The sequence below is a fragment of the Rhinolophus sinicus genome, linkage group LG01, assembly GCF_036562045.2.
Source record: "Rhinolophus sinicus isolate RSC01 linkage group LG01, ASM3656204v1, whole genome shotgun sequence".
Lineage (NCBI taxonomy): Eukaryota > Metazoa > Chordata > Mammalia > Chiroptera > Rhinolophidae > Rhinolophus > Rhinolophus sinicus.
Genome location: NC_133751.1, coordinates 110,590,837 through 110,735,015, shown reverse-complemented (window position 1 = coordinate 110,735,015; position 144,179 = coordinate 110,590,837).

Here is a 144,179-nt window from a genome sequence, read left to right as displayed (position 1 = left end):
GCAGGCATGTTCCTTCTCTCTCCAGCCTCACATGATGACTCAGGCAGGCATGACTTGCAGTGCCATGACTTCGCCCACCATCGCAGGCCAGCCTGGATGCCCCAGGAACACACACTCATACACCCAGGCTGCTTCCAGCTTCCTCCGCCCTACCCCCATTGTCCACATCTATTTCCTCTGAGAGTGCTCCCACAGCCCTCCCCAGACACAACCTGGAAATCGGACTGGATTCCCACTTTTCTCTCTCACTCCTCAAGCGCTCCAACAGCCAATCAGATGTCTCTGCCCTTTGAATATTGTATATCCGATCCAACCACTTTTCTGAGCTTCCCCTGCCCCCATCCCAGTCCAAACCCACCTTCATCTCCTAATGCATTTCTGTGTGCCACCCCTGCCCAACATTTTCCCATAAAGCAGCAGCCAGAGCGGTGCCTCTACAATGTAGGTCAGACCAGGGACCTCCTTGCTCGAAGCCGCAGTGGCCACCATCACTCAGACTAATGACAAAGTCCTCAGGGCTGTCTGCAAGACCCTGACAATCTGCCCTGTCCTGTCTGGGGCTTCTGAGTAGCATATCCCCTACACTTCTCCCCAGATTTCACTCCCTTCTGAATTCCTTGTTGCATCTCAAACAAGCCATGAGCATCTCTTCTCAGGGTCTCTGCATTGGCTATTCTCAGATCAGATAGCACTTATCCAAATATACCATTCAGGCCTCATTCCCCACCTCCATTAGAAGCTGGGAATGTATCACGTAAGTAGGCGCCAGCTACCATGGGCCTTGGTGATTCTTTGCAATGGAAATGATTCTGAGGTTAATTGAAATGAGCACATCTTTATTACTTATTTGGTCCACTTTGAAATGGAGCTGCCATCCCAGAGGAACTGCCTTGCTCATTTTATGCCTCAAAACTCAGAATGTTAAAACAGGGCAAAATAACCTTTGGACTGGGCCTAAAGCAACATTGTTTCCCAAAACACTGTTTGCAAAGATAACAAGAAAGCAGATATTATGAATACCGGTCTGAAAATTAAATACCTTGTTTAGAATTAGTATCACTGTCACTGTGTTAGCTTATTTGCACCTATAGCAATGCCTTCCTTCTGTTGATGGAATTGTCCCCCTTCCCTTCTCGTAAATACCCCTGGCCTTTGTCTTCTCATCAGAACACTACCTGGGCTCCTGCTTGAATCAATGCTTCCCAATAGCTCTTCTTATTGATCTCAATAAATGCTTTTTGCCTCTCATTTTGAAAGGCCTTTTATTTTAAGATTAACAGTTTCCAGTGCAAAATATGGGAGCTGTCAGGAACTAGCGGCTTCTCACACCCAGGGGTGTCCATACCCACCAGGAAAGTCTGATGCCAGCTCACCTGAGAACCACCGCCCTTTCTTCCTTTGAAAATCTGTGGTTTACATGCTCATGTTGGGCCCCGAAAGGCCTCTCCCACAAGCATTCCTGCACCCCCAGAGGGCACCAGAGGAGCAGATCTCTGTTTCTGTTTGGGCAGAGCTCTGGATGGGAGGGTGCTCTGCCAGCTCTTGGAGATGCTGTGTAGGGCAGGCTGATTACACTTTGAGTGCCTGGGAGGCTGGGACTCCACGCCTCCAAGAGAAATGTCCTTGCCTCCAACACTGCTACAAATGCTTGGTTTTATCAGGGCCTCCACATAGCACTGGGAGGCAAAGATATTCTCAGCTGAGCAATGTCTGCAGCAAGCACCAGGAGGAAAGAAAACAGAGCAGCTTCAGACAGTCTCCCACCTCCCCCTGCCCTTCCCCCACACAGCCACTTCACCTTATTCTGTCTGCCTTTGGGGCGTCCTCATTTCCCTCTAGTCCTTCCCTCCCCCTTTTCTTTTTCACCTTCTTCTCCTCCTGCTGAATTTCTTAAAACAGAAGAATTTTGAGAAACAAATAACAGATTAATGGCAGTTACAATTCCCATGAGCTCAGAAACATTTAGAATTTAATTTTAAGTCTGAGAGTGTATTCACAGAGTGTCTTTTCCCTTCAGGCCCCAACTTCATTAAGGAGCTTACAATGCCCGAGGAGCCTCGCAGTGGAGGTGCTGGCACTGCCCAGTTTTTAAAAAGCCATTTCTTCTCCCTCAGTGGGTAGCACAGCCCTCTCCCCCCACTCACTGGGGTCAACTTGGCACCTTCCCAGGAAGTCGTGTGCTTGAGGGAGAAGGAAGGCAGACCGTTATCTAAGCAGGAATCCCAATCCAGAGCCTTCCTTTCCACCTCGGTGATGTTGGACCTCATGTTGTGTGAGCTTTCCCCCAAAGTGTATGGCATTCATTCATTCATTCATTCATTCATTCATTCATTCATTCATTCATTCATTCATTTGATATTTACCAACGCTTGTACTGTTTTAGTTCCTGGGGATACAAATTCCTCAGCAGCTTAGATTCTCTTGGAGTGACAGAAGCAAAGCAAATAGCTAAATAAATGTATGTCAGTTGCACTGAAGCATCACAAAGAAAAACAAAGTAAGAGTGGAGGTGCAAGCCAGTTCAGAGAGGTTAAAAAGGAGGGACCCATCAATCACAGAAACTTGAGCTGAAACTTGAAAGAAGAGCCGGATGTCTGGGGATGGGTGTCTCTGACGGAGAGAACAGTACATGCAAAGGTCCTGGTAGGACTGTGCTTGGAATGTTCAGGAAACTCCAAGTGTCCAGTGGGATAAAAGCAGGACTGAGTGGAGCCCAGGAGGCTTCTGACAGAGATGGGAGCCACAAGAGGGTTGGAGCTGAGGGGTCAGGTCTGACTGGGCATTTAGTATGGAGGAGGAAGATGGTGGGTACTGCCCAGCCCTCCCCTAGATGCCAGTGTCAAGGCAGTGGCCTCTGCCCTTCCCTGGTTCCCACAGTGCCCCTGTCCATGCAATTGGGAAGGGACCTGGTCATCCCACCCTGGGAAGGAGGATTTGGACAATACCGCTGTCGTGGGAGGCTGTAAATTGGTCCCCAGAGATGTCCACGCCCCTGGAACCTGGGTCAAAGGGGCTGTGCAGAAGTGATAAAGTCTAGTGCATTAAGATGGGGAGATCATTCAGGTTATGAAGGGAGCCCAATGTGACCACAGAGTCCGTATCACAGGGACATGGGAAAAGCAGAGAGGAGAGGTGGTGACAGAAGAAGTTGGAGTAAGGCTCTGTGAGGACAGAGGAAGGGCCATAGCTTAGGAATGTAGGGCCTCTAGACACTGGAAAAGGCAAGAAAAGGGATTCTGACTGAGCCTCCAGAAGACATGCTGCCCTGTGACACCTTAATACCCAGTGAAACATTTCAGCCTTCTGGCCTCCAGACCTGTAAGCTACTAAATCTGTGTTGTTTTACGTCATTCCCAGTCTGTGATGCTTTGTCCTAGCAGCCACAGGAAGTGACAGCAGTCTTGGGTTGGGTCCCTGGAAACAGAGCCTGGGGCTCAGATGTGGGTGCCGAGAAGCATTCAGGCAGAGCTTTACAGGAAGCTCTGTAAAATAGCCCAGACCAACTTCCATCTGGAAAGAACCAACTAGAGTGACCTCAGGTAAAGTTGTGTCACCCTGGTGGGGGGCTCTGAGCAGATTGCTGGGAACTATGGAGCTCCCCTGGGGTGGCAGTTGTTGGTCTTGCTGCTCCTGGGGCCACAGGTGTGGCACCCCCATGTGTAGCAGTTTCTGTTCCCAGAGAAGGGAACACAAAGCAGCTAGAGAGTAGGGGACACTGAGCCCAAAAAGGGACTGGTAAACACCGGCTCATAGAAAATTGTATGGACACCAGTGTTCATGCAGTGTCCACCATGTCCCAGGTTCAATTCTAGCAGTAATGAGTCCCAGAAACAACCCTATGAAGCAAGGATTGTTATCCCCATTTCAGAGCAAGGAATTGAGGCATAGGGGTGTGATGTAAGCTGTCCAAGTAAGCTGCTTGCAGCCAGTGGGGGAGCAGTCTTTATCCCAAAAGACTGACACTTAGAAAAGTTAGACGGAAGTTCACCAGGCTGTATGTAACAGAGGTTGTCTCCCAGTGGGAGGACGGCAGGAGATTCTGCTTTTGCTGTATACTTTTCCATATCTTCCAAATTTCCTTCAGGCAGAAATGAGGAATGCGGGTGATTATAAGGCACATTTTCCAGGGCCTCATAACTGAGCAGGGCAGAGGAAGAGAGAATGGAAAGACTCTCTTTGGCTCCTTCTCTGGGTCCTCCCAGCCCTCACTCAGGGCTGAAGGGGGAGCAAGCTCCAGCTGGACCCACCCCTGGCCTCAGGCAACAGGCCAAGCTGGGGTCGGGCATCTTTCCTGTGTCAGGGCCTTAGAGTTGGGCCAGCCTCTCTTTGGGTGTCTGGGCCATGAGAGAGAGGGAGGGAGGGAGAGGGAAAATAATCTCAGGGGCTGCCTCCCCATGTGCCTCCATGTGGGCCAGAGAGAGAAACTGACATGCAAACAGAGGAGGAGAGAAGGGAGAGGCATTTTACACTCCTCTCATTGGACCTGTTGTGAGCTGTATTCCCAGCCTGAGGCCTCCTGACACCTCAAAACTCACTCCTTTGTGCTTTTTCTCAGCCTGCCTAGGGTCCTGCTTTCTCCTTTTGCATGGGGCCCCCCAGATTTGCAGCTGGGCCTGGATGCGGGGCTCAGACATGGACAGTCTGCTTTAGCTCCTCCAAGGATCACTTGGGTAAATAATACAGCAGATAAAGTGTGGTTGCTATTGTCATTGTTTTCCTCTCTTCCAAAAATGGATACAAAGATTCTTTTTACTACAGCTGCTTTTCACCTTCCAGCCCTGAAGTTCCCTGACAGGTTCTACTTCCAAAACTGCTCTGCACTCCCTCCCAAGATGAAGATTGTCTCCATGGAAAGGTCCAGGTAGGCCAGCCTCTGAACCCTCCTTGGCAAGTTGCTTAATGTCTCTGGACCTCAGCACCTCACCTGAAAGGGCTGGAGAATCTCTGGAACATGCCTGTTTGTGAATGGGATGCAGCAATGGAACTTCAAAACACTCAAAGCTCAGATGAGAGCAAGGTGCAATCATTCCAAGTTGCCCAGGAGTGCATCGTGCTGGGAAGAGCATGGTGAGAGGAGCAGGGTGGGAGGAGCATGGTGGGAGGAGCAGGGTGGGAGGAGCAGGGTGGGAGGAGCAGGGTGGGAGGAGCAGGGTGGGAGGAGCACGGTGGGAGGAGCACGGTGGGAGGAGCAGGGTGGGAGGAGCACGGTGGGAGGAGCACGGTGGGAGGAGCAGGGTGGGAGGAAGAGCATGCCTTTGGATTTGGAGCACACTGGAACAGACCATCCTCTCTCCCTGTATAAACACTCTCTGAGATCTCTGCATGGCTGAGCTTTCTTGCCTTCCACTCCCCATGATCAAAATAGCTACAAGCCAGCCTAGACTCAAAGGGATATAATGCAGGCCTCCTTCCTAGGGGACAGGTAGTAGGGAAGTGGCAGTCATCTGTCACCTTCCACACCTGCCTGCACAATGCCCCCAAGGGAGTGGGCCTCAGAAATACATATCAAATGAATTATCACAGTCCAAATAAATGGAGCTCTCAGTCACATCACAGAGAATTGGCATTGCCTCCACCTCAGATACAAGAGCAAGTCTGGGGCATGCTCAGGCCTGATTTTTTCCCTCTGAGGCTCGAAGCCCAGCACCTGGGCCCAGAACATGCTCTTTATCCACTCCAGACACAGCTACCATTTATTCCAAGCATCTCTCAAGGTAAGGGCACGCAGCCTGACCCATGTGCCCAATTTCCCATGTCACAAGAGCTGTCTCAGAGACTCACAGGCTTTGCAGCTGCTGGTGCTTACCATGGTTGACAGCCAGAGCGAGGGAATCAGCTGCCACGGCCAACACACTGGGTGACAGTGAGCTGTATCTTTGTTCGGTAGCAGCATAGCTGCTGTTCAGCCGGGGGGCCTGCGATGGTGTGGAACCCCTGTTCCCCAAAAGCCCATGCAGGGAAGTGCTCTGAACCAGTGGACCAGGGTGCCACGGTAAACATGGCTCGCTCAGCCATCAGAGGGCTCGTACACCTGTATTGACTCTGAAATGCTCGTTCCCTTTCAAATGCACCCTGTCCTGTTAGCGGGTCCCTGGTCCTCTGTAGCCATGTATCTAACTCTATCAGTGTGTGTGTGTGTGTGTGTGTGTGTGTGTGTGTGTGTGTGTGTACGCACACAGCACATATTCACACAGCATACATGCACGTGTATGGTATGTCCGTCCATACTGGGGGAATGAATTGATCCCAGGAACCCCCAGTGAACACAAGGCATGTCCCTCTGTGTAGTCCTGAGGGCCACCTACTAAAGTACCTACCAGGAGCTACTGGAGTACACCTGACTAAACCTCACCCATACCCTGGCAGGTAAATATTCTGATCTCTACTTAGAAGATGAGGAGACTAAAGCGGAGAGATTTAGTAACCGTCAGAGTTATGGGCAAGGTGCAGCTTTAACCTGCATTCATCTGACACAAAACAACACACTTTCTAAGATATCACACCACCAGCAGGGTTCTCTTCTCCCCCAAAATTTCTTGACCCTAACTTCCTTCCTTTTGTTCACTTTCTTTTTTAATAAAAATATTAAGAAGAAAAGAAGGGTATAAGGATACATTTACAAAATATTAACAAAAAGTTTGTCTTTGGGTGGTAAAACTCTGACTTGGGTTATGAAAATAATTTTGACCCTTTAATGAAGTGAATTAGACTAACCCAATAAGAAAAAGACTCCCTTTTCTGTCTGTTTTCCCCTTTGCCAAAAGCACAGTAGATGCCTATACGCCTAAAGTGACCCTTCACTACATAAAATAAATTATGCAGTGGGCTGGAATAATTATAAGGCCCTTCCCTCCCTCCTTCTGCCCTTAAAATGCATTCTGTAGTGTGTGCTTTATTAAAGTAATCAAAATGTATTTAAATTCATGAGCCGGTTGCTCTCAAAATGTCAAAGACCAATTCTCCTTTTCAAGTTATTTCTGCTGACTACCCAAGGCCTGGATGCAGCGACCCAGTACACATCTGGGCACCTGAGCAGGAGCCAGTAGGCCTTTGAACTCTGATGACACCACTGCAGTCACTGACCAAGGTCCTCTCTACCTCTGTCTTTAGGACATGACACAACAGCCACTGGTCAGTGGCTCCCTGAGCAGTAGGCAGAGGGAGTCTCCAGTGTCTCATGCAGGCTAAGCACCCCCTTGGCCAGGCTGCAGATGTGAAGATGTGCTTCTTGGTGCTTGTCTCAAGGGCCACATGGCCTGGTGTTTCCTGGCACATTGCCCAGCCCATAGGAGGGTCTCCAAAATATCTTCAGACTTTGTTTATGTTTAACATGGCTCAACCTGACCCATGCTACCCCTGGACAAAGCCACAGAACAACTGCCCTTCACTAACTAAGACACATGCAACAAGAAGCCCCATGTAATGAGACCTGTTTCACACTAGCAATGAATAAACCTCACTGTATTTAATGCTCACAAAGACACTCAACCCAGACATGTATACTGTAAGGTAGAATGACTTTGCCACTTACTAGTTCTTGGTCAACTTCAGCCTAATTTATTATGCCTCAGTTTCCTGAATTGTGCCATGAAATATATAAACAACAATCTATAATGATATTCTTGTTTGCAGAAATAGATCAGTTCACAGGTAATAAAAATGATAATAGAGTTCTAGTCAATATTACAAAGTAGGTAAACACGTGCTTGCCTTCTTCTGTTACCACATTAAAATTACGACTAAATTATAGAACAATCAACCTGGAGAATCATCTGAAGACTAGCTGAATAAAAGTCCTATAACTAACGATATAAGGAAGAAGCCACATCAAGACTGGTAGGAGGGGCGGTGACACAAAACGGATTGGCCCCATAATCATGTGTGGTAGACAAAAATCAGAAGGTATATCTTGGCTGCAGTGATCCCCCTTGAAGAGTGAGGGGTCACAGCTCCACACAAGGCTCTCTAGCTCTGAGTACAGTGCTGGGAAGAGGAGCCCTCACAACATCTGACTATGAAAATCAAAAGATGTTTCATCTGACTGGATGAGATGGAAGGCTGTGAGAAACTTAAGCATACTCTTAAAGGGCCCGCACAAAGACTCTCTCACTCCCAGGCACTTATCCCAGGCTCCAGCAGAGGGACTGTGGCTTAGGAGTTGCCAGAGACATACAAGGAGAGACTGAGTTGTGTGGCTTCAGGCAGAGGGCTGGAGGGAAACCTGCCATTGTTCCTGTATTGAGCCCTCCTCCCATGTGGCAGACAAGCAGACATCATCTTTCCTGTGTTAAGCACTCCCACCACATGGCTAAATCTGAATTTTCATTGACCTGGTGAATTCCACTCACTCCACTCTGGTATCTCCCTGAGACTCTGCCACACAGAACTTGTGCAAAACACCAGAGACTTTTTTGTGGCTGGCAGGAAGCCAGTGTTGTTCTGCACCACAGTCATTCTTGGACAACTCTTGGGGGTTTGCAGGCCCCAGGTGGGCAGAAGCTGGCCTTAATGTGTTCTAAGACCTTTACAGAGTAGAATCTGCATTAATGCATTGAACACCACTTGCCCTATGCTGGTGAATCCCTGGGATCCTGCCCTTCCCAACTCACATACCACCAGAGGCTATTTTGGTGGTCTGTGGGCAGCCAAGGTTGGCCCATGCTGTAGCCTTTCTTGGATAGCTTTTGGGGGGGCTCTGTCCACTTCAATACAAGTCAGATGGTGGCTGGCCTTGGCCTGCTGTCAGCCTTTTGCAGACTGGCTCCCAGGCTCAGAACTGGCATCAAACTGAATCTGCTTTAACCCATTAAAAACCACTCACACCACACTGGTGACAACCTGAGACCCCGTCCAACCCAACTCCCATAACACCCAAAGCTCTTTCAGCAGCTGAGCCTTATGGGCAGTTGGCAATTGTGGCAGACCTTGGGGTGCCCTGGGCCATTTGCTGAGATACCACAGTCCCAGTATGGGTGATGGCCAACCTCAGTTCCCAGTGTAGCCTCTCTCATGCCCCTCCAGGTCCAACACAGGCCCTGAACAACTATAGATCACTATGTAACTCCTACTATGTAGCCCTGAACCAGTCACACAGTAGCTGACCTTAACCTGCACAGGAGCCCACCCCAACAGACCCCAGAACAGCAAACCTTGTAGCCAGCTTCAAACCACAAAAAGAACACCACCCAATTAGCCGCACAAGTATCACACGAAAAGAATGGCCTCAATAAGTGCCAGAGCCTGCTAGAGAAAATCCTGTTCCATGGGGTCAGCTCCCACAAAGCAGTTCCTATACTATGATCCTGGCCAATCCTCACAGTCATTAAACCTGAGGGTCACTCCCACCAACTAACATACCAACAGCAATCAAGGCCCAACTACAACAGGAGGACACACACAACCCACACAAAGGACACTCTTAGATCACCTGGAGCAGGTGACAAGGGAGACAGTGCCACAGGGCCCCACAGGACTCCAACCACATAAGGTCACCTGCAAGACTGGGAGACATAGCAGCCCTACCTAATGCATAGGAACAAACACAGCAAGGCAGCCAAGATAAGGAAACAAAGAAATATGTCCAAAACAGAAAGAAAAAAAAAAAAAGGGAGAAGAAAATTCCAGAAAAAGAACTAGACAAAATGGAGGCAAGTAGCCTACCAGACACAGAGTTCAAAACGATAGTTATAAGTATGCTTAAGGAACTTAGTGAGAACTTCAACCGAGAGAGCAACCATAAAAAAAAGGACATAGAAACCATAATAATAAACCAGTCTGAAGTAAAGTGTGTAATAACTGAAATAAAGACTGCACTAGAGGGAATCACCAGCAAACTAGGTGAAGCAGAGGATCGACTCAGTGATTTGGAAGACAAGGTAGCAAAAAATACCCAATCCAAACAGCAAAAAGAATCTGAAAACAATGAGGACAGTTTAAGAGATCTCTGTGACAACATCAAGCATGGGACAACATTCGCATCATAGGAATACCAGAAGGAGAAGAGACATGACAAGAGATCAAGAAACTATTTGAAGTAATGACAGAAAGCTTCCCTAACCAGGTGAAGGAAATAGTCATACAAGCCCAGGAAGCAGAGAGAGTCCCAAATGAGATGAACCCATAGAGGCCCACACCAAGACACATTATAATTAAAATGCCAAAGGTTAAAGACCAGGAGAATCTTAAAAGCAGCAAGAGAAAGGCAGTTACCTACAAGATAACTCCCTTAAGACTGTCAGCTGATTTCTCAACAGAAACTTTTCAGGATAAAATGTATTGATAGGAAATATTCACTGATAAAAAGCGAGGAACTATAACCAAGACTACTTTATCCAGCAAGGCTATCATTTAAAATTGAAGGAGAGATAAAGAGCTTCCCAGATTTAAAATAATAATAATAATAATAATAATAGGAACATAAATATGAAAAATAAAATGGCAAAACTACATACACATACCTACCAATAACCACTTGAAATGTAAATGGATTAAATGATCCAATAAAAAGACACAGGGTAGCTGAATGGATAAGAAAATAAGACCCATACATATGCTGTCTACAAGACACCCTCTTCAGATTAAAAGAAACACACAGACTGAAAGTAAAAGGATAGAAAGAGAGATTTTATGCAGATTGAAAAAAAACAAACAAAAAATAATAAGTAAACCGAAAAATCTGGGGTAGCAATACTTATACCAGATAAAATAGACTTTAAAACAAAGGCTATATAAAAGACAAAAAAGGACATATAATAATGATAAATGGATTGATCCAAGAAGAGTTTATAACCCTTGTAAACATTTATCCACCCAATATAGGAACACCTAAGTACTTAAAGCAAATATTAACAAACATAAGGAAGAGATTGGCAGTAATACAGTCATAGTAGGAGACTTTAACTCCCCATTGACACCAATGGATAGACCTTTCACATAGAAATTAACAAGGAAACAGTGGCCTTAAATGACATATTAGACCAGATGGATTTAATTGATATTTTTAGAGCATTTTACCCTACAACATCTGAATTTACATTCTTTTCAAATGTGCATAGAACATTTCCAAAATAGACCACATGTTAGGCCACAAAGCAAGTCTCAAAGCATTTAAGAAGACTGAAATTATACCAAGTATCTTCTCCAACTACAATGGTATGAAACTAGAAATCAATTACAAGAATAAAACTGAAAAACACATGAACATATGGAGGCTAAATAACATGCTACTAAACACTGACTGGGTCAAAAATGAGATCAAAAGAAACCTTGAAACAAACGAAAACGAAAACAAAAACTCAATGACCCAAAATCTGTGGGACAGTGAAAGCAGTCCTAAGAAAGAAATTCCTAGCAATACAGGCCTACCTCAAGACAAGAAAAATCTCAAATAAACAATCTAACCTTACACCTAAAGTAACTAAAAAAGAAGAGCAAACAAATCCCAAAGTGAATAGAAAGACATAATAAAGATCAGAATAAAAATAAGCAATAGAATCTAAAAAAACAATAAAAAATCAATGAAACCAAAAGCTGTTTCTTTGAAAAGATAAACAAAAGTGATAAATCTTTCATTAGTCTCATCAAGAAAAAAAAAAGGACCCAAATAAACAAAATCATAAATGGAAGAAGTGACAACTGACACTACAAAAATACAAAGGATTAAAAGAAAATACTATGGACAATCTGGAAAAAAAAAAGGATGAATTTCTAGAAACATACAATCTTCCAAGACTGAACCCAGGAGAAACAGAAAATCTGAACAGATTGATTCCTGTAACAAAGTCAAATTGGTAATAAAAAAAATTACCCACAAACGAAAGTCCTGGACCAGATGGCTACATGGGTGAATTTTGCCAAACATTCATAGAAGATTTAACACTTATTTTTCTCAAACTATGCCAAAAACTTCAAGAGGATAGAAGTCCCCCAACCTCATTTTATGAGGCCACATATACCCTGATTCCAAAACCAGACAAAGACATTACAAAAAAGGATATTTTTAGGCTAATATCCCTGATGAACATGGATGCAAAAATCCTCAACAAAATATTAGCAAAGCAAATTCAGGAATACATTAAAAAAATCATACACCGCGATCAAGTGGGATTTATTCCTGGGATGCAAAGTTGGTTCAATATCCACAAATCAATTAACATGATACACCACAGAAACAAAATGAAGGATAAAAATCATGTGATTTATCAACAGACATAGAAAAAGCACTTGACAAAATCCAGCATCAATTTATGATTAAAAACTCTCAGCAAACTGGGAATAGAGGGAACATACCTAAACCTAATAAAGATCATATATGACAAACCAACAGCTAACATCATTCTCAATGGGGAAAAGCAAAAAACATTTTCCTTTAGATCAAGAAAAAGACAAGGATGTCCACTTTCACCACTTTTATTCTTCGTAGTATTGGAAGTCCTAGCCACAGCAATCGGACAAAAAATCAATCAATCAATCAATCTATCAATCAATCAATCAGTAAAGGCATCCAAATTGAAAAGAAAGAAGGAAAGACTATCATTATTTATAGATGACATGGTACTATATATACAGAACCCTAAAGGTTCCACCAAAAAACTATTAGAACTGATAAATGAATTCAGTAATGTAGCAGATTACAAAATTAATATTCAGAAATCAGTTGCATTACTATACACCAATAATGAATTATCAGGAAGAGAAATTAAGAAAATAATCCTATTTACAATGGCATCAAAAAAAAAAAAGAAATATCTAGGAAGAAATTTAACCGGAGAGGCAAAAGATCTGTACTTGGAAAATTATAAGACACTGAAAAAAAATTGAAGAACAAAGAAATAAGTGGAAGCATATACCATGCTTATGGATAGGAAGAATTAATATCATCAAAATGTCCATATTACCCCAAAAAATCTATAGATTCAATGCAACCCTTATCAAAAATACCAATGTCACTTTTCATAGAACTGGAACAAATAATTCTAAAATTTATATGGAACCATAAAAGACCCCAAATAGCCACAGAAATCTTGAGAAAGAAGAACAAAGTTGGAGGTAACACAATACTGGATATCAAACTATAGTACAAGTCTATAGTAATCAAAACAGCATTGTACTGGCATAAAAACAGACACATAGATCAATGGAATCGAATAGAGAGCCCAGAAATAAACCGATGCTTATGTGGTCAGTTACTCTATGACAAAGGAGACAAGATTATACAATGGGGTAATGACAGTCTATTTAATAAATGGTGCTGGGAAAACTGGACAGATACATATAAAAAATGAAACTGGACTTCCTTCTTACACTATATACAAGAATAAACTCAAAATAGATTAAAGACTTAAATGTAAGACCCGAATCGACAGAACTTTTAGAAGAAAACTCTGACCTTGCTCTCAGTAATATTTTTTTCTGATATTTTGTCTTAGGCTAGGGAAACAAAAGAAAAAATAAACAAATGTGACTATATCAAACTGAAAAGTTTTTGCATATCAAAGGAGACCATCAACAAAATAAAAAGACAACTTATTGAATGGGAGAAGCTATTTGTCAATGATATATCCAATAAGGGGTTAATATAAAAAATGTATAAAGAACTCATGCAACCAACCCCAAAAAGAACAACCCAATTAAATAATGGCAGAGGACCTGAATAGACATTTCTCCAAATAGGACATACACATGGCAAATAGACATATGAAAAAGATGCTTCAAAGTTACAAATCATCAGAAAAATGCAAATTAAAACTGCAATGAGATATCACCTCACACCTGTCAAAATGGCTATCATCAATAAACCAACAAACAACAAGTTTTGGCGAGGATGTGGAAAAAAGGGAACCCTCCTGCACTGTCGCTGGGATCGCGAATTGCTGCAGGCACTATGGAAAACAGTATAGCAGTTCCTCAAAAATTTAAAAATAGAACTACCTTATGACCCAGCAATTCCACTCCTGGGTATTTATCCGAAGAAATCCAAAACACTAATTTGAAAGATATATGAACTCCTATGTTCATTGCAGCATTACTAACAATAGCCAAGATATGGAAGCTACCAAAGTGCCCATCAATAGGTGATTGGATAAAGAAGACATGGTACATATATACCATGAAATATTACTTGGCCATAAAACAAGAATGAAATCTTTCCATTTGCAACCACATGGATGGACCTGGAAGGCATTATGCTAAGTGAAACAAGTCAGAGAAGGTCAAATACCATATGATCTCACTTATGTGTGGACTCTAAGGAGCCAAATAAATGAACAAACAAAGCAGATGCAGGGAAGAAGCTGATGGTTGCCAGGTGGGAGGTGGTTTTGGGGGTGGGGTGAAACAATGAAAGGATTAAGAAATACAAATTTGTAGTTATGAAAACGTCATGGGGATGTGAATTAAAACATAGGGAATGTAGTCAAGAAAATGATAATCACTAAGTATGTATAGTGCCAGGTGGGTACTAGACTATTCAAGGGGATCACTTCTTAAATTATATAAATGTCCAACCACTATGCTGGACACCTGAAATTAATATAAAATAATATTGAATGTCAACTGTAATTGAAAAAAAATTTAAAGGGGAATAAAAGGTTCAAATCTCCAAGTATAAAACAAATAAGTCACAAGGATGTAATGTACAGCATAGGGCATATAGTCAATAATATTATGACAGCATGGTATGGTGTCAGATGGTTGCTGAACTTATCATGGTGATCACTTCCTTAGGTATGTAAATATTGAATAACTATGGTGTACACATGAAACTAATATAATATTGTATCTTACGTATATTTTAAGAAAACCTTTATAAAAGGAAAATGATAATGATGAAGGTGACGATGGCAATAATGTTGGTGATGATGATGGGCTGATGATGGTGGTGATGGTAGCAATGACGGTGATGGTGATATGATGGTTGTAGATCATGTTATTTGTACTTCACAGAGTCCAGAGGTAGTAACACATTTTCTCAAGTTCTCAGTGCTGGTAAAAGGATGAAGGTCTGTCTGATTCCATAGTCGATACTCTTTCCAAACACCCCGTTGCCTTTTCCTGATGTTCATTTCAATTCTCAACTCACTTCTCTATTGGTTATTCCTTCAGCAATTTGACACAGGTCCTCGCCCTGTCCATCACAATATCATTCACTTTTTTTTTCAAGTATCTTTGCATCTGACCTTCCTCACACAGCCCAGAGTAATGAGCTACTGCTGGGAGGAGCATTGGAGTGACTTGCCAGAACTCCTTGCACCCAGAACCTCTGGTCCCTCAGCACTCTGAGTTAATGAAATATGCAGAGGCTGGGCACTACACATTGGGATTCAGAGGTCCAACCCTCCCTTTCCTTTCTATTTTCCTTTTGAGAATTTAGTTCTCCAACATCAACTTATGTTTGTAATAAGTAGTATTTAAGCACTTTGCCTGCCAAACTTGCATCGTGGGAATGTTCCAAGCTGGCAGACCAAGAGCCGTTGGCTGCCCCAACCAGTCACCCTGGGTCCCACCCAGGCTTAGCTTGGATGTTTCTGGTGTCCTCTATTTCCATAGCTGCTGCAAAAGACTCCTCCTTTTGGCTTGTTTTCTGTCTCCAATCAAGAACCACATCCCATCTGACTGAGACTACCACCACAACCTCCTTCTTGGTTTCCGTGCCTCCAGCCACGCCCCCTGCCCCCACTATGTCAAATCCAAATTTGACCCTATCACTCACCAGCTTAAAACCCTACAGTGGCCCCACTCTGTCTGCAAGATAAAGTCCACACTTGTTAACACCCTTCTCCAGCCCATGTGATATCTCCCACCTCCCCAACTCCCACCTTCCCTCTTGCTCAGAATTGCACGTGCAAACACACACACAGACTGACTGCACTTCCTGGCTTTGCTCCTGTCCTCCTCCCTCTCTCTGGGCCCCTGCCCTCTGCTGCCTGCCATTTAGGGCTGGCTGAGCTGTGCTCATGCTCCAGCTCATCCTCAGCTATCAGCTCCTCAGGAAGTCTCTCTAGCCTGCTTCTCCTGGACCTCCCTGAGACGGGGCTGGGTACCCCCATCCGTCTGCAGCCTCCCACTCCGTGTCTTCCATCACAGTCTCCATCACACAGCACAGCACCTGTCCAGCTGTTTTCTGTCTCCCTCACTGGCTAGGCCAGGGCCCAGTGGGAGATACAGGAGCAGAGTGGCCAGCTGCAAGGATGGGAGAAGGCGCTGCAGGAGCTCAGCTGCAGCAGAGCCTGGTCTGGAGCCTAGCTCCATCCTCTCCCCACCACCCTGTGCCTCTTGGCTGCTCGGAGCTCCCTAGCCTGGACCTGCCCCTTTCAGCACCTCTTCAGTCTTTCTGAAATATGTGTGCGAGGTTCTCACTCTTTGGAATATGCTCCTGGGTGTCACAAGGCCCTAAGGAGAAGGGCCCAGGGGCCTGGGGACTGACAATGACTGGAGGTTTAATGAGTGACACAGGAAGTGTCTGCATCCATGTCCCTCCTATGCAGTGGATCTCCAGTCCCAGCTGCATCCCAGTCAGGAGTCTGTTGTTCTGAACAAAGGAGCCAAAAGCCCCTCTGAATCACAGCTGAATGATCGCGGAACAGCCTATACGAAGCTCAGACCATCAGGCTCAGAGGCCAGGGCATTTGTCCCACAGACAGAATGGGGCTGCCTTCCAAAGTGGGCGAAGGAGGCAGACAGCCCCTTTTAGAGGACACGCCCAGCCACACTTGCTTTGTGTGAGTGTGGAGCATTCCACCATGGGTGCAGGCGGTAAAGGGGTGTTTTAAAGAGCAGCAGCACCCAGCCTGTAGGGAGGCCTCTGTGTGAGTGCTCCCATAAATGGACGGAGAAACTCGGAGTCCCCAAGTCCTTCCCAGGACGTCACCAATCCTGCAGAAACACTGGACACATCCTCCTGAGCTCGGGCCTCAGAGCTCTTCATTCTCACTCCCACCTCTCCACACAGGCAGCCTGAAAATGCAGCTGAGGGCTGGAAGAACATCAGTTCTCAGCAGGCCAGGCCTCCACATGCCCTGGGAGGTGGGGAGGGTTGGTGGTGGCATCCTGAGGAAAGAACTGAGGCTCAGGCCCACCCCGTCAACAGGGCAAGGAAGGCAGCCCAGCCCCGGAAAGCAGCTGGGCCTGAATCCCTGCTCCCTGCAGGCCCCAGGGGCGAGGGAGGAGTCCCCAGGACCATCTTGCCCCTGGTCCTCTGCAGCTTGGACCAGTGGAACAAGTGCAAAAGACAGCCAGCCTCACCGGCACATGGTGGAGATGCCAGCCCCTCTCGCTCTCACTTCCCTACCAGCTGTGAGCTGGGAGGTTGCGTAAGGTCAGCTATGAGTCTGTAGAAAGTTGATTTTGCACATCCCATCCCGCCTCAGCTGAGTTCATGAACAGATATGCTCAGGCACACTTGCAAACCAGACTGTCAGGCAGCCCAGGGGCCAGGGGTCATGGAATTGTTGACCCAGAACCCAAAAGAGAGACCCAACAGGGCAATGGCACTTGAGGACTGCTAGTCCTGCTGCCCCATCCATGCTGGAGGTCTGCCATTAAGCACTGCTATTACTGAGAGAGGTACATGCTCATCCCTTTTACAGATGAAAACACTGAGGCTCAGAGAGCTTCGGTAAGTTGGCAGAGGAGCCAGAGCCCCAGGCTTAATCAGGAAAGGCAGCTGGCTGGCAGTGGGGAGCTGGTCCGCCTTCCTGGCAGTCGGCCTGAGGCTGCAAAAATGGCTTCCCACAGTTTGGACTGTAGAGCTGGAGGTGACCTCTCAGGGCTTCTGTGGGGCTGGTGCAGGAAACCTACACAGATGCCCGTGGTGAGGATTCAGTGATGTGGCACTGCTGTGGGAATGACATGCATCTCTGGCCCACACATGCCAAGGGTATAAGCACAAAGTACAGTGTGACTGAAACAAATTAAATCCTGTCCAGGCGTTGTCCATCTTCCAGTGGAGGGAGACCCACAAATGCCAGTGAACAAATACGTATAAACTGAGTCAGCTAATAACAAGTGCATTGGGGCAAAACAAATAGGGGAAGCAAGTTGGGGTGGGCTCACTACTCAGGTCTGGAGAGCAGAGAAAGCTTGGGTGTCATTGGAGACCTGAGGGAGTGGGAACAGAGAGTGCACATGTCCCTGGCAGGGGGACACAGGGTAGAGGCCCTGGGGCAAGGTGAGCTAGGCACCCACAAAAAAAGGATACACCTCTGGCTGGGGCAGAGCAAGGGGTAGGCTGTGGGGAAGGCTGGTAGGGCTGGGAACATGTATTTGGGGACTGTGGCTTTCACTCTGGAAGTAATGGAAGCCACCTGGGGTGTGCACAGAGATGGGATCTGATCTGATTAGGTGTAACAGGGTCACTCAGCTGCTGTGCCACGTATAGACAGAAGGGAAGGGGGGAGTAAAGCAGCAAGACTGTGTATGTAGCCAAGCAGTCAGCTAGGCCAGGTTGGCTGGATGCCTGGACCAGGGCAGATGGGGAGGTGGGAGGAGAGGCCCAGTATGGGTCTGTTGCTGATATGGGATATAAGAGAAGAGGGAGGCAAGATGACTCCAGTCTTCTCACCTGAGCAACTAGAAGGTCGGAAATGACATTCACTGGCAAAAGATCCCTGTGATTCACCGTTAGCATCTAGGAGAGCCTGCTTTCTTCTCTCCAGAAACACCACGGATGGGAGTCATGTGGGGCATCAGGGTCTGCTTGTCAGGTTGAGTCCTCCTAGGCCTTAGAATCAGTGAAACCAGGTTTGTATGCTGGGGGTGCTTTGGGAAAGCGGGTTCACCTCTCTGAGTGTTCCAAAACGGGCAGCTGGCCAGATGAGCTCTGAAGGACCTGCCAGGTGTTCTTTCTTTTGCCAGGCCCACATTGCCCACATGTTTTCTTACGTGAGATGATGCTTGGAGAGAGCGGCTGCCAACCCAAGCCGAGCACGTGCATACCCGGGTTCTGCTTGTCAGGGACCACAGATGAACAGGGTTCAAGGGCCTCAGTGCAGTAAGACAGAGAATGCTGAGTTCACATCACACTGAACCTTGGCTTACCCTTATCACTACTGAAAATTCTGCAAAAGCATTCATGTTCTGTACTTTTCCATAATCAGCTTAGCGCTTTGCAGCCACTGTCTGGGTAGCTGAAATGCTCCAGTGATTAGCTGCATGCCCAAGGTAAAATATAATGGTCCTGCCTGTGTCGAAAACACAGCCATCTGCAGTCCAGGAAAAGCTCAAGCCTTAACCAGCAGCTGCTTCAGTACCTAAGGAGTATTCAGTGGCAGAGCAGCACCTGCCGCCTTTGGCGCGGGGCTCTCTCCTCCATGCAGCTGCCCTGGGCCTGGTGGCTGGGGTGGGGTTACCACAGAGAAGACCTACACAAGCCACAGAGCCAGGCAGGGTGGGCCATTCTCAGGCTATCCTCAAAACTTTTGTCCAGTTCTTACATTTCCCAGTCCCACCCAACCCCCCCCTCCATTCTAGAGCCTGTCTGGAGGTTTGTACAATAACAGATGGTGATTAGCTTTCAGCTCTCTGAGGTGAGCAAAGCTGCTTATCCAGCCCCTTCTAGCTTCCAAATGCTCTGACCTCCTCTTGTACAATATTACATCCTTCCTGGCTCTCTATTTGTTCTTCTGAGCTCATGCTCTTTTTACTCCTTACTGTTATTTAAATGAAACTTTGACTTGAGACATAACACTGCATATGTTCAATTTTCCTTGTTTAAGAAGCCCCTTCTTGCCTTTTGATGAGGTTTCTCTAAGGTTTTTAATTGCTGTACGGGTCCATTCAGCACACACGTGCCAGGTGTCTGCAGGCCCTGTGCCAGGGCCAAGGGGATGCAGAGGAAGCCAGACATGATGGGACTCACAGCCGGGGAAGAACAGACAGACAGACAGGGACAGGCAGCTCCACGGGCAGAGCAGAGCCCCATCGGGGTGGGGGCGGGGCACCATCACTTCTTTCAGGTAGTCCAGGGACTGGGCCAGGGATGAGCACACCCCACCCTACCTGGCTGCAGGGTGGGCGGACTCAGACACCGGGAGTGCCCACCCTGCCTTGGGATGTGAGCCCCACCTTCCCAGTCAGCTCTTCCTCCGCCAAGCTTCCTCTCACCTCCAGACCTCTGCCCTGCTTCTCCAGAGCCTGGAATCATTTCCTCTCCCCACCCCCACCTCCCCTTGGCCAATCGCTCTCCCATTTCTTTCATGACCAACTAGGAGGATGCCACAGCTCTGCCCTGGGCACCCTTATATCAGTCCCCACAGGCCCCTGTGCTACATTCTGCCTAATCATTAGCCAGCAGTGCCACCCTAGTCCATCCACATCATCTTCACAGCAGAACTGATGTTTTCCAGGTCTCTCCAGGACACAGACCACTGCAAGGCAGAGGTCAGCAACTGGCTTATGTGTCCAGAGGACAAGGCATGGCTGGCTAGTGCTGAGCATGGGCGACTATGGGACTGTAGGGGCCAGAGCCCAGGGCAGCAAGCACATGAAGGGTGGATATGTCTCCAGGCAGAGCCACACAGACAGTACAGAGCCTCCCCGAGGAAGGCTGAGAAGAGTCGGCACCTTCTCACACTTCCAGATGGGGAAACTGAGAATGAGAGTGGCTGAAATTGTCCAGGTCCCTGCCATCTGGCTTGCCAGCCTCTCCAGCACTCTCTGGAAGGAAGGCAGTGACTTCCTTCCCTCACTCTCTCCCAAACACCCACAACTCTCTTTTGTCTCTCTGCTCTTTCCTCTCTTTCCCTGGTTTCTCCTTGTTTGCACAGTGAGGTTTGGGCCAGGGAATTGCACAGTGGGGCTGCATTCTGGGGGGCCCTGGGGTCTACAATCTCACTGCCATGGAAGACCCAGAGGGTCCTAGAAGGTCAGCATCTCTAACTGGAACCGTGATGGCCTCAGCCTTCCCTCTGCTCTTATTTCAGCTCCCCCTACCCTTTCTACCCTGCCACCTACCTTCTAAATTGATTCACTCGCACTTCCTCCTCTCCCCCATTTTCTTTTAAACCAGCAGAGTGGTACCTCCCTCTTCCTCTGGAAGGAAAAAAAAAAGCATCTGTAGGCGAGGTAACCAATTCCTCCAGACTCCCAGGCAAAATGCCCGGGGCTCCTGTCAAATGTGATTTCAAGAGATAATTCTATTTTGAGTAAAAGAATAAGGAAAAGCCATCCCCAGCTGTCCTGGAAATAACTCAACTCTTCCTTGCCAACCAGGTGCCCAGGCCACACCCTGCGCTTCTCCACGCAGTGGTCAGACTTGCTACTTTCCAAGCAGTCACACATTGCACTGCCTGGAACTGCTCTCTCCTCCTTGGCAACCTCCAGAGGCTCCTCCTACCCCTCTTTCCTTGTACAAACTTATGAACACTGAGGAATGATGGCAGGTGCTGGTATCCCATGGGGCCTTCTCTGTGCAGCCCGGGGCGTACACAAACAGGGCCAGCACATTCAGTCAACATCTACTGAATGCTGAGCTGGCCTGGTGCTGGGCACAGCCACTCGGGAGGAAGGCAGGATCTCCTGTCACACAACACGGTTTGGTGGGTGATTTGAGGACTGAAGTGACAAGCTAGTGGGGAAGGCCTGGGACCCAGTCTCTGCCTGTGCTGATAACGTCCCTGCAATGCTGAGAGGCCAGGAGGGTGGTAAGGACCACCTGCCAGCCAGTGATGCCACAGTGACCCAGTCCCTGCTCACCCCTTTGTGGTCTGTACCCACCAGGGAAGAAAAATTCATCCTCCTTCCTTCCAATGCAAAAGGAGCCCAGGCAGAGAACCCCCCACCCCAGAGGCCGAGGGGTTTGCCTGGGGCCTCCTGCAGCAGGTCTTCAAGTGAGGAACCCAGTGCTCACTGATGCCCTCCTCACCCTCTGCCCTCCATGCCTTCCTATAGCGCCTCGTGACAGCTTAGCACACATTCCCCTTTCACTCATCATCACTGTCGGCTTACTGCTACCCCAGGACACCACATGAGCTTCTATGTGCAGAGATGGGGATAGGAGGAAATAGTGGAAAAGGTACAGACCTGGAGGGAAGGACAACTGGCAGCAGGGAGGTGGGACCCCAGGGAGGACAGGATGCAGGCTGGACCCAGCCCTTCATTCCCAGCCCTTCTATTGTTCATTTTTCTCCATCACACTCACCACCTTCAAATACACTGTACAATTGATGGCATTGATTTTTCTTATTATTTGCATTCCTCTAATGACTTCCAGCTCCTGGAAGGCTGGGATTCTGTCTCTTTTGTTCACTTCTGGGTCCCCAGGGCCTAGAAAAGTGAGGGAAAATGCAGAAACAGGCCCTCCATGTGGACATGGGAGGCAGGATATGGATGCCCACACAGCCTTCTGGAAGTCATGGCCGGCCAAGGTGAGGATTCTGCTCATCACAAGGAGCCCCAACTTTTTGTCAGGCTTTGCCCTGGCCACTTCCCATACATTCTCTTGTGTGAGCTCTGAGGGGGAGGTGTTATTCTACCAGTTTTTAGACAACAAGCCGAGGCTCTGAGTCACTGAGACTCTCCCTAGCACACCACAGCCAGCAGTGGAGGAGGCAGCTGGAGCTGCTCTGGACCCCAGGGCTCATCAACAGGTGGATACCCACTGCTAGCAGCCCTCTGGGAGCAGCCTCCTCAGAGGGAGCCTCCAACCCATCTACACCACCCCTAAGAAGGAGGGAGGGCAGGGGGAAGGAAACACTGCCAATATTTCCTTAACCTCGTGCAAATGGATATTTCCTCCAGGAGCGTGAGACTTCCAAATGACCGGCAGCAGGAGAACATGGCCACTGTCCCTCCCACTCGCCATACTTGTGGTTGGATCTATTATGTTGGGAAGCACATCTCACAGGCTGCAGCCACAGAGCAGGGGTGTTTGTGTCCCACCTTCTGAAATGTACAACATTGGGCTGCTGCTTCTCCTACTCGTGGATTTTCAATTTTAGTGCAACTCTGCTTACTGCAGCTCCGAAATCTCAGGTCAGTAGCTACTTCACTGAAATCTTAACAAAATGTAAATGTCATTAGCCCCAGCATGTAGAGAAGTAATAGATATCAAGAAATTGAGAATGGGGGTGGGGGCCGGCCCAGTGGCTCAGGGAGTTGGAGCTCCGAAGGCTGCCGGTTCGATTCCCACATGGGCCAGTGGGCTCTCAACCACAAGGCTGCCGGTTCAATTCCTCGAGTCCCGCAAGGGATGGTGGGCAGCGCCCCCTGCAACTAAGATTGAACAGGGCACCTTAAGCTGAGCTGCCGCTGAGCTCCCGGATGGCTCAGTTGGTTAGAGCGCGTCTTCTCAACCCCAAGGTTGCCTGTTCGACTCCCGCAAGGGATGGTGGGCTGCGCCCCCTGCAACTAGCAATGGCAACGGGACCTGGAGCTGAACAGCGCCCTCCACAGCTAAGATTGAAAGGACAACTTGACTGGAAAAAAGTCCTGGAAGTACACACTGTTCCCCAATAAAGTCCTGTTCCCCTTCCCCAATTAAAAAAAAAAAAATCTTAAAAAAAAAAAAGAAATTGAGAATGGGAAATAGAAAAGGAAGATGGGAAAAAGAAAAGGGGTGCACATTTCCTCCTCGTGTATGATGCAGTCATAAGAACTCATAGAACGGATGGCCCAAGAAATACAGGTGTGAGTACATAATTCAAATTTATCAAAATAACGAGGAGATCTCAGGTGATAACACAAAGATTAAAAATTGAGATAATGAAAAGGTAAGGAGACGTACTGAATACTTTAAGTGAGCTAAATTCCTCAATATATTATTGAGGACTGAATACATAATTTTAGTTCATAAATAAAAATAGAAGGAATAGAAGCATGCTGAACTTCAGGTTTATTATAAGTCTTTATAAAAACAATTTTAGTGGCTGCATCATACTCATCTGAGCAATGTATTAGGGTACTTAGCTAGTTGTACATAGAACTCTTGCTGTTACTGAATACAAAGACTAAAATTACTAGAGAAAGGTTTAGAATGTTGACAACTCTTTACAGTTAGAGAGGCAATTTCCAGAAAAATTAAAATTATAAGTTAAAAAGAAGATACTGGGCTAGAAGGTAGGTACTGAAAGTGGCGAGGTGAAGAATTTTGCTTTTCATTTTCTGTTCTCTTGGTCATTTGATTATTTGCTTTGTACATGTTTTTACAATGTTCATTTATTACTTTGATATTGAAAACTATGTTATCAAACATTCTAGACCTTTTCCTAGTAATTTCAGTTCCAGAATTCAGTTTCAGTAAAAGTGATATGTCCAATTATTAAATACCTTAATATGTTGACTGGTAAGATATTCTGTAGCCACTAAAATTATTTTATAAAGAATTTACAATAACTATGGAAAAACCTCTGTTATAATGTGGGATAAAAACTGCAGAATATGGAATTATATATGGAGTGTGGTCACAACTATGTAAAAAAAAAAAAAAAGGCAAAAATACCATGCATAGATTTACTTTTAATTGGAAAAGTATCCCAAAATGTTAATGGTGGTTGTCTTTGGTAGGATGCACTATGGGAATTTGAAAATCCCTCTTTCTATCTCTGGCTTTCAATTTTTTTGTTGATAGAAAAAATGGGTGACTTTTTTTTAACAAAGAGGAAAAGAAGATATTGAACTGAGAATTCATAGCAGCAGGGACTGTGGGTGTAAGTGGCAGATTTTGTCTTACGCATGAAATGAGAATGGACACAATCAGGTGATTCTGCTCATCCTCTTTGCTGCCAACAGAACTGAGATGATTCTAAAAGCATTTTGAGTCCTTACTACTTGAGTCACAGTCCAAGTGAATTCCAAATGATCATAATAATCCTTTGACATTTGTGTGAAACACATCTCCACGAGCATAGAACTCTTCACAATGTAAGAATAACCACAGCATCAGGACCAGGAGAAATGGGCTCCAAGTCCAACTTTGTCACAACCAGCCCATGCCTCTCAGCCCTCCCTCTAGCAGGCAGCCGAGCTGCACCATCTCTTTATTCCCTGCAGGTCTTTGCTGCCCTGAGGAGCTCTGGCTGCAGGGATGTGCTGGTGATTCAGAGCCTCCACTGGACAGAACATTCCCTGAAGCAAGTGGCTCCATACGGCAAAACACTACCCCAAACCTGACTACAGGCACCCAATGCTGGCTTCAGAAAGGGATCTCAAGGTCCTTCAGAAACACCCTGATGTCCTATTATTATTCATGGCTTATTTCAACCAAAATAAATTACATAAAATGGTGGAGAGGAAGTAGACTGCAGTGAACATAGGGGGAGGCAGGGGGAGTAGGAGCTGCTGGCACCTGCTACGTGCTCTAGAACTTCACATGCCTCATTTTATGCTTACAAAATAGGGATTGAGGGGAAAGGAAAGCTGGGATGACATGGCTGGATTCAAAAAAGTCAAATCGGTCCTATTCAAACTTTAAGGCACTTTTCATTCTATCTTTCAACATTCCTAAATATGATGTGTTATTATATGTATGTGCATGCATGGCAGAAGTGAGCAGTTAAATGTATTTACAGTTTATAAATAAAACATTTACAAAAGTGATCATTTTTATTCATGGATGATGAAACCACTATTTGAAATTTTTAATGACTCATTGACAAATTATGCTCTGACTTTCAAGTAACAAAATTAGAGTTTAAAGGACTTTTGAAGATGAGAACTTATTTCTGATGGGATGAACCGAAGAGCATGTAAATTTGAACTTCTCCACGAAGTTCTTGCAAGTAGATTTTAGATTCTGCTTAAAACTGGGCTTTAATATGGGTAAAATAGAGATTTCTGCTTACAGCCAAGAGGAGGTACCAAGGATTGGATTTGTCCTCCCACCTAAAGAGAACAACAGAGACTGATAAAATAAATGAAGCAAACCTTTGTAAAACACCATTCTTAAGGCAACAAAAGATGACTGCTGACAGATGGGGAAAAAATGAGGTAAGCCTTAACATTGCCCGAGTTTATCATCCTGGAAAAGTTTCCAGGCCAAAAGCACAGGGAGGGAAAATTCAGGAGGCAACTCATGGGCTCCAAGTTGGGGAGGCGGAGCTGAGAGCCCAAGAAGACCACGTCCACTAGAGTCCACAGATCAGTGCTCAGCAGGGGAGAACTGCTGAGAAAGAAAACTCAGAGGACCTGCCTCAGCTCTTCAGCTGAGAACTAACCAGTGCATGCTGGTGAGGAAACTACTCAAGGCTAGGGGAGAACAACCCCAAAAGATTGGAGGCAAACAATGCCTGACACCAAAACAAGGCTGGGAATAGTGCTTGTTCCCATGAACCATACTGAAAAGCTTGAGATTCATGGGGCCTCAGTAACAGTGAGTACTAGGCTTAGGATGAGCACTGCTCCTAAAATGGCTTCAAAGCAAGGCCCAACATGATTAAATAGTTTCCAAGTACTTAACTGTGTCCCAAAACAAAGCTCAAGAATATTTAAGGGGTACAAAAGATATTTAGCACCCAACAAGATAAAACTCACAATATCTAGCATAAATCAAAATGAGCAGTCATGCAAAGAAACAAGAAAAGAGAACTGCTAATGAAGAGATAAATCAATCAATCAAATGTGACCCACAACAGACATAGATGTTAGTAATTAAGACATAAAGACAGAAAAAACAGAGCCAGAAGTAAGGTGAGGCAGGAAAGGAATTTAGGGCACAAAATTTTAGGAGACACTGACGCTCAAGCTTGTGCAAGTGCAGATCAGACCAAGATAATTTAGAGATGTAAAGCTCAAGGCAACCACTAAACTTACAAAATAAAGCAAACAAAGAAGATAACATAAAATCATTTTTTAAATTATTAATAAATCCCTAAGAAGGCAGAGAAATAGGAAAAAGGGACAAGAGATCAATGAGACAAACAGAAAACAAATAGCAAAATGATATATTTAAACCTAATAATATCAAACAGATCCAAGATGGTAGAGTAGATAAACACGGCCTGCTTCCTTTTATGAACAAATTAAAATTGCAACTAAATTATAAGACAATCAGTTTGGAGAACCATCTGAAGTCTGGCTAGACAGAAGTTTTTTAACTAAGGATATAAAGAAGAAGCCACATTGAGGTTGGTAGGAGGGGTGGAGACGTGAAACGGGCGCCTCTGTGTGGCGGCGGTTGAGAACCAGAAGTGATATTGGCCACAGAGTTTCCCTCCAGAGGAGTGGGGGACCCACACTGGCCTCTCCAGTCCAGAGTACTGTTGCCAGGAAGAGGAGCCCTCACAACAGCTGTCTGTGAAAAACAGTGGTGATTTGACCATCCGGCTGCAGGAAACCTAGACATTCTCTTAAAGGGTCCGCTTATAAAGTCTTTCACCCCCAAGCACTAACCTTGGGCTCCAGTGGAGAGACAGTAACTTGGTGGGGGAGGAGGGTGTCAGAGACATATAGGGGACAGATGAGTTGTGTGGCTTTGACACAAGGGCTAAAGGATAGTCAGCATTTTCCCTGTATAGGGTCATCCTCCAGTGCAGCTGGCAGGTAGGCACCGTCTTTTCTGTGTTGAGCCTGTCCCCTAACTTACAGCCAAATCTGAATGACTGGTCTGGTGAATGCTGCAGCTCTGACCTGCTGACTCACTGGGACCCAACCCTACCCAACTCCCCCAATGCCAGAGTCACTTTCTCCAAGAGCAGTCAGACCTGCCTGCATTGCACTCTTTCTTGGAAAACTATCAGAATCTGACAGACACTAGGTGGGCAGCCACTGGCCTCAATGTGCTCTGAGACTTTTGCTCCAGGCTCAGCACTGGCACCAAACCAGAATTTACATTAACCTGGTGACCTCAATTCTTCCCATTCTAGTGATTCCCTGAGACCCTGCCTCACTCAACTTGTGAACCACATGAGGCTTTATCAGTGGCTGAACCTTAAGGGAACTGGCAGGTGGCAGCAGGCCTCGGGATGTCCTGGCATTTTGCAGAGATACCCGAGGCCGGGTACTGATGACAGATGTCCTTGGTTTGCAGCATGGCCTCTCCAGTGTGTCACCAGGGTTAGCACAGGCAGCAAACAACTGCAGATCACTGTATAGCTCTTACCAGGTAGACCCCAGCCGGTCACAGGCAGTAGCTGAACTGGGCCTGCACCGGGGTCCCTTGCAAGAGGACCCAGAACCAACATACTTGGAGGTTGGCTTCACACCACAGCAGAGCACTGCCCAATTAGCCCTACAAGCGCCACACCCAAAGGGCAGTCTCAACAGTTAACAGAGCCCGCTGGGGCAAATCCTGCTCAGTGGGGTAAGCCCCCTGCACAGCAGCCTGTAAGCTGTGGATGTGGCCAGACTCAACAGCAGATCAGCCTTGAGGATCAACCCACTGATATGACAATATCAACTATAACAGGAGGACACACACAACCCATACAAGGGACACCCCTAGAGTACCTGGCTTAGGTGACTGGGGAGTCTGTGCAACTGGGCCCCACAGGCTACCTACTACATAAGGCCAACAGGACAAGCCTGAGGGATGTAGCAGATCTACGTAATACACAGAAACAAACAGAGAGGCAGCTAAAATGAGGAAACAAAGAAATACACACACACCCCTAAAAAAGGGAAAACTCCAGAAACAAGAGCAAAATGGAGGCAAGAAACCTACCAGAGACAAGAGTTCAAAACAATGGTTATAAGGATGCTCAAGGAACTTAGTGAGAACTTCAACAAAGAGACAGCAAGCATTTAAAAAAGGGCTTAGAAACCATAAAAAATAACCAGTCAGAAATGAAGACTACAAGAACTGAAATGAAGAATGCACTAGAAGGAATCACCAGCAGACTAGATGAAGCAGAGGATCGAATCAGTGATTTGGAAGACAAGGCAGTAGAAAGCACCCAATTAGAACAGCAAAAATAAAAAAGAATAAAAAATAAAAAAAATGAAGATAGTTTAAGAGACCTCTGGGACATCATGAAGTGGAATAACATTCACATCATAGGGGTACCAGAAGGAGAAGAGAGAAAGCAAGGGATTGATAACCTATTTGAAGAAATAATGACTGAAAACTTCCCTAACATGATGAAGGAAATAGGCATACAAGCCTAGGAAGTACAGAGTCCCAAATAGGATGAACCCAAAGAGGTCCACACCAAGATACATCATAATTAAAATGGCAAAGGTTAAAGACAAATAGAGAATCCTAAAAATATCAAGAGAAAGGCAACTAGCAACTTATAAGGGAGCTCCCATAAAATTGTCAGCTGATTTCTCAACAGAAACTTTGCAGGCCTGAAGGGATTGGCACAAAATATTCAACGTGATTAAAAGAAAGGACCTACAACCAAGATTACTCTACCGAGTAAAGCTATCATTTAGAATTGAAGGACAGATAAAAAGCTTTCCAGACAAGAAAAAGTTAAAGGAGTTCATTATGACCAAGCCAGTATTACAAAGAATGTTAGAGGGACTTCTTTAAGATGGAAAGAAAAAAGATCAAAATTATGAATAATAAAATGGCAATAGCTACATCAATAATTTTTTTCAATGTAAATGGATTAAATACTCCACCCAAAAGACATAGGAGGGCTGAATAGATAAGAAAACAAAACCCTTACATACGAGGTGTGATCAAAGAATATGGTGAATGCTGCTGCCAAGTGCCATCCAACAGAAAGGCAAGGATATTCAATACAAGAAGTAGTTCATCGAACCTTAGTAACAGTCTGTGACAAGTTTCAACTTGTTCAGTGCAGTCAGTCAGGTGTGAGCTATGGTTGAGAGAAAGTGTATTTTAAAGTGTACCATAAATCATGAGCCACAAAAAGTGCATTAATCTGAAATGGGCAAATGGTTTCATCCTCCATCATGACAACACTCCGTGTCACACATCACTTCTGGTACGGCAATTTCTGTCAAATAAAAACATTACATTGTGTCCTCATCCACTTTATTCACCAAATGTGGAACCATGCAACTTCTGACTCTCCCCCACAGTCAAAATGACCATGAAAGGTAAATGTTTTGAATCCATTCAGGACATCGAGGCAGCCAAGACAGCACAACTAAAGACACTCATGAAAGAGGACTTCCAGAACTGCTTCAGAAAGTGATAAGAACGATGGGATAAGTGTGTTTGAAGTGAGGGGGAGTATTTTGAATGGGATTAATGGCAATGTGTCTTTTACTGTAATAATGCTTTTTAATTTAAACAGTCACTATATTTGTTGATTGTACCTCATATCTGTCTACAAGAGACTCACTTCAGATTGAAAGACACACATTGATGGAAAGTAAAGCAATGGGAAAAGATGTCATATGAAAATGGAAATTTAAAAAAATAAAATTTTAATTTAAAAAATAAACTGGGGTTACAATATTTATACCAGACAAAATAGACTTTAAATAAAGGCTATAACAAGAGACAAAGAAGAACCCAGTTATCCCACTTCTGGGTACTTATCTGAAGAAACCCAAAATGTTACTTTGAGAGGACACATGTATCCATATGGTCATTGCAGCATTATTTACAATGGACAAGATGTGGAGGCAGCCTGGGTGTCCATCAACAGAAGAATGGATAAAGAGTGGGTGGTGCATGTATACAATGGAACATCCCTCAGCCAGGGACAGAAATGGGTTCTTGCTATCTGCAGCATTATGGAAGGACTCCTGAAGGGTATTGTGCTGAGTGGAGTGTCAGGCAGAGAAAGACAGATGCAATGAGATTTCACTTATATGTGGAGTCTAAGAACAAAATAAACAAACAAAACAGAACAAACTGATTAGGTCCAAGATGGCAGATTATGTAAACACTATGCCTACTGCATTTCAGGATTACACCAAAATTACAAATAAATTATAGAACACTCAACGTCAAAAATCATCTGAAGATAAACTGAACAGAACCCCTATCACTAAGGATATCAAGAAGAGGCCACATCAAAACTGGTAGGAGGTGCAGAGACATGAAAAGGGCTGACAATAAACCCACACATAGTGGTTGAACACCAGGAAGGACACTTCAGTGGCAAAGGTACTCCTGGAAGAGGGAGGGTTCCAAGCCTTACACAGGTTTCCCTAGCCCCGGGGGCCTATGTTGGGAAGAGTAGTTCCCACATCTGGCAGTGAAATTGAGCAAAAACTCTGTTTGCCTGTCCCAGTGAGATGGAAGATGGCTGGAAACCCAAATGCCCTCTTAAAAAGCCTGCATACAGACTCACTCACCTGTAAACATCTGGTCTCTGGTGGAGGGGTGGCAGCTTGGAAGGCCCAGGGATATAGTGAGAAAAACTGAGTTGTGTGTCGTCAGTATGAGTGCTAAAGGGACAGTGACCATTATCCCTGTAGGAAGCCCACTTCATGTGTAGCCTACAGGAGAGAGCCATCTTATTTATGGTGAACCCTCCCCCAAAGGGCCAAATCTGAGACCACATTGGTCTGGTAAAATTCGTGTGTATGCACCACCTTGGTGATGCCCTCGTCCCACACAATTAGTAATGCATCTCTAGGGCACTCTTCGCTACTGAGTGGCTGGCCCCACACCACAGCTGTGCAAGACTATTACAGCAGGAGACAGCCCACAGAGGGCCCAGGGTAGCACAGAGAACATTTGCTGGTGGGCACTGAGTCACAGCCTGCACCACAGCCTCTCTGGGATAGCTCTTGGGAAACGTGAGCCTAAGGAGAATAGGGCTTGCCATGGTGTTCTCAGGGCATTTTTGCAAAGTGGTCATGGGCCAGGCACTGGCACAACAACTGATGCTCCATTAAATTTGTTTAAAAAACACCAGCCATGTCTCATGACTCCCTAGGACCCTCACCTGCCCAGCTAGTGCTGCATCACTGAGAACATTCTCAACACTGGGTCAACCAGCCCAGCCCGTGCACCTAAGGAGGATCTAAGAATGGCTGAGCCTTACAAGCAGCTGACAGGTGGCAACAGGCCTAAGGAGACCTGGGCCTTTTGCTAAGCTGCCCTATGCCTGATAATGGTGGCAGCCGGACTCGGTTCACAGAGAGGTGACGCCAAACACCTCCAGATCCAGCGCAGGCAGCAGCCAACCACATCTAGTTTTGTGGCTCCTAGTGAGCCATGGCCGGTAAAAGTCAAAGCTGAACTTGCCCTGTACAGGAGCCCCTCCCAAGTGACAACAGAAATAACACAGCCAGAAGCCAGGTTCAGACCACATCAGAGCACTACATGGCTAGCCCACAGGTAACACACCCAAGGGGGGGGGTCACAACAAGCACAAGAGCCCACTAATGCAAATCGTCTCTGAGGGGTCAGCCCCACACAGCAGCTCATACACTGTGGGCATAGCCAGTCCTCACAGTCAGTCAGCCTGGGAGTCAATCCCACCCACTGACATGCCAAAAGCAATCAAGGATCAACTGCAACAGGAGAAAACACACAATACACTCAAGAAACACTCCAGGAACACCCAAACAGGAGATCAAAGTGATTATGCCATTGGACCACACAAGACACTTACTTCATAAGGCCACCCCAAAAGACTGAGAGACATAGGTGATCTACCTACTACATAGAAACAAACACAAAGGGACAGCCAGAATAAGAAAACAAGGAAACATGTCCCAAAGGAAAAATCAGGAGAAAACTCCAGAAAAATAACTAAATGAAATGAAGGCAACCAACCTAACAGAGACAGTTCAAAACACTGGTTATAAGAATGCTTAAGAAACTTAGTGAGAACTTCAACAATTTTACTAACAATTGTCACCCCAATAAATTTAATAAAATAAAATTTAAAAAAAAGATAGTAAGCATAAAGAAGAACCCGAAAAAACATAAAAAGGAACCAATAAGAAATAAAGAATACAATAAATGAGATGAAGGATACACTAGAAGGAACAACACCAGATTAGATGAAGCAGAGGATCAAATTAGCTATTTAGAAGACAAAGTAGAAGAAAACACCCAATCAGAACAGCAAAAAAATAATAATAATTTTTCAAAAAATAGTTTAAGGGACCTGTGGGACAACATCAAAAGTGTAAAAATATGTGCATCATAGAACCAAAAGGAGAAGAGAGAGATCAAGAGAGCAAGAACTTATTTGAAGAAATAATGACTGAAAATTGTCCTAAGCTGGTAAAGGAAATAGACATACAGCCCAGGAAGTACAGAGAGTCCCAAAAAAGATGAACCCAAAGAGGCCTATACCAAGACACATCATAATTAAAATGGCAAAGGTTAAAGACAAAGAGAGAATCCTAGAAGCAGCAAGAGAAAGTCAGCTAGTTGTTTACAAGGGAGCTCCAAAAAGACTATCAGCTGATTTCTCAACAGAAACTTTGCAGGCCAGATAGGAGTGGCAGAAATATTCAAAGGAATGAAAAACAAGGGCCTACAACCAAGACTGCTCTACCCAGCAAGGATATCATTTAGAATTGAACAGCAGATAAAGAGCTTCCCAGACAAGAAAATGCTAAAGGAATTCATTACCACCAAGCCAGTATTAAAAGAAATGTTAAAAGGACTCCTTTAAGCAGAAAAGAAACACACAAAAAAACAAAGACCAAAAATATGAATAATGAAATGGCAATAACTATGTAGCTATTAGTAATCACTTAAAAGTAAATAGATTAAATGCTCCAATCAAAAGACATAGAGTAGCCGAATGGATGAAAAAAACAAGACCCATGCATATACTAGCTAGAAGAGACCAACCTCAGATCTAAAGATACACATAGAAGGTAACTAAAGAGAGGGAAAAAAGATATTACACACATATGGAAATGAGAAAAAAGCTGGAATAGCATTACTTACATCAGACAAAATAGCCTTCAAAACAAAGAGTATATAATAAGATAGAAGAACATTATATAATAATAAAGAGATCCATCCTACAAGAGGACATCACCATAGTAAACATTTATGTACCCAACATAGGAGCACCTAAATTTATAAAACAAATATTGACTGACATAAAAGCAGAGATCAACAGTAACACAATCATAATAGGGGACTTTAACACCCCATTGCCACCAATGGCCAGATCTTCCAAACAGAAAACCAGCATGAAAACAGCAGCCTTAAATGACACACTAGACCAAATGGATTTAGTTGATATTTTTAGAGCATGTCACCCCAAAGCAACAGAATATACATTCTTTTCAACTGCACATGGAACATTTCCCAAGATAGATCACATGTTAGTCCACAAAACAAGTCTCAATAAATTTAAGAAGATTAAAATCATATCAAGAGTCTTTTCTGATCACAATGGTATGAACTAGAAATCAGTTTAAAAAAAAAACAACCAAAAACCTGAAAATACAGAAACACAGAGCCTAAATAACATTCTACTAAACAATGAATTGATAAACAATGATAAAAGATTAAACTGGTCCACCTTTTTACACCATATACAAGAATAAACTCAAAATGGATTGAGGCTTAAATGTAAGACCCAAAACCATAAAACTCCTAGAAGAAAATATAGAAAGTAAACTCTCAGACATCACCCGTAGTAATATTTTTACTGATATATCTCTTCAGGCAAGGGAAACAAAACAAGGAATAAACAAATGGGACTACATCAAACTAAATAGCGTTTTCACAGCAAAGAAAACTATCAACAAAACAAAAAGAAATCTTGCTGAAGACTCCTCCACCCCCAGCCACTGCCTTTTCTGGCCTGCAGGAAGAGTGTGACACAGCTGGGCTGGGAGAGAGAAGACTCCTCCATCCCCAGCCCCCACCCTTTCTGGCCTGCCTAGGGTGGGGCAATTACATCTGCGGGGACACTCCCAGGGGTCAGCAGTAGGCAGCAGACACAGCTCTGGGCTTTCAGCAGCTCAGAAATTTCCCGCCCTCCACACACACACACACACACACACACACACACACACTCACGGAAGAAGGGCCCTAAGACTCCAGAGAACTGGGCACAGGGCTTGTTGTGTTACTCTTAGTGCACATATGTGCAGGCAAATGCAGAAACTGCACTGACTTTGTAGAAACTACCATCCAGACCCCACAGCCCCACTCATCTAGAGCTGCAGTCCCAGGGTCACTCTGGGCACCAGGTGACCTTCTCTGCCTGCACAATACGCAGAGGACTCTTTGGTACAGCAGAGGACAACCTGGAGATCACTTGGTGGGCTTAAGCCAAGACCGGCGCTGCTTTTTTTGTTTTGTTTCGTTTTTATATCTTTGATATTAGTGCCTGTGTTGAGTGTGGGTTATGTTATTTTTAAATGTGAATGTATTTGGTTTTTTCTTTGTTCTTGTTGTTGTTCTGCTTGGTGATTTGTTTTGTTCTGAAATTGCCCTACACCAGGGCCCAGTTCAAGAGGCACAAGATTCAACACAGCCAGAGGTCAATTCCAGACCAAACCAGAGTACTACCAGGTTTGACCCACAAGTGGCACACTCAGAGGGAATTCTCTACAGGTACAAGAGACCATAGGGGCCAAGCCTCATTTGAGCAATCAACACTCACGCCGCAGAACATCCTGCTGTGGGCAGAGCCAAATCTCACAACTAGTCAGCCTAGGAGTTAATCCCACCTACTAACTAGCCAAAAGCAATTAAAGATCAACTTTAACAGGACAATATACACAACACAAGAGTCACCTTTGGTGCACACGCACAGGAGAAGAAGGAAGTGGTGCAAGTCAAATATAAAGGACACATACTACATAAGATAACCCAACAAAAACTAACAACCCTAGGGGATCTACCTAATACATCGAAAAAAACAGAGAGTCAGCCAGAATGGGGAAACAAAGAAACACGTCCCAAATAAAAGAACAGAAGAAACCTCCAGAATTGGAACCAAATGAAATAGAGGTAACCAACCTATCAGAGACAGAGTTCAGAACACTGATGATAAGAATGTTTAAGGAGCTGAGTGATGACATAAAGAAGGACAGAGAAATCATAACGAACAACCAGTTAGAACTAAAGAACACAATTACTGAAATAAAGAACTCACATGAAGGAATTACCAGCAGGTTAGATGACGCAGAGGATCGAATCAGCGCCTTAGAAGACAAGTTAGCAGAGATCACCCAAACAGAGCAACAGAAATAAAAAAGAATTAAAAACAATGAAGATGGTTTAAGAGACCTCTGGGATAACATCAAGCGCAACAACATGTGCATCATAGGAAAACCAGAAGGTGAAGAGAGGAAGCAAGGGATCGAGAACATATTTGAAGTAATAATGTCCGAAAACTTCCCTAACCTGATGAAGGAAACCGACATACAAGCCCAGGAAGTGCAGAGAGTTCCAAGCAGTATAAACCCAAACAGGTCCACACCAAGACACATTATAGTTAAAATGGCAAAGGTTAAAGACAAAGAGAGAATCCTAAAAGCAGCAAGAGAAAGACAGCAGGTTACATACAAGGGAACTCCTATAAGACTATCAAATGACTTTTCTACAGAAACATTGCAGGCCAGGAGGGAGTGGCAGGAGATACTCAAAGTGATGGAAAACAAAGGCCTACAACCTAGATTGCTTTATCCAGCAAGGTTATCATTTAAAATTGAAGGAGAGATAAAGAGCTTCCCAGAAAAGAATAAGCTAAACGAATTTATTACCACAAAGCCAATATTGCAGGAAATATTAAAAGGGTTTCTGTAATCAGAAGAAATACGAAAACAATCTAACTACAAATTTAACAAATATCAATAACTATGTACCTATCAATAATCATTTTAAATGTAAATGGATTAAATGCTCCAATCAAAAGACACAGGGTGGCTGAGTGGATAAGAAAGCAAGACCCTTGTATATGCTGTACACAAGAGACTCACCTCAGATCAAAAGACACACAGGCTGCAAATGAAGGGTTGGAGTAAGATATTTCATGCAAATGGAAATGAGAAAAAAGCTGGAGTTGCAATACTTATATCTGACAAAATAGACTTTAAAATGAAGAATATAATAAAAGACAAAGATGGGCACTACATAATAATAAAGGGATTGATCCGACAAGAGGACATAACCCTAGTAAACATCTATGCACCCAACATAGGAGCACCTAAATATATAGAACATATATTGACCGACATAAAGACAGAGATCAACAGTAACACTATCATAGTAGGGGACTTCAACACACCTCTGACAACAAGGGACAGGTCTTCCAGACAGAAAATCAATATGGAAACAATGGCCTTAAATGACACATTGGACCACTTGGATTTAATCGATATTTTCAGAGCATTTCACCCCAAAGCTGCAGAATACACATTCTTCTCAAGCGCACATGGAACATTTTCCAAGATAGACTTCATGTTAGGCCACAAAACAAGTCTTGATAAATTTAAGAAAATTGAAATCATACCAATTGTCTTCTCTGACCACAGTGCTATGAAATTAGAAGTGAACTACAGGAAAAAAACTGGAAGACACACCAATTCATGGAGGCTGAATAACATGTTACTAAATAATGAATGGGTCAACCATGAGATCAAGGAATAAATCAAAAGATATATTGAGAAAAACGAAAATGAAAACACGACGACCCAAAATCTATGGGATGCAGTGAAAGCAGTCTTAAGTGGGAAATTTATAGCATTGCAGGCCTACCTATAGAAACTAGAAAAATCACTAATCAACAGTTTATCTTCACACTTAAGGCATCTGGAAAAAGAACAGCAAAATAAGCCAAAAGGGAGTACAAGGAAGGAGATAACAAAGATCAGACCAGAAATAAATGAAATAGAAACCAGAAAAGCAATACAAAAGACCAATGAATACAAGAGTTGGTTGTTAGAGAAGATAAGCAAAATTGACAAACCTTTAGCCAGACTCATCAAAAAGAAGAGAGAGGACCCCAATTAATAAAATCAGTAATGAAAGAGGAGAAGTGACAACAGACACCTCAGAAATACAAAAAAATTTAAGAAATTACTATGAGCAACTATATGCCAAAAAATTTGACAATCTGAAAGAGATGGACAAGTTTCTAGAAGCAAACAAACTTCCAAGGCTAATTCAAGAAGAAACAGAAAACCTGAATAGACTGATTACCACCAAGGAAATTGCATCAGTCATCAACAATCTCCCAACAAACAAAATCCCTGGACCACATGGCTTCACAGGTGAATGTTACAAAACATTCAAAAAAGAAATATCACCTGTTCTACTTAAGCTCTTCATAAAAATCCAGAAGGAGGGAAGGCTCCCAAACACTTTTCATGAGGCCACTATAACCCTGATCCAAAAATCAGACAAAGACACTACAAAAAAAGAAAACTACTGGCCGATATCCCTAATGAACATAGATGCAAAAATCCTCAACAAAATATTAGCGAACAGAATTCAGCAATACATTAAAAATATCATACACCATGATCAAATGGGATTCATTCCTGGTATGCAAGCGTGGTTCAACATCTGCAAATCAATTAATGTGATACACCACATTAACAAAATGAAAAATAAAAATCATATGATCATATCAATAGATGCAGAAAAAGCATTTGACAAAATCCAGCAGCCATTTATGATAAAAACCCTTAAGAAAGTGGGAATAGAGGGATCATATCTCAACATAACAACGGCCATATATGATAAACCCACAGCTAACGTCATACTCAATGGGGAAAAGCTAAAACCATTCTCCTTAAGATCAGGAACAAGGCAAGGTTATCCACTTTCTCCACTTCTATAAAACCTGTGCTGGAAGTTCTAGCCACAGCACTCAGACAAGAAAAAGGAATAAGAGGCATCCAAATCGGTAAGGAGGAAGTAAAATTGTCATTAATATGCAGATGATATGATACTATATGTAGAGAACCCTAACGACTCCACCAAAAAACTATTAGAGCTGATAAGTGAATTTAGTAAATTAGCAGGATACAAAATTAATACTCAGAAATCGGTTGCATTTGTGTATACCAATAATAAAATATCAGAAGGAGAAATTAAGTAAACAATCCCATTTCCAATTGCTTCAAAGACTATAATATAGCTGGGAATAAATTTAACCAAAGTGAAAGATCTGTACTCAGAAAATTATAAGACACTGAATAAAGAAATTAAAGAAGATACAAATAGATGGAAACATATACCATGCTCATTGATAGGAAGAATTAGTATGGTTAAAATATCCATACTGCCTACGGCAATATACATATTCAACACATTTCCTATCAAACTACCAAGGACGTTTTTCACAGATATGGAACATATAATCCTAAAATTTATATGGAACCATAAAAGACCCCGGATAGCCACGGCAATCTTGAGAAATGAGAACAAAGTGGGAGGTATAACGATACCTGACATCAAATTACACTACAACCCTACAGTAATCAAAACAGCACGGTACTGGCATAAAAACAGACACATAGATCAATGGAACGCAATAGAGAGCCCAGAAATAAATCCATGGCTATATGGTCATTTATCTACGACAATGGAAGCAAGAATTTACGGTTGGATAAAGATAGTCTATTCAATAAATGGTGCTGGGAAACCTGGACAGACACATGCAAAAAAAATGAAGCTGGACCACCTCCTTATACCATATACAAAAATAAATTCAAAATGGATTAAAGACTTAAATGTAAGATCTGAAACCATAAAATTCCTAGAAGAAAATATAGGAAGAAAGTTTGAAGACATAAGAGAAATAAGATTAAAAGAGTAAAATTTTTACTGATATATTCCCTCGGGCAAGGTAAGTAAGAGAAAAAATAAACATGTGGGATTACATCAAACTAAAAAGGTTTTCACAGCAAAGGAAACCATCAATAAAACAAAAAGGGATCTTACTGAATGGGAAAAGATATTTGCCAATGATATATCCGATAAGGGGTTAATATCCCAAATTTATGAAAAACTCACTCAACCCCCAAGAAACAAACAACCCAATTAAAAAATGGGTAGAGGACATGAAGAGACATTTTTCTAAAAAGGACATAAAGATGGCAAACAGACATATGAAAAAATGCTCAACCTCACTAACCATCAGAGAAATACAAATAAAAACCAATGTGAGATACCACCTCACCCCAGTCAAAATGGCTATCATCAATAAATCAACAAACAGCAAGTGCTGGCGCAGATATGGAGAAAAGGGAACCCCTGTGCACTGTTGGTGGGATTGCAGATTGGTGCAGCCACTATGGTAAACAGTATGGAGGTATCTCAAAAATCTGAAAATGGAGCTACCTTATGATCCAGCAATTCCACTCCTAGATATCTATCCAGAGAAATCCAAAACATTTTTTAAAAATTCAAAAAAATTACAAAAACTCTAATTCAAAAAAATGTATGCATCTCTATGTTTATTGCCGCACTATACACAATAGCCAAGACAAGGAAACAACTGAAATGCCCATCGGTAGATGACTGGATTAAGAAACTGGTACATTTATACAATGGAGTATTACGCAGCCATAAAGAGGAAAGAAAGCTTACCCTTTGCAACAATATGGATGGACCTAGAGAACATTATGTTAAGTGAAATAACTCAGTCAAAGAAAGACAAATATCATATGATCTCACTTATATGTGGAATCTAAAGAAAAGAATAAATGAATGAACTAATCAGAAACAGTTTCAGAGACATAGAGGAAAATCTTAGGGTTGCTAGATGGGAGGGGGGTGGGGATAAGGGGGAAGGTGAGGGGATTAGAAAACAGTCAGTAACCACAAGATGGCCATGGGGTTACGAAAGTTAATTTGGGGAATGAAATCAATAATGTTGTAAAGATTTTGTAGGGTATCTGATGGACACTTGTCTCATTAGGGAGACCACCCCAGGGATGATGTAGACAGTGGAAAGGTAATGGCTGTGTGCGATGTCAGAGGGATAGTGGATGGGGGGAGGGGGGTTGACACAGTGTGAGGGATATAAATGTTAAATGTCTAACTATTACATTATTTCATGCACCTGAAACTAATTTAAAAAAAGAAGAAAAAGCAGTACAATGCCATGAGAAATAAGATTAAAATCAGTTAATAAACGTACTGAAAACGTGAAAAAAATATATATGGTTGTAAACAGAAAACAAAAACATAGTCATGGGGATAGAAAGTATAGTATAAGGAATATCATCAATAATATTGTAATAACTATGTATGGTGCCAGATGGGTACTAGATTTATTGGGGTGATCACTTCCTAAGTTGTATAAATGTCTAGTCACTATGTTGCACACTTAAAATTAATAAAATATCATACGTCAAGTGTAATTGAAAATAAAAAATTGTATAAAAAACTGATACTTTTTGCAACTCAGGATCACCTTAATACAGGAGATATTTGGATGCTGATGCAAATTTGCACAGTATTCTATGAGCCTTCATTTCAACTGTTTGATTTTTTTTAATGTATAATCCCATTGGTATCCTTAACTGACTGTATATTAAGGAATTATAAATGCAAACTTGTAAAATAATTATACACTAATTAAACACTGTTTCTACTTTTAAAAAAAAGATTTTAACATCATACCCAATAATATAAAAAGAATAATACATCATTACAAGTGGGATTTATCCCAGGAATGCAAGATTGGTATACACTTCAAAACTCAACCTATGAAATCTACATTAACTAAAACAGAAAATCCGTATGTTAATCTCAATAGATGTAGCAAAGGCACTTGAAAAACTCCAACTTTTAAATCCATTCCTGATTTAAAAATAACAAAAAATACTAAGCAAATTATGAATAAAAGAGAGCTTCTTCAACTTAAAGGATACACACACACATACACACATACACACACCCTACAAAGACAACATACTCAATGATGAAAGACAATACATTCCCTCTCAATCAGGAAGAAGATAAGGATCTCCTCTCTCAACACTTGTATTAACATTGTTAGTACAATTAGGCAAGAAAAAGAAAAAAAAAGGCATCAAATTGGAAAGGAAAAAGTAAAACTATATATTTACAGGTGACAGGACCATCTATTAGGCTGGTGGAAAAGTAATTGCAGTTTAAAACAAAAATGATTGCAAAAACCGCAATAACTTTTGCACCTATCTAATATACAGACAATCCAATAGAAATTTGTCTTAATCACTAGAATGAGTTTAACAAGTTTGCAGGTCACAGAGTACACACAAAAAAAACGAACTGTATTCCTATATATATTTGACATTCGAACAACATGGATTTGAACTTCGCAGACCAATTTATATGCAGATTTTTCTCAATAAATACTGCAAATGTATTCTCTCTTTCTCATAATGTTCTTAATAACATTTTCTTTTCTCTTGCTTACTTTATTGTAAGAATACAGTATATAATACGTATAACATACAAGACACGTGCTAATTTACTGTTTACATTATGATAAGGCTTTCGACCAACAGTAGTCTATTAGTAGTTGTTAGGAGTCAACAGTTATACTTGAATTTTCTACTGCACACAAGATGTTGGTGCCCCTAACCCCCAAGTTGTCCAAAGTCAATAACAATCGCAATAAAGAAAATCATAAATTGAAAATTTTAAAAATACCACTTATAATAGCATTAGTAAATATGAAATAGTTGGGGATAAATCTGACAAAAAATATTTGAAAATTATGAAACACTTTTGAGAGAAATTAAGGTAAACATTTATCATGTTCACATATTAGAAAGATCAATATTGTTAAGCTGTCATTGTCTCCAAATTGATTCACAGATTTGACGTAATCCCAATCAAAATCCCAACAGAAATTTTTTCTGCGTATAGACAAACTGATTGTATAGACAAAATTCATATGTAAATGCAAAGGACCTGGAATATCCAAAGCAACTTTGCAAAGAAGGACAAAGTCAGAGGACAACACTCCATGATTTCAAGACATTAAAAACTACAATAATTTCAAGGCAATATGGTATTATCATAAAGTCAGGCAAAGAAATTAATGGAACAGAACAGAGGTAGAGCCCCATTTTGAGCACCCGTGAAGAGTGCTCATGGGATGAATGTGAAACACTGCTTGGGTTCAGCCTACTCCAATCAGCCACTGACCCAATGCAGCTCAAACACCTCAGCATCCTCCTTCCACTTGGCCAAGGGCAGTAACCGAACTCCCCTCTCCCTCCCTTATTTGAGTCACCTCTCAAGGGAACCAGGGACTTGACTTCCCAGTGCCATTAACCAGCTCTTGGTCCTAAAGTCCTCTGTATGCACGTGGCCAGAGGCCTCCCTGGGCCCCATGTGAGTAATATGGCTCTCAGTAGGCAGGCCTGGTCTTGTCTGCCACAGCCCCTGTGATAGCCATAAGGGTGAGCAGCTGGCCCCTTTCCCAGAGAACACAATTCATGTAGTAATGCACAGGAAGGGGAAACTGAGGAATCATGACTGAGGCCCTACTCACAGTTATGCAGCTGGAAGCAGGTCACTGATCTCACAGAGCCTATGGTTTGGTAGGGGAGACAAACGATTCAATAAGCAATTGCAATGAAGGCATTACAGAATGGTAGCTGTGTGTTGCTGACATGGCACACTGCCAGAGGCCTAACCTGGCCAAGGTGGGTCGTGAAGGTAGCTTGCAGGAGGTGGCAGTAAACTGACTCTTGAAGAACAAGTCTGAGTCAGATCAAACTGCATTTATGTTCTTTGGGCTGAGTGTTGCTTTATGGGGCTAATAATAAGGATAAAGCAGAAGCCAAGGGAGAGGGAGTAGACAGCAGAGCAAGGTGGCCTAGTTCCAAAGTAAAAGGTGTCCTCACCCCCATGCCAAGGAAGATGTGGTGTAAAAGTGGAGAACTATCCAAAGAAAGAACCAAGTGGCCTGCAGTGCTGTCCAAAGGCACTCGATAGCGATTCTCACATGACCCAGCTTCTGATTGCTGCCCCCACCTTGGCAGCCACCCTGTGTTCCCTGCAGTCGGAATTGGCACCAAGCCATGAGTCGGAGTTTGCTTCTGGGGTGTGTGACCTCAGGAAGTGTTCTCCTGGCCCTGCCAAATCAAAGGAGCTTTCAGCTAACCTAGCAGAATTTTGAAAGTCCCCAACCCCTTCACTCCTTGCTTAGACCTTGGGGAAGACAATCTGTATAAGGACAGCTCCCTGCACTGAGCCCACCCGTTAGATTCTGGGTGCAGTGTGCTCCCTGGGGAACATGGGAACAGTTTCTAGGGCTGGAGCAGGATTCCTCAATTCACTATCTCCTAGGCTCAGACACAAACCAGGCTCTGGTGGGAGACTTGGACCAAGGAGCACCAATAACACAATGCTTAAAAAAACAAAGCAAATGCCTCTGCTTCCTGATGCCATCAACCTCAATCACTTATTTACAGCCTTTTCCCTTGGAGTCTTGCATGGATGCTCTGAAACCCAGAGGAAACCAGTTTCCTAAACCCCATCTATTTTCTTGGACTTGATTAATGGTGCTATCAGTGGCTTTATTTGATGTTCATTAAATTTGGGAATTGAGCTTACCAATTTGATTAGAAATATGTTATTTTTCTTCTTTATAAAGTTCCTTATAATAATGATCCAGAATGGAATCTGGGATTTCCTCCCCATCCATTTCTCATATTGGATTTAAGTTTTGGGAGAGTGAGTTGATTTGTTTGCCTTAGAGTAATGGACATTCTTTACTATTAAGTATTATGCATGAGTGGGGGAGGTTTCTCTGTCTCAAAGACTATGTTATTTATGGATACCACTGTTGATAATTCCTTGCATATGGTAGTTCTTTTTGTAGACAGCTTTTGTGTAATATTTTTGTGATCCTTGTTTGTTATTAATTGATGGAATTATTGTTTCTCACTTTGCAAAGGTGTCTGGAATTCTTCCAGTATAAATTATAGAACAAGCTTGGAATTTTACTTGCCAATTATTGCTGGCATTGAGGTGACCTGGATATTGTGATGAAGGTGGAATTCACCCAGCATCTTTACCTATTTGTCAACACAAACTGAGATGTGGGGACCAGTTTGGGTCAGCCCTGGCTTTCCCTGAGGTCCTGTGGCTGAAACAGAACCATTAATGCCTTGGCTTGACCCCACAAACCAGGTGTGTAGTCCTGCCTGGATCTTATCACTGGGTCGTAGTAGAGGGAAACAGAGTAGCAGTGGATTGGTAGGACATGGAGTAGGACTGTGTCAGGGAACACTCATTCAGTCAAGAGAGTTGATAATAACTTCAGATTTCTAGACTGAAGAGTAGACAATGGGGTCACTGGACTCATACCAACTTAAGAAAGCAGATGATGGTTCAGTTTTGGATAACTTGGGTCTTTATTGCTTGTGAAGCATCCCAGGGATGCCAACTAGGATAGGAGCCAACAAGAAGAAGAGGTCAGATTTGAGAGTCAATTGGATACATTCACCAAACAAATGTTTATTGAAGGCCACCTGGGCATGAGGACAGGAATAAGAAATTCTTGAATAAGAATAAGCCTTGAATAAGAAATCAGTCCTGATCTTCTAGAACTCACAGTGGAGGTGAAAATTGGGTGGAGGGGGTGGTTATAAATATATTCTCACAAGCATCAGGGGTCTGAGACCAAGATACAAGAAAATGTAGCCTTGAGTGGAGCTGGGAAGTCATGTCCTCTCAGAAGGATGCAGGATGAGTGTCATCATGAGGAAGTGGGAGGGAAGGGGGTTGGAAGATGAGGGAGAGGCCCTGATGTTCCCAATTAACACAGTGACAAAGCACTCAGTATCACCATGGATGGAAGATGACTAGGATCATGAGGAGAAGGGATGTGATGGATACGGGCAGGCAAGAACACCAGGAAGTGGGAGAGCCTCGCTGAACAGGTCACTAAACTGTCGGGATCCACATTGTACAGAGGTGGTGTGATTTCTTGAGAGGCCCTGTAGCCCCACTGAGGATATGAGCAGGCCCCCAGCACTGCTCTGGAGGAGGAATCTCATGGGGTGACCATAGCAATGAGAGAAAGTGCTTGTGATGGAGGAGATGGGGTGATCCACCATGGGTCAACTCAGGAAGGCAGGACAGGAGGAACTGGCAGGCTAGATCACCAGGAGATGCAGACCCATGAGGATGGGCTCTGGAAGGCATCAGGATACAGAGGGAGGCAAGTTTGGGCACTGAGGAAGCGCGACTCCCAGGGCTGAGGAGTCTGGGGTACCACGCCAGCTTTGGGGGAACCAAGGTCTTGGAGTGTGCTGTGGGCATATCTGGAGATGGTTGAGGTGATCTAGGGCTAGTGAATTAGGAGGAGGACAGGCAGAGGGTAGGGCCTCTAAGGAGGGAACCTTACACAAGGTGGAGCAGGGATGACCTGGAGGCTGCCCCCACTCTAGGGTGTGCGGTGTGGGACAGCAGTGAGGAGTTCAGGAACATGTTCTGGAAGGGGATAGGTCAGAGGAAGGACACTAGGGGAGGACCAGGGCTCTGACCAAGGTCTTCAGCCACCTTGATCTCCAGATGAGCAGGGACACAAGGGGATGGAGTGGGGACAGGGGAGAATCACTTTTCATTTCACTGCCTCAGGACAATTGAAAACCAGGCAGCAATTTGGGGGAGGGCTGCTTTGCTTTGGGGTTTCTATGGGCTGGGAGGACAAGGGGAGAGGAAGTGAGGAAACAAACTCCCTTCTCCCACTCCCCCCTCCAGTGTACATGGAAAGCAAGGATTTTATTCTCTCCCTGAGTCTCTTCCTTTTTTAACGTGGATATTGTAACATCTCAGCACAATCTTCGTCTTTTAATATCCACAAGTTAGATTTGTTCTTCTGTGTTTAGTGATCAAAAAACCTTCAGGTTATTAAATAATATCAAAAAATTTACTGAGTGAATCCAGTTTAAGTAAAATTAATCATTACTGTCAACTGATGGTCATTGGTGCCAAATGAACGCCAATAGGAATCCTCACTTTAGGGTGTGGTGAGGAGGGAAACTATTCGGTGCAAACAGCACAACTGTGGTACAGCACAGCTGTGAGAATTGCACAGCTGTGGAGCAGCTCAATCGTTTTACAGCTCAATTAGGAAACAGCACGGCTGTGAGGCGGCCCAAGGGTGGCTCGGAAGGCCAGACAGCTCACCTCTGCTCTGCTCTGCCCTACCCTGGCCTGCCTGCTGTTCTCCACTCTGGTCCAGCAAAACGTCTTTGGTGTTTCAACTTCAGTGTTTCACCTTCGGTGCTTCAGCCACAACCGGGAAACAAGTCTTCAGTCTTTGACGGAAAGAGAAAGCAAGTACTCCAAGCCACAGGGGAAGTGACTTATCTAGAATTAGTCTTTGCCCTGGTCCCTGATTGGTTTGTCCTTATGCAAATGAAGACTCCAATCCTTGTAGTTTGATTGCTCTAAAAAGAACGGTCCTGGTGATTAGTCAGAATGGAGCCTCTCTGATTGGTTGGTGAAGATACTGACGGGGATATAGCTGCACAGCTCCAATGAAAGCTTCAGTCCTATTGGTTGAAATCCATTCCAGGAACTCTTTTAAGAGGTCTAGCTCAGATGGCAGGTAAACAGTGCAGCCAGGCAGTTCAGTGCAGGAGGCAGGCAGTTTAGTGCAGTTTGCATGAGAGGCCCCTGTGTAGAAATGGCTGCTAGGCTCTGCTCTTAAAAATGAGCCCCGTTAGCCACCAGGAGCCCTTCTTGATAAGTGTCTTCTTTCCCAGGATCCACATTAATAACTCAGGACAGGATAACACACCTTAATATCAGTTTTCTTTTCTATTTATCCCTGATTGCAAAAATTAATAGGAGTATTGAGTACTTCAGTATACTCCATTTAGGAGTATTGCAGAGGAAAACAAAAAGCTCCTCTTTGGGACTTCTTTGTCACCACAATGACAATGAAAGCACCTGCACTCCTCAGCAAACTGAAGGCAACAGGAGAGTCCCAGACCTCCCTCTGGGAAAAGCAGAATGGAGGGAAAGTGTCTTCTTGTGGCCTCAGTTAACCACAGCCTTGCCCACATGCGGCCACCACAGATGTGAGAGAAGACGAGAGCCCTGAGGAAAGTGAGCCAATAGGAAGAGGCCAAAGTGATGCAAACCCTTGTACTAATCAGACCAGCAGCATCAACACCCACTCAGAACTGCTAAGAAATGCAGGGTCTCAGGCACCACAGCCCTGCTGGTCGGAATCTGCATTTCCATGAGAGCCCAGGAGACACTTGTGAGCCTTGTTGTTGAAAAGTTTTGGCCTACACTACATGTGTATCCCCAAAACACAGTGCCCATAACTGCAAATCTCCCAGGAGAAAATTAGTCCAAGAGAGCAAGCCTGATTCTCAGCAATAACGCGAGTTGTAGCAGAGCGGTGTTGGTGGATGATTGTCTGGCAGCGCACTAAGCACGTTACCGACATGTAACCTGCCCTGCAGCCCTAAGAGCTGAGTGTATGATTATGGTCCCCTTTGCACAGGTGGGAATTTGGAGGCTCTCAGAAGGTAAGTAACTTGCTAAGTTCACCCAGCTTGAAAGAAGCAAAGCTGGAAATCTATCAAATGTCAACCTGAACCCTAAAGATGCCACAGATTCCCTCAAATTCACATTTATTCATATGGGTCCACAGAATTGGATGGTTCGTTGAGTCTCCTGAATAATGCTAGACCATACAATTCATGGCTAAATAAAATTGCCACATTCATAAAATGGAATAATATTCAATATTCAAAAATGATATTTTAAGAATTGTCAATGATACAATGGAATTTTCATTATAAAATATTTATTGAATAAAATATAATGTAAATACACATACACACAGTCTCTCATCTCTACCACTGACACAATGGATAAATAAAATATGGAACTCTATTCAGTACTTAAAAGAAAAACTATATCTCTATGTATCAACATTGCTATTTCTCAAAAATATAATTTTTAATCACAAAAGAGTTACAAATGAAACATTTAGTATGACATCAATTATACACCTATTTAGAAGCAGAGAAAACTATATTCTCAGTCACTCTTTGATACCTGTATACAGTTGACTCTGGAACAAAGTGGGAATTAAGTGCACTGACACCTGCACAGCCAAAAATCCACATGTAACTTTTGACTCCCTCAAATCTTAAATGCAGTTGTCCCTTGCTGTCTGCAGGGGCTTGGTTCCAGAACCCCTGCAGATACCAAAATCCAGAGATGTTCAGGTCCCTTATATAAAATGCTGTAAAACAATGCAGTGAGCCCTCCACATCCACACACTCCCAACCACAAGTTGAAAATACTGTTTCCGATCTATGGTTAGTTGAATCCAAGCGTGCACTGGAAGGAGGGGGGCGCAGCAGGTCCTCATGGGTCACACTCTAAATCAGCCCAATCTCTCCCCTCGTCTCTGTCCCACCTCCAGGGTCAGGGGGAATAAATGCCTGTGCTGCCCAGGTCTGGGGGTCCTGGCAGTGAGTCAGTCTGTGCGGCCCTGACTGGGGGCAGCCTGAGCTGCCTCCCACCTGAAAGAACCATGCACAGTCCTGACTCTTTCAAGGTCCAGGCCCTTCTTTACACTGCCCTTCCCCTCCACCCCAGTGGGCCCAACCTTGCCTGCCTGGCCTTGCTGTGTCCTGATGGACTGCTCTGCCACAGGAGACAAGCCAGCCTCCTTGCCTGGGACAGGAAAGTCCTCCAAGCTCCGCTCCCTGCTCACCTCCCTCCCATCTGCTTCTTGCACACCCCTCCTGAACACACGCACACTCATGCACACAAGCACGTGTGCACACAGATACATGCAATGCCCATATGCATGTTTGCACACAAGAACATGTACACACACTCCGAAAGCTTGCAGCTCCCTATGTGCACCATATTATCTCAAGCTTCCTGCCTGTACACACAGGCTGCTGCTGAATCTGCCTGGATCCCTTCCCTCCAATCGTTGTCCAGCTCTTTGAACTAGTCTTCCAGCTCCCAGCTGAGACATCCCTGCTTTCTCCTGAATCACACACAAAGGGAGGGAGCTTTGGGAGGGCTGGGACCCTGGTGATTCCTTCCAGCCCTCCCAGCACCCAGCACAAGACCTGACACAGCGTCGACCCAGAATAGAATTCTCCTTCATGAACTAAGGAGTCAGTAAGACTCAGGACTATTTATTTAAAAAATTAGAACCCATTAATACAGAACCCAAAATAGTAGGTTTTCCTCCCATCTTCCCAGGTGCCCAGAGCCAGCCTGTCCAAATACCTGCCCACACCCTTCTTCAAGGGCTCTAGGGTGAAGGCACCAATATCTTTACTTTCAAACTTCAAGCAAAGGCACCCATTCTTTATCTTTGGCTAGGTGATGAAATGAGCTACTTGGCAGAAGAGAACCAGGTACCTTGCAGATATGAACATTCTGCATCTGAATCCCAGTGTTGTGCTATGGTGGCTGTACCTGCTTAGCCCTCCTTCACAATGTACGAGGTCTGACAAGGAAGTGTGCGAACTCATGCTAGAAAAAATGCTACACACCTCATTGCTGAACATCACTATGGTCACCTTCGAAGTACCCCCCTTGGGAAGCTATGCACCGACGCCAGCGCCTAGTCCACCCTTCAAAGCAATTTTGGAACTCTTTCTGGAATGGCCATCAGGGCTGTCATCATATTACCCTTGATGTCCTGAATGTCATGCAAATGTCCTCCTTTCAATATTTCCTTTATCTTCGGGTAAAGAAAGAAGACACTGGGGGCCAGATCAAGTGAGTAGGGAGGGTGTTCCAATACAGTTATTTGTTTACCGGCTAAAAACTCCCTCACAGACAGTGCCATGTGAGCTGGTGCCTTGCCGTGATGCAAGAGCCATGAATTGTTGGTAAAAAGTTCAGATTGTCTAACTTTTTCACGCAGCCTTTTCAGCACTTCCAAATAGTAAACTTGGTTAACTGTTTGTCCAGCTGGTACAAATTTACAATGAAAAATCCCTCTGATATCAAAAAAGGTTAGCAACATTGTTGCCACAAAGTTCGCACACTTAATGATCAGAACGTCATCTGCCCAGGCAGGCCCTGGGACCATCCTGAACTTTTGCTCCTGTGTCCCTGAGGCAGGGAGAGAGATGAGGACATGTGGTCCTGGGACTGCACCCTTTCAAGGCGTGGCTCAGCAGTCTGGGCAGAGGCAGAAGCCAACACCTTCCTCCGGACCTCTACACAGAATTGGTGCCCACTCCTTCCCTGGTCAAGCCCACTCTGGCTGGGTATCGTAGGGTGAGGCTGGGGCCCAAGAGGAGGCAGCTGACCCTCTGCAGGACACTGCCCCACACTCAGCGCCTCATGGCCTGTCCATTCAACAGGCATGTGTGGATGGCCCTTGAACCAGATCCTGTGGTGGCACGGGCAGGCTGGAGAGATGCCACCTTCTCTGCCCCAGGAGATAGTCAGGGAGCAAGGACACCCCACCACTCTGCTCCTTCCAAATAAGATGACCTGGACAACTGTCATTCCTCCTGAGCCAGGTTAGGAAATCAGAAAGGAATTACCCCAGCCCTGAGTCATAGGCTCACAGTCCCCTAAGCCTCACGTGGTTACCCAGCCACTAAGCCAGTTCTGATGCCCAGGCTTCCGTGCACTGTCACCTACCCCACCAGGGCCTTCTCAGGGAAATGAAACAGAGGGAAGTCAAATGAAATATTTTAAATATAAAACATTACAAAGAAATATTATTGCCTATGTACCTACCACCCAGAATTTACAGACATTAATATTTCTGTAAGTGTCTAGGAGCTTTCTAAAGAAATAAAGTAATATAGCTACGACTGAGTCGGCTCTGGATGCCGCCTAGTCCCGTCCCCCTCCTTGGCCTGACAGGCAAACCTAATCTGCTGTGGAGATGTTTCTTCCCATCCTGAGTATCATAATTTACCCTATTGATTCACATCCAAAAAGAGGGCAGCAGTGCTTTGTTTTTACTATTCACATGAAGTCATACTGAATTTATAATTCTGAAACATGTTTTCTTCACTCATTCTACTCGTATTGCACTTTTAAGCTTTCTTGCATTTGATTCATACATAATCTAGTTCACTTATTTTAATTGTTGTTAGAGTATGTGGGTGTGAATATAGCTTGATTTATCTAACCAGTTCCTTCCTGGTGATCATTTTGGTTTTTCACTACTGTAAACAATGCTCCAGCTAACTGCTGTGTTCACATCTTCACACAAAAGAGTCTCCCTCAGGAGAATACCTTGCAGGAGTATTTCTGGGTTATAGGTTTTCTGCTTATTCAGCTTCATTAGGGCTCACCTGACTGGCCTGCAGCGGCACAGCTGAGGTGCATGTCTGCCAGTGGGTATGAGCATCTGTGCCCCCCACACACACACACACAGACACCACTCTTTTCAGCATCACACCTGTTCTAATAGTGTCTCCTGGTCATGTAAATTGGCATATGTTCCTGTGCTCATTGACCACTGGGGATTTTGTCTTCTGAGAAATACAGAGTCCTGCCTATGACCATTTTTCTCTAGGGTTGTCTTTGTCTTACATGGTTCTCTCCTTGGGTGAGAGCCGAGGACAAACAGTGCTTTCTCTTCTCCTTTTCTTCCTCTAAGCAGGTCCCACTGTGAACATAAATCCCCTCACCACACTGACGTGCACACTGAGTGGGCTTTGGAGTCACTGTCCCTGAGAAAAGGGGTGGATACAGCCTGATCTGCATTTGTGCTTTTGGGACTCAGACTGGTTTCCTGTCCCCTGGCTCTTCAGATAAAGTGGACTGGTGGACTGTCTGGACAACTATGGGGGAACGTGAGAAACTGAAACAGGCAGAGCGAGCAGTGAGCCCCACCAGCCATCCCAGCCCTGCTTACCATGAGTGGCTTGTATCACATCTAATAACTATTAAGCAAACAAAACTTGGTTTAACTTATTGTGAATTTGAGACAGCTTCAACATAAATGTCTGTAATGGTGAAAAGAGAGGAGACATGAGCTGGAATGGCATGGAGGCACAGCTTAGATGGGTGGTTCCTTCTCTGTAAGAAACTAAGTGAAAAATCACACAGTAGGGGTTAGGGCACAATAGAAGATGGAGGAGTGCTGAGTGCTGAAGTGGGGACCCCTCTGGAACTCCGGTATACCTAGAACCAGAGCCAGGAGAACACACTGTGGGTGCAGCATCTGCTCAGCAATCTGGAGGGGTTTCCACCAAAGGTTGATTTTCTCTAATAAATAAGCATGGCATTAGCAAAGCAGAGGACGAAAGGAAGACGAGGTCCTCAGAGGAGCTGGAAGGCCTGGGAGGAGACGCCAGGAGTGCACAGGGCACTCTTACAGCCAGGGCATTGCCTAGAGCTCCTGTCTACCCAGGGAGCTGCTGGGGGAAGTGAATGTCAGAGCAGAGGAGGCAGCAGTTGAACCTCAGGAGCAAGCGTTCTGATCTGAATTAAAGCCAGGGGAGTCTCCCTCAGGGTTAAGCCATGCTCCTCCCAGAAGAAGAGAACCTGTAATAAACCTCTTAAGGAAACTGGCAGGGCAGAGGCAAACATAGATAGGTCCACAGCCTCAACTGACCGCAGCCCAGCACCCCATCTCCTTACCATCCACCCCTAGATCCTGCTACAGGAAATCATGGAGAACACGACATATCCAGCTCTCAAACTGAAGCTCTGAGGGGAGAAGGAAAGAGTCTCAAATAGGAAGAGAAAGGGCAGAGAGGTCGACGGTGGCAGATTAGGTAAAGGCTATGCATGCTGCATCCCAGGATCACACCAAAATTACAAATAAATTACAAAAAATCAATCTCAGGAGTCACCTGAAGACTAGCAGAACAGAATCCCTGTAATTAAGGACATAAAGAAGAGGCCACATCGAGACTGGTAGGAGTGGCAGAGACACAAAGCAGGCTGACCCCAAGCCCACAGATGTTAGTTGAATGCTGGAAGGATCACTCTGATGGCACAGGTCCCCCCTGAAGAGGGAGGGGTCCCAGCCCCATGCCAAGCTCCCCAGCCCTAGTTTCCTGTGCTGAGAAGAGCAGTTCCCACAGCATCTGGCAGTGAAAATCAGTGAGCACTCTATCTTCCCTTCTTGGTGGGGTGCAAGCAACTGGAAAGCCGGGCACCTTCTTGTAGAGCTGGCACACAGAGTCACTCACTTACAGACACTCACCTGATCTCTGGTGAAGGCGGGGGAGGCAGCTTGGGAGGGAGGCCCAAAAACATGCAGGGAAGAACTGAACTGAGTGTCTTTGGTGCGGGAACTGGAGGGTGGCAGCCATTACTGTCGCTGTATGGAGACTGACACATGTCTGGCCTACAGGAATAAGCCATCTTTTCAGTGTTAAGCACTCCCACAAAGGGCCAAGTCTGAGACTGAATTGGTCTTGTGGAATCCAGGCCTGCGCACTGCCTTGGTGACACCCTGGGTTCCCAACCCCTCACACAGCTGGCGCTACATTGCCCAAGACAATCTTGATTGCTGGGCTGCTGTCCCTGCCCCACAGGCTGCAAAGCCTTTCGGCAGTGAGCAGATGGCCTGCAGCAGCCCAGGAAACATTTGTTGGTGGGCATAACGCAAAACCTCTGCCACAGCATCTTTTGGGCCAACCTGCGCAACTGAGACAGGCAGTGGCTGGCTATGGAGTTCTTGGTGCATTTTTGTGAGGTGGTCGTGGGCCCAGTACCAGTGCAGGAGCTAAGACTGCATTGACTTTGTACAAACCACCAACCACACCCTTTAGCTCCCTGGAACCCCACCCTGCCCACCTAGAGCTGCATTGCCAGAAGCACTCGGCACTTGGGTGGCTGGCCCCACCTCACAAGCCAAGGAGGAGTTTTACAGCAGCAGATGGCTTGTGATGGCTGGGACAGATTTTAGTGGTGAACAGTGACTCAAATCTGCGCCACCGTGACTCTAGGGAAACTCTTGAGATTTGCAAGCCTGAGATAAGCACTGGCTGGCTACAGTATACAAAGAGTATTTCGTGAACTGGTCATAAGCCAGACACTGGCATAAGAACTGAATCTGCATTAACTTTGTAAAAACCACCAGCCATGTCTCGTGTATCCCTGGTACTGTACCCCGCCCAGCTAGTGCTGCATCACTGAGGACACTCTCAACACCAGGTCAATGAACCCAGCCTGTGCACCTAAGGAGGCTCTTTCAATGGCTGGGACTTATGGGCAGCTGGCACGTGGCAATAGTTCTAGGTAGTCCTGGGCCTTTTGCTGAGCTGTCTCAGGCCCACTACTGGTGGCGCCCGGCCTTGGTTCATAGCAAGGCCACACCATGTGCTTCCAGGTCCAACACAGGTAGCAGCCAACTAATATATCTTTGTGGTTTCTACCAGGTAGCCATGGGCTGCATGGAAACCCCTCCCAAGAGACACCAGAAACAACAAACCCAGAGGACAGCTACCTAGTTAGCCCCACAAGTGACACACAAAAAGAGGGGCTCTCAACAGACACAAAAGCCCATGGGTGTGAATTCTCTGAGGGGTCAGGGCCCACACAGCAGCTCATACACTGGGGGTATAGCCAATCCTCAGTCAGTCAGTCTGGGAGTCATTCTCACACACTGACGGCACCAACAGCAATCAAGGCTCAACTACAACAGGAGAACACACTCAAGGGACACTCCTGGAACACACACACATGAGATCAGGGAGACTATGCCATTGGACTACACAGGACACATACTACATAAGTCCATCCAGCAAAGACTGAGAGACATAGGCGATCTACCTAATATGTAGAAACAAAGACAGAGTGGCAGCCAGAATGAGGAAAGAAAGAAATATGTCCCAAATAAATGAACAGGAGAAACCTCTAGAGATAGAACTAAATGAAATGGAGGCAACCAACCTACCAGAGAGAGAGTTTAGAACACTGATTATAAGAATGCTTAATGAACATAGTGAGAATTTCAACGAAGAGATGCAAGCATAAAGAACGACATAGAAACCATAAAAAAGAATCAGTCCGAAATAAAGAATGCAGAAGATGAAATAAAGAATACGCTAGAAGGCATCAACACCAGATTAGATGAAGCAGAAGATCGAATAAGTGATTTAGAAGACAGGGTAGCAGAAAACACCCATTGGAACAACAAAAAGGACAAAGAATAAAAACAATGAAGACAGTTTAAGGGACCTGTGGGATAACATCAAGTGTAACAACATTTGCATCATAAAAGTACCAGAAGGGGAGAGAGGGAGTAAGGAATTGAGAACCTATCTTAAGGAATGACTGAAAACTTCCCTAACCTGGAGAAGGAAATAGATATACAAGCCCAGGAAGTGCAGAGAGCCCCAAACAAGATGAAAACAAACAGGCCCACACCAAGACACATTATAATTAAAATGCCACAGGTGAAAGACAAAGGCAGAATCCTAAAACCAGAAAGAGAAAGATAACCAGTTACTTACAAAGTAGCTCCCATAAGACTATCAGTTGATTTCTCAACAGAAACTTTGCGTGCCAGAAGGAAGTGGTATAAAATATTCAAAGTTATGAAAAACAAGGGCCTTCACAAAAGATTAATCTACCCAGCAAGGATATCATTTAAAACTGAAGGAAAGATAAAGAGCTACCAGACAAGAAAAAGCCAAAGGAATTTATTACCAACAAGCCAGTATTACAAGAAACATTTAAAAATTTCCTTTAAACAGAAGAAAGAAGAAAACAAACAAACGAAGATCAAAAATATGAATAATAAAATGACAATAGCTATGTACCTATCAATAATCACTTTACATGTAAATGGATTAAGTGCTCCAATCAAAAGACATACCGTAGCTGAGTGGATAAGAAAACAAGGCCCACGCATATGCCCTCTACAAGAGACCCACCTCAAATTGAAAGACATTCATAGAAAGTAAAGGAATGAAAAAAGATATTTCATGCAAATAGAAGTGAGAAAAAAATCTAGAATAGCAATAGTTATATCAGATAAAATAGATGATAAAATGAAGGCTATAGTCTATAAAACGAAGACCATACTAAGAGACAAAGAAGGGCATTACATACTAATAAAGGGAACAACCCAACAAGAGAGCATCACCCTAGTAAACACTTATGCACTAGACATAAGAGAACATAAATATATAAAACAAATATTGACTGACATAAAGGCAAAGAAAAACAGTAACACAATCATAGTAAGGGACTTTAACACCCCAATGACATCAATGGACAAATCTTCCAGACAGAAAACTTTACAAAGAAATAGTGGCCTGAAATGACACACTGACCAAATGACTTTAATTGATATTTTTACAGCATTTCACCCCAAAGCACCAAATATACATTCTTTTCTAGTGCACATGGAACATTTTCCAAGATAGATTACATGCTAGGACGAAACAAGTCTCAATGAACCTAAGAAGACTGAAATCATATCAAGCATATTCTCTGACCATAGTACTATGAAACTAGAAATCCATTACAAGAAAAAAAAACAAAAATCACACAAACATATGCAGACTAAATACATGCTACAAAACAATGAATGGCTCAACAATGAGATCGAGAGAGAAATCAAAAAAATACTTTGAGACAAATAAAAAGGAAAATACAATGACTCAAAATCTACGGGACACAGTGAAAGTAGCCCTAAGAGGGAATTCATAGCAACACAAGCCTACCTAAAGAAGCAAGAAAAATCTCACATCAGCAGTCTATCTTTACACCTAAGGAAACTGGAAAAAGAACAAAAAACAATGCCCAAAGTGAGTACAAGGAAGGAAATAATAAAGATCATAGCAAAAATAAATGCAATAGAGACTAAAAAAGCAGTACAAAAGATCAATGAAACCAAGAGCTGGGTTTTGGAAAAGATAAACAAACCTTTAACCAGACTCATCAAGAAAAAAATATAGAAGACCCAAATAAATAAAATCAGAAATAAAAAGAAGTGGCAACAGACACTACAGAAATACAAAACAATTAAAGAAAATACTGTGTTACCCCAAAAATAAGACCTAACCAAAAAATAAGCCCTAGCATGATTTTTCTGGATGCTCGTAATATAAAACAGGCCCTACTGTATTTCCCCAAAAATAAGACCAGGTCTTATATTAATTTTTGCTCCAAAAGACACATTAGGGTTTATTTTATATTGCAAGCATCCTGAAAAATCATGCTAGGGCTTATTTTCAGGTTAGGTCTTTTTTTCGGGGAAACACGGTACTATGAGCAACTGTACATAAACTGAACACTGAAAAAAATAGATAAATTCCTAGAAGCATACAATCTTCCAAGGCTGAATCCAGAAGAAACAGAAAATTTGAACAGACCGATTACTACCAAAGAAATTGAATTAGTTGTCAACAAGCTCCCAACAAACAAAAGCCCTGGATGAGATGGCTTCACAAGTGAATTTTACAAAACATTCAAAAAAGAATTAATACCTATTCTACTTAAACTATTCCAATAAATGCAAGAGGAGAGAAGACTCCCAAGCTCATTTTACGAGGCCTTCATCACCCTGATTCCAAAACCAGACAAACCAGACATTAATAATAATAAGAAGAAGAACTACAGGCCGATATCCCCAATGAACATACATGCGAAAATCTTCAACAAAATATTAGCAAACCGAATTCAGCAATCCATTAAAAAGATCACACACCACAATCAAGTGGGAATTATTCCTGGTATGCAAGGTTAGCTCAATATCTGCAAGTTAATTAACATGATACACCATATAAACAAAATGAAGGATAAAAATCATATGATCATATCAATAGATGCAGAAAACGAATTTGACAAAATACAAAATCCATTTACAATAAAAACTCTCAACGAAGTGAGAATAGAAGGAACATATCTCAACATAAGAATGGCCATATATGACAACCCTGCAGCTAATATACTCAATGAGGAAAAGTTAAAAGCATTCTCCTTAAGATCAGGAACAACATATGAATGCTCACTTTCACCACTTCTATTCAACATAGTGCTGAAGTCCTAGCCACAGCAATCAGACAAGAAAAAGAAATAAAAGGCAACCAAATGGAAAATGAAGAAGTAAAACTGTCATTGTTTGCAGATGACATGATACGATATAAAGAACCCCAAAGATTCCACCAAAAAGTATTAAAACTGATAAATGAATTTAGTAAAGTACCAAGATACAAAATTAATATTCAGAAATCAGTTGCATTTTTATACACCAATAATGAACTATCAGAAAGAGAAATTAAGAAAATAATCCTATTTACAACTGCATAAAAAAATACTTAGGAATAAATTTAACCAAGGAAGTAAAAGACTTATACTCAGAAAATTATAAGACATTGAAGAGAGAAATTTTAAAAGATACAAATAAATGGAAACATATACCATGCTCATGGGTAGGAAGAACTAATGTAGTTAAAATATCCATATTACCCAAAGCAATCTATAGATTCAATACAACCCTATCAAATTACCAATGGCATTTTTCAAAGAACTAGAACAAGTAATCCTAAAATTTATGTGGAACCATAAAAGACCTTGAATAGCTACAGCAATGCTGAGAAAAAAGAGCAAAGCTGGAGGTGTCATGCTACCTGATATCAAATTATATTACAAGCCTATAGTGATCAAAACAACATGGCATTGGCATAAAAACAGACTCATAGATCAATGAAACAGAATAGAGAGAGCAGAAATAAGTCCATACGAAATGGTCATTTAACCTACGACAATGGAAGCAAGAATTTACACTGGGGTAAAGACAGCCCATTTAATAAATGGTGCTGGGAAAACTGGACAGATACATGAAAAAAAAAAATGAAACTGGACCACCTTCTCATGCCATATACAAGAATAAACTCAAAATGGGTTAAAGGCTTAAATGTAAGACCTGACACCATAAAACTAGAAGAAAAAAGAGGAAGCAAACTCTCAGACGTTAACCATAGTAATATTTTTACTGGTATATATCCTCAGGCAAGGGAAACAAAAGAAAAAATAAACATGGGGGACTAAACTTTTTCACAGCAAAAGAAACCATCAATAAACCAAAAAGATATTCTACTGAATGGGAGAAGATATTTGCCAATGACATATCTGATAAAGTGTTAATATCCAAAATTTATGAAAAACACACAACTCAACACCAAAAAACAAAAAAAGTGAACAGTACAATTAAAAAAGGGGCAGAGGACCTGAATATACATTTTTCCAAAAATGACACGCAGCTGGCCAATAGACATATGAAAAGATGCTCAACGTCACTAATCATAGAGAAATACAAATAAAAACCACAATGAGATATCACCTCACACCTGACAGAATGGCAATCATCAATAAATCAACAAACAACAAGTGTTGGCGAGGATGTGGAGAAAAGGGAACCCTTGTGCACTGCTGGTGGGATTGCAAATTGGTGCGTTCACTATGGAAAACAGTATAGAGGTTCCTCAAAAAATTAAAAATAGAACTACTTTATGACCTAGCAATTCCACTCCTGGGTATTTATCCAAGTACATCCAAAACACGCATTCAAAACAATTATGCACCCCTATGTTTACTGCAGCTCTATGCAATAGCCAAGATATGGAAACTACTGAAAATGTCCATCAATAGATAATTGGATAAAGAAATTGTGGTGTATTTATACAACAAAATATTACTCTGCCATAAAAAAAAGAACGAAATCTTACTATCTGCAACAATATGGATAGACCTAGAGGGTATTATGCTAAGTGAAATGAGTCAGACTGACAAAGACAAATACCATATGATCTCACTTATATGTGGAATCTAAAGAACAGAATAAATGAGCAAACAAAACAGAAATACACTCACAGATACAGAGAACAAACGAGTGGTTGTTAGGTGGGAGGGGGCTTGGGAGATGAATGAGAAAGGTGAAGGTATTAGGAAGTACAAATTGGTACTCATGAAACAGTTGTGGGGATATCAAATATGGCATGGGGAATATAATCAATAGAGTTGTAAAGACTACCTAGAGTGTCAGATGGATACTGGACTTAAAGGGGGGATCGCTTCATAGATTATATAAATGCCTAACCACCATGCTATGTACCTGAAACTAATATAAAATAACATTGAATGCCAACTATAATTAAATATATATATATAGTTATATAGTTATACAGTTATATATTTACATAGCTATTTAGTCACAAATACAGCATAGGGAACATAGTCAATGGTATTGTAATAGCTATGTAAGATTTCAGATGGGCAGTAGACTTGGTGGGGTGTTATCACATTGTGTGGGGTATAAATATTGAATCATTATGTTGTTGTGTACACCTGAAACTAATAAAAATTAAAATTAAAAAAAAGAAGCAGGAGGACAAAACAAGGAGAAATTTCCCGCACCATATTGAAATGAAGAGGAAGTCTTCATATTGAAATGAGAAGAAATCAAATGATAGCTATGGAAATTATAAGATCAAAGAAATAAATAAAGAAAAGAAAACAGGCAAAAAGGATGAATAAGCCACAGGAGGAAAGGGGGAGACAAGAAACAGTTAAAAATTCCCCAAGAGTGCTCGTTAAAGAACACCTTACACAGAACATAAAGGCAACGAAAGAAGAACTCAAAAAGAGATGACCTGCTAATGTATTTAGGGAGAAGTGTACTGATGTCTGCAACTTGAAACACATAAAAAACAAGAAGGATTGATGGATGAAAAGAAAGAGGGATGAAGAAACAGTGACAAAGCAAATATAGGAAATTGTTGATGAAATTAAGGTGGTGGATAGATGGAGCTTCACTGAAATTGCCATCTTTTATGTATGTGAAAAATATATAATAAAATGTTGCAAGGATGAAATAATACCTACTCTTCAACATCATCATAAGGATTCCATGAGATAATGACTGTGGTCATTATATAGAGCAGGGCTCTATATAAGACAGAGGATTTGATTTTCCGGAAAAATGGTGGCGTGAGGTGAGCCTCTGTAAAGCTCCCCTGGAATTTACAAAGAACCGAACAACAAAAACTCCACAAAGGACTCCCTGCACAGCAGGCAGGCAAGACGAACAAGCCCACTACCGACTGAAATCACCTACAGGTGGGAGATTCGCGTGAGTGGGGGGAGGAGGGAAGGGAGAAGTGCGCGGAGACGGAGCCACGCAGGCGCAGGACACAGACCTCGCTCAGTGCTCCGAGCTCGCTGCTTCCCGAAACTACCGCAGCTGCGGGAGAGGGAAGAACTCGGACTACTAGGGCTCCGCTTATGGCCCACAGGGCTGAGGGGACAGCATATAACACGGCTGAACCCAACGCTCACGGCAGAGACCTCGGAGAAAAGACTGAGGGAAAAAGGCTGAAAACGGTGGTTTAAGCCCGCACTGCCAAGCAGAGAATAGAGCCTTAGGCACTGAGACTAGCTGCCCCCTCCCTCCCCTCCCAGAGCTCGCCCCCCCCCCACCTGCCCGGTGCTAGAAGTGAAACAATAGCAGCGTCAGATCAAAACAACAGAAAATTTGCTATATTTGAGAACTGTGGCCCACAAACACAAATCCACAGCCCAACTAGTTCCGGCAAAGGGGAGAGAGCTGTGGAAGCAGGACCGGATGTGGTGGTGGTCGCCATTGCTCTGGGCCACCTCTCACAGCTCACCCCGCCCCTGGCCCCACCTATCTGGGCGGATCCCTGCAGGAGTAAACAGAACTGCTGAAATATACGGGCTCTGAATCAGGAGCTGGAAGAGCTTTAGAACATCAAAAGCTCTCCGCATACCCACCGGGACACTGCGCCCTGTGACCTAGACGAACTATTAACAGAGGAGAAGCCCGTCTCCCAGGGAATCCCCCATTGTGTGAGAAGCAGGAATAGTGCAGAGAAAACATAGCACTACCGTGTGGGAGAAGAAAATAAATTGCAGTTGGAGAAATAATAAAACATTCTACCAACAAGTACTGGAAAACAAAAGAAAGACCGCTTTCTATCAACCTGTTGCAGAAGTCACTCCTGTAGATGTCTAGGAAGAGAAATAGTAAACCAGTAATCGCCATGAATAACCAAGGCAACAAGATAGCTCAGAAAGAAAGTGAAAAATCTCCAGAGAAGGCACTTAAAGATACAGAAATATGTGACTTAAATGACAGAGAATTCAAGATTGCAGTTCTGAAAAACTCAACGAGATACAAGAAAACACAGATAGGCAGTTAAATGAACTCAGAAACTCAATCAAAGAACAGCATGAGCATTTTACGAAAGAGATTGAAATTTTAAAAAGAACCAAATAGAATTTCTGGAGATTAAGAACTCAATAGAAGAAATTAAGAATGAAATAACCAGCTTAGGTAGTAGAGTTGACCAGATGGAGGAAAGAATCAGTGACATCGAAGATAGAAACCTGGAAATGACACAGATAGAAGAAGAAAGAGACTTGAGACTTAAAAGAAATGAAAGAACTTACAAGAACTTTCTGACTCCATCAGAAAGAGCAATATAAGAATAATGGGCATACCAGAAGGAGAAGAAAGAGAGAAGGAACAGAGAATATATTCAAACAAATTGTCGATGAGAACTTCCCAAATTTGTGGACAGAACTGGACCCTCGAATCCAAGAAGCAAATAGAACACCTAGTTACCTCAATCCCAACAGGCCTTCTCCAAGGCACATTGTATTGAAGCTGTCTAAAATCAACGACAAAGAAAGAATCCTCAAGGCAGCCAGGGAAAAGAAGACGGTAACTTACAAAGGAAAGCCCATTAGATTATCATCAGATTTTTCAGCAGAAACTCTACAAGCCAGGAGGGAGTGGAACCAAATATTCAAACTATTGAAAGAGAGAAACCATGAGCCAAGAATAATATATCCAGCAAAGATATCCTTTAGATATGAAGGAGGAATAAAGACCTTTCCAGACATACAGAAGCTGAGGGAATTTTCTAATACACGACCTGCACTACAAGAAAAACTAAAGGAGGCTATTCGACCACCATCAACAGGGACAATTTGTGGCAACCAAAACTCAAAAAGGGGGAGAGTAAAGCCCTGAACCGAATTTCTGGGAATGGAGAAAGTAAGCATGCTGAAGAAAATGGAATACTCTAAATATCAAACTTTCTTTTACATAAACTTAAGGGTAACCACTCAAAAAAAAATCCAGAATTGAAATATATACTGAAATAAAAGAAGAAACAGAGGGAAACATCATAGAATACCACCACACAGAAATAATAGACAACAACAAAAAGGCAAAGAAACAATGGAGACACAGCCTTACCAGAAAACTAAAGATAGAATGACAGGAAATCCTCACATATCAATAATCACCCTAAATGTCAATGGACTGAACTCACCAATAAAAAGACACAGAGTAGCAGATTGGATCAAAAAACTAACCCAACCATATGCTGTCTCTAAGAGACACATCTCAGCTACAAGGACAAGCATAGACTCAAAGTGAAAGGGTGGAAATTGACACTCCAAGCAAATGGTACCCAGAGAAAATCAGGTGTAGCCATAATGATATCAGATGAAACAGACTTCAAGGTGAAAAAGATAACAAGAGACAAAGATGGACATTTCATAATGGTGAAGGGGACTGTACAACAAAAAGACATAACAGTCATCAATATTTATGCCCCCAATCAGGGAGCACCAAATACACCAAGCAACTACTAACAGAACTAAAGGGAGAAATTGACCAAAACACAATTATACTAGGGGACTTAAATACATCATTGACAGCTATGGATAGATCATCCAAACAGAAAATAAATAACGAAATAGTAGCCCTAAATGACACATTAGATGAAATGGACATAATTGACATTTATAGAGCACTTCATCCTAAAACATCAGACTATACATTCTTTTCTAGTGTACATGGAACATTCTCAAGGATAGACCATATATTGGGACATAAAATCAGTCTCAACAAATTTAAGAAGATTGAAATCATACCATGCATATTCTGTGATCAAAAGGCTTTGAAATTGGATATTTACTGTAAAAAGAAAGCGGGAAAAAAACACAAATACATGGAGATTAAATAACATACTTTTAAAGAAGGACTGGGTCAAAGAAGAAATTAGAGGAGAGATCAAAAGATACATAGAAACAAATGACAATGAAAATACATCCTACCAAAATTTTTGGGATGCAGCGAAAGCAGTTTTAAGAGGGAAATTTATCTCATTACAGGCCTATCTCAAGAAACAAGAAAACTCCCAAATAAATAACCTCATGTTACACCTTAAAGAACTAGAAAAAGAAGAACAAGTAAAACCCAAGGTCAGCAGAAGAAAGGAAATAACAAAAATTAGAGCAGAACTAAATGAAATAGAGAACAAAAAGACAATAGAAAAAATTAATGTGACAAAGAGCTGGTTCTTTGAAAAGATTAACAAAATTGACAAACCCTTGGCTAGACTTACTAAGATATAAAGAGAGAAGACACTGATTAACAAAATCAGAAACGTAAAAGGGGAAGTTATCACGGACACCACAGAAATACAAAGGATCATCCAAGAATACTATGAAGGACTATATGCCACCAAATTCAACAACCTAGAAGAAATGGACAAGTTCTTAGAAACATATAGCCTTCCAAGGCTGAACCATGAAGAACTGGAAAATCTAAACAGACCGATCACCAGTAACGAAATTGAATCAGTCATCCAAAACCTTCCCAAAAGCAAAAGTCCGGGACCAGATGGCTTCACTAGTGAATTCTACCAAACCTTCAAAGAGGATCTAATACCAATTCTGCACAAACTCTTCCAAAAATTGAAGAAGAGACAGTACTCCCTAACTCATTTTATGAGGCCAACATTACCCTGATACCAAAACCTGGTAAGGACAGCACAAAAAAGAAAACTACAGACCAATATCTCTGATGAATACCGATGCAAAAATCCTAAATAAAATTCTAGCAAATCGAATACAACAATGCATTAAAAAGATTATTCATCACGACCAAGTGGGGTTCATCCTCGGGCACAAGGATGGTTCAACATAATCCATCAATGTGATACATCACATAAACAAAATAAAGGACAAAAATCATATGATTATATCAATTGATGCAGAAAAGCATTTGACAAGATACAACATCCATTTATGATTAAAACACTTAATAAAATGGGTATAGAAGGAAAATACCTTAACATAATAAAGGCCATATATGACAAGCCCTCTGCTAATCTCATAATTAATGGAGAAAACTGAAGCCCTTTGCTCTACGTTCAGGAACACGACAGGATGTCCCCTATCACCTCTGCTTTTCAACATAGTTTGGAAGTCCTTGCCAGAGCAATCAGGCAAGAGAAAGAAGTAAAAGGCATCCAAATTGGGAATGAAGAAGTTAAATTATCACTCTTTGCAGATGACATGATGCTATATATAGAAAACCCTAAAGACTCCACCAAAAAGCTATTAGAAACAATCAAAGAATACAGTAAAGTTGCTGGCTACAAAATCAACGCACAAAAGTCCATTGCCTTCCTATATACTAACAATGAAATCTCAGAAAAAGAAATACAAAAAACAATTCCTTTTGCAATTGCAGCAAAAAGAATAAAATACCTAGGAATAAACTTAACCAAGGATGTGAAAGACCTATATGCTGAAAACTATAAGACATTTTTGAAAGAAATTGAAGAAGACACAAAGAAATGGAAAGACATTCCGTGCTCATGGATTGGAAGAATCAACATAGTTAAAATGGCCATATTACCCAAAGCAATATACAGATTCAATGCAATCCCCATCAAAATCCCAATGGCATATTTTAAAGAAATAGAACAAAAATCATCAGATTTGTTTGGAACCACAAAAGACCCCGAATAGCCAAAGCAATCTTAAGGAAAAAGAACAATAATGGAGGTATCACACTTCCTGACTTTGGCTTGTACTACAGGGCTACAATAATCAAAACAGCATGGTATTGGCAGAAAAACAGACACATAGACCAATGGAATAGAATTGAGAACCCAGAAATAAAACCACATAAATATGGACAGATAATTTTGACAAAGAAGCTAAAACATACAATGGAGCAAAGACAGCCTCTTCAATAAATGGTGCTGGGAGAATTGGATAGCCACGTGCAAAAGAATGAAACTGGACTGCTATTTGTCACCATGTGCCAAAGTTAATTCAAAATGGATCAAAGACTTAAGCATAAGACCTGACACAATAAACTGCATAGAAGAAAACATAGGTACTAAACTTATGGAGCTTGGGTTCAAAGAGCATTTTATGAACTTGACTCCAAAGGCAATGGAAGTAAAAGCTAAAATAAACGAATGGGACTATATGAAACTTAAAAGCTTCTGCACAGCAAAAGAAACCATTGACAAAATAAAGAGGCCACCAACTGAATGGGAGAAGATTTTTGCAAACAGTGCCTCCGATAAGGGGCTAGTATCCAGAATATACAAGGAACTCATGCAACTCAACAACAAATAAACAAACAACCCAATTGAAAATGGGCAGAGGACTTGAAGAGACATTTCTCCAAAGAGGACATACAAATGGCAAATAGACATATGAAAAATGCTCAACATCACTAATCATCAGAGAAATGCAAATCAAAACCACAATGAGATATCACCTCACCCCAGTCAGAATGGCTATCATCAACAAGACAAATAGTAACAAATGTTGGAGAGGCTGTGGAGAAAAAGGAACGCTCATACACTGTTGGTGGGAATGCAGACTGGTGCAGCCGTTATGGAAGGCAGTGTGGAGGTTCCTCAAAAAATTACAAATAGAATTGCCATATGACCCAGCAATCCCTCTCCTGGGTATCTACCCAAAAAATCTGAAAACATTCAGAGATAAAGACACGTGTGCTCCAATGTTCATTGCAGCTTTGTTTACAGTGGCCAAGACATGGAAACAACCAAAATGTCCTTCGATAGATGAATGGATTAAGAAGTTGTGGTATATATACACAATGGAATACTATTCAGCAGTAAGAAAAGATGATATAGGAACATTTGTGACAACATGGATGGATCTTGAGAGAGTAATGCTGAGCGAAATAAGTCAGACAGAAAAAGCAGAGAACCATGTGATTTCACTGATATGTGGTATATAAACCAAAAACAACAAAAGAACAAGACAAACAAATGAGAAACAGAAACTCATAGACACAGACAATAGTTTAGTGGTTGCCAGAGGGTAAGGGGGGGTGGGGGTAGGGGGTGGGAGATAAGGGTAAGCGGGATCGAATATATGGTGATGGAAGGAGAACTGACTCTGGGTGATGAACACACAATGGGATTTATAGATGATGTAATACAGAATTGTACACCTGAAATCTATGTAATTTTATTAACAATTGTCACCCCAATAAATTTAATAAAATTAAATTTAAAAAAAAAGACAGCTCCTGTTTGCATTGATCTTTAGTATTTTTTTTTTTTTTGGTCTCTGTTTCATTTATTTCTGCTCTGATCTTTATTATTTCCTTCCTTGTCCTCCCTTTGGGCTTGTTTTGCTTCTTTTTCGAGTTTCCTTAGGTGTAAAGATAGCCTGTTGATTTGAGAGTTTTCTTGTTTCTTTAGCTAGGCCTACATTGCTGTGAATTTCCCTCTGAGGACTGCTTTCGCTGCATCCCATAGATTTTGGGTAATTGTGTTTTCATTTTCATTTGTCTTGAGTTATCTTTTGATTTCTTCCTTGATCTCATTATTGACCCACTCGCTATTTATTAACATATTATTCTGCCTTCGTGTATTTGTGTGTTTTCCAGATTTCTTCTTATAATTAATTACTAGTTTCATAGCATTGTGGTCAGAGGAGATGCTTGATATGATTTCAATCTTCTTAAATTTATTGAGACTTGTTTTGTGGCCTAGCATGTGGTCTATCTTGGAAAATGTTCCATGTGCACTTGAGAAGAATGTATATTCTGCTGCTTGGGTGTGAAATGCTCTAAAAATGTGGGTTAAATCCAACTGGTTTAAAGTATCAATTAAGGCCACTGCTTCTTCCATGTTGATTTTCTGTCTGGAGGATCTGTCCATTGGTGACAATGGGGTGTTGAAGTCCCCTACTACAATAGTGCTACTGTTGACCTCTGACTTTCTGTCAGTCATAAACTGTTTCATATATTTAGGAGCTCTTATGTTGGGTGCATAGAAATTTACCTGGGTTGTGTCCTCTTGTTGGATTGATCCCTTTATAATTATGTATTGCCCCTCTTTGTCTTTTATTGTAGTCTTCATTTCAAAGTCTATTTTGTCCAAAATAAGTATTGCTACCCCAGCTTTTTTCTCCTTTCCATTTGCGTGAAATATCTTATTCCATCCCTTTCCTTTCAGTCTGTGTGTGTCTTTTGATTTGAGATGAGTCTCTTGTAAACAGCATATGCCTGAGTTCTGTGTCTTGGTGTGGGCCTGTTTGGGTTCATCTTGTTTGGAACTCTCTGCACTTCCTGGGCTTGTATGTTGATTTCCTTCACCAGGGTGGGGAAGTTTTCGGTCATTATTTCTTCAAATATGTTCTCAATCCCTTGCTCTTTCTCTTCTCCTTCTGGTGTTCCTATGATATGAATGTTGTCACACTTCATGTTGTCCCACAGTTCTCTTAAACTATTTTCATTGTTTTTTTATTCTTTTTTCTTTTTGTTGTTCCAATTGGGTGATTTCTGCTAACTTGTCTTCTAAATCGTTGATCCAATCTTTTGCTTCATCTAATCTACTGGTGATTCCTTCAAGTGTGTTCTTCATTTCAGTTATTATATTCTATAGTTCTAACTGGTTGTTTTTTATTATTTCTCTTTCCTTCTTTATGTTCTCACTAAGTTCCTTAAGCATTCTTATCATCAGTGTTCCAAACTCTGTCTCTGATAGATTGGATGTCACTGTTTCATTTAGTTCCATTTCTAGAAGTTTCTTCTGATCTTTTGTTTGGGACATATTTCTTTGTTTCCTCATTCTGGTTGTTGCTCTGTGATTGCTTCAATGTATTAGGTAGACCACCTATGTCTCCCAGTCATTGCTGTATGTGTCCTTTACATGTAATATGTGTCCTTTATATTCAGATTGCACAGTCTCCTTATTCTCCTGTCCAGAGGTGTCACAGTTTTAGTTGATCTTTAATTGCTCTTGGCTTGTCTGAGGGTGGGATTGACCCTCAGGCTGATTAGCTGGGAGAACTAGCTCTATCTACTCACAGTGTATGAGAACCTGTGTGGAGGTTGACCCCCTCAGAGGAGGCATGGCCCCTGTGGGCTCTTGTGCCTGTGGAAAATTTCCTTTAAGAGTGCAATTTGTAGGTTCAACTGGGTAGTGCTCTGGTTTGGTCAGTCACTGGCCTTTGGGTGTATTGGTTCTGGTGTCTCTTGGGCGGGACTCCCTCTCAGGTCTGTTTCAGCCCTGTCTGTTACCGGGCCATGGCTACTTGGTAGGTGCCTCAAAGCTGTATGCATTTGGTTGCTGCCTGTGCTGGACCTGGAGTCATATGGGGGTGGGCTATGTGAACTGAGGCTGGCTGCCACCGATATTGGTCCTGAGGCAGTTTAACAAAAGGTCAGAGTCCCCTAGATCTGTTGCCACCTGACAGTTGCCCATAAGGCCCAACTATTGAAAGAGGCTCTTTAGGAGCATGTGTCTGGCTGTTTGACCCAGGGTTGAGGGTGCCCTCGGCGATGGGGCACTAGCTGGGCAGGGTGGAGTTCAAGGGAGTTATGAGACATGATTGGTGGTTTTTAAGACCTTAGTGCAGATCCAGTTCTTACACCAATACCTGGCCTGTGACCCCTTTGTACAGTGTCCCAAGGGTACCACAGCCAGCCTCCACCTCACGCTCACAAATTCCACTGAAGCTCAGCCTCCACCTCAAGCTCACAAAAGCCACTCAGGAGCTGCTGCTGAGTGGCTGTGGTGCAGGTTTGGGGTCATTGAACACCACAAAGGTGACCCCAGGGTTCTGTGGACCATCTGCTGTTGTAAAAACACTTTTCCACAGTTTGTGGGGGTGGGTCCAGTCACCCAGGCACCCAGAGTGCCCCTGGCAATGCAGCTGTATGTGGGCAGGGTGGTGTTACAGGTGGGTAAAGGCTGTGGTCAGTGGTTTCTACAAATTCAGTGTAGTCTCAACTCCTGGACCAGTGCTAGGCCCACGTCCACTTCACAAAACAAAAACAAAGCAGGGCAAATCAACAATGCCAAAAAACAAATACAGCCCCACAAAAACTCGATAAACACAATCAGACAGGAGAAACAAGAAGAGACAAAAACAGCTGAACAAGATGGAAAAACAGCAATAACAAGACAAACAAACCCGGGAAATGACAACAACAAAAAGATAACAGACAAAAGAAAAAGAAGAAAAAGGAAGAAAATGATGAAAGAGAAAGAAAAGAAAAAAAGGATAAAAAGAAAAAGGGAAAAACAGTAAAAATTTTTAAAAATTTAAAACATTAAAAAGGGGGAGGGGGAAGAGAAAAGAGAAGAACCAAAAGAAAAAAGAAATACCACAAAAAAAAAAAAGGCTTCCCGCCACTTTAATCTGCAGGCCGCTTGCTCAGCACTAGTCTCCAGGCGCCTCAGCACCAGCTGTGTTGAGGGGAGGGGCCCAGCACGCTGCGCCGGCCTCCCTCTCAGGCTCCCAGTGAGCTGCCTGCAATTGGCTGCGGTGGGCTGTGGCGCCACGCTCACCACCAAAAATCCCCACAGGTTGCTGCAGGCTGTGCGCTGCTGCAAAAACCCTCTATGGCCTGTGGAGGTGGGGGCCAGGCACCAGGAGCCCAGGGTGTGCCCCCCAGTAACGCAGCTTTAGGTGGGCAGGGCAGGCCCCCAGGACACCACGGGGTGTGGTCAGTAGCCCCACAAAGTCCGAGCAGCGTGCGCTCGTGCCCGCCAACCAGCCTGCACAATCGCTCCACGAATGCCTTGGCCAGATCACAGGCGCTGCACAGCTCCTGGCTGGACACTCTCAGGAAAACTCTCAGTCTCTGCCGGTCCCAATAGACAGAGCAGCCCCACAGCCAGGCACCATCCTGGCCATGTTGCACACGCAGTGTGCAGAGCCAGGACCCAAGGTAGCGTAGGCACACGTGCACGCCTACGCCCATTCCACCAGACCAATGTGGTCCTGAACCTGACCCTCTGAGGGAAGACTTAATCCTGAAACAACGGCACCCTCCTGTACACCACTCCTGTGTAAGCTTCACACAGGGGAACAATGGACCCCAAACCTCCAGCTCCCGCACCACAGGTGCTCAGTTCAGTCCTTCCCTGCAGGCTCCTGGGCCCCCACCCGCAAAGCCACTCCCTCCGCCAGGGACCAGGTGAGCGCTGGCCAGTGAGCGAGTCCGTGTGCCGGATCCACAGGAGGGCGACTGGGTCTCTAGTCGATTTCTACTGCCAGCTATTGTGGAACTGTCCTTCCCGGCAAAGGGACTCTGTGCTGGGGAGCCCGGTCTGGGACCGGAGGGTGCCTGCCCAACAGAGGAAGCCTCTGCCACTGAGGTGCCTGTCATGCAGGGTGCCATATGGGGTCTCAGCTCCTGCTCCCCACATAAGAACGCAGGATATGGTGAGGCCAAAAAGGAACATCCATGGAGCCATAGATAGGGAAGTCATACCACTATGTTCTTGCTGGTGGCTGGGTTGGAGACACAGAAAGCAGGAGCCACACTATCTGCAACCTACCATTCACTTCTCTACAATCCAGAATCCGCTCTTGCTAGCTCAGCCACCATCTTCTTGCTAGCCCCCATCTGCTGCTAGCGTAGCCACAGCAGTTATATTAGTGGCCAATGGCTCACTGGTTACAATTGACGGCCAACTAGCCACAGTTGATGGCCATTTACTACCTGAGCCAGCACCTTTCCACGTGAAGCTGAGAGCCTGGAACTGCACTCCTGGCTCTGTCCTCACAGTGCCCCTCACCGGGTTCGCCCTCTCTCCTTGGGCCTGGAGTCAGCCCACCTCACGTCTTCACCCCTCCTACCAGTCTCAGCGTGGTGGCCTCTTCTTTAACTCCTTAGTTTAGAGGTTTTCTTCAGCTAGTGTTCAGATGAATTCTGAGGTTGAATGTTGTATAAATTGTTTGTAATTTTGGTGTGATCCTGGGGGGCAGTTGGCACAGCGCCCATCTATTCTGCCATTTTAGCTCCTCCCCGACAATGACTAATCTTGAGCTAAGAAGATTCAGACACCATTTCACATACCTCATTTTTTGATGCTGCAACTCAATTCTTATCTTTTTCCCCATCTTGTAATGAAACACTCAGTTGTTTTTTCAAGTCACAGGGAATGTGTGAAGCTAGTGCCTTTATTGAGGGGGCCTAGAAACTCTGAGATCTGCCCCAGAGAGGTGACATAACCTGCCCCCAGTCACACGTGTGGGAGAGACACAGTTCCAACCAGTCTGCCTGAATTCCAGCTTGCACTCATTCTACTCTGCCATCTCAACACTGGGTGCATCTTGAACTTTATAAAGTCTTGGGGGCAAGCTAAATAATGCCCACCACCCCCCATTGAGGTCCGTGTCCTGGGAAGCTGTGAACATCACTTTATGTGGCAGACGAAACTATGCAGGTGTGATTGAATTAATGCTCTTGAGGGGGAACATTTTGCTGGATTATCCAGGTGGGTCCTAAATGTAATCACCAGGGTCCCCAAGGAGGCAAGAAAGTCAAATGTGGGAAAAGCACTGTGATGATGAAAGCAGGTTGGAGTGATGAGGTCAGGAGGCAAGGAATGCTGGCAGCTTCTAGAAGGAGCTGGAAAAGGCAAGATTCTCCCTTCTTGTTGCCGAGGAGGGAAATGTCTTATGCCTGCGGCCTGGGTCTGAGCCCCCAGTGTCACCATGTGGGTTCACCATGAGCACCACCGGAAGGGGTTTCTAGCAGAAGTGTCGTGTTTGTGCCCCAAGCTCACAGCTTCTGGAAGACAAGGAGACAGAGTGGGGAGCAGATACTTTTTGGGAGGTGTGCGGGAGGCAGACCCCAGCAAGACCAAGGACACGCCAGCACAACAGCAGTGAGGCCCAGGCACGCCACTCACTGGGCTTCCATATGCACAATAGACATGCCCTGCACGAGGGGCCTGCGGGAGGGGCAGCAAGCTGTGCTAGACCCAGTTGGAGAAGGGACTGGCCAGGCTACTGCAGCAGGCTGAGGGCCCCTCTGCTGACCAGGCCCGAGGACTCCAACCAATGAGGAGGAGAAGACCACACACTTCCTGAGCAGCTGCCCGAGGTGGCTGTCTGCCTGGATTTAAGCTTTAAACATGGAGACATTGACATACAAAGAGTGCAGGAGAGCTGGCTGGGCAGAATCTGGGGGAAAGCGCTGGAAGGTTTTGGGTTACCTCATTTTTTTGTTTCCTACCAACATGTTCTTCGGTACCAATACCATGTATATATTTGTTCATGCATTTAGCAAGTATTTATTGCATGCCCACCATGTATTCTTAGAGCTGGGGGTATTCACGTGATCAAAGCATGCAAACCCCCTGCTTTGGGGTGACCACTAGGGTGGGTTCAAATGCAGGTCAGCTCTGTCCAAAGGTCTATGCTCCTTCTCCCTCACCTGACTGCTGACCTCCTGGTTGAGCCAAAGGGCAGGGTAGGACAAAACCAGCAGATTTTGTAAGAAGATTGCCGCAGAAATACAAAAGGGCCTTCTACCAAGAAGAGCCTTTCCAACAATGGGCCAGGTCTTTCTTGAGAGGAAGGTGAGCACTGACCTGGACCCTGATACCTGGGGCACAGGAAGATTTCCCACCCTGAGGGAGGTGCTTCCATTATCTTAGGTTCAAGTTGAAAAAGTTGAGGTGACCAGATGAGTCAGCACCCAAGGCCCAGCCTGGCAGGCTGTAACCTCCACTCTGGTGGTCTTTCTTTCTACACCAGGTAAGAAGGCATTTCACCTGGGCAGTAAGGACAAGCTCCTGCTCTGCCCAAGGAAGGTTGCAGGTTCCCACTGAGGATGTGGAAAGAGATAACAAACGGGAATAGGGTTCCCTGGCAGGTTTGTGCCCCTCCCAGAGGATTTGTTCCTGACAAGCCCAGTCCTACTTCCTGCCAATGCCCAGGGGAAATGCTCCAGACCTGCAGTGTTCTCTGGCTGGGCCACACCCTTTGTCGAATTGAGCCCCTCCTGGAAGGAGACAGGGGTCCTGGCATGGCAGAGGGCAAACCTACCTCAAAGGGGGAAGTGGGGGCCTGGAGGTGTCCCCCATCACAACAGCAAGCACAGCCAGACCTGCATGCCACACCTGGGGAAATTGAGGCCTGGAGAAAGGAAAATCCAAAGTCAGCCAGTTCCAAACTGAGCCTAAAACCTGTGCCTTTGGCCCAGGAACAAGAAGAGAGAAATCAGGATGCTGGAAAGGAAACTGCAAGTAAACGTCTCACGTGAGTTCCAGGTACTGTCCCCCGCATCTATGTGCAGACACTGGGGCCCCTGCCCAATCTGATTAAGGAGTTATTACCCTAAAAATAAAAGGCCTTTCAAAGTGAAAGGCTGCAAGCATTTATTTGAGATCAGTAAGAATAGCTATTCTGGAAGCAATGATTCAGAAAAAAAGTACAAACAGTGTTCCAATTAGGAGACAAAGACAAGGGGTATTTGTGAGAAGGGAAGGGGGACAATTCCATCAATAGAAGGAAGGCATTGCTGTAAGCGCAGAAAAGCTAACACAGTGACACTAATTCTAAACAAGGTTTCTAATTTTCAGCCTGGTAGTCATAATACCTGCTTTCTTGCTATCTTTGCAAAGAGTTCTTTGGGATATAATGTTGCTTTAGGCCCAGAACAAATGTTATTTTGCTCTGTTTTCACATTCCAAAGATTTAAGGCACAAGATACGCAAGACAGTTCCTCTGGGATGGCAGCTCCAGCTCCAATTTTAAGTGATTCCATTTTTTATTTTTTTTTTAATGACTAATAATGGTCCTAAGGATATTGCAATTTAGGGAAGGGAGAGAAGGGTTTCCTTCCAGAAACTTAGAGAAATAATAAAAATAATAATGCCCAGATTTTGAAGGTAAAATAACTTTCTCTGGGGGAAAAAGTGTGTTTTCAAGATATAAAAAGGACAGAGACAGACAAGCTGATGTATACTAGGCAGACCCCGAGTAGTCAGAGCCCTGCTGGAGAAACGTGCTCCTTCCCTAATGTCTGAGCACACCCTCAGCACCCCTCTGTGTGCCGGTCTAGGTTCAGGCTGAATATTCCATGGTCCATGCCCAAGCCTGAAGAGGTCCCTAGGTCTGTATTTCAACACTGCTGCAGGGAGTGCTGACACAGGCATCTTGGAGCGAGTAACTTCCCGTCACACCCTGCACATCTGCCAGCTGGAGTAAATGCCAGGACAGGAGAGCGGTCCCTGCTGTGAGCGTCGCCTGCATATAGACTGCACTGGCAGGTGGCACTGCTTTCTTACCCATGGGGACCTGGTCACAGTGAAGTGAGTCCTGGAAAGCACAGAGCTCTAACTGCCCCTCAGAGCAGGGCCTCAGGATAAGGACCTGGGACACGTGGCTCATGCTGGATCCCAGCACCTCGAAGAGGAAAAGTAAGTGCAGTTCTCCAGTTTCTCACCTTTTGAGAACCTGACCCTGTGCTGTGGCCAGGTGACAGCCCGAGACCCCCTTGGCCCAGCCCTGGTGTCCAACCTGGGAGACCCGTTCATCCAGCACTCACTCCTCTGTCTGAACCCCTCCCCCCAACCCCTCTTTGCTCTTCTCCACCCACCCTTCTGCAGCTGGGACCCCACTCTTCCCAGCTGCATCACACCCCTTCCAGGCACAGCCACTGTATGTACCTGCAGCTGGCACCCACACATGACAGTGGGCATGAGCCCCTGCCACGCCTTTCAGCTCTCTGTCCCAGCCCTCCCAGGGGAGAGTTTCCCTGCAGCATACACATCTGGCCCTTCATGGGGCCTCCTCAGCTGTTTAGACGCCATGCCAGGTGATGCGTAAACAGAGCCAAGGAGAACAGCTTTGTAGATTGAGAACTGGATGCAAGGAAACTGCTCAGGGAAATGCTGGAAGGCACAGCAGGGGAGCCTACAGCCATCACCACTGCAGAGGACACCTGAGGCCCAAGAACAGCTCACCCACCACACAGAGCCAGCTGCCAAAGAGGAACGGAGCCCCCTGTGCTAGAGCCAGCGGCAGCCTGTGCTCTTCTTCCAAGGCAGGGCTCAGGCCTGTCACTGGGCACTTCTGGTCAGCGCCATGGTGATCCACTTACTGTGAAGGGGAAGCTGCCAGACAGGGACAGATAGGGAATTGTGGGAAGGGAGGGCAAGCCTGAAATTTTCAATGGCTGTCTCTTGCCCTCTTCCTTCCTCAGCCCCTCTACATCCTCTCCCAAAAGTAAGAGGGGTGGGAGCGGCCCTAGAAACTGATTTCCACTGTAACTCATAGAGAAAATATCTTTCTGAGCAGACAGCCTCGGTGCTGAGCTGTGTCTGCAGGGGATTTTTCAGCTGGCTTTGTCTTTCATTAAGAAGCTGAGGAAACGCTGACAGAGCAGTTTTGCCTACCCCAGCAAGCCACCAAGGGTACCATTAGACCCGCTCTCTGCAGGCGGCAGGGGAAGCAGTGGGCGGCAGGGGACAGGTGGAGTGCGTCACAGCCCTGTGAAGGGGCAGTGCTCACAGAGCCCAGCTCGCAGGACAGCAAAAGTGACCATGGGCTCTGCACAGCTACCTGCCCACTCAGGTCACACCAGACTTGGGACAGGAGGCCGAAGGACAGACAGGTGGGAAGACTGAGAAGAGCCCACAGGCCCACAGAGGCAGCTGGTCTTAGAATCTTTCCCACCTCTTTGGTTCAGCTCATTTGTTCATTTTACCCCAGAGTGGATAAGGAGAGTCCTTCTCCCCTCAAGATTCCCGCTGTTTGAATTTTTCCTGATTAATGATATAATCACATTCTCTCAGTCATCCAACTTCCATAAGTTTTAATGTCTTTTTAAAAATGAATAATAAGCTCTCCAATTGACTGAGGGCTCAGCATGCTGCAAGCCCCGAGGGGCACAGGTAGCTGCACAATCATATGTTACTGCCACCCCTCGTCAGAGCAGCCTCTGAGTGAGTGCTGCACAGGAAGAATCCCCAGATCAGAGACACTGAGCAACTTGGCCGAATCACACAGCCAGTAAACAGGGCCCATGTTTAATCACTGCTCCAGGGTGTGTTTTTAACTTAGCGGAGTACTTTTACATTCATTCCTTTCTGTGCTTCTTATAATACCTAATAAAGTAAGCAAGGAAATAATTACCCCATTTAGCAGATATGAAAACTGAGACACACATAGGGCCTAGCCTGGAGCTGCAGAGCCAGGTAGAGACAAAACCAGCTGGAACCTAAATGTCTATGTCTTGGCCTGTCACTCTATCCTGCCACAGGTAACCTTTTCTATGAAAGCAATAAAAAAAAGATTAAAAATTAATGGGATAATATTATGCTGTGACTGGATCAAGGCTGGAGTGAGGACAAATCATTTAGTTGGAGGGAGTGGTGTGGGGAGGGGGAAGGAAAATGAAAGGCTGAACTTGGTTGGAGGAAAGCAGGAAGGCTGCTGCGAGCGGCGTGAGGCCGGACCGAGAGGATGGCATGGAGCCTGGGTGGCATGTGCTGTGAGCTGGGCGGCTGCCTGCACAGATGGCTGGATGGTGACCACCTTCCCAGACACCTCCCTGAACGGGGGGCCTGCTGGGACCTCCCCCAGGGAGAGAGCCTTGTACTGAATGCAGCCATGTCTTCACTGTTATCCCTCATCCTCTCACACCCATGGAGGTCTGATCACCCCTGCACCTCCCCGAGGAAAGAGCCTCTCCTCAGGATTTCCCCAAACACAAGCAGCTGATTTCCTCTAGCCATCGATGACTCATGTTTTTAATCTCCGAGTCATAGTACAGTGACCGGTTCATCGTGTGTGCATGCATGTGCCTGTGTTTGTGTTTGTGGCATGTGCATGTGTCTGTGCTGTCCCGGGGGTGTAGAGTGTAAGGAAGGGGTCTGCTCAACACAGCTCCCCTGACAAGAGCCCCTTAGCAAGCCTGCAACATCTCACTGCCTTCTGGTAAAAGAATAATCACCACGGCAGCTAGGTTTTCCCCACAGATTTTGATACTAAATAATATATCCAGCAAATGTCACGTAAATTGATTTGTAGAAAAGGCAGGAGGTGAAGAAAAATGGGGAGATGCAGACGTTGAATTCAATACAAAATAATCTAATATGCCCAATTTCATTTTATTTTCCTACTTTTGATGCTTGCAAGCAAATCTTTGGCTCTTTAAGTTTGCATATATATCTCAATGCAAAACAGTCAAGCAGCAATAAACACATTATGCAGATAAATGGCTGTTGGTCAGGGTGAAACTGCAAAAAATAGTCTGTGCTCCTGTGGTGATTTAGAAGCAGGAAATTCACTTATTCTCCCCTGACCCTTGGCTTTTGTCAGCTCTCATAATTCTAGAAAAGGGAAGGATAGGTCAGGGGAAGCAAGGATGGTAGGAGAAGGAAGAACTGAAAGGCACTTGGCCTGGGAAAATAAGAGAAACCATTTACCAGGCAATCGTAATATCTTGGCCTCCAGAGCCCCTAAAGTACCCAGAGCCACAGCCTGGTCTCTGCTTCCATGCTACAAAATATCCATCAAATCCATAATATCAGACAGAACAATCCCCAGCCTGAAAGTGCATCAGCAGAGCATCTTGCCCAATAACCGTTCTTGTTCTTTTTCCTTCTATTCCCTAGGGCCGCATCATCCCTCATATGGATTGTTAGAACAACCTGCCAACCAATCAGCCTCTCATCACTCCCCTGTAATCCGTCCCACCCAGATATTCCAAAGAGATGGTCCTAAAATTCAGATTTTGCTATGGTGGGACTTCCTTCTGAGCTCCTTGGTCACTTTCCTTTTCACCCGTCACTTGACTCCAAAACCCTCAAGTACAAACATTCTTTTTCTCACATGATAATGCCCTCTCTGATTCTCTTTCCTTCATTTTCCCTCTCAAACCCATGCCCACCCATAAACAGGCTGTGAACTTTTTAAAACTAGGAGCTGCATCAAACTCATCTGTTAGCTCCCCAGCACCTGGTACAGCACCTGAACTAGAGAAGGCATTTGGTGGGTGCTGCATCCAGGAGGATGGATGGATGGATGGATGGATGATGGGTGGATGAATAAGTGGGTTAATGGGTGCATGAGTAAGTAGATGGATGGGTGAATGAATGTATAAGTGAACCTCCCATGATTTAGGTCATTGAATAAAATTAACTGTCTCAGCCACAAACAGAGCCTTCAGCCATGGTACAGAAGATGTATCTGAGGGAGTTCAAGTCAAGATGGTGGAGTAGGTAAATGCTGTGCTCACCTCCTCCCATGACCACAGCAAAATTACAACTAAGTATAAAATAACCACCCTTGAGAACCACATGAAGACTAGCTATTAAGAACTATAATCAAGGATATAGAGAAGAACCCACATCAAGACTGGTAGGATGGGCAGAGATGTGAAACTGGCTGGTCCAACACTCATGTGTAGTGGTTGAGAATTTGGAGGGATATCTCAGCTTCAGAGGTCACCCTAGAGGAGCGAGGGGTCCTGGCCCCATGCCAACATACCTAGTGCAGGGCCCTAGTGCCAGGAAGAAGAGTCCCCACAACATCTGGCTGTGAAAATCAGCAGAGATTTCAAACTGGAGGGCTGCTGGAAACCCAGATGTCCTCTTAAAGGGCGCAAGCACAGACTCATTCAATCACAGACATTCACCTTAAGATCCAGCAAAGGGACAGCAAGCAGCCTGAAAGGCACTAGAGACATACAGGTTGAAACTGAATTGTGTGGCCTCAGGGCAAGAGCCAACATTGTCCCTGTGTTGAGCCTTTACCTACACAACCTGCAGGAGCAGGTTGGTGCCAAATATGAATCTTTATTAACCTGGGGAACACTGCTCCCCCTCCCCACCCTGGTGACTCCCTGAGACCCTACCCCAACCACTGGGGCAATGCTCTTAGTGCTTTCAGCAGCTTGTACCTCACCGGCAGCTGGCCTAGGCCCATGTGACAAATTTTCTTTAAAAAGCTCGAAGGTCTGTAAGCTCCAGGTAGGTGGTTATTGGCCTTGGTGTGCCCTGTGCCTCTTGTTGAGTGGCGCCAGGCCCAGCACTGGTGGCAGCCTGCCTCAGGTCATGGCATGGCCTTGCCCAAGTGCTGCTGGTCCCAGCATAGCAAACTATCAACCACAGATCACTTTGTAGCTCTTCCCCAGTGGCCCTGGGCTGGACACAAGTAGCAGCTGACCTTGGTCTTAACCAGGGCCCATCCCAAGATGCTGCAGAACCAACATATCTGGTGGCCAGCTTCAGATCACAAGAGCACCACCCAATTAACTCCACAAATGACACACACAAAGGGTGGTTTTGGCAGGCACTAAAGCCTCACTGGTGTGAATCCCACTCCATGGGGTCAGCCCCCACTGTGGTCAGGGCCAGTCATCACAATCAGTCAGCATGACAGTCAACCACAATTGACAATGTGCCAACAGCAATAAAGACTCAACTACAATAGACGGGCATGCACAACACATGCAAGGGACACTCCTGGAGCACCTGGCTCAGGTGATCAAGGAGACGTCTACACTGGGTCTGACAGGACACCTACTACATGAGGCCATCCTGCCAAGACTGGGAGACATAGTAGACCTATCTAATACATAGAAACAAACACAGGGAGGCAGCCAAAATGAGAAGACAAGGAAAGATATCCCAAGTGAAAGAACAAGAAAAAAACCCAGAAAAGGAACTAAACAAAATGAAGGCAAGCAATGAACCAGATACAGAATTCAAACACTACTTATAAGGATTCTCAGCAAACTAAGGGAAAGAATAGATCAACTCAGTAAGAACTTCAAGAAACAGATAGTAAACATTAAAAAGTACATAGACACCATATAAAAAAGCCAGTCACAAATGAAGAGTATAATAACTGAAATGAAGAATACTCTAGAAGGAATCAACATCAGATTAAATGAAGCAGAGGGTCAGGTCAGAGATTTGAAAGACAAGGTAGTAGAAAACACAAAAGCAGGACAACAAAAAGAAAAAAAGAATTTTAATGAGGATAATTTAAGGGACTTCTGGGACAACATCAAACATACCAACATCCACATTATAGGGGTACCAGAAGGAGAAGAGAGAGAGCAAAGGACTGAAAATGTATTTAAAGATAATGACAGAAAGCTTTCCTAACCTAGCAAAGTAAATAGATATACAAGTCCAGGAAGTGCAGAGAATCCCAAACAAGATGAACCTAAAAGAGGCCTACCCCAAGATATATCACAATTAAGATGCCAAAGCTTAAAGACAAAGAGAAAATCTTAAAACCAGCAAGAGAAAAGCAGTTAGTTACCTAAAAGCTAGCTCCCCAAAAGACTGTCAGCTACTTTCTCAACAAAAACTTTGTAGGCTAGAAGGAATGGGCACAAAATATTCAAAGTGATGAAAAGCAGGGACCTAGAAACAAGATTACCTACCAAAGCTATCATTTAGAATCAAAAGACAGGTGAAGGGCTTCCCAGACAAGAAAAAGCTAAGGGTGTTCATCACCACCAAAGTAGTATAACAAGAAATCTTAAAGGGACTTCATGAAGAAGAAGTAGTGGGGGCCGGCCGGGAGGAGAACATAAATGGAATAATAAAATGACAATAACTACATATGTATCAATAATTATTTTAAATGTAAACAGTTTAAATGCTCCAACCAAAAGACATAGGGTGACTGAATGGATAAGAAAACAAGATGCAAATATATACTGTCTACAAGAGACTCTGTGTGTCAAAAGACGCACAGAGACAGAAAGTAAAGGAATGAAAAAAGATATTTCATGCAAATGGAAAGAGAACAAAAAAACTTGGGCAATAATACTTATAGCAGACACAGTAGACTTAAAGGCTGTAACAAGGTACAAAGAAGGGCATTACATAATGATAAATGGATCAATCCAACAAGAGGACATAACGCATGTAAACATTTACGCACCCCACATAGGAGCACCTAAATTTATAAAACAAATACTTATGGACAAAAAAGGAGAAATCAACAGTAATGTAATAATACTAGGAGATTTTAACACCCTATTGATATCGCTGGATAGATCTTCTAGACAGAATATCAACAAGAAAACAGCGGCCATAAATGACGCATTAGACCAGACGGCTTTAATTGCTATTTTTTAGAGCATTTCACCACAAAGCATCAGAATACACATTCTTTTAAAGTACACGTGGAACATTTTCCAGGATAGACCACATGTTAGGTTTGTAGTGTTTCAATAAACAAGTTTCAATAAATTTCAGAAGATTGAAATCATGTTAAGCATTTTATCTGGCCATAACGGTATGAAACTAGGAATCAATTACAAAAAGAAAACTGAAAAACGCACAAACACATGGAGGCTAAATAACATGCTACTAAACAATGAACGGGTCAAGAATGAGATCAGGAAGAAATAAAAAAAAATACCTTGAAAGAAAGGAAAATAAAAACACAATGACCCAAAAGTCATGAGACACACCAAAAGCAGTTCTAAGAGGGAAATTCATAGCAATACAGGACTACCTCAAGAAACAAGAAAAATCTCAAATAAACAATCAAACCTTACACTTAAAGGAACTAGAAAATAAATAGCAAAGTCCAAAGTAAGTAGAAGGAAGGAAATAACAAAGATCAGAGCAGAAATAAATGAAATAGAGCCTAGAAAAACAATATAAAAGATCAGTGAAACCAAAAACTGGTTCTTTGAAAAGATAAACAAAATTAATAAACCTTTAACAGACTCTTCAAGAAAAAGAGAGAAGACATAAATAAAATCAGAAGTGAAATTGGAGAAGTGACAACTGACACCACAGAAATACAAAGCATATAAAAAACACTACAAACAATTACATGCCAACAAATTGGACAATCTGTAAGAAATGGATAAATTCTTAGAAAAATACAATTTTCCAAGACTGAGTAAAGAAGAAACGATCTGAACAGACTGATAACTACTGATGAAATTGAATCAGTAATCAAAAACTCCCAAAAAACAAAAGTCTTAGACTGGGTGACTTCACAGATGAAGTTTATCAAACATTGAGAAAATAATTAATGCCTATCCTTCTTAAACTATTCCAAAAAATCTAGAAGGAGGAAGGTCCTGAGCTCATGTTATGAGGCCACCATTACCCTGATACCAAAATCAGACAAAGACATTACAAAAAAGAAAACTACAGGCCAATAACCCTAATGAATGCAGATGCAAAAATCCTCACCAAAATATTAGCAAAACAAATTCAGCAATATATTAAAGATTATACACCATGATCAAGTAGGATTTTTTCCTGGGATGGAAGTTTGTTCTGTATCCTCAAATCAATTGATGTGATACACCACATATACAAAATGAAAAATAAAAATCATGTGATCATATCAATAGATGCAGGAAAAGCACGTGACAAAATCCAGCATTCGTTTTTTATAAGAACTCTCAGCAAAGTGTGAATAGAGGAAACATACTTCAACATAATAAGGGCCATATATGAAAAACTCACAGTTAACATCTTACTCAATTGTGTAAAGTCAAAGCTTTTTCCTTAAAATCAGGAACAAGACGAGGATGCCCACTTTCACCACTTTTATTCAACATTGTACTGGAAGTTCTAGCCACAGCAATCAGAAAAGAAAAAGAAATAAAATGCATCCAAATTCGAAAGGAAGAAGTAAAATTGTCATTATTTGCATATGACATGATACTATAAAGAGAGAATTCTAAAGATTCCACCAAAAAAAATTATTAGAACTGATAAATTAATCCAGTAATGTAGCAGGATACAAAATTAATATTCAGATATCGGTTGTATTTTTATACACCAATAATACACTATTCGAAAGAGAAATTAAGAAAACAATCTCATATACAATTGAATCAAAAAGATAAAATAGCTAGGAATAAATTTAACCAAGGAGACAACAGACTTATACTCAGAAAATTATAAGATATTGAAGAAGATGTAAATTAATGGAAGTATATACCATGCCCATGGATAGGAAAAATTAACTTTCTTAAATTGCCCATATTGCCCAAAACAATCTACAGATTCAATGCAATTCCTATCAAAATACCAATGGCATTTTTCACAGAAGATGAACAAATAATCCTAAAATTTATAGGCAACCACAAAACAATCTGAATAACCACAGCAATCTTGAGAAAGAAGAACAAAGTTGGAGGTATCACGCTACCTGATGTCAAACTATACTATAAGGTTATAGTAATCAAACCAGTATGGGATTGACATAAAAACAAACACATATATCAATGGAACAGAACAAAGAACTCAGAAATTAACTGACACCTATATGGTCATTTAATCTATGACAAAGGAGGCAAGAACATACAGTGCAGTTTAAAAAAAAAAAAAGCCTATTCAATAACTGATGTTGGGAAAACTGGGTGGATACATGCAAAAAAAAAAAAAAGAAAGGAAGGAAGGAAAAAAGAAAGAAAGAAAGAAAGAAAGAAAGAAAGAAAGAAAGAAAGAAAGAAAGAAAGAAAGAAAGAAAGAAAGAAAGAAAGAAAGAAACTAGACCACCTTCTTATACATATTCTTGTTCATATACAAGAATAAATATTCAAAATGGATTAAAGATTTAAAAGTAGGACCCAAAACCATTAAAACTCCTGGAAGAAAACATAAGAAGTAAATTCTCAGACGTTACTCTTAGTAATACTTTTTTGATATATCCCCAGGTCAAGAGAAACAAATAAAGAGTAAACAAACGGGACTACATCAAACTAAAATGTTTTTACACAACAAAGGAAACCATAAACAAAACAAAAAGACAACCTATCAATTGGAAGATGATATTCACCAATGATACCGTGTTTCCCCAAAAATAAGACCTAACCAGAAAATAAGTCATAGCATGATTTTTCAGGATGACATCCCCTGAACATAAGCTCTAATGTGTCTTTTGGAGCAAAATTAATATAAGACCTGGTCTTATTTTCGTGGAAACACGATACATATGATAAGGGACTAATACCCAATTTTATTTTTTTTTAAAATCATACAACTTAATACACACACACACACACACACACACATACTCACACAAAGAAATTTTAAATGAGCAGAGGACCTGAATAGACATTTCTCCAAAGAGGACATACAGATGGCCAATAGACATATGAAAAAATGCTCAATGTCACTAATCATCAGAGAAATGCAAATTCAAACTACAATGAGATATCACCTCACACCTGTCAAAATGACTATCATCAATAAATCAACAAACAGGTGCTGGTGAGGATGTGGAGAAAAGGGAACCCTCGTGCACTGTTGGTGGGTTGCAAATTGGTGCAGCCACTATGGAAAACAGTATGGAGGTTCCTCAAAAAATTAAAAATAGAACTACCTTATGACCCATCAATTCTACTTCTGGGTATTTATCCAAAGAAATCCAAAACACTAATTCGAAAAGATATATGTATCCCTATGTGCATTGCAGCATTATTTACAATAGCCAAGATATAGAAGCAATCTAAGCGTTGCTATATATATTTACACACATATATACATTTAATGGAATATTACTTGACCATAAAAAAGAATGAAATCTTTCCTTTTGCAGCAACATGGATGGACCTAGAGGGTATTAACTAAGTGAAATAAGTCAGACAGCGAAAAACAAATACCACATGATTTTACTTACATGTAGTATCTGGAGAACAAAACAAATGAACAAACAAAGCAGAAACAAACTCAATGACACAGAGAACAAACTAATGGTTGCAAGATGGGAAGAGGGTTGGTAAGCTAGGTGAAAATGATGAAGGGATTGAGAAGCACAAATTGGTAGTTACAAAGTAGTCATGGGAATATAAATACAGCACAGGAAATATAGTCAATTAGATGGTAATAACTATGTATGGTGCCAGATGGGTACTAGACTTATCAGAGGGATTGCTTCTTAATTTATATAAATGTCTAAGTACTATGCTGTACCCCTGAAGTTAATATAAAACAATATTGAATGCCAACTGTAATAGAAATATTTTTTTAAATGCATCTCAACCAAATGAGGCTCATGTCTCAAGCTGAGAATACAAAGCTTGGCCCACTTTGTGTCCGTCTAACTGCAGTCACTGTCACCCAAGCTCACGGGCCCATTTTGTCCACAATAACGTAACTAGAAATGTCAAATAATTTACAGAATTCATAATGTATTTTACTTAAGAGAACTGGGTCTTATTATATCTGTGTAATAAAACTGAATATCATTAAGCCATGACTTTTTTTTTTTTAATGAACCCATGCAGGCTCCCAGCAATCACTGTTTCTTTTCAAAAATATTTCTCTCTGAGTGTTTTCTTTTTTTTAGATAGTCATTAGCATTTACTAGATTGGAAAACAGTGAATTTTAAAGCTATAAGTATTCTGAAAAAAAAAATCTCTCACCCAAAATGATGTCATCCTTAATGATTACAAGCTACTGATAACACAAGTGGAAAAAAATGAACAGCTTTTGAGCATCATTTATAGTTAGACCTTATACATTGGTTATTTCGTTGAATCCTTGTAACAACCTACAATTTTTCTACTTTATAAGTAGAGAAACAAACTCATAGAAGATGAATAACTTTCTGAACTTTAATACAGCTAGTAAATGACTAAGATTTGATCTTAGGCCTGTGTGTCTCCAAAGCCCATGCTCATTTTATTTAAAGCCACAGTATTTACTGGAGCTTTTTGTATACTGTAGTTCTGACCAGAAAGGAAACGCAGTAGTTGCCTGCTATAGTGTTCCAAAGTCCCCAGTTTAATCATTTGGATACTAATTCTGGTATAACTAAACAATGGATTCAAATTGATTTCTTTTAATTTTTTTATAAAAGTATAGTTGACATACAATATTATATTCGTTTCAGGTGTGATTTTGCATTTATATACTTTATGATGTGATCACCACGATGTGTCTATTAACCATCTGTCACCGTACAAAGTTATCATGAGTGCTTATTTTGCCAAATAATTACTGACCACAGGGATGAACCAAGAATAGTTAGGTGAAGTGTTTAAGATGCTATAGATAACTCAACAATTTATTACAATTCCAATCATGAACACTCACACACAACTGGGGTTCTGTGGCCTTTACCTCTAACTTGTCCCCAAGATGCTTCAAACATTCTGAATGTGGAGTTAAGACTCATGACCCTTCCCAGTTCCCAGCTCTGTAATGTTAGACACACATTGGCCCACCTGATTGGGCCTGAGCTTCCTGATTTTGAAAGGAAAGTAATAGTAACAACTTTACAAGGTTACTGTAAAATATAAGTGAGAAATCTTGAGCACAAACATATGTTGACAAGAGGCACCAACTAATGCATGTGGGCAAGTGGTCTACAAGCACAGGGCACTTGACTACTGTTGGAGCCTCTGAACTATCGCTACATGCCTAAGCACCTCCTCACCCCACCTCCCCCCTCCTGGTTGGACAGATTCCTCTACACAGGTCAACCACAGACACCACCAGAAAGACACCCATGCAGCATGGTGTCCAGTCACAGGTCCCACGTGCTCATTTATGTGCCCTGTAGGCCCCAGCTGCAGCCCAGACTTGCCTGGCTCAGAGGGAGAAGAGCTGCATTGAAATTTGCCCAACTTGCTCCTCCAGGAGCTACATGGCCTCTGGAGGATAAAGAGACAGGGAGACTTCTGATTTAACGTCGCTAATTGAGCATGCATACCTAACTTTACCACCTCCCAAATCCATTTAAAAAACAAACAAACAAATGTGAAGAAATCTTTAAAAAGGCAGAAACCCACAAGGACAAGGAGAACAGAAGATGCAACACCAACAAAAAAATTTTTTGTACTGTACTTTTCCTTTTTTATTTTTTTATTATTAAAATGTATTGGGGTGACAATGGTTAGTAAAATTACATAGGTTTCAAGTGTACAATTCTGTAATACATCATCTATGTAACACATTGTGTGTTCACCACTCACAGTCAGTTCACCTTCCATCACCCTTTACGCTTCCATGACCCCCTTTACCCTCATCTACAAAATTTTAAAAGATGGAAAGTAAACTGAAAAAAAGACAAATCCAAAGTGAGCAATGGGGAAAGCAAAGAATCGATTTATACTGCAGAATTCTCAAAATGCTCAGGAATTGGCAGCACTGAGAACTAGAATCAGAAAGACAGGCCCACAGCTGTTTGAGAAGTATTTGGCTCCCTAGACCCCCTCTTCCTGTTTCCACCATGCAGGCAGAGGCTGCTCTTCCCCACCTCACACCTCCTCGCTCAGCAGAAGACTGGAGGTTGACTCTCTGACATAGTAAAGCGAAGACTCTTGGCCCAGGGACAGCACAGTGAGCCCATGAGTGTCGTTCCAAACATCAAGCTGTAACCAACTGCATGCACAATCTCCCCTTGTTGGCCCCAGAACACCACAATTGATGTTTTGCTCTCCAGGCAGGAGATGAGAAGGTTATTCAAGCTCTGGGGAGAACTATTTGTCCCAGAAGAAAGACCTAAAGATAAAGAAACAAGGGTCTCCCACAAGAACCCTTCCCACATAGCCCCACAAGCCCTGCCTACCCACTCACTGCTCCCAAACAGTGTTTTTTGTTTTGTTATTTAGGTAAAATTGTTATATAAGATTACATACATATTCGGCTATATGACATTATAATGACATCTGTGTACACTACAAAGTGATCTCCACCAAAAGTCTAGTTACGATTCATCACTATACAATTAACACTCTTCAATCATTTCACCCACCCCTGTTCCCCTTCTCCTCTGGTAACCATCAGTGTGTGCTCTGCATCTGTGAGTTTGTTTCTAATTTGTCTGTTTATTTTGTTTTTCAGATTCCACATATAAGTGATATCATATGATATTTGTCTTTCTCCAGGTGACTTATTTCCCTTAGCATAATACCCTCTAGATTCATCTTTTCTATGGCTGAATATTCCATTGTGTGTGTGTGTGTGTGTGTGTGTGGTGTGTGTGTGTGTGTGTGTGTGTGTGACATCTTCTTTATTTATTCATCCATCAATTATTTCCACTTAGGTTATTTTCATATCTTAGCTATTATAAAAATGAACATAGGGGTGCATATATCTTTTTAAATTACTGTTTCTGTTTTCTTCAGCTAAATACCCAGAAGTGGAATTTTGGGTAATATGGTAGCTCTATTTTTTTTAGGTTTTTGAGGAATCTCCACACTGTTTTGCACAGTGAGTGCACCAATTTTCATTCCCACAGCAGCACATGAGGTTTCCCTTTTCTCCACATCCTCACCAACACTTATTTCTTGTTTCCTTAATAATAAATATTCTAACAGGTATAAGATGATATTTCATTGTGATTTTGATTTGCATTTCCCTGATGATTAATGATGTTGAGTATCATTTCATGTACCTGTTGGCCATCTATATTCCTTCTCTGGAAAAAATGTCTATTCAGAGCCCCTGACCATTTTCTAATCAGATTGTTTGTTTATTTGTTGTTGAGTTGTATGAGTTCTTTATATATTTTGGATATTAAATCCTTACCAGATATATGATTTGCAAATATCTTCTCCCATTCAACAGGTTGTCTTTGCATTTTGATGCTGGTTATCCTATCTGTACAGAACCTTTCAAGTTTGATGAAGTCCCATTTATTTTGACTTTTGTTTCCCTTGCCTCCAGCATCAGATCTAGAACAAGTAATTCTAAAATTTATATGGAACCACAAAAGAACTTGAATAGCCAAAGCCATCTTTAGAAAAAAGAACAAAGCTGGAAGTATGATGCCCACTAACTTCAAACTATACTACAAAGCTACAGTAATCAAAACAGTATGGAATTCAAATAAAAGCAGTCACACAGATCAATGGAACAGAACTGATAGCCCAGACATATACCTACACATATATGCAAAATTAATATACAACAAAGGAGGCAAGAACAATGGGGAAAGGACAGTTTCTTTAATGAATGGTGCAGGAGAAAATTGGAAAGCCACATGCAAAAGAATGAAACTAGACCATTGTCTTACACCATACACAAAAATTAACTCAAAATGAATCAGAGACTTGAATGTAAAACCTGACACAATAAAATTCACAGAAGGAAACAAAGGCAGTAAGCTCCTTGGCATTGGTTTTGGTGATTCTTTTGTGGGTTTGACATCCAAGTAGCGTTTGATCCTTGGCTCTTAGGCCAGAGTGGGACAGACATCTGAGGAAAGTCTCCATTGTGAAAGAGAAAAAATGAGCAACTTGGAGGAGACTTACACATAAAGAGAAATTTCAATAAAGCCATCATCAGTAGCTTCTGAGAGATAAGAAAATATATTGCATCCATAAAATGTGAAAGGATACTTTTAAAAAAAGAATATTCAAAAAACAAAAGCAAGCTCTTAAACATTAAAAATGTAGTAAAATTTTAAAAATTAATAGAAGCAGTGGAATAAAAAGTGGAGGACATCTTCCAGGAAGGAGATAAAAAGGCAAAGGGCTAGAAAATAGGGCAGAAAAGATAATAATAAAGAAAAGAAAACAAGAGGCCATGTCCAGGAGACCATGTAGTGAGTGACCCCTGTCTATATCTTGTCCACATCCTGTCCAAATGCCCCACCTCACTTCTCCCCGCCCTCAGCATCAGAGTGCTTTTGCTCTCAGAGGCTGCAGAGGCACTTTGCTTGTATCCTCAGGGTTCAGGAGCACTAGAAGTCTAGATCCCCATAATTCCCTGGGTCAGTGTAAGGCAGGAATACAAGAGGCCAGCTTCCTCATCAGGGCAGGGCAGTTCTGAAGTTCAGCTCACACCTCAGAATCCCCAACTGGACCACTGAGCTCCATTCCACTCCATGGGGCCTGGCCTGAAGACTCACCCTCTGGCTGCTTCTCTCCCTCCCCTCTTCCCACTCCCTCACCCATGTCCCTTGGGAGCACTTCTTTAATGGATCAGTTGCACACAAACCTTCATCCCAAGGTCTGCTTCTTGGGGCCTGACTGAAGGCAATGTACATATCCAAGCAAAAAGAATTTCTGAAGTAAAGAACATAGAAAACAGAATGGAGGAAATCAAACAAACAAGAAAACTCCCTGAACTGAAAGACACACATTTCCAGGCTGAGAGGTCTATAGAGTAAACAGCAAAACAAGTGAAGACAGACGCACCCCAAGTCACTTGACTGGGAACAGAATCAGATTGTACACATTTCATAAAGGAAAAGCTAGGTCACATACAGTGGATTGAGACTTAAAATGCTTTTGGCCTTCTCAGAAGCACACAGGATACCAGAAAATAAGGTAGTACCCCCTTCTTGAGGAATAATTATTTCTGATCAGCATTCTGTATTCAGGTAACTATTAATCAGGCATGAGAGCAGAATAAAGATAACTGCAGATAAATCACATTTCAGAACACTTATCCCATGATTCCTTTCTCATAAATTACTGGAGGATATGCACCAATACGAGAGAGTAGGCCAGGAGACAGCAGGGCATGGGATCTAGGAAAGAGGAGGTTCCACAAGGAAGACAGTGAAGGGAATCTCAGGGTGATGGGAAGGAAGACCCAGACGGGCATCCAGTCCAGACTGGAGCTGATGGGGCTGTCATCACCATGCCCTCTGACAGTCTACCCTTTTGAACCTGAAGAAACACCTACAGAAGATACCCAACAAAGGGAATAAATCAAGAAAGAGGTCCCTGGGGCCCAGGATGCAGGGGCTCCAGCCCAAGACAAGTCCAAGTATAAGAATAAAGGAAACTCCACAGGAGACAGCTATGCAGCAGGACTAGACAGTAACTGTCTTCTAGTGACTAGAGAACTCCAAAACAAAAATTTGAACTTACAGACAACCTGATGTAATTGACCTTCTGGAAACTGTCATGGAAAAAACCTGGAAAGGTACGGAGAGTATAAGTACAGAGAAAATCAAGCAAATAAAAAGTAAAGATGAGGCAATTATTAGTTTCACTGAAAAAAGAAAAAGAAAAATATAATCACAGTATACTATATGGTTCTTCCTTGAGTAATATTTACATCAACACATTAAAGTAAATACAGAAAATTCATTGAAAAAATATGGCCATAACTATACTGTGAAAACGATAGAGGGTGTGGCTGAGATAGAAGAGAGAGGGGGAAAGAGCAAAGCCATCACCTTCCATTAGAGTAAGTCAATAGCAAAAGCCTATATTTGTCAAATGTAACAGTATACGCACGTTATTTAAAAAGACAGAGAAGTGTAAATGTTAAAACTAGCTCCCCAAAAAGCTCAAAGGGTATATAACATAGTTACGTCTGGAAGACTGATGACAAGATTAACTCATGAAACCTTCACCACAATCAACATAGTTAACATAACCATTGTCCCCAAAAGTTCCCTCATGTCCCTTGCTCCCAGCCCTCCTTGTCCATAGGCAACCACTTGCCTGCTTTCTGTCACTATATATTAGTCTACGTTTTCCACAGTTGTATGTAAATCAAATAATACAGCATGTATTCTTTTCATTCTGGCTTATTTCACTCAGCATGTTTATTTTTGAGATTCATCCATTTTCTGTGTATATCAATAGTTCATTGTTTTATATTTTGAGTCACATTCAATAGTATATATGCATCATCAGCTTGTTCATCAATTTAGCTGTTGATGAACATTTGGGTATTTTGGATTTTAGCTATTACATATAAAGGTGCTATGAGTATTCATGAATAACAAAGACTTTATATGGACATAATGCTTCCCATTCTCATGGAGTGGAATGGTTGACTCGTATGATAGGTAAATGTTTCACTTTATTTAAAAGCTATTTAATATATTAATATATAGCATTTTATATTTCCACCAATAGTGTATGAGAATAACAGTTGCCTACAACCTTACCACAATTTGGTATAGCTGTTCTTTTTATTTGTAGTGGTATCACATTCTGGTTTTAATTTGCGTTTCCTACTGAATAATGAGTGACATTAACCATCCTTTCATGTGCATATTCACTATCTGTATATTTTATCCTGTAACTATCTATTCAAATCTTTTAGCCTGTTTTTTTAAACTGGATTGTTTGTTTTCTTGTTATTTATTCTGAGAATATTTCATATGTTCTGAATTCAAGTTCTTTATAAGATGTATTCATTACAAAAATGTTCTCCCACTTTGTGGTTTAATAGTTCTGTAAAGATCAAAAGTTAATTTGGATGAACTTAAATATATCTATTCTTTCTCTTATGCATTGCTTTTTGGTTTCATGTATAAAATTTTTTACCTAAACCTAAAGTTACAAAAATTTTCTCCTATGTTCTCTTTTAGAAATTTTATAATTTTACACTTTACAACTAAACCTATTATCCACTCTGAGTTCTTTTTTTAAATGCCATGACATACGAATCAAAGTTCATTTTTTCTTGTTTGCGTATAGATATTCAATTTAGTTTTTAAGTATTCGGGGATTTTCCAGATATCTTTATGTTATTGATTCAATTTCCAGTTTAAATCTGCTATGGTTTGTGAATTACTTTGTATAATTTCAAGACTTTTAAAGTTGTTGCAGTTTGTAATATGGTCTAGAATATCTTGGTGAATGTTCCACTGGGTATTTGAAAAGAATGTATCTTCTGCTATTGTTCAGTGGAGTGTTATATAAATGCCAATATGTCAAGTTTTGTTTTTCAATTGTGTTTTCAAGTTTTCTATATCCTTACTGCCTACCTACGTGTGTAGTAGGCTATACCATACAGATTTGGGTCAGTGCACTTAATGATGTTCGCACAATGAGAAAATCACTTAATGACGAATTTCTCACAATGTATCCCTGTCGTTAAGCGGCGCATGACTGTAGCTGATTTTTCTCCCATTATATATCATATTTTCCTGCTTTGATGAATGCTTACTAATTGTTTGCTAGATGGTAAACATTGTGAATTTTACCTTGTTGTGTATTGGATATCTTTGTATTTAAATACTGAAATATTCTTGAACTTTGTTCTGAGGCATGGTTCAGTTATTTGGAAACAATTTGATCTCTTCAAGGCTTACCATTAGGATTTGTTAGGCAGGACTAGAGCAGCCATTATTCTGGGGCTACTTAAGTTTATCTTCTGAGAAAATACCCTCGTAGGTACTCTGACCAGTTCCCCATGAGTTACAAAGTTTACCACTGGCTGATGAGAACACAATCTCTTCCAAACCCTTTGTGAGCTCTGGTGGTTATTCCCTCTGTTCCTTTCAAGTGGTTTCTTCCCTGGACTTGGATTGGTTCCTGACACATGTATGTTGATCAGTGCTCAGCTAAAGACTTCAGCGGACCTTCCATGTATCTCTGGATCTCTCTCCTCTCCATATCTGACCTGAAAACTCGAGTTGCCTTGGCCTCCCAGATTCCCAGCTCTGTCTCTTCAACTCATAAAGACCAGCAGGCTCTGCCTGGATTTCCCTTCGCTGTACAGTGGTTGAAACTCTACAGGCAGTAAGTGGGGTGATCTTAGGGCTCGTTTCTTTTGTTTACTTTCTTTAGGGATCACAGTACAATGTTTGAAAATCATTGTTTTGTACATTTTGTCTACTTTTATAGCTTTTTCAGATTGGAGGGTGAAGGGTAATAAAAATTTGTTATTTTGTTGCTTCTGTTAAATTCCATGTTTCCCCCGAAATAAAACCTAACAGGAAAATAAGCCTTAGCATGATTTTTCAGGATGACATCCCCTGAACATAAGCCCTAATGTGTCTTTTGGAGCAAGAATTAAGACCCAATCTTATTTTTCAGGGAAACACAGTAGACACCTAAATCTGGAGAACTTTTTAGAAAAAAGACAAGATCCTGAGCTCAAGATGGGTTCTCCTCCCTCATTGCAGTTTCAAGCAAACTATGAGCCCATAATTAATAGATGAAAATATCTTTCTACAACGCTTTCTAAAACTAATTCATGTAGTTGGAGAAAAAATAATTTGTAGGTCTGAGCTGAAGTCCTTTGGGACGGTCATCAGTGATCCTCAGAGATTCCAGTTGGCTCAGCAGGGCTGGGTAGGAATAGGAGATGCGTTCTGTGAAAGCTTCCCCACACATGAACACATGCATCCCGCTCCCAACCTAACAGGATCCTGCAGTGCTCCCTGCCTGATGACCAGAGGCATCTGCCCAAAGAACAAATCCCGTCATGCCCTCTCTGCTGCAGACTCCTCATGGATCCCCAGAGTCCTTGAGTTAAATTCCCAGGTTCGCTACTTTATAGTGAGGTTTCTCCATGACCAGACACTGCAAGACCTCCAGCCATTTTTTTTAATACCCTTTATTTTTAGAGCAGTTTTTGTTTCACAGTAATTTTGTGCAGAAGGTACAGAGATTTCCATTTTCAACTCCTTTGGGTAAAAATCAGAGTGTGATTGATGTATTGTATGATAAGAGTACGTTTAGCTTTTTAATAAACCACCAAACTGTCTTCCAAAGTGGCTGGACCAGTTTGCACCCCCAGCAGCACATGAGCATTCCTGTTGCTCCGTGTCCTCATCAGCACTCGGTGTTGTCAGTGCTCCTGACTTGGGCCGTTCTGAGAGGTGTGTAGTGGTGTCTCCTTGTTGTCTTAACTTACATTTCCCTGATGACATATGTTTGTGGAGCATCTTTACATATGCTTATTTGCCATCTGTATATCTTCTTTGGTGACATGTCTGTTAAGGTCTTTGGCTCATGTTTTATTTGGATTGTTTGTTTTCTTATTGTTGAGTTTTAAGAGTTCAGTGTATGTTGTGGATAACAGTCCTTGATCAGATATGTGTTTTGCAAATATTTTCTCCCAATCTGTGGCGTATCATTTCATTATTTTGACAGTGCCTTTTACAGAGCAGAATTTTTTAATTTTAATCTATTGTTTATCTATTGTTATCCAGCTTATCTATTGTTTCTTCATGAATCATGTCTTTGGTGTTGCTTCTAAAATGTTATTGCCAAACCCAAGGTTATCTAGGTTTTCCCCTATTTTATCTTCTAGTTGTACTTTACATTTCGGTCTATAATCTATTTTGAATTCATTATTGTGAGGGAATTCATTTAAATGAATCTGCATCTAGATTCAGTTTCTGTATGTGGATATCCAGTTATTCCAGCATCACTAATGGAAGAGACTATCTTTTCTCCATTGAATTGCCTTTGTTCCTTTGTCAAAGATCAGTTGACTGTATTTGGGTGGGTCTATTTCTGGGCCCTCTATTCTGTTTCATTGATCAATTTGTCTATTCTTTCACCAATTCCACACATTGTCGTGATTACTTCAGCTTTATAGTGAGTCTTGAAATTGGGTACTTCATCCTCCAACTTTGTTCTTGTCCTTCAATACTGAGCTGGGGCCCCAGCCTTTTCTTCCATCCCTCTTGCATTACCCAGAGCATCAGCCAGACCCCCACAGTCTGCATACATCACAGGGTGCTCCTCACCTTGTGCCCAACGTCTTTAACCCTAGCTCCAATCCTGAACTCACGTCCTGTCCCCAGTAACCATCTCCCCATCCCTTAGGGCTCACACCAAACATTGCCTCCTGCAGGAGCTCCTCTGACTCTCTCCATATCTGGACTGAGTATTCTTCCTCAGACTTTGCCCCTACAACCTTCATTCCCCATGTCATAGTTTCCAATACATCATATTGGGTCCATCTGCTTATGTCTGTCTCCTCAACAAGATAGTAAGAGCCCTCACCAGAATCTAATCCTGTCATCCCTGTATCAGAATGACGTCAGGGATGTTTACTGAGTAAATGAGTGATGCAAGAAAATATCGCTAAATTCAGGATAAAGGGCCCCTTTCTAGTGATTCCATGCTGCAGTGATTGCCCATGGCACCATCCCCGTCTCTAGCTATGACAGCTCTGTGATGGAGCTGACTCTGCTGGAGCTCATTTCTCCTGAGTGGGGCTGTGTGGTTGAATTTCAGCAAGCATGGACATGATAGGGCACTCATCAGCTCCAAAGTGACCCAGGACAGCCCTGGTCACCGGAGCAAGCAGGACATGGCAGCTTTGTGGTGTTCCTCAGGAGGCCTGCCAGTGTCAGGCCCACCTTCACCTGCCATTCATCCACTCACACAGGCCGCCTCACACATGCTTCCAGCCAGCCTGCCAGCATGTACACTACTCCACCGTGCAGACAAGGAGCCTAAGGTTTGCACAGGGGATGCTGGGACTGCTGTGTCTTAGCACTCATCACCATTCTCATCACCACTGGTTGAGGGCCTACCATGTGCTAAACTAAGTGGAGGTCTCTGGAAGGTTCTCAAGGTCACAATTGCCATCACTACCTTACAGGTAGACAGGCTTCCAATGTAAAAGCAATGTATCCTTACTCACCCTAGAGAGGCACAGTGAGAATTCTGAACCCTTTGTGCCTTGCCCCCTGCGCCCACACTCTTTCCCTTCTGTGTCCTGCTAGGATCCTGGGGCAGCAGGGCTCTTCAGCACCCCACCTGCAAAGGCACTGCGCTCCTGGGCCTTCCAGCCATATGTGTGAGCCCAGGTCCACACGGCTGAGAGGGCATTCAGGCATAGAATTGTAGGTGGCATGATCGAGGATGACCCCTAACCTAGGAATCAAGGGATGCGGTTTCTGAAGCTGAATCTGTTGCTCCCCAGCTATGGGGCCCTGGGAAGTCATTTCCCCTCCCTGTACCTTCATTTCCTTGTCTATCTCTGTTGTCCCTTCTGGAGCTCACTTTTAGTGTGTAGACTGGGATTTCCCAGAAGCTGGCCCTGAGACAAGGATTGGAATGGGAGTCGTTTATATGGGAGGTACAGGGATCCCAGCGGGAGTAAGGTGGAGTGAGACAGAAAAGGGAAGGCAGGTCGTCATGCTGACAAGAGCTCGGTCCCAGGTGAGCTGGAGCTGCTCACACCTGCTCATGGAGTGCATCACCTCCCAGCTCTGCTCAGTGATGTCACACGGTAGCTGAAACAAGCCATACTAGGGGTTTTGCTTAATGAAAATTGGCAACCACTACAAACGTGGCTCTCTTCCCCCCAGAGAACTGGTGGATAAACATTTACCAGCACACCACCAGCTTACTCCCATTGGGAATGGTGTAAAACAAGCCTCAGAACCATCCACCCCAGGGTGGGAACTGGAGCATTTCTATAAAAGTCCTGACACTCATTAGCTGAGGGCTGCTTTGGGAGTGTTAATCCCCAGTACTCCTGTGGTGTCCCACACGTGGGGCAGAGCAGCCTATGTGGCTCAAGATAAAGCCCTCAGACACTGGCAAATAAAGTCCACCAGAGCACACAGGAGTGGGCAAGGCCTGAGGGACTTGGATGGGGTCTGATGACACCTGTCACATGTTCCAGATGCTTCATAAACCAGAGGAGAAGCAAGGCACCGGTAGGGCCAGGCTGGGTGGGTGGGGAGAGAAGGGCTCTGGGTACTGGGCTTGGACATGGCATAGAGCATGCTTGGCATTCTGCTAATTACCTGCTCCACAGCAGAACACCAGGTGAGCAGGTTAGCAGAGAACAGAGCCTGGTCAGGGATGGGAAGCATGGAACCGGGGACCCTCCTGGTTCAGATGTTTAGAGGAGACAGACAGACAGACAGACAGACAGAAAAAGCTCCCTCATAGTGACATCAAGAGGCCTAATTAGCAGACACTCATGTTCAGCAGCTCTGGTAAAAGAATGTTGTTATGTGACCAGTGAGTGTTTTCCTAGTTGAGCACCCTGGAGGGTTCACTGGGGCACCCCTCTCAGGCCAGTGTGTTCAAGGCAGAAAAGACTAAGTCAAGCACCATTCATAGTCATCCACACAGCTTACCGTGTGCCTGCTCCACATCAGCAGACAGGGCTAGAGATGGTGTGATGAATCAGGAAGGTGCCTGCCCTCGAAGCCCGCGTTCAGTGGTATGGAACCACTCATGAAGTAAAACACTGACAACCACATACTCCCAGCATCAGATGTGTGTCTCCATAGTGCTCCGTAAGGGGAAGAGAGACATTGGAGTCAAGAGGGAAGCCACTCTGGTGAAGACTTGAGCAAGGATCTGAATGCAGTTAGAAGGAAGAGCTGGGAGAAGAATGGGCAATCAGTGCAAAGGCCCTGCGGACAGACAGGCAGCTTGAAGGGCAGCCAAGGAACCAGTGAATGGTTGCAAGGGAACAAGGGGGAGAGCAGGGGAGGTAAGAGAAGCCAGAGGACATGACATCAAAGGAAATTATCTCATCAGAAGAGGAAGAACTTGCGCTACAAATTGAAAAAGTAAAAAGGCCCCTGTGCTGCCCAGGAGTTGAGGCTGTCCCAGCAGGAGCAAAGCAGAGAGACCATGTGGCAGCCTGCTGCAGCATCACCAAGAGACCTGTGAGCCCAGGACAGAGCCATCACCCCAGGAGAAGTGGTGTCTGACCAACAAGAGCTGGGGTCCCCACATAAGTGACAGGATGGGAAGGTACTGCCTCCCCAGCTTTTCCCCTACAGACAGCAGATAGGTCCCTGGGCTGGGGGAGGAGATGGTCAGGGGAAAAAACAGTTCTGGGTACTGCTGAAGATCTCCTGCCCCTCAGCCTCCTACCCCGGTCAGCTCCAAAGATGGGCATGATAGAACCCCCAGCACACTCAGGGCACCCTGGCACCCCTTGGAGGCATCAGAGAGGCCTGAATCAGCACCCCCACCCTGGGTGTATGTGACGGGGCAACAACATATCTAAGGGGCTCTATGAGTCCTTGTGGTCTCAGAGTTCATATAGGGAGGACACAGGATAAGTGTCAGGTATCAGGTGACCACAGACCAAGGCAGGACCAGGAAGTCCCATCAGATGCCAGTGGGTTAGATGGCAATCACCAGGGCCCAGCCTGGGCCAAACACTCTTAGCAGAGGGCCCACTACAATGCTCCCTCCCCACTTCACCCCAGCACCTCAGAGCCTGGGAGGAGTGGCTCGAGTGGGATGGGGGGAGAAGAGACATTGGTGAATGATTTTAAATTTGCAACAACCTGAAGGAATTGAGAACACTTGGGATCAATGAGCTTGCCATCGTTATGTCTCAAATTTCAGAATCTGAGGACAGATAATCTTACAAGCTTTCAGAAAAAGCACAAAAATAAGTGAATATGGGTTAGATACAAACATCAATGGTCAGAATACCAGAAGTGTCTTATTAGTAATTCTGAGAACCAGAAGAAAATAGAGCAATACCTTCAAAATTCTGAAGGAAAATGATCTTGATCAAAGAATTCTATGCCAGCCAAACTATAATACCAGCAGTAAAGTAGAAGAAATTTTCAGACATGCAAGCACTCAGGTTGTCCTCCCCTGTACCCTTCCTCAGGAACCTCTCAGGGAATGTGTTTCTCTAAAAGGAGGGCATCACCCTGTCGGGGCTGTAGGAAACAGGAGCCAACAGGACAGGCAACTGAAGTGGGTCCCAGGACGAGCAATGAAGGAGTCCTGAAGAGCTCAGCAGCAGGGCCAGAAGAGCCAGGGCAGGTGTGTGTGGGGGAGGGATGAGGAGCAGGGTCAGAGGCTCCCAGCAACACTTTGCAGGAAAATGAAATTGCTAGAACAGCTAATGGATTGGAACACAATAAAAGGAAATGTATACTAAGGAAAGAAGCACGAGCAACAGGGAGGAATTAGGGTATTATTTAGGAACAAGAAAATATCACACAAATGTCAAATACAGAACAATTATTAACTCCAAGTGAGAGAGAAACTTATGCAAGAAAGGAAAAGAAAATTAAACAAATAAAAAGTATAGAGCAATCACTAACTCCAGGTAAAACAAAAAGTTATGCAAGAAAGGGTTTGGCTGTGAAAGGCCTTAGCATAGTCACACTGTAAACACAGAATGCTAATCTTGTCAAGAGTGATGAGGCCATCCTTCAATTCTAAAATAAAATGCAAAGCTGAACTTACTGCTCATTTGAGTAAGCAAGAGATTTGCTGCTCAGGCAATCTCCCAGAGCAGGAGTGGGGAGTGCAGGGATTGGTGGGCCATCAGACTGGGGGGGCCACATCCTTTATCCCTTGAAAGTGACTGGATGAGAGAGAATAAGGTTGACTGGCTGGCATTCAGAAGCTGCTATTCTAGTGTGTCCATCTCTGATTGGCTGAGTTTCAGCTGGGGCTGACACTGATTTGTTGTCTGCAAAGCATGTTCATTGAAGTCAGCTGGTGTCTATCCATTGACAAGGTTTAACGTTATTTGTTACCATGGCAACAGAACAATGGGTCTTTTCCTAGTAGTGTGGGAACTTTTGTTTTCTTAATCCATGCAGAATTAGGATGTAACTATTTTGTTGGGGAATGGGGATGGGAAGTATTCCAAAATGTGTATGGTGCTGCCCAGAATGAGTGTGGAGGAAAAATAATTCCCACCTTCCATGGTAGGTAGCAAAAGGATAATGACCCAAACTGGAAAATGAAAGTTAGCAATGTAAGCATTTTATTTAGATTTGTGAACATAACATCAAAAAAACTATTGAAAACTGGCTTCCTCTGGAGAGCAGGAAACTATGGGATGGGTCAAGGGGATTTCTATTTTGCATAACAAAACTTGCACTGTTAGACTCCTTAAACCCCATATTTTTGTAAGTTTGATAAAGGTTTTTATATTGAATGAGATTTAGAAATTTTCACCTAGAAGTTTTCAAAATACACATTGAAATGTTTTTGTAAAAAAAAAAAAAGAAGAAAAAAAAAAGAGTTCTGTGTCTAGCACATCCGGATAAGATTTTTGTACCCAGTGTGCAGTCTCTTCATTGAGAATAAATGGAGGATGCACCCTCACTTCCCCAGCCACAAAATTTCCCCGTTCTATCATCCCTAACCTCACCATTACATCTGAGGAGAGGAAAAATCTTTGGGTGCCTGCCTCAAGACACCTCTACAGTGAGAGAGTGAGTGAGTGAGGAAGGGAGGGAGTGAGAAAGTGAGTGAGTGAGTGAGTGAGTGAGTGAGTGAGTGAGTGAGTGAGTGAGTCATCTCCATGTCTTATTCCACAACAGACTGCAAGCTTCTGTAGTTTTATGTGGCTTCTCGATGCCACTCAGAGCCCTCCCCGTGCAGAGCTCAGTCAAGGCCATCCCTGTAGCTCCCTACTTCTGAATTGCATCCTCTCCCAGAGCCCTCACCATGACCTGCCACCTGTTTCAGCCCCTTAGGCTGGGTTGGATGCCTAATACAGACATGTGGTGTCCAAATGGTGAGGTGTCCAATCCTACAGGCAGAAGCTAAGGTAGGTGAGGGAGCAGTCCGCCCCAAGTGAAGGCAGTGAGCGGCTATTGTCCACAGAGATTGTAACATCCACGATTGGGCAATTCTAAATATCACTGGTAAAATACTCCTCCCTCCAAAATTCGTTGTTTATCTAACTTCTAAACTATTGCAGTTGTTACTGTTGAATTTTATTAGTGCATCTCTAAACATCAAGCTAGCACATTTTATGATGTATCCTTTAGTCAGCAGTGTGCGCTGCACAGGGATCCATCACACCAAGTTCACATGGCTCAGAATCACATGAGCTAACTCAGGGCACCCGCCAGCTCTCCAGGTCCTGCATTTAAACAGTAGATTTGAAATAAACATTGATAGCACAGCACTTACGAAGACAAGGAAACAGAACGTGAGTTCTTCAACTCATCATTCTATGTGACTATTTTGGATGTTTATTTGTGTTTAAAATCTGAAACAGTGAAACAGTGCAAACTTTTGTTTGGCAAGTGGGTATTTTGGTTCATACGTGAACTATTACTGATTGTAAATAAGATCTTTTGTATTGAAATGTATCATTTTATAATTAACTAATTGTTTTAAAACTAAAGAATTAATAAAAGGATCAAAATGTCACATCAGTGATATCTTTTAGTGGTTGCCTAAACTGTACCTCTTATAACTCATTCTGTTTCACTAAAATTCACTTTTTTATGGGTATGATTATGTACACAAAGTTCAGTTAAAGAACTTTGCATTCTGCATTTATTTTCTGGACAGTATTTGTTTTATTTCATGACTATTACTGAAAATAATTTTGTCACATAGAACAGGGGTGTCAGTTAGTTCAAGCTGCCATAAAAAATGCCACAGACCAGATGGCTTAAGAAAACCTTTATTTCTCACAGCTGGAAGTCCATGATCAAGGTGCTGGCATGGTGGGGTTCTTGATAAGGGCCCTTTCCCTGGTTATGTCCTCCTCTTTTAAAATGGCACTAATCCTATCACGGGGGCTCCTCCTTCATAACTTAATCGCTTCCTAAAGGTCCCACTACAAACACCATTATAATGGCGTCAGGGCCTCAACATGTGAACTTGGAGACTTACACCAAGTTTTTAATAACAAAGAGGATGTTTTTTAAAAAGTCATCTTTGGGTGTTAAATGTTCTCAGAATGCCACTGGGATATGGGATGTATTCTGAGGTGGAGCCAAAGGTGAGGACTGACCAGCATGAGAGCGAGAAAGCAGCCAGTGGATGGTGGCCCCACAGCAGTGCCGCCTGAGCACAGGGATGCCCACCCACCCCACACCCGGGGCAGTGCAGGGGCACATCTGCCTGCAGCAGGACCCGGAATTTGGGTTTCAGGACGCTCCATGCAGAGGCAGCTGCTGGGCATCCCCATGGGGTTTTCAAGTGGACGGTCAGACATCCAGGCCGAGGACCCAGGGGAAGAGGCCAGGCTGGAAGCTCCAGTATTCCCATGGAATTTAAAACCAGAGACTGGAGGGCATTGTCTCTGACAAATCACACAAAAATCACACATACACTCTTCAACGTGCTCATGGGATATGCTTCTCTGAGCCCAGGCAGTAGTGAGGCCTGAACTCGGCTGAGGGCACAAGAAGGTGTCCTTGAGGAGAGACATGAAGGTGAGGCTGAGGGCAAGGTAGCCAGGCAGAGTCAGAGGACAGTGTGCAGAGGCCTGCAGGTCGGGCAGCACAGGACATTCAAGGACAGGAACAGGCCACATGGTGATTGAACTCAGGGAGCAAGACCGCACACATACCAAGGACCTAGGGTTGCATCAGCAGAGCCACAGGCAAGAGGGAAGGGTTCTAAGTAGCAACGTGATCCAATTTAAGTTTTTAAAGGATCACATAAGCTGCTTTGCAGAGAACAGATTAGAGAGGGAAAGTAATCCATCCAGGCAAGAAATTACAGGTTGGAACTAGAGTGATATCTGCAGAGATGGAAAAAGTAGATAGATCCAAGAAATATGAAGCAGGTGAAACGGCACAGAAGGTAATGGAGTATGCTATATAAGGAGAGGGAACTGTGTCTGAAGGATTCCTGGGTGTGGGGTGAAGGATCGGGCCCTGTGCCTATGGAAAGACTAAGCTGAGTCAGCTCCGTTTAAACATATTCAGTGGCAGCGCTCAGGAGACCCCAAGAGAAGGCATCAAACAGCCATAGATATTTCCATTGGAAGCTTAGGGAAATGGACAGAGCAGGAGAGGAGAATTGGCTGGGGACGGAGGAGTCACCAGTGAATGGCTGGCCGGTGATATGAAAGGGTGGAAAAGATCTCCTACAAGAGTCAACTCTGAGCAAGGAAGGCTGGGGACATATGCCAGTCCTTGAGGTCCAGTGAAAGAGAGACAGCCATCAAGAGAGGAGTGGAAAGAGAAGAGAAGGGAAACAAAAGAAGGGAAGGGAAGGGAAGGGAAGGGAAGGGAAGGGAAGGGAAGGGAAGGGAAGGGAAGGGAAGGGAAGGGAAGGGAAGGGAAGGGAAGGGAAGGGAAGGGAAGGGAAGGGAAGGGAAGGGAAGGGAAGGGAAGGGAAGGGAAGGGGAGAGAGGAGAGAGGAGAGGAGAGAGAAGGAAGAGAAAGAGAGAGGAGGCAAGAGAAGGGGAGGGGAGGAGAGGAGAGGAGAGGAGAGGAGAGGAGAGGAGAGGAGAGGAGAGGAGAGAAAAGAAAGTGGTGGTGGGGGGGGGTGTTGAGAAAAACTGGGAGTACCCTAGCCACCAAGGGCACGTAGCCAGATCCAGAGAGATGCAAGAACAAGTGTGCTGTACTCATGGCTGCAAGCATTCCTGATGACCCTGGGGAACCGCTCCCAGCGGAGAGGTGGGAGGACCAGATGGGAGTGGGCTGAGTGGGGAAGAAAAGGGGAGTAAACCAGCATTGCAGAGATGGTTGTACAGGAAACCCAGTGCCAAACTCCAGTGGGTACAACAGTGAACACCCAACCCCACTGAGTGTTGTCTGTGCTGGTGCCACAGTGCGCTCCATGCATTCATTCACTCACTCCTCACAACTTTTTAAAACAGTAGCATGATTCTTCAGGAATTAGTCAGAGAAACCAAGGCACAAAGAGCTAAGGCCTCAGCCTTAGCTGTGAGGTGATGGTGCTTGAATTTGAACCTCAGGTTTGACTAAACCTGTGTGCCTGTACTCTCCAGTCCACAGTACACTCATGATGAGAAGGTGGTGCACAAGCAGAGATGGAGCAGAAAGACTCTGGCAGGGAGCAGGATCCAGGTCCCACGTCTCTCCATCCACGTTTCTAAAATAAGGGTAACAACCCTTACTCTTCCTACTTCATGGATTTCCTTGGTAGATGAAATGAGGTTTAGTCATTCTTTTAACAAGTGGAGCTCACAACTCATCAGGAAACTCAGACAACATGCGGGGAGATGTGGACAGATTTGGGGTCCATGTGAAGGCAGAATCAATGGGACTTGATGGGTTAGATGTAAAGTGTGGGAGGCTCAGAAGGAGCAGGGTGAGTTCTAAAATTCAGGATTGAGCAACTTGGTGGATAGAAATGTCATTTACAGCTGAAAAAGACCCGGAGAGAACAGACGTCAAGAGAAAAATTACCAGTTGAGTTTGGGGCATGTCCGGATTGAGAAGTGAAGGGATCGAGTAGCCCCTGAGCTGTGATCTACAGAGGAACCCAGCCTACAAATACACGGATGGGATGCCTGGGCCTTGGTGATGGGTGAGCTTGGGCGGGCAGTACGGGGACCTCAGGAAGATGGGAACAAGCCATAAAAAGTCTGAGAAGGAAGTGGGAAAGGCAGGCAGAATGGGATCAGAGGCCCAGAGAGGGGAGGGTTTGCAGGAAGTTGGTCACGTGGTGTGATGTCTCTGAGAGCATAGGGAGCCTGGATCTGACAACCTGGGGACTCAAGGCCAGGATCAATGGAGGTGGTTAGGGAGAAAGCCCAGCGAGTGGGCTGCGAGATGAACGGGTGGTGAGGAGTTAGGGACAGTACCAGAAACATCTCTGATAATGATAAGGAATAATAATAAAACCAATATGGAGCCCTTTTTATTTTCAACACTCAACTTTCAGGCTATGCAAAATGTTGCTACTTGCAAAAAGGCAACTCAAGACAGGAGAGAGCTGTGAGAAGCCCAGTGCAGGACAGGGAATGGAGTGTGACCACGGAGCCACATTCCACTCAGGGCTCATCCTTCTTTTGGGGTTGCCCTTGGCTAAGCACCAAGGTAACTGGAAACTTGGGAACCTCAGGGCATTTCACACCCAGAGAGGGCGCCCCAGCTGTGAGCCCCTGGCTCTGATTTTCTCCCCTGAGCTGGCTGTTACTCAGGGCTCGTCTGCTCCCTCACTCATCCAGACACGCATCCATTTGTTTAAAATGCCTTTGGGTCTGTTGTCAGACCTGTGCTGGATCCAAAGACTTCGGTCTAAATTGGATCCCAGTCTTCCCTGGAAGGACAGATGAGGAGGCAAAGCAGAGAGTGATGAGCTCTGGGGTAGAGAAGGGCCTGGGGACTGTGGGTCACAGGGAAGGGTCCAAACCTAGTCTTGTTGGGGGGAGATGGGCCAGGGGACTCTTGAGGGGAGGTGACACATATGCTGGCTCTTGGCAGCCAAATGCAGTCGTCTGAGTAGAGGGCACAGCAGATTCCAAGGACTCAGAAGGTGGAAACCCCATTGTGGGGACAGAGTCTGCTGTGGCTAGGTGGCCCTGAGCTGTTACCAGTTAGCCATTAGCCACTAATATAACTGCTGTGGGTATGCTAGGGGGTTGGTTGGTTGGTTGGTTGGTCGGTTGGCTGGTTGGCAGAGAAGCGGAGGGTGGATTGTGCACCCTGTGGAGCCTGCTTCCTGTGTCTCCAACCCAGCTGCCATCAAGAATATAGTGGTATGACTCCCCTAGCCATGGCTCTGTTGTTGTTCTTTTTTGACCTCACCATGTCCTGTGTTCTTGTGTGGGGAGCGGGAGCTGAGTCCCTGCATGACACCCGTTCAGCCCGGGGAGTTGGGGGCCAAGTAGGGATTCTGTGCGCCAGGCTCCGGGACTGGATTAAGCTTTTTTCGAGTCTAGTCTTCGACTTGTTTCTTTCACTAGTCCAGAGAGGTTAGGAGAATGGGAATGATTAACTCTGTTCAGCAGCTGATTAAACAGAGACCTAGCGCCTGACTCGGCTAAAATCACACGCAAAGGTGGTGACAGGAAGGAGAAGGATCCTTAGAGAGGGCTTGCTGTGTGCCAGGCTCTGCACAAGACCCTGTCCACATGGTCTTATTTACTTTCCTGACTTGGCCAAGAAGGGGTTCCCATGGGACCGGGAAGGCACCTGAGACGGGAGGTTGAGCACTGCTCACACAGTACACCTGGTGAGGTCGAGGGTTAGTTCAGTCAGCCTGTGTGGGTCAGGTGGCCCCTGGGAAAGCTGCCCCAACTGCTTGCCACAGCTTAGAATGGAGGCCCAGGGCTTTTTGAACCTCATCAGCTGAGGGGAACGACAGTGAAACTCTGGCGCACTGCAGATGTCTGGAGCCTTGGTGCTGGCAAGACAGAGCTGAGCTGAAGCAGTGGCAGGGGAGCAGAATAACGGCAGGTCCACAGCCTGTTTTAAGGGCCGTTTACTCCTGCCCCTGGGAGTTTACATCCCTCTCACTGAGCCAGGACCTCTCCTCTTACCTCTCTGCCCATCTCCGGCCACTTGATGGCCCTCAATGCCAGGGCCGGTCCAAGGAGTGTCCGATAAAGGCCCTCTACATTACATTCCTCACCTCCTCTTGGGTCCATTAGGTAATGCTATGCCTGCGAGGCGAGCTCACCTTCCTGCAGACCCCAGAGGTCTGGCAACAGCAGGGAGAGTAGGTCTTGTCGGGAGACCAGGTGAGCACAGGCTCTGACTCCCCTGATTCTTTCAAGGATGACAAATGGCCTGAAGAGCCTGGGCCCTTTCCTGGCCCTTCCTATTCTTGCCCCCCGCTCAAAAACACGAGCTTCCCATGGAACAGCCTGCAAATCTCTGCAGAGCAAAGAGAGAAAACCAAACACCCAGAGTCATCCTCAACACCATTCTCTGTGATGCCGCCATGCCATCTGCAGCCTGCCAGCTCCAGCTTGAATCATGCTCCATCCCTGGGAGTTTCTGAGGGAGGCAGTGACCTGAGGAAGGGTTCTTTCCAGATGGGAGTCATGACAACACATTTGTATGCTCACAGGAATAATCCAATAGATAAGGGGGAGATGATGATGTAGGAAAGAGGGGAGAATTGAGAGCCTGTCCTAAAATCCCTGGCATGTGTGTTCAAGATTCATTCTTTCTCAGGGCAGAAAAATGAACCAGGGACAGCATACACTACTGCTGAGACTCTTCCAGCTTATATAATTTTTGAAGGTCCCTGAACAGCTACTCTTTTTGGAGGTGAAGAAACCACAACTGGAAGATGCAATAACCTTGGGACCAAGTGAAATGACTCATCAAAGCATAAGGCTTACTCTAGTTTGTGAGAGAAAACATTGCTTCTCATCGAAAAATGTCTTGCTGTGTTCTTAATGAAAAGAAAAAGTGGCAGTCACTCAATAAAGATATAAAACAATAATAACAATGATGACTAATGTGGGAAGGATAAAATAAGCAGACTTCATGAATAACAATTTCCCTTCCTTCAGCATTCTACTGAGCTCCTGCTATTGTGCCAGTACTGCTGTAGGCATTGAGATTACAGCAGAGAGCCAGAGACCTACTGCCGGGAAACCTGTTGGGGTGAGAGGGATAATAAGCCATAAGTAAGTTAAGCAGAAGGAGGATGATCAGAGCTAAAGCACACAGGGTCATCGTAGTATCTGGGGCAGTGTGCAAGGCTGAATGCTTTTAGATTTGTTAAATTGACATGTTAAAAGTGTATGTGTTTAATCCATTTTGAGTTACTTTTTTGTAATTGGTGTAAGTTAGAGGTCTGGTTTCATTCTTTTACATGTGAATATTCAATTTTCTCAGCACCATTTATTGAAGAGACTGTCTTTTCTCCATTGAGTATTCTTAAATGTAAGACTAGAAACCATAAAACTCCTAGAAGAAAACACAAGAAAAAAGTTCCTTAACATGGATCATGTCAATGGTTTTTTGGATGTCACCTAAAGCACAAGCAACAATAATCAAAAATAAACTCATGGACTACACCAAACTAAAAAGTTTCTGCACAGCAAAAGAAGTAATCAACAAAATGAAATCACAATCTACAGAATTGGAAAAAAGGGGAAAATCATTTGCAAACCACATATTTGATAAGGGATTAATATCCAAAAATATGAAGAATTCATACAACTGAATAGCAAAATAATAATTAATATTAATAATAATAAATAATCCAATTAAAATATGAGGAAAAGACATGAATAGACATTTTCCCAAAGAAGATATGTGAAAGGCCAACAGGTATATGAAAAGGTGGTCAACATCACTAGTCATTAGGGAAATGCAAACCAAAATCACAAGGAGATATCACCTCATGCCTATTAGAATAGCATCATCAAAAAGACAAGAGGTGGAAAAGGTCCAAGACGGTAGATAAGGTAAACGCTATGCCTACTGTCTCCCAGGATCACACCAAAATTACAAATAAATTATATCAATCTCAAGAATCATCTATAGACTATCTGAACAGAACCTCTGTAACTAAGGATCTAAAGAAGAGGCCACATCGAGACTGGTCGGAGGGGCAGAGACATGAAACAGGCTGGTCCCAAACCCACAGGTAGTGGTTGAACACTAGGAGGGACACCTCCTTGGCAGAGATTCTCCCAAAAGAGGGAGGGGTTCCAGCCGCACACTGGGCTCCCCAGCCCAGGGGTCCTATGCCAGGATGAGGAATTCCCACATCTGGCAGTAGAAATCAGCAAGGACTCTGTCTGTCTGTCCCTGTAAGACAAAAGGTGGCTGGAAACCCAGACACCCTCTTAAAGGGACTGCACACCGACTCATTCACTTGCAAATAATCACCTGGTCTCCGGTGGTGGGGTGGCAACTCGAGAGGCACTGGGACACATAAGGAAAGACTGAGTTATGTGGCTCTATAGTGAGGGCTGGACGGCCCAGCCATTCTGTTTGTCTGGAGCCTGCCTTATGTGTAGCCTATCGGAGGCTACACCTTTTCTATGTTGAACCCTTCTCCAAAGGGCAAATTTGAAACTGCATTGGTCTGGTAAAATCTGTGCATGCACACAACCTTGGTGATACCCGGGGTCCATGCCCCACACAGCAAGTTTTTCATGGAGGCACTCTCAGCTACTGAGTAGCTCCACCCCATGAGCTACAGAATCATTTTGCAGCAGCAGACAGCCTGCAGTGGCCTGGGCAACCTTTGGTGGTGAACAGAGAGCTATACCCTCCACTGCAGTCTCTCATGGGCAGCTCTTGGGGACCTGCAAGCCTAAGGCAAGTGGTGACTGGCTGTGGTATTCTCAGAGTGTTATTGCAAAGTGGTCGCAGATCTAGCACTGGTGCAAGAACCCAATGGTTAAGAACCATTAACTTTGTAAAAACCACCGTCCACACCCTGTAGCTCCCTGCAACCCCACACCTAAGTGCATTGCCAGAGGCACTCTCACCACTGGGTCAACCAGCCTGGTACACACACCTAAGGAAGCTCTTTCAATAGCTGAGCATTATGGACGGCCACTGGGTGGCAAAAGGTACAGGGAGCACTAGGCTTTTTGCTAAGCAGACCCAGGCCCAGTACTGGTGGCAGCTGGCCTTGGTTCACAGCAAGGCCACCGCCCCTACACGTTTTCAGGACTAGTACAGGCAACAACCAACCACATATAGCTGCATAGCTCCTACTGGGTAGCTCCGGGCTGGACACAGGCAAGGTGGAAATAGGGCTGCATGGGAGTCCCTCCCAAGAAACACCAGAAACAACACACCTAGAGGTCCGCTTTAGACCACACCAGAGCACTACCCAGTTAGCTCCACAAGCTGCACACCCAAAGGGTAGTCTCAACAGGCACAAGAGGCCCCTCGGGTGAACACCCCTCTGAGGAGTCAGCGCCAACACAACAGCTCATACACTGTGGGCATAGCCAGTCCTCATGGTCAGTCAGCCTGTGAGTCAATCCCACCCATTGATGTGCCAAAATAATCTAGGCTCAACTGTAACAGGAGAACACACACAACACACTCAAGGGACACTCCTGGAACACATGCACAGGAGATCAGGGAGACTGCACCACTGGACCACATAGGACACATACTACATAAGGGACACAGGAGACCTACCTAATACATAGAAGCAAACACAGAGAGGCAGCAACAATGAGGAAACAAAGAAACATGTCCCAAATTAAAGAACAGGAGAACCCTCCAGAAATAGAAATAAATGAAATGGAGGTAACCAACCTACCGGACATAGAGTTTAAAACACTGGTTATAAAAATGCTTAAGAAGCTTAGTGAGAATTTCAACAAAGAAATAGTGAGTATAAAGAAGGACATAGAAACCATAAAAAAACCCAGTCAGAAATAAAGAATACAATAATTGAAATGAAGAATACACTAGAAGGAATCAACAGTGGATTAGATGAAGCAGAGGATTGAATCAGTGATTAAAAGACAAAGTAGCAGAAAAAAACCATTGGAACAACAAAAAGGACAAAGAATAAAAAACAATGAAGATAGTTTAAGGGAACTGTGGGACAACATCAAGCGTAACAACATTCACATCATAAAAGCACCAGAAGGGGAGAGAGGGAGCAAGGGATTGAGAACCTATTTTAAGAAATAATGGCTGAAAACTTCCCCGACCTAAAAAGGAAATAGACATACAAGCCCATGAAGTACAAAGAGTCCCAAACAAGATGAACCCAAACAGGTCTACACCAAGACACATTATAATTAAGACGGCAAAGGTTAAAGTCAAAGAGCGAATCCTGAAAGCAGCAAGAGAAAGACAACTAGTTACATACAAGGCAGCTCTCATAAGATTGTCAGCTGATTTCTCAACAGACATTTTGCAGGCCAGAAGGAACTGGCAAGAAATATTTAAAATGATGAAAAATAAGGGACTACAACAAGGACTACTCTATCCAGCAAAGTAATATTTAAAATCGAAGGAGAGATAGATTCCCAGAAAAGAAAGAGCAAAAGGAATTCATTACCACCAAGCCAGTATTGCAAGAAATGTTAAGCAGAAGAAAGGAGGAAACAAACAAACACAAAAGAAGATAAAAAATACGAATAATAAAATGGCAATGACTATGTAACTATCAATAATCATTTTAAATGTAAGTGGATTAAATGCTCCAATCAAAAGACATACGGTAGCTGAATAGCTAAAAAACGAGACCCATGCATATTCTGTCTACAAGAGACCCACCTTAGATCGAAAGACACACATAAACTGAAAGTAAAGGGATGGAAAAAGATATTACATGCAAATGGAAATGAGAAAAAAGCAATATTTACATTGAACAAAATAAATTTTAAAACAAAGACTATAGTAAGAGACAAAGAAGGACATTACAAAATAATAAAGGGTTCAATCCAACAAGAGGACATATTCCTAGTAAACATTTATGCATCCAACATAGCAGCACCTAAGTTTATAAAACAAATATTGACAACATAAAGGCAGAGATCAACAGTAACACAATCATAGTAGAGGATTTTAACACCCCACTGACACCAATGCTCAGATCTTTCAGACAGAAAATCAATACAGAAACAACTGCTTTCAATGACACACTAGACCAGATGGATTTTATTGATATTGTAGAGTGTTTCACCCCAAAGCAGCAGAATATGCACTCTTTTCAAGTGCACATGGAACATTTTCCAAGACAGATCACATGTTAGGCCACAAAACAAGTCTCAATAAATTTAAGAAGACTAAAATTATATCAAGTGTCTTCTCTGATCACAGTGGTATGAAACTAGAAATCAATTACAAGACAAAAAAAAGTGAAAAACATATAAATACATGGAGGATAATTAACATGCTCCTAAATACTGAATGAGTCAACAATGAGATCAAGGAAGAACTCAAAAGATATCTTGAGACAAATGAAAATAAAAACACAATGACCAATGACCCAAAAATCTATGTGACAGTGAAAGCAGTCCTAAAAGGGAAATTCATAGCAGTGCAGGCCTACCTAAACAAACAAAGCAGTCTAAATTTACACCTAAGGGATCTTGAAAAAGAACAGCAAATAAAACCCAAAGTGAGTACAAGCTGAAAATAATAAAGATCAGAGTGGAAGTTAACAAAATAGAGGCTAAAAAAAATACAAAAGATCAATGAAAGCAAGAGCTGTTATTTTGAAAAGATAAACAAAATTGACAAACTTTTAACCAGACTCATCAAGAAAAACAGAGAGGGCCTAAGTAAATAAAATCAGAAATAAAAGAGGATAAATGACGACTGACACCACAGATAGATAGATAGATAGATAGATAGATAGATAGATAGATAGATAGATAGATAGATAGATAGATAGATAGATAGATAAACACTATGAGCAACTATACACCAACAAAGTGGACAATCTGGAAGAAATGGATAAATTCCTAGAAGCACACAATCTTTGAAGGCTGAATGAAGAAGAAACAGAAAATCTGAACAGATGAAATACAACTAATAAAATTGAATCAGTAATCAACAAGCTCCCAACAAACAAAAGTCCTGGACAAGATGGGTTTGCAGATGAATTTTACCAGACATATTGCTTGGCCATGGAAGGGAATGGGTTCTCACCATCTGCAGCAGCTGGGTGGACCTGGAGGGTATTGTGCTGAGTGTGGTAAATCAGAGAGAGAAAGACAGATGCAATGTGATTTCACTTATAATCTAAAGAACAAAATAAACAGACAAAACAGAAACAGACTCATAGATACAAAGAATATTTCAATGGTTTCCAGATAGGAGGAGGGTTAGAGTGGTGGGTGAAAATGGGGATGGGATTAAGAAGTACAAATTGGTTGTTACAAAATAGTCATGGGGACATAAAGTAACGCATGGAGAATATAGTCAATAATATGGTAATAACTACGTATAATGCCAGGTGGGTACTAGACTAGTCAGGGGAATCACTTCTTAAATTATATACATGTCTAACCACTACGCTGTACACCTCAAATTAATGTAAAATAATATTGAATGTCAACTGTAATTAAAAATTTTTAAAAGGGGGGAAAGGTGAAGGGGAATAAGAGGTTCAAAGTTCCAGGTATAAAACAAGTAAGTCCTGGGGATGTGATGTACAGCATGGGGAATATAGTCAATAATATTGTGATAGCGTGGTACAGTGTCAGACGGTTGCTGGACTCGTCATGGGGATCACTTTATTAGTTATACAAATGTTGAGTAACTATTGCTTCTCTGGGTGACATCAGTCATTCACTGAGTATCTGCTGTAGGCCACCTCAAGAGCCACGCACAGGGAAGCTAGAGATGACAAGTCCAGTCCTGCCTTCTAGAACCTCCAGTCTAAAAGGAGAGAGGGCAGCATGAACAATTACACCAGGCACAGAGCAGGCAAATGGATGTTGCCCAAACTGTGCAGCACCATGTTGGGAGCTGCTGGCTCCACCCAGGGCGTTCAAGGAAAGGTCCTCTGGAACTGGGAAAATTCTGGCTTTCAAATCCAAAAGCAAATATGACAGTTGCTGCACAAGTCCCCTTCTGTTGTCTAGTTCTCAACTATGGAAAGAGAAAATTATCATGGAATAACAGACAGAGGTTTGGACAGAGAGATGTGGGAAATCTAACTTCCTCCACCAGCCCCACCACTAATATACTCGGAGACCTTGGGCTGCCCCCTACCTCACAGTCCCCTGGGACATGTCGAACTCAGCTGTCCAGGACTGAACTCATGACTCTTCCCCCGACTTGCTTGACCTGCACCTTCCCAACTCTACTCCAATCACTCAGGTAAAAGGCCTGGAGGTCATTGTTGCCTCATCTGTTCCATAGCACCCCACTCCCAATGGATCAGTAAATCTTGATGGCTCAATATGCAAAATATATCTAGCATCTGACACTTCCCTGTACTCCTATCATCCTGGTGTGAGCCGTCATCAACCCTCACCAGGATTACTTCAGTAGCCCCCCAAGAACTCCACCTGCTCCTCCCTACCCCCCGCCCAACACAAAGCCGCAATGACCTTCTGAAAATAAAGGTCTGGTCATTTTATTCCTCTGCTCCAACCCTCCATGGTTGTATTTCAGAGTAAACGCCCAAGTCCTCACAATGACCTAGGTAGGAGGTCCTGCCTGAGGCGGCCTCACTTCAGCTACTGCTACCCCACACCACTCTGCTCCAGCCACACCAGCCCCCTGGCTGTTCTGGGAGCACCCTAGCATGTCTCATCTCAGGGCTTGGCCGTGCCCTCTGCCTCCAGGGTACTTCACCCAGATATCCTCATGGCTAACTGCCTCACCACCTGCGAATCTGTGCTCATCATCACCTTGTCAGTGAGGCTTGCTCTAGCCACTTTATATGACCTTGCTTTCCGCCTCCTGCCCTCACCTACCCAGGCCTCCTAATCCCACTGACTCGTCTCTAATTTGTTGAAGTACATGTCCTCCTAACATACTTGGTAACGTCCCTGATTTATTATGTCTCCTCCCTGCTAGAATGCAGCTCTGCAAGGGTAAGCATCTTCATTTATTTTGTCCAGTGCCTAAGACAATAGTTGGCACAAAGCAGGCACCCAGTGAACACTCAGCTTTGCCATCCTTTAAAGCATGAAATCTTAAACACCCCTCAAAATGCTTATTGCTTCGAGGATCTAAGGAAAACACTGTTAAAATATCTAACCTTATGCAAGGAACAGGCAGGAGGAGCCCAGTCCCTCACTTCAAACGGCTCCTTGATAAAACGCAGAGGTCTGGCCAGTCCTGCAGGGACTAGCGGATGAGGAGTGTGGGGCTCAGGCCTGGAGGACAGGGTGACAGGCTCCTGGTCCCTGTGGACAGTCCCTGCTTTGTTTATAGGCATTGCCTGCATTTCATTGAGCTCTTATTTGCTGCCTTAGCCCAGGCTGCTGTAGCAAAATATGCAGACTGGGTGACTTAAACAACAGACATTCATTTCTCACAGAGCTGGAGGCCGAGAAGTCCAAGGTCAAAGCGTCAACCAATTCAGTCTCTGGTGAGGCCTCTTCCTGGCTCACAGATGCCACCTTCTCACTGTGTCCTCTCACAACAAAGAGAAGGTGAGCTCTGGTCTCCCTCTTATAAGGAGCTTACTCCCTCACGGGCCTACCTCGTGACCTCATCTAAACCTAATCACCACGCAAAGGCCCCACCTCCAAACACCATCACACTGGGGACTAGGGTTAGATGAATTTTAGGGGATGCACACAATCAGGCCATAACACTTGTCAGTGTTTCGGCAAAGGTAGGAAGGTCCTTTGCTGAACAAAGCAGCACTGGGCTGTGACTTGGCTGTTGCTGCTTCCTCTGCGGAGCTCAGGCCTAGTGATGCAGCCTCTTCTCTCATGTCATCAGGAGATGAGAGGGATGTTTCGTCCTCTGCAGTGTAACTGAATCCCTGCCACAACTCTCTTGGCAACATACAATGTAATTACATATTACATACTTGAATGGCAGCAGGCTGGGTACAGCAATCGGGGTGTCATCTTTCCCACATCAGACATTTATCGTCATCTCCACAAGGAGCCAGAGCTGCTGCCCCCATAGCTGTGCTAATCAGAAGTCATGTCTCTAATCCATGCCCCTCTCCTCTTTGTCTCCTCTGTCACATTCGGGGTGGGTTATAGTTTCCAGATGGAATCCTGGGCGCTTGCATGGATAAGTGAAGTGTACCCCAGTGCTGCCATTGGCTCCCCAAGGGTAAATCTGTGTTTTCTCAAAGAAGGATTTCTGAGAATCATAAAGTGGGATTGTGCCAGCGCCTGGGGAGGTCCTGAGGCCCTGCTGGGCTGGGGCCTGAAGTTTTCATCACCATTCCAAGCCAAGGCGGTCCTCCAGACACTGTGGAGGCAACTGCCACCCAGACTGCCGCCCCAACACAGAAGGAAGCTGCTGCCTAGAGCAAAATGTGGCTGTCCCCAGGACATCTGAGCCTGAGGGCAGCCTTGCAGCTGCATGAGTGGAGGCAGCCTCCATCCTAGAGCCCTGCTGCTGCAAGCACTGCATGCATAGAGCACTGAGGCCTGTCCCAATCTCATAGCAACCCATCTCCCATTGTCACAGATGGTCACGGTACCCAGAGATGAGAGATGACAGGCTCGGTCACCCATCTGGTCAGCAACTGAGCTGAGACACAACCCCGGCTTTCCCTTCTATTGGGAAACTGGGCCCCTACATAGGCCAGATAAGGAGATGCCTTGACCACCCCCCAGCTTTGCAGGCTGCACGATGGATAAAAGGCCTGGAGGTCTGAGGAGGGCCTCACATGAAGGCGTACCGGGACAGACGACACGTGAAAGCTCTGCCCCGGGCACACGTCCCATCCATACTCACTCAGGGTACAGCTCCACCCTAGCTGGCAGTAGACATGGCTCCAGCACCCCCAGAATGCTGAGCTCATCTCACCATCCTCCCCGCCCATTGCATGGATGAAGGGAGCTGCCTGAGTTCACAGGGTAGCAAGGTCCCGCCATTCCCTAAGACTCAGGATCCAGTGTCGCATTCAGCCTCCCAACCTCAGAAGTGGGCACACATCCCCTTTCCTGGCAGGGATGGCTCCACAGCCAGTGCATGTAGCACCAGGTGGACAGGTGAGGGTGGGGGCAGCACCCCTGGGCAGACACTGGCCCTGGCCCTGCCCGTGTTGTCTTCTGGGTGTGAACTGGTGTTGGCCTGGCCAGCGTCACCCTAGCTGCAGATTAGGGTCACATTGTACCCAGCCCCAAGGCTAAAAATAAACACACCATTCTTGTAGGAATTAGTTAAGTTGCCTCTGCATGCGCCAGAATTACCTTTTCTTTCCACAACAGATAATTTTACAGGAAAATTTGAAATATTTTTCATGCATCAAAATGCTAGGGTGCTGCACAAGGAGCCCATGCCCTAAGCCTGGAACTGGCCCTACTTGCTGGAGGTTTAATCCTGAACCTAATTTCCAGTGTGCCAGGGAAGGAGCGGCTCTGGCCCCACCTGTGGCCAGGGGCGCTGCAGGTGACAGCATTGCAGGCTTCAGGAGCCAGCAGGGGCCAGACCCAAGGGGCTTTGTGTGGGAACTCCAAGTGTGGTGTGGGGTCAGCACTGTGGCTTGCCAGATGATCCCCTATTGCTCAAATTCTGGCTCTGCTCTCGGTGACCTTGGGCAAGTCACTTCACCTCACTACATCAGACACCTCATCTGTAAAATGGGGACACCTAAGTGCAATAATGCATCTAAATAACACAAAGATAAAGCGTGTGTGTGGATGACGTCTGTGAGGCCCCTGGTGCTCAGTGAAGGAGGGTAATCTCTGGTGCCCTAGTCCACTCAGCTGCCACAGCCAAAACCACAGGCTGGGTGGCTGCAGCAGCACACTCTTTCCTCACAGTTCTGGAGGCTGGAAGGCAGATCAAGGTGCCTTCGTGGCTGGTGTCTAATGAGACCCTCTTCCCGGCTTGCAGATTGCTGCCTTATTGAGGTGACCTCACATGGCCTTTCCTCTGTGGGGAGAGGTTGGGGAGGAAGGGACTGGCTGGTGTTTCCTCCTCTTTTTTTCCAAATTCATAAACAGTTTTGTTATTATGTATTTAGATTTACATCTCACCTGTCCGCACTTCTTTTCTACCCTCCTGCTGTCACCCTCCTCCAGACTTTCACCGTATTTCACCAAGGTTACTGATCCTCCAAGGGTCTTCCTGCATGCATCAGTGCTCTCTGAGCAGCCACTCCCCAGGAAATGCTTCCTAAATGCAAATATTTAACAAGCAAAATCTTTCAGAATTCTTTTTTATTTTTTCTTAGGATGACACCGGTCCTGTGGGATCAGGGCCCCACCCTACACCTGGCCTCCAAACACAGTCACATTGAGATTCACAGCTTCAATATCCAGTCCATAACAATTGGAGTCCTGAAGACAGTCCGGGAAGAAGCCAAGGTGGGGCCCACTGGCTGTCCAGCACCAGCAACTGTGAATACTCGACAGAAGAAAGTGGCTTTAGGATCTACTGAGCCCAACAGTGAGCACACGATGTGTCCTCCATTTGAAAGTGGAGCCAGAATTTGACAAATTCATTGCATAGAAATCCAGATCTGCACATGGCTAGGAGCCCCTACAGCCAGACGCACCTGCCACAATCCCGCAGCACCTGCTCTTACTATGCAGGCCACACTTCCAGGACCCTGAGAGCACCCTACCAAGATGACACTAGAGCAGGCTCCTTCCATCAGTAGGGATTGAGCAGGTGCCTTTCCCCCTGCACCTCACATATCTTCTTGCATATCAGTGGCATTGCATGGAGAAGTGAGGGGGAGAGACATCTCAATACCAGCAGGTGCTTCATCAGTGACAAATCAGACTACACATAGGTGGCATTAACATCATCTGACCAGGGAGAAACTGGAACTCCAGAAGCTATCACTTATCAGCTGGCACAGACACGGGCAGAAGTGAAACCCCTGGGTCTGTGAGGAGATTGTGCTCCTTCTACCAGGCAGCACCGAGCATGTGCTTAGAGTGTAACAGCTGAGCAGGGCCAAAGAGTGACCCTACACAGCACACACGGCAGCTGTGCAGGCCTAGGGACCTCCAGGACACCTGAGACAGAGTGCGAGTGGACAGGTGGATTCTGGGACCTGAGCCTGGAAACACAGACAGCAGACTCAGGAAGTCTCCCCGTGGGACATCCACGGTGCTGTGCTGCTCCGTGTTAACAAACAGCTCACTAGAGGAAAAGAAAAGAAGCCCAGATACGCAGCACTAACAGATTCCCATGGCATAAATACCTCCGTGGTCAATTTCAAGCCACAGTTTGATAACCAGCTCACAAAACTTCTAAGAATGTGGCCTTGGTTCCTGGGAGTGAAGCACTGGTCATCTGTAACACAGGCAGACAAGGCCCGCGTGGGGCTCAAACCTGGCTCTTCCAGCACTCAGAGGAGACGAAAGGTGCCCATTTATAGGGCTGGGCCACACAGTGGTTATCTCCACTGCTGATAGCCTCCTTACCTGTTAAATGCATAACTTGCCTGGTGGAATAAGCAAAAGACAGCCACACCCTAAAACTCCAGGTTTTGAAATCACTCCTTCGCTCCAGGACATAATGTAACAAGGCCTTGAGCTTAATCATAAAATTCCTTTTGGCCTGACAAACGGAACAGATCTGATAGATAAGAGTGGGTTACTTTGCTAACTCCTTTAGGATGGGCAAGCAGAACAAACCTGGTAGACGAATTTCATTAGAAGGCACCAGTTCCCTTCTTCAAACAGTTCCCTTCTTCAAACAGGCAAGGGAAGGTATAAAAATAAGAGCTTTTGCCTCAGTCACGGGGCCACCCCCATTCGGGACCCCCTCCCGCTCAGAAGCTCTGACTCTTTGCTTTCAATAAACTATCCTCTTTTTAAATCTCTTTGCCTCTCCTGGGTCCCTGTTTCCATTCTTGGGTCTCACGAGACACGATCCCAGCCCACACCCAGAAACTGCCGGCAGATCCAACATCATCTACATCATTTGGGGAATCACAAGAAAATATTCCTCCATCACAAGCACTGCTCAGAGGCAGATAAAAATAGCTTTGGATAAAGAGCAGTTTCCTTATTTTGTCTCCAAGGACAGATCACAGGGCTGGACTGCAAGTGGGCAAATCAGTTTTTGCTCTTGGCAGGAGTCTCAATGCTTTTCCTCCACCAGCACAGAAAAATCTGCTAATGTTGACATCTAAAGCTGAGACGACAGGCTGAGACTGAAATTTATCTTTTGTTGACCCATTCCCACACTTCAAGATTTCTGCTATCATTTTGTAGACAGATGAGTTAAGCCCAGATATTCACAGCAATAGCAGGGAAGCCCACCAGGACAAGTGCGGCTGTGTAATAATGATGATAACCTGCATTACGACATCTGCTGCCTACAACTCTGCAGACCCACAGCAGCATCCCCATTTTATAGGTGGGAAAACTGAGGCTCAGAGAGATGATGCCCTTTCATCCAGGACCAGTGCTCAACCTGAAGTCCAGCTACACCGAAGGCCTTTTAGGACTCTAGATTTGGAATCAGAGAGCCTGGGTTTGACTCCAGTTGTCTCCACCATGTCAAAGAGCTTTGTAGTCTGCAAATTAACACTGATACACTAGTTGTTATACTTATTCTTGTAACTGAGCCCTTATTGAACACAAGGCACTCCTGGCCAGGCCTTTAGGAGGCAGGTATCAATAACATCCCACCTCACAGCTAGGAATGGAGGTTCAGGAAGGCTAACACACAGCTGCGCGGCTTGTCCACACAGCTAGGAGGTGAAGCCGTCATTGGAACAAGGGCAGCTGGCTCCAGAGTGGGAGCAGTGAAGCCTAAACATGGGAGGGTTGTCAAACATGTATTACATTTTCCTAAACTGAAGACTGTTTAGGAGGGATGCAAGAGAATCTTGGCTTCCTTTCAAATCTCCCAGAGGTCTAGTCTCTAGTACAGTCCTCAGCCTGGAGAAAAAAGGGCCTGATAAGGAAGTCACCCAAGGTGTTGCTGCTGACAATGATTCAGTTTGTAATCAAATCAAAGCCTGGAGGGACGAGGCTTAATGCAAAGAGCTTAATTTGACCCCAAAGGCAGGCAGGAGGTTGGTTACCATCAGCCGCCTCTGTGATGCAATCTCTTCGGCCCTCCACCCCAGGCTCCCTTTGCAAGGGGGGCTGGGAAAGAAGGCAGGCCCCTGCCCCCAATTGCGGGTCCAGGAATTCCAGGGTTTAGCTGGTGCACCTGAAAGCTCACCTGGACAAGGGGACAGGATGTCGCTGGAGAACCGGAATGCTCTCGGGCCTCAGACCATCCCCTGATTTGGGGGGGTGGGATGTGGGAGGGGCTGCGCAGGCCGACTGTGCTCCAGGGCAGAGGCCCCAGATCACCATCTCCTAGCCCCTCCCCCGCCCCTGCCACCCCCATTCCCCACCCCGCCCCCTAACTCCCCACCTTCCCCCACTGCCCAGAGCCAGGGAGTGCCCTTAAGGCTCAGAGCCCCATTCCTTCCACTGTGAGATGGTACCACCACCTGCTTCCCCCGTAGTTGTGAAGGTTTGATGAAATACATGTGTACAAGGAATGACTGAAGAGCAGATGGTCACAGGTGTTCACTGCCCCTTCCCCCCACGCAAACTCCCTCCCTGGGACCCCATCTCCCTGCCTCCCACAGGCTTGCATACTCCATGGTGTTCTCTCTGCCATGCTGAGTGGGTGCTACCCAGTGGGGGCTACCGTGTTTCCCCGAAAATAAGACCTAACCAGTAAATAAGCCCTAGCATGATTTTTCAGGATGCCATCCCCTGAACATAAGCCCTAATGTGTCTTTTGGAGCAAAATTAATATAAAACCTGGTCTTATTTTCGGGGAAACACGGTAGAACTGGGCCTAGTGGCCAGCACCCACTCCCTCTTGCAAAGGGCCTGCTTTAGGCCAGAACAGGAGGAGCAGTCCAGAGGCATCCATTCCCTGCCAGGCAGGACTATGGACCATGTACCCATGGGAATGGATGACAAAGCTGAGCAGACACATCTCAGAATTTAACCTGAGACCCAGAAGAAAGTTGCCTTTGAGCTGGACTTACCCAAGCAGTGGTCATTTGAGTCATCTTTTTGATGGAGTGTTGAATGAGGTAGCGATGCGTAAGGAGAGAGGAGGAAGGGGCCAGCAGAGCACCAGAGAGGAGCAGAGAACTCTGAGAGAGATGATGTCTCAGTCAGCTTGAGCTGCCATAACAAAATACCACAGGCAGGGGACTAAATTAACAGGTATTTTTATTATACAGTTTTGGAGGCTGTAAGTCCAAGATCAAGGTGCTGTCAGGGTTGGGTTCTAAGTAGAGGTCTGTTCCTGGCTTGCAGACATTTCCCTGGCCTATGGCCTTCTCACTGTGACCTCACACTGGTAGGGGTAGGGATGGGGATGAGGTGTGCAGCAGGAAAGAGGGATGCAGAGAGAGAGAGAGAAGAGAGATCAAGCTTTCTGGTAAGAAACAGCTCAGCACTAAGCCGGTCTTTCATGGACTGAATGTGAATGCTCCCGCCCCCCCAAAAAAAATTTGTATGTGGAAATCCCAATGTGACTATTTGAAGATAGGGCCTTGACTGAAGTAATTAAGGTTAGAGGGGGTTATGAGGGTGGGGTCCTCATGATGAGATTGGTGCCCTTATTAGAAGAGACACCAGAGAGAGAGAGAGAGAGCACGCGAGTATGCCCTCTTGCCACCCCCCACCCCCATTCTCTCTCTGTCCACCAGCCCCCAGCTAAAAGACTTCACCTTCCCTCTCTCCTTTCCTGCTTTAACCTGGATTGGGGGAGAGGAAAATCCAGCCCTACAAGCTTGTTTATATTTTGAGAATCTTTTCTCTGAATCTCTGTTTCTGCCTCTTTTTTCTCCTCAATATGAAGCAGGAGGGGAGATGGACTTTGGGGTCCTGCCAAGAAAGAAAGGAGCAGAGCCCAGATGAGGTCCTCTAGGAAGGGCAGAGATAAGGAAGAGAAAGGCCAGGTCAGAGCCCAATGCACCCACATTTCAGACTGTGCAGAGCAGCAGGACAGGCTGCGTGTGAAGAGGCAGCCAGTGAGAAGAGAGAAACTAGGGGTGAGCTAAGGTGCCGGAAAGCCAAGAGAAGAGAGCATTCTGAGAACAGGGTGGGAGCCAGGCTGTCAAACACCACTGAGTAGAGAGGAAGACAGAGAGTTTGCATTTGGCAACTTGGAGGTCACCTGTGGCCATGACAAGCTCAGTTTTGAGGAAACAATGGGAGGAAAGCCAGTTCCAATGGGATGAGGAATGCATAGGATGCATGGGAGAAGAGGCAGCCCAGTGGGAAAGTCATGAAAAGTGAGGCTTCAGAGAGGCGGGGGTGGACTCCCGGGGCCACATGTGCCCTGCTGAGGAGCCTGCAGCATTATGACGGAAAGATAGCAGCAGAGGTGGGAATGTCCACTTGCTATCTTTCAGCTGTTCCACAGTTGGCTGGGTCTATCATGATAATCCTTCTTGATTACGTGTCATCTCTCGTCAAAGAATATCTGCAAATAACAAGTTAATTAGGTCTCTATTTCTAGTTTGTTTTCTTCTTTTTTCTTTTCTAATTACAAAAATAACATGCTTGAAAAAAATTAAACGACATAGAAAAATCATAAAACTGAGCATAAGCTTCCTCTTTGATCCCTCCTTTGTGGTATAGATCCCTATGATTGGTGTAGATCCTTCCAAACTTTTTTTTCTACATCTTTCTATTTTTTAACAAAAATGGAATGATATCTTGTTCTGCACCCTGTTTTTATATCTAACAATCACAGACATCTTTCCACATAAGTGCATAGCGGTCAATTTCATTGTTTTAACAAAGTCAGAGGATTCCACTATCTGTCTCCTCCCAGCTCAGGGGGTCACTGAGCCACCCTGAATCCCAGGGTAGCACTGGCTCATTCACCACTACCCACGCTCTTCCCATCCCCTCTGATCTCTCCCATCCATTCACAAATGTTGGGTGTTCCTCTTGTGCTTTTCAGCATTTCATGACATTTCATTTGTGTCAGACCATATGCTGTTCCACACAGATTTCTAATATCTTCATGTATTTAACCACATCTCTCCCTAGCTAAAGTCCAGGACTTATTGACTGGAATTGAATAATGACCTTTTTGTTTCCTTTCTCCTTCTTTCTCTCTCCATTTTCTCCTTTCCTAATTATTAAAACTTTACTGATATTTGTTTTTAACAGCTTTATTGAGAAATAATCCACATACTTTGCAATTCAACATTTAAAGTGTACAGTTCAGATTTTTGGTCAAGATGGTGAACTAGGTAAATGCTGTGATTGCCTCCTCTCATGACCACATAAAAATTACAACTAAACTACAGAACAACCATCATTAAGAAACACCTAGAGTCTAGCTGAACAGAAGTCCTATAACTAAGGACATACAGAAGAGACCACCTCAAGACTGGTAGGAGGGGCAGAGATGCAAATAGGCTGGTCCCACACCAGAGTATGGCAGTTAAAATTCAGGAAGGATAACTCAGCTGTGAGGTCCTCCCAGAGGAGCGAGGAGTCTCAGTCCCATGCCAGCCTCTCCAGCCCAGAGTTCCAGTGCCAGAAAGAGAAATCCCCACAACTTCTGGCTGCAAAAACCAGCAGCAATTGTGGCTAAGTGAGGCAGAGGGCAGTTGGAGTCCTAGATGTTCCCCTTAAAGGGTACATGCTCGAACTTACTCACTAACGGACTCACTTGCTCTGAGCTCCAGCACTGGGACAGCACCTTGAAAGGTTTCAGGGACATATGGGGAGGAACTGAATTGTCTAGCTTCAGAACAAGGGCTGAAGGGGTAGCCTTCTCCCAGACAGAAGTGCTAGCAGAATCCATTATTTCTTTGTTGAGGCCTTTCCCCTCCCAACATGCAGACACAAGTGACAACCATAGCTGAGTATCCATCAACCTGGCTAACATTATTCACCCTTTCCTGGTGATTCCCTGAGCCCCCACCCCACCCAACTTTTAGACCAACCTAAACTACTTCCAGTGACTTTCCCATATAAACAGCCTGTCAGAGCTCATGCTGCAAACTTTCCTAAAATCTCTCAAAGGTTTACATCCCCAAATAAGCATAATCTGGCCTCAACATGTCCCATATCTCTTGCTGAGCAACTCCAAACTGCTATTAGAACCAGCTGGCTGCAGTTCATGACTTGGCGTCTCCCAGGCACCTCTAATGCCAACATGAATGGCTGCCATCTGTGGATTGCTTTGTGGCTCATGGGCAGGGTACAAGCTGCAGCTGAACATGGCCTGTGGTGGACTCCTCACAGGAGGCCCCAGGGCTGGGCCTCCCAATGGCCAACTTCAGACCAAGCCAGAGTAACACCCCTCTGCCTCCACAGATGACAAACCCAATGGTCAAACTAGGCAGGCACCAGAGCACTGCTAAATGAATCCTGCTACATGCGGTTAACCCCTGCATAACAGTTCTTCCACTGTAGTCATGGCCAGTCCTCATAACCAATCAGCTTGAGGATCCTCCACCCATTGACATGCAAATAGCAACCATGGCTCAAATACAACAGGAGGGCAAACATAACCCACCAAAGGGACACTGCTGGAGCACTCAGCTCAGCTGACCAGGAAAAGTGTGCCACTGGGCCCCAAAGAAAACATGCTATATAAGGCCACTCTACTAATACTGGGAAACTTAGTAGATCTACCTAATACATAGAAACAAACACAGGGAGGCAGCCAAAATTGGAAGACAAAGAAACATGCCCCAAAGGAAAGAACAGAGCAAAACTCCAGAAAAGGAACTAAACAAAATGGAGACAATCAATCTACCAGATACAAAATTCAAAACACTGGTTATAAGCATGCTCAATAATCTCAGGCAGAACTTCATCAAAGAAATAGAAAACGTAAAAATGGAGATGGAAAATAAAAAAGAATCAGTCAGAAATGCAGAATAAAATAACTGAAATGAAGAATACACTAGAAGGAATCAGCAGCAGACTAGATAAAGCAGAGGATCGAATCAGTGATTTGGAAGATAAAGTAGCAGAAAACACCCAATCAGAACAGCAAAAAGGAGACCAAATATATCAGGATAGTATAAGGGGTTTCTGGAACAACATCAAGTATAACAACATTCACATCATAAGGGTACCAGAAGGAGAAGAGAGCAAGCAAGGAATTGAAAACCTATTTGAAGAAATAATGACAGAAACTTCCCTAAGGAAATTTCTATTTCCTGGCAAAGGAAATAGAAATACAAGAACAGAAAGCTCTGAGAGTCTCAAACAAGATGAACCCAAAGAGGCCCACACGAAGACATCATAATTAAAATGTGAAAGGTTAAAGACAAAGAGAGAATCTTAAAAGCAGCAAGAGAAAAGCAGTTAGTTAACTATAAGGGAGCTCCCATTAATAAGACTGTCAGCTGGTTTGTCAAGAAAAACATTGCAGGCCAGAAGGAACCGGTATAAAATATTCAGTGATGCAAAGCAAGGACCTACAATCAAGAATACTTCACCCAGCAAAGCTATCATCTTGAATTGAAAGACAGATAAAAAGCTTCCCAGAGAAGAAAAAGCTAAAGGAGTTCATCAAAACCAAATCAGTGAGTGTTACAAGAAATGTTAGAGGGACTTCATAAGAAGAAAAAGTAGAAAAATAAAAGATCAAAAATATGAACAATAAAACGGCAATTACTACATATCTATCAATAATTATTTTAAATATAAATGGGTTCAATGCTCCAATAAAAAGATAGGTGACTAAATGGATAAGAAAACAAAACTCTTACACTTACTGACTACAAGAGACTCACTTCAAATTGAAAGACACACACACAGACTGAATGTAAAGGGATGGAAAAATATATCTCATGAAAATGGAAAAAGGGGGGGGGGGGCATAGCAATATTTATCGTGGACAAAATAGACTTTGAAACAAAGGCTATATAACAAGAGACAAAGAAGGACCCAGTAATCTATTTCTGAGTATTTACCTGAAGAAACTCAAAACACTACTTCCAATGAATATGTGTTCATTGCAGCATTATTTACAATAGCCAAGATAAGGAGGTAACCCAGGTACCCATCAATGGATGAATAGATAAAGAAGAGGTCGTACATATATACAGTGGAATACTACTCAGCCAAAAAGAATGAAATCTTGCCATCTGCAACAACATGGATGGACCTAGAGGGTATTGTGCTGAATGTAGTAAGACAGAGAGACATGCCATATGATTTCACTTATATGTGGGATCTAGTTAACAAGGGTGAACAAAATAAAAGGGTAAAGAACAAAATAAACAAACAAAACAGAAACAAACATAGATATAGAGAACATATTGATGGTTACCAGCTGGGAGGGGGATAGAGAAGGTGGGTGAAAAAGGGGAATGGATTAAGAAGTACCGATTGGTAATTAGAAAATAGTCTTGGGGATGTAAAGTATAGCATAAGGAATATATTCAATAATACTGTAATAATGATGTGTGATGTCAGATGGGTACTAGATTTATCTGGGGATCACTTTTTAAGTTACATAAATGTGTTATCACTATGTTATACACCTGAAACTAATGTAATATTTATTGTATGTCAACTGTAATTGAAAAATATAAAATATTTTAAAAATAATAAAATGTACAGTTCAGTGGTTTGATTTTTAACATATTTACAGATACATATAACCATCACCACAACCATCATTTAAAAATGTTAAGATATTTTCATCACCTCTAAAGCAAATCCTGTACCCTTTAGTTATCACTCCTCTATACCCCCAACCTCCCCTCTCAGCCCTAAGCAACCATCAGTCTGCTGTCCATCTCTGTAGATTTCTCTATTTTAAAGTCTCACATCATATAGAATCATATAGTATGTGGTCACTTGTGACTGGCTTCTTTCACTGAGTATAATTTTTCAAGGTTCACCATGTGTCAGTACTTATACTTTATCATGGCAGAAGACTTGCCAACTGGACCTCAGTAGTCCTGTGAACCACTAGAAGATCCAGATTGCTGTTCAGGAGGATGCCAGCAAGTGCTAATAACTAACCTCGACTACTGAACATTCTTTGCCAGTTATTGCTTAACTTTTATTATAGCTTTTATTTTTATTTTCACTTGTGCCGCTCCTGATACCTCACTACACGATTGTTTCTTACACAAGCGGACTAACTTATTAATATGATATTGATTTTTTAGTTTTATTACACTCCCAGCACCTTGAGGGGAATGGGAATCTAGCACCCTTGTTAACTTTTTCAACACAAGTAGTTGCAAAAGGCAATGACCTCTCTGACTTCTGGATATGCCATAAACAACCTGGAAACGCTGCTCCTCCTCCTCCTCCTCCCCAGTTTCAACCTTCCCCCTCTAATCTCAGTCTTACCTTTCTTTCAGGGGTCCCCAAGGAGTTCCCTAGGAGCTCCCCTTTATTTGTCAACTAGACCCCTCAGCTGCAAACTTGGGCTGCATTCATCCAACCCCACTATTCAATCGGTCCAGTACAACTGGGGTCTGAATCGGTAACTACACGTCCATCTCCAGCCCTTGTCGCATTTGCATACTTCAGAATAGAGTACATCTCACCTGTCTGGTACTCCTACTACCCATGACCTTTAACAGAAAATGCACCCCCAATACTACCTTTTGGTGTCCAGCAGGCCACAAGGTCCATGACGGTAACCAAGAGATAAATCCCGAAATAGATACACATATTGGGGAGGACTTGAGAGCATATTCTAGAAACTTTACTATTTACCTCCCAAAGCCAAAAGTGTACCGACAGGACCCAGGAATGCTGAACTAATGGGAGGCCTCTTATCCCCCCAATGTAATACCACCCCCTACTTGAGGCTTAGGTCTAAATGCCTGGTTTAACTCCTCCTCTCTCCACACAAAGCTTCTCCCCCTCTCAGATATTTATTTCTCTGTGGCCCTCCTCAAAATTAACTACCTAGCAAAGTGTTGCCTTATGGAATATACCCCAACCACCGATAGCCTTAGCCTATCTCTGCATTGACAACTCTTAATTTGAAGGGCAGTGCACCCTAGGCCTTCTAGGACCCCAGGGCATTTCAGTTACCGTTGATAACATCCCCCAGCTCTGCCTTAAACGGCCATTGGATTGATACTAGTTGGTATAAGGCAGCCATTAGCCTGGCAGCCTCCTGGATAGGCTTTACCTACCATGAGGCCATGCTAACCAATTCCTCAAAGTCCCCAGCCAACTTAGCCCAGGAGACCAGAGATGCCCTCCAAAATCTTCAACGATCCTTAACTCATTAGCTAGTGTCATCCTGGACAACAGACTGGCCCTTGACTACCTCTTGGCAGAACAAGGGAGTGGGGTATGTGCCGTCACTAATAAGACCTGCTGTACTTATACCAATACCACCAATCAGGTCGAGGAAGACATCCAAAAGATTTAGGACCAGGCAGAATGACTTCTAAATTTGCAAAGGGCAGTCCCACGACAGATTCGATCTGACAAGCTATAAAAAGCACGTTATCATCCCTGACCTGGTTCTTCCTTTGCTTGGACCCTTAGTTAGTATCATCCTGTTGCTGATTTTCAGTCCCTGTCTTTTTAACCTTCCTGTCATATTTGTCTTTTTGAGATTACAACAGTTCCATATCAAGACAATGGTTCTTCAGGAAATTCAACCTGCCCCCTTGGACACAGAGACCCTAGAGATGTATGAGTCTCCCCTTGACGCTACCACCCCCGCCACACAGGTTTTGCCTCACTCTTGTCACACATACGGGGATAACACTTCCTGCATCCTGGCAGAGAGCAAGAGAATGAGTCCCTGAAGACAGCTCTGCCCCTTTTCAGCTGGAAATACATACAGAAGAGATACACTGCCCCTCTCCTAAAAGATTTCAGGGTCTCAGACTCTTGAGGGGGGAATGATAGAGTAGGCAGGAAGGTAGACACAAGCAGGTGGAGAGGGAGCTAGGAGGCCCCACAGGTAACCAGTGTTGTCATCAGCATCCTGTTACAGACCTACTGAAGCGAGTAGCCAGAACAAAGACCTGGGCTAATGCAAACACACTAGGAAGAAGGAAACATGCAGAATGAGAAAAAAAAAAAAAAAAAAAAAAACAGGAAAAGGGGAGGAGGAGGAGGATAGCCCATCTATAGGATATAAGACCAGGGTCCCAGAGACGTTGGGCCGCTACCCACCCTCGGGTCAGTCTGCTCCATGCTCGGAGTATATTCGCTTTGGCTAATAAACTCTGCTGTCTGCTGCTTGCTTGACTCCTGCCTCTTGACTGAATTCTTTCCTTTAAGAAGACAAGAACCGAGGAAAATCGTCGTTCCTGTGTGTGTGTGTGTGTGTGTGTGTGTGTGTGTGTGTGTGTCTCCAACATATATAAAACATAAGTGATACAAAATCCTATTCAAAAACAGCAAATATTAAAAGTTTGGTGCATTTTCTTATTTTTTTCAAGATACATAGTTAGATACATGATAGATAGATAGATAGATAGATAGATAGATAGATAGATAGATAGATGATAGATAGATAGATAGTTTCTATATGCTACCCACTCTACAATACATTATAAACACATTATTTTATACAATTGTTTTTTAAATCAGATAAGAAAGGAAAAAATGAAAGTATGCACTTGTACTATCATTAATACTTACTCAAGTGCATTTTTTTTTTTAAATGCCCATCTATCTTTTTTCTGCCCTTGCTTTCCCTCACTCTTTCTCCCCTGCCTTGGCCCCATGTCAGACATCTTCAGACCTTCTTGTGATATTCAGGACTAGGAGTGCCCAGGTGCCTCCCCCAGCAGCTGTGGGAGGTACCCTGGAGGATGAGTCCCAGCAGAGCAAGAGAAACAAAGGAGGCCACAGAGAGCTGTGTGCCTGCTTGGAGGTAATCACAGCACAAGTGCCTCATGGCTGAGCTCCTACTGTGTGCCAGAACCAGACGAAGCACACTACATACATGATCATTATCTTCACAACAGCTTCCAGGAAGAAGACATTGTTCTCATTTTGCAGATGAGAAAGACTGAATGACTAGCTTAAGGGCAACAGCTGAGACAAGAATTTAAGTCGTTTGTCTGATTATGGCACCAGATTCAGGTAAGCTTCCCACGCGTTCAAAGGGGCGCATATTTTATCCATACTCAGGCATGTTTCTGGAATGAAGGCACCAGGAGGTACCCTGATAAATCCACCTGGTTCTGATGGAGGAATATTTTTCCTGTCAGTCCCCAAATGATGTAGATGATGTTGGATCTGCCAGCGGTTTCTGGGTGTGGGCTACAATCGTGTCTCCTGAGACCGAAGAATGGAAACACGGACCCAGGAGAGGCAAAGAGTTTTAAAAAGAGGATAGTTTATTAAAAGCAAAGAGTCAGAGCTCCCAAGCGGGAAGGGGTCCCGAATGGGGGTGCCCAGTGACGGAGGCAAAAGCTCTTACTTTTATACCTTCCCTGCCTTGGGGAAGGGGGAGCTGTTTGAAGAAGGGAACTGTTTGAAGAAGGGAACAGGCGCCTTCTAATGAAATTCGTCTACCAGGTTTGTTCTGCTTGCCCATCCTAAAGGAATTAGCAAAGTAACCCACTCTTTATCTATCAGATCAGCTCCGTTTGTCAGGCCAAAATGAATTTTATGATTAACCTCAAGGCCTTGTTACATTTTGTCCTAGAACTAAGGAGTGATTTCAAAACCTGGAGTCTTTTGTTTATTCCACCAGGGACCTCCCTGTCTACCTAGGGACATGCTAACTGTCCTGTATTAGTTCTACTCTGTTTCTCTGATAGAATGATCAGAAGAAGAAATGTGTGTTGTTGTTTTCAAGTTACAACTCCCTTTACCTCACCATTAAATAAGGAAACACTTGTCTAAAGGGGGACAAATTGAATCCCATCCATATTCCATCAAGCTGGGCAACATCACCTCAGAATACAAATGGTTTTGTTACTTTTCAATAATTTTTAAGAACTTTTTATTATTAAAATAATATAAGCATAAAAATGGAAGTAATATATAATCCTTGGAGGAAATTTGAAAATGCAGGAAAGTATAAAGAAGAAAATATAAATCATATAAAATCCCTCTATTCAAAAACAACAACTATTAAAATTTTGGTGCATTTTCTTGTTTGTTTCAAGTCTTCTGTATAAACCGGGAGTATATACAGAAAAATGTATACACATGACTTTTATTCATCTTTTGTTATTGGTATATATTATGACGAAGTTAGTGTAAAAGTAATTGTGCTTTTTGCAATTATTTTTAACCTTTTAAACTGCAATCACTTTTGCACCAACCTAATACAATTTTAATAGTTTTTTCCTTTCTTAAAATGTATATACATTTTTGTGGCACCCTAATGTATATATATATTTCTGTGTTAGGTCCTACTTTCCTTATTTAACATCCATGACTATTTGTCTATGTCATTAGAATTTCTTCATAAACATGAATTTAATGACCGTCTGATGTTTTCATCATGTGACTACACCTCATGTCCTTGAGCTCCCCACTATAGCAACCTCATTGCACAGATGTACACTTGAGCACAGTTATGGGTCCCTCTTCGGTGAAGGAGAGACAGTGGACAGAGTAAGATGTGTCCCCTGCCCTGGAAGAAACTGATGGCTAAGATGATGGCCTCCAAGGACTGGACTTGAACCTTTGGAAAGGATGGAGCGGGCAAAGTTTCAGTTCAAAACCATAGAGAAAAAACAAACCCAGAAGATAAAAAGTCTCAGTCCCTCAGGCACTCCAGTGTGGGGGCTCTCTGAGTGTGCAGGTTCAAGCAAAGTAAGATCCAGAGACTCCCCAAAGCAGTCTGCTCTGAGCCAGGCTCTGGTGGAGGGTAGAGGAGGGGCAGTGGCCAGCAGCTGTGCCAAGGATGGAGGTGGACGGGAAGGGTGGGACAGAAGTGGTGACAGGGGAGTAGTGAGCGGTGCTGAAGTCCCCCCCAAGGAGGTCAGGATCCTCCTCATCACCCCAAAGGCATTTTTAAGGAGAATAACAGGATGCAAGTGGCAACTGAAGATTGATTAAGCATTTGTATGCAAGTCAGATGGGAAGGAAATGATACTGGAAGTGGAGACAGGTGGGGGCCGTGCACTAGTTGTGACCTGCCTATGTCCACTCCTCTCCTCTAGGTAGCAGGACCCAATTTTTCTTGGGAAAAATGCTTCCTCACTAGACCCAGTCTTAGTGAGGCAGCCAACTAAGCAGCCCATCCTCCCCCAGACAGGAAGGAGCCTCGGACACTCTGGGACATGGATCTTCATGCAGGCTCACAGAGCCCAGTGCAAGCTGGCAATCACTCATCCTGCCAGGTCCCCAGCATGAGACTGTGCTGGACTCCTGCTCCGGCTCCTGTCCCGGCTCAGATCAAATTGTCTGTCAATTCTAGTGGCTGCCCCAGAGTCTTCGAAACTTTCCCTTTACCTTGAGTTGGCAACTCACACTTTGTTGCTTTTACCAAAGAATCCTGCCCGGTGCTACAGGTCCACAAAGGAATGAGAGTCGGGGCATGAGTGCCTCCAGGCTCTGGGCCCTGTGGACACCCTGTCCTCCTCCCCAGCTCCAGATGAGAGCCCGGAGCTGCTGGACAACACCCAGGTCTGGCTGGCTGCTGCCAGAGCTGTGACAGCTCCACTGTCTGCCCCAGAGCCTGGTGCTTTTCCGCACACTTGGCTTAGATCCTTGGCATGCTTAGCAGCCAACTGCCGGATGCACTGAAACCTCTGCGGCACCGAGCCCAGTACAGCCCACAGGCAGGACCAGACCTGGCCAGGGAAACACCCCGGCCAATCCCTGAAAGTGTCAGGGGCCCAGCGCCACCTCGAGGCACCCTCATTCAGAGCCATAGTGGTGACGTGGCTAAGTCGCCTCATAATGGCAGATGTGGACACAGCACAGAAACTTGCAGCATACTTTCTCTGCCTGAAAAATCGCCCCACTAGCACAAAATATTAGAACAAACTAAATGAGATTTGATTTAGGGGTGGAAAACGTCAGGGCCACTGTCTCAGAGCAGGTCTTCATTCTCCCGCTCCGGATGACTACTCAGAGCAATCGGAGAGGCGAGCATGTGCGCGTGCGTGCGTGCGTGTGCGTGTGTGTGTGCGCGTGTGTGCGTGTGTGTGCGTGTGTGCGTGTGCGCGTGCGTGCGTGCGTGTGTGCATGTGCGTGTGCGCGTGTGCGCGTGTGCGTGCGCGTGTGCGTGTGCGTGTGTGTGCGTGTGTGTGTGCGTGTGCGCGTGTGTGCGTGTGTGTGCGTGCGTGCGTGTGCGTGTGCGTGTGTGTGTGCGCGTGCGTGTGTGTGCGTGCGTGTGCGTGCGCGTGCGTGTGTGCGTGCGTGTGCGTGCGCGTGCGTGCATGTGTGTGTCCGTGCGTGTGTGTGCGTGCGCGCGTGTGTGCGTGCGTGTGTGCGTGTGTGTGTGCGCGTGCGTGTGTGTGCGTGCGTGTGCGTGCGCGTGCGTGCATGTGTGTGTCCGTGCGTGTGTGTGCGCGTGTGCGCGTGTGTGCGTGCGTGTGTGCGTGTGCACGTGTGCGTGTGCGCGTGCGCGTGTGTGCGTGCGCGTGTGTGCGTGTGCGTGCGTGCATGTCCTCTGACGTTATGACCCCGTAGGTGGGCCTGAATGACTGCAGGTGGGAAGTCACGGTGAGAGCAGAGCAGAGCCGAGTTCTGCTGGTCAGTGATGCTCCCACTTTCTAGAGGCTCAGCCTCAGTGTCCTCATGTGCCGCCCTCCAGGCTCTGGCGAACACGCAGAAATGAGTGAAAGCAATTTTTTTGAGAACATGCTCTTCTTGATGGCAGGAGCCATGCTACACCTCTTTATACCCCAGAGTTGAGAAGACTGCTTACCTGTGGCAGCTTCTATATGATTTTAGTTTTAAATGGTGATGATGATGATGATGTAATTTTAATACAGTGGTGTCCAAACTTTTTAAAAATGTTGCTATGGAAACGTTCATGTTCAATTTTTTTAACAGTTGTGTATTTTAAAGAAATCTTATCTAAAACTCAATACTTAAAAGCATTATTGAGGGGAGAGTGATAGAGCCCGCCCTATAGACTCCCTCTTGCCCCCAAAGCAGTCCCTGCAGCATCTTCCTGGAAGCTTAGGGCGTGATTTGAAAAACAGTTTCAGAAATAGTTTGCAAACCACTCTCTCAACCAGAAGATGTTATTTTAATGGAAGAATCAGAGCTTTGGTACACAAGACAATAGAGGCTGTTTCAGCCTTGCTCAGTAACAAAAGCACACGGAGGACCCAGGTGAGGAGGCTGGGCTGGGCACCTCAGCCCCCAAGGAGGAGGCCTTGCCACAATCTGAGAGCAGAGAATCACCTGTGTGAGGCAGGGGAGATGTAGCTCTCACCTTGAGAGTTGGCCAAGTGTCCACTGAAGGATGAGGGATGTTGCTGCGGACATCCTAAGGCTTCCCGACTTTCCAGCATACCCTCCACCCCTTTCCCTGCCCAAGTGATTGATGGAACCCCACCTCTTTCAATGTACTCACTGATGTATTTTTTAAATGGTGCCTACTATCTGCCAGGCACCCTGCTAGGGGCTGGGTCAACAATAGTGAACCAGCAAACACTACATGGAGGGCTAGACAAAGGATAGAAACACAACCAATGGGGAGCAGGCTCCAGAAGTTCCTGGGGTGCTGCTAGGAAGCTGGGGGAGGAAGGCCCTCTGGGAGACAGCACATGCACAGAGATTCCAGAAGAGGGCTCTTTGTAGCCACAAGTTTCTTGGCTTTTCCAGGCACAGTAAAGAGGTCATCAGACTCCAGAGATAAAGTGAGGAGCTGGCAGGACTGAGTCCAGGAGAAGGATCAGGCCCCTTAGCTTCCCAGGCCATCTGGGGATGGTCGGGTCAGCAACGACCCAAGGAGAGAGGGTCAAAGCGGGCCCCTGGGTGAGCATTTGGAGCATTCCCTAGCCTGAGTCAATGTATCAGCCCCTTGCCCAGACCTCCCAAGAGAACTGTCAGAATCCTTCGGAGATGCCCACTGACCTCAGAATAAATCTGCAGCTTGTCCCATGGCCGAGTTCCCCTCATAATCCTACCTGTGCCACACTCTGATAATGTATGCCTGCTGCCCAGTCCAAAACAGGCCCCTACGGATGTGTGTGCCCTTCCCCTGTATGAGCACTGCTCTTTCCTCCCTAACAAGGACGACGCTTGGGGAGCAGGAGTGTCCATCATGAGCATGAGAGCTCATCAGAGCTCAGCTCAGGTTCAACCCCTTTGAGAAACAGAGACCCACTGCACAGCAAGTGGGAGAAGGGGTCTGGGCCAGGGACCGAGGGAAACTCGTACTGTGAAAGCCACCCTTTCTGCTGGGCCCCTGCCCTCTCCAGCTGGTATGGCCCAGAGAGCTTCATAAGATGGGTGTGATGGTCTCTCTCCCACAGGTGTTCAGACTACGTGGGAATTAACTCATCCGAAGACCTACTCTGCACCCAGCCATCAGCAGGCACCTTGAAATGCACAGCCACCCATACACAAGGTCAAGCCAGCCTCTCCTCAGGCTGTTAAAGAGCCTGCAAATGCAGAGGCGACACCCCAGCAGGGACCCTCAAGGCTCTTCCACCTGGGTGCAGACACACAGGATGTTTTCTCCTGGCTGGGTATGGGGATGCGCACCTTTCCCCTGGTGCCACCCTGCAGCGGAGCCCTTTGCTGAGACAACAGTTACAGGAAAAGAACAGTTCTGTCAGCAGCAATGAGGCTGGGCATTCCATGTAGACAATAAAACAACCTGCAGAATCTGGTTTGGGTTTGCTCTGATGTAAATGTCCATGCTAATCATCAACTCTGTTTCAGGAAACCCAGTGATCTGTCATGTGCTTGGTGCAATCAAGAAAGATGACATCTCTTTCCGCCTTCCAGCACCACAACATCAATCTCCTGTAACGGCCCAGAGACAGAGAACACGTCTGGGGACAACGTGACTGCCCATCCACTGGTCTTCTCAACCACATCCGTCCTCAGATAGAGGAACGAGGGGGGCCAGGGTCAGCTACAAGGAGAGAAAACGGGGGAGGGGAGGGGAGGCTCACATCAGGAAGCATTTGACATCTCAGGGTCAACTCAACTGAAAATACCACACAGTGCAAAGGCTGACCGACAGCCCCATCCCATGAGCCCGCAGGTACTGTCCTGCAGAGGAGCTGTCCTCACAGTTCCTGGAAGTGAGTGGGGGGCTGGAGGAGGGAAGCAGGAGGACAGAGAGCAAGGAAACAGCCCAGCCAAGACCAAGAGGCCTTGCCGACTCACAGACGCCACTCTTCTGTGATGCCCAGAAGCTCCGAGCGGGAAGAAAACCTGGAGATAATTTCCTTCGGTAATTTGTTCTGTTTTCTCAGAGAAAATTGAGACCAGAGGGGGAATGACCTTCCTGCTTCACCAAGTGACAACACTGGGAGGGAAATTCTGATCCCTTCCCCAGCACCTTCTTTGATAGACAGAGTTGGAACTCTGATTCTCCACCCAGAGGCAGGTGCAAATGTTTAGTAAGATCATCTGTGGGCAAGACCCAGTGCTAGGTGCCCTGTTGGTTCACAGATGACAAATAGTACACAAATAGTTATTTAATATGAATTGTGGTAAAATGGGAAAAGCACGTAGGGCTGGAAGACCTTACAATCAAGGGATCTACTTGCTCTGGGACTGGGGAACAATGAGGGCTTGCCTGGGGAGGTAACATTTAAGCTGAGACTCGAAGGGTTAGCCAGACAGACAGTGGGCAGACAGTTCCCAGGAGAAGGGACCCCTCCTCCTCCCTCTTGTCTTCTCTCCCTCCTCTAAGCAAACTCTTTATCCATACCAGCTGACCACATTTCTGGCCTCCATACCCGGTACAGTCATTGCTTTCCCCAGCCCAAGCCTCATGCAGTCACACCCTCTCATCTGTTCCCATCAGCCAGCATTTCGGGTCCTGCCCTGCCCCTAGGATCCCAGCCTCTTCCAAACCCATCACCGTGTGTGCTGTGGGTTCGTCCTGCTGCAGTTCCAGACCCCATCCCCACAACACCAGTCACAGTACAGGGACAGTGACTTGCCAGAGATCCTCTGGCTAACCTGTGGCAGGAGTAGGATTCTGGTGTGGCCTCGGGCTGTAAGACCACTGTCCCACCTACCCAGTAACTGTCAGGACTGACGTCAGGGCTCTGCCCAGGCCAACTGGAGTTTCCCCACACCAAGTCAGAGAGCCTCCTTGTGCCCCAGGCTCAGCTTCCAGGTCCCTTACGTCTTGGCCAAATAGGGCACGCTCCAAGACAAGGGGAAAGAGCCATCTGTCTCCTCCATCTGATTCTCCTACAGGCTCCCAGGAGTACAGGCAACAGGATGGTCAATACATAAATATCCTGGACCCTGAGACACCCTGCAAGGGCCTCTGACACAACCTGTGACCTGCCAATCGCCTGGGTGGAAGGGAAAGGGAGTGGGTGATATTAGTGACAGGACCAATCACTTGAGCCTGGTGATCATCACATTTGAGGCAGTGCTGATGAGCTGGAGTTTTGAAAACCAAGACAGCTGCTTCTGTGTCTAGGAGTAGAAACAAGTCACCTCACAGTCCATTTTGTTTTCACAGGAAATCACAGGTGTGGTCCCTCTCCAGTTATGGCATCAGTGAAGCACTTTGCCCCAGGAAAGGCTATAAGAGGACCTTTCATTTTCTGGGTTGTACAATCTCTAACAAAGGATCCCAGGGCCGTCTTGGAGGGAAAGGAAGAGCATCACAACCCTGCAACCCAGGGCAGGTACAGCACAGCCTGGCGGGGCCCTGCAACGGAGCCTTGGGCCCGGCAACACACCAGCGTTCACTGGGCTGTGCAGAAGTAACAGGGCCTCTGCCTTGATTGGTTCTCCAAGTCTCTCTGCCCCGGTATTTGAAGCAGGACGAGCTCTTCATCCTTGGATAGTTCAGGGAGTTCCTGCCCTTCCCATTAATGAAGGCTGGTGAAGACTCTAGTAGCTCACCCCACATAACCACACCTGCATGTCCTACCGAGCTGGTCAGGGCGCCATTCCAGGCTTGCACGTGCCGTCCTGTGTAATGCTCGTAGGTGTGTGGGAGACACATACCCACACTGTTGTCTGAGTTTGCCAATGAGGTTCTCAGGAATTCATGACTTTCCCACAGTCACACACCCCAAATAAGTGGCAATGCTAGGATTCCAGCCAGGCCTGTCTGACTCTGGGGTCCACACTGCTGCCCTCCACTGGGCCATGCTCTGCCCACAGCGGAAGCCAGAAAATACACAGCAGCTCAGGTCCATGTCACCACCAGCTATTGTGTCCCTAAGAGCTTAGCTCGAAGTTTCCCTAGAAACCCACCCCTCCCCACACCTTCCCCAGTCAGTGTAATAGCGTCAGTATTTGGTTCACATGTGGCCCAAAACCCTTGGATCAAAGATTGCATGCTCCACGTGGCATGAGTCTTTTCCCCCCATTTTGCTTAGCGGGTGCAAGAAAAATGCCTAAGCAACCAGCATAACATTTGAAAATCAATTTGTATTCTGTCAGCCTGAGTGTCACTAACAACCTCTGCTAATACAGCAGTAATAAACATCTGGAAACTGCAGCTGTTGGGGGAATGAAGTATAAAAAACATTAAGATGACAGATTGTTTTTCATAAGCCAGATTGGCCTTCTGCAAATGGGAGAGACTAACAGACAAAATGGAAACCAGAGAAAGAGGAAGGAGAAGGGAAAGGGGTGAGCAGTTCTGTCCCGGGAATGAGTTCAGCGGCAGGGGCACTCACTGCCCCAGCACTGTTGGCCCACCTTCTCTGAGTCAGGCCCTCGCTGGGAGAAGGTGCCATCTGCAATCAGGGACCCTCTCCAATCAGTGACCCCCAGCCAGTGGGAGAGGCCAACAGCTCAGCTTACAGATATCTCCATACAGTGTGGACCAGATGTGGAAGAGCTCCCAGCAGGCAGGAAAGCTGGCTGAGCAGACTGGGAAGGTTTCCCAGGACATGAGACAGTGAGGCCTGGCCTTGAAGCCTGAATGAGAGTTTGTCAGGTGAGTAGGCGGAAGACGCAGCTCTGGGCTTTCAACAGCTCAGGAATCTCATGCCCTCCACACACACACACACACACACACACACACACACACACACACACGGAAGAAGGGCCCTAAGACTCAGGAGACCTGGGCACAGGGCTGGCTGTGTTACTCTCAGTGCATGTATGTGCAGTCAAGAGCAGAAACTGCACTGACTTTGTAGAAATTACCATACAGACCCCACAACCCCACTCATCTAGAACTGCAGTCCCAGGGTCACTCTGGGCACCAAGTGACTGGCTCTGCCTGCACAATACGCAGAGGACTCTTTGGTACAACAGAGGACAACCTGGAGATTACTTGGTGGGCTTAAGCCAAGACTGACGCTATTTTTATTGTTTTGTTTTGTTTTTGTATTTTTGATATTTTTCCTGTGTGGAGTGTGGGTTATCGGTTGTTTTTACATGTGAGTGTATTTGGTTTTTTCTTTGTTGTTGTTCTTGTTGTGCTTGGTGATTTGCTTTGTTCTGAAATTGCCCTACACCATGGCCCAGCTCAAGAGGTACAAGATTCAACACACCCAAGGGCCAACGCCAGACCAAACCGGGTTTGACCTTCAAGTGACACACCCAGAGGGAATTCTTTATAAGCACAAGAGCCCTTAGAGTCCAAGCATCACTTGAGTGGTCAACCCTCACGCAGCTGAACATCCACTGTGGGCAGAGCCAAGTCTCACAACTAGTCAGCCTAGGAGTCAATCCCACCTACCGACAAGCCAAAAGCAATTAAAGATCAACTTTAACAGGACAATATACACAACACAAAAGTCACCTTTGGAGCACACACACAGGAGAAGAAGGAAGTGGTACAACTGAAATATAAAGGACACATACTACATAAGATAACCCAGCAAAAACCAAGAACCCTAGGGGATCTACCTAATACATCAAAGAAAACACAGAGAGTCAGCCAGAACGGGGAAACAAAGAAACATGTCCCAAATAAAAGAACAGAAGAAACCTCCAGAACTGGAACCAAATGAAATAGAGTTAACCAACCTATCAGAGACAGAGTTCAGAACACTGATGATAAGAATGTTTAAGGAGCTTAGTGATGACATAAAGAAGGACAGAGAAATCATAATGAACAACCAGTTAGAACTAAAGAATACAATAACGGAAATAAAGAACACACTTGAAGGAATTACCAGCAGGTTAGATGACGCAGAGGATCGAATCAGCGACTTACAAGACAAGTTAGCAGAGATCACCCAAATGGAACAACAATGAAGATGGTTTAAGAGACCTATGGGATAACATCAAGCGCAACAACATGCGCATCATAGGAATACCAGAAGGTGAAGAGAGGAAGCAAGGGATCGAGAACATATTTGAAGTAATAATGTCTGAAAACTTCCCTAACCTGGTGAAGGAAACCGACATACAAGCCCAGGAAGTGCAGAGAGTTCCAACCAGGATAAACCCAAACAGGTCCACACCAAGACACATTATAGTTAAAATGGCAAAGGTTAAAGACAAAGAGAGAATCCTAAAAGCAGCAAGAGAAAGACAGAGGGTTACATACAAGGGAACTCCCATAAGACTATCAAATGACTTTTCTACAGAAACATTGAAGGCCAGGAGGGAGTGGCAGGAGATACTCAAAGTGATAGAAAACAAAGGCCTACAACCTAGATTGCTTTATCCAGCAAGGCTATCATTTAAAAGTGAAGGAGAGATAAAGAGCTTCCCAGAAAAGAATAAGCTAAAGGAATTTATTACCACCAAGCCAGCATTGCAAGAAATACTAAAAGGACTTCTGTAAATAGAAGAAAGATGAAAACAATCTAACTACAAATTTAAAAATGGCAATAACTATGTACCTATCAATAATCACTTTAAATGTAAATGGATTAAATGCTCCAATCAAGAGACATAGGGTGGCTGAGTGGATAAGAAAGCAAGACCCTTGTATATGCTGTATACAAGAGACTCACCTCAGATCAAAAGACACACACAGGCTGAAAGTGAAGGGTTGGAGTAAGATATTTCATGCAAATGGAAATGAGAAAAAAGCTGGAGTTGCAATACTTATATCTGACAAAATAGACTTTAAAATGAAGAATATATTAAAAGACAAAGATGGGCACTATATAATAATAAAGGGATCGATCCGACAAGAGGACATAACCCTAGTAAACATCTATGCACCCAACATAGGAGCACCTAAATATATAAAACAGATATTGACTGACATAAAGACAGAGATCAACAGTAACACTATCATAGTAGGGGTCTTCAACACACCTCTGACAACAAGGGACAGGTCTTCCAGACAGAAAATCAATATGGAAACAACAGCCTTAAATGACACATTGGACCACTTGGATTTAATCGATATTTTCAGAGCATTTCACCCCAAAGCTGCAGAATACACATTCTTCTCAAGCGCACATGGAACATTTTCCAAGATAGACCATATGTTAGGCCACAAAACAAGTCTTGATAAATTTAAGAAAATTGAAATCATACCAATTGCCTTCTCTGACAACAGTGCTATAAAATCAGAAATCAACTACAGGAAAAAAAGCTGGAAGACACACAAATTCATGGAGCCTGAATTAACATGTTA